Consider the following 140460-nt stretch of genomic DNA (forward strand, 5'->3'; position numbering starts at 1 on the left):
CTAACCCTCTCTACAGGCTCCTCCCACAATCTGCAGTCTCCTCCCACTTCCCCTCAGGCCTTGAGCAGACCATCTGTCCTGAATGTGACCCCAGAACGACCTTACTGCAGCTAATTTAATCAGCCGACAGCCAATTAAACACGGATTCTGAGTTAATTGGACTAAGGTGGAATATTGTCTGTGCTGCCAGCTTGTACTGAAGTTGACAACCCAGAACACAGAGGCTGCTGACTCAGCAGCACCACAGAACATGAAAGCACACTGGAATCTACACAGGAAGCAAATATGTCCTGTTTGCATGAGACAGGACAAATAGGTCTACTGTTTGAAGAAAAGAAATACCCCGGACAGACTACAAACAGCTCATTAAACAGAGTGCTTGAGCGAGCAGGGAGCAAGGATAACGCGCACACAAATCGACACTAGAGAAATCTCTGAACAACAGAAGAAAAACACACACACACACACACAAAAAAGGTTCATTTCCGCTACTCGATGGCACACGAACATGCTGTTCTTCAAAGAGAAGCACTAGTCAGGAGTCTGGCTCATTGGAAGAGCGGACTACATATCCCAGGAGCGCCCAGCCTCCCCCAGAGCTGTCTCCCAGGGCTAGAGAGGCCAGGCTGGGTAACACGCAGAGCTGAGCCATGCTAACTAGCAGAGCCTGTCTCCCCGGAGAGGGTTCAATATAGGACACCCCCCCTTCCCCTTCCTCTCTGTGAGCTATTAATACACCCAAACAAAGGAAAAGAGGCTTAATGATGCGGCAAAAGACAACTCGAGCGAACCAAGTCAGACGACAGCCTTGCCGCGTTCGGCTCCGTGGTCGGGGCTTTTTTAGTCCGTGCTGTTGAGAAGTTCTGCGTGCGTGTGTGTGTATACAGTACATGTGTAGACTGTGCTCTTTCTACACAGTGTAAGACCTCCGCGGCGAGGCCTCCACGACAGGAGGGAGCCGGACGACACAGGACATCTGTGCATAGTTTGAAAGCGTGGAAACGGTTGGTATCGACGTAGTGCTACGCTTGAGTACTCACACGTGATGACTTGCACTCGTACTGGACAACATACAGTACGGACACGTTTTCGAATGACACAAACACAAACTGTGACATAAAGGATCTTTTTGCATACTTGCATAAAAAAAAAATTAATGGAACAACCTCATGCAGATTTTAGCAGCTACCTATAGGAGTTTTTTTTGTATGCTTTGGTTATGAGTTCTGAATGCGATGCTATGGAAGAAGATAGAGAAGAGGCGGATGTGTCCGTTTTACCGCTGGGAACTGGAGCCATAGATGAGAGCTGAACACGCTGTGTCATTGGCGTGAGGGGCTGTCTCAGTCGTGCAGGGGGAACGACAGACTGAAGGGCGGCTTTCCTCAGGGTCCCTGGGATCCCCTTCCACACACACACACACACACACACACACACACACACACACACACACACACACACACACACACACACACACACACACACACACACACACACACACACACACACACACACACACACACACACGAGGCTGACAGCTTCTTATGTGCCACTGCAGTACATGGGACTCTGTCTTTCTGGTCTGGAATTGTCCTGTCTGGTCTGGTATGGTATGATGTGGTGTGGTCTGGTAGGGTGTGGTGTGGTATGGTGTGGTCTGATCTGATCTAGTATGGTCTGGTCTGATCTGGTGTGGTCTGGTAGGGTGTGGTGTGGTATGGTGTGGTCTGATCTGGTGTGGTCTGGTATGGTCTGGTCTGGTGTGTTCTGGTAGGGTGTGGTGTGGTACGGTGTGGTCTGATCTGGTCTGATCTAGTATGGTCTGGTCTGATCTGGTGTGGTCTGGTAGGGTGTGGTGTGGTATGGTGTGGTCTGATCTGGTGTGGTCTGGTATGGTCTGGTCTGATCTAGTATGGTCGGGTCTGATCTGGTGTGGTCTAGTAAGGTGTGGTGTGGTATGGTCTGGTATCAGGGGTTTAGTATGTGGGGGGGTCCAGCAACCCCATTATCCATTTCCGTCCTCCCTATTTCTTTCCACAGCCCCCCCCCCCAACATCCAGTCATGGGGATGTTGCGCAAAACAGGCCAAGCCAATAGCTGAGCAGTCCTTCAGCAGGGCCAGAGGCTGCTGCCCGACAGCCAATCGGATCAGCCGGCCAGAAGTCACGCTAGCTTGTGAGCGAAACCACTCAAAGTACCGTGCCAGTGAATGTCAGGGAGCTAAACACAGCTGCTTCTCTGAGGACGATCACTTATTTATCCAGCGAAGCGTTCATTTTGCAGTGATGACGTTATTTTGGTTGAACAAGCTCCCTCCTTTACTTGTTTGTGATCCCATCCCCAAAGCAGGACTAAGTACCTACACACCAGTCACGGTGTCCTAGATCTGGGAGCTGACTGAACTGCCCCTCATGGAGACAACAGGAAGAGAGAACACGCATCTCCTTAGGTACAGCGATGAACAGGAAGTTTGAATTCCAAAACGCCTAGCTGTCTGCTTTTGAAATTCTCCCTTAGGAGATAAAACAGTTTTTTGACTAGAGACTAGGGTTCTGACCATGTAAAAAAACACATAAATAAATTAAGATAAAACAATGTATATCCTGTATATATATATAGCATATATATATAGACTAATATATATATATATATATATATATATATATATATATATATATATATATATATATATATATATATATATATCTATAATAAATAATTTCAGTCTGTGTATTCACATATATAAATATACTATCTCCGCTTTCCCCAAAGTTAGAGTAAGCTGCAGGACAAAGGCTTGCATTTGGGGTTAAACCGTGTACATTAACCGTTGGTAAGTCCTTAAAGTAAACGGCAGGATAATACCAGGGCAGAGCGAAACAGAGGTGGACAGAAGAAGGCAGGAGAAATAGAACTAGAGGTGGACAGAAGTGGATATGCATAGAGATAGAGGTGGACATGGATAGAGGTGGACAGAAGTGGACATGGATAGAGATAGAGGTGGACATGGATAGAGGTGGATAGACGTGGACATGGATAGAGATAGAGGCGGACAGACGTGGACATGGATAGAGATAGAGGCGGACAGACGTGGACATGGATAGAGACAGAGGCGGACAGACGTGGACATGGACAGAGATAGAGGCGGACAGAAGTGGACATGGATGGAGATAGAGGTGGACAGACGTGAGAGAGGTGGATATAGGGTAGAAAGCTGCTGCTCTCCCAGGTTAGGCTGAAGAGTTGTGTCCCCAGCATGTGGCCCTGGGGGAGCAGGGCAGCCCTCACACTGGACACTGGTGACCACCTGATCACATCCCTGATTAATGATCTGTGTGGGTGTGTGTAAGGATGCATGTACAGTATGAATGTATATATGTATGCACATATGTATGTACGTGCGCATGTGTGCGTGTGAGAGAGATGGTCTATTGCTAGCGATGTCTGAGAGGTGATTGCTGGATCGGCAGCATGCTTAGTTTAAAAGGCGTGCACTTGTCCATGCATGGGGCTGACAGCCAGTGGAGGGAGAAGGGTGAGAGAAGGAGAGAGAGAGGATAGGGAGAGAGAGAGAGAGAGAGAGAGAGAGAGAGAGAGCAAGAGAGCGCCAGAGAGAAAGAGAGACAGTCTCTTATGCGGTTGCACGTCCCTCGGTCAGTTTGGCGAAGTCGCGCGTCTCCCTGGCTCTCTCCGTATGAGAAGTCAAAGGTCGCGGGGGGCCGGGGGCGGAAGATGGTCGGGGTCTATGGCCAGGGCTAGGGGCATGCCCCCGGGGGTGCTGCCAGAGGGCTGGGGGGCAGCCTCCCCGCCTGGGGAGGTCTTCTCCTGGGACTGGGAGGAGGAGGAGGAGGAGTGGGTGCTCTCGCTGGAGCTGCTGCGGGTGTCCGTGCTGGTGCTGGTCTTCTTCATCTTCCTCCTCTTGGCCAGGGGCGCCTTGTCCACCGTCTGCAGGCGGAAGCCCTCCCGTTTGCACTTGTTGAACGCCTGCACGGGAGAGAGAAACACGTTGACAAACGCCTGTCAGATAAACACAGCTCAGAGAAAAACAGCAGCACACCTCAGAGAAACATCATCGCCGACACACCTCAGACACATCATCACCAGTACAGTGAAACATCATCGCCGACACACCTCAGACACATCATCACCAGTACAGTGAAACATCATCACCAACACACCTCAGAGACACACCATCACCAGTACAGTGAAACATCATCACCAACACACCTCAGAGACACACCATCACCAGTACAGTGAAACATCATCACCAACACACCTCAGAGACATCATCACCAGTACAGTGAAACATCATCACCAACACACCTCAGAGACACACCATCACCAGTACAGTGAAACATCATCACCAACACACCTCAGAGACACACCATCACCAGTACAGTGAAACATCATCACCAACACACCTCAGAGACTCACCATCACCAGTACAGTGAAACATCATCACCAACACACCTCAGACACATCATCACCGGTACAGTGAAACATCATCACCAACACACCTCAGAGACACACCATCACCAGTACAGTGAAACATCATCACCAACACACCTCAGAGACACACCGTCACCAGTACAGTGAAACATCATCACCAACACACCTCAGAGACTCACCATCACCAGTACAGTGAAACATCATCACCAACACACCTCAGACACATCATCACCGGTACAGTGAAACATCATCACCAACACACCTCAGAGACATCATCACCAGTACAGTGAAACATCATCACCAACACACCTCAGAGACACACCATCACCAGTACAGTGAAACATCATCACCAACACACCTCAGAGACACACCATCACCAGTACAGTGAAACATCATCACCAACACACCTCAGAGACACACCATCACCAGTACAGTGAAACATCATCACCAACACACCTCAGAGACTCACCATCACCAGTACAGTGAAACATCATCACCAACACACCTCAGACACATCATCACCGGTACAGTAAAACATCATCACCAACACACCTCAGAGACACACCATCACCAGTACAGTGAAACATCATCACCAACACACCTCAGAGACACACCATCACCAGTACAGTGAAACATCATCACCAACACACCTCAGAGACTCACCATCACCAGTACAGTGAAACATCATCACCAACACACCTCAGACACATCATCACCGGTACAGTGAAACATCATCACCAACACACCTCAGAGACACACCATCACCAGTACAGTGAAACATCATCACCAACACACCTCAGAGACACACCATCACCAGTACAGTGAAACATCATCACCAACACACCTCAGAGACTCACCATCACCAGTACAGTGAAACATCATCACCAACACACCTCAGAGACATCATCACCAGTACAGTGAAACATCATCACCAACACACCTCAGAGACACACCATCACCAGTACAGTGAAACATCATCACCAACACACCTCAGAGACTCACCATCACCAGTACAGTGAAACATCATCACCAACACACCTCAGAGACATCATCACCAGTACAGTGAAACATCATCACCAACACACCTCAGAGACACACCATCACCAGTACAGTGAAACATCATCACCAACACACCTCAGAGACACACCATCACCAGTACAGTGAAACATCATCACCAACACACCTCAGAGACACACCGTCACCAGTACATGAAACATCATCACCAACACACCTCAGAGACTCACCATCACCAGTACAGTGAAACATCATCACCAACACACCTCAGAGACACACCAACGACACCCATGTGGCCACAATCTCTTTCCCCCACCACACCCCCACAACTCCACCACGCCCAAAACCCCTCGCTCCACCCCCACCCGGCACCACAGCCCGTCCCTCTTACGTTGAAGGTGGCGTTGACGTAGGTGTGGACGGAGGCTGTGGAGGAGCCCAGGATGTCAGGGGTCATCAGGGGATTGGAGGACAGCTGGCTGTCGTCCTGCAACCAGGCGTTGTAACGCAGGCTGCACATCTTGATCCTCTTGTCCGGGTCCACCGTCAGCAGCTCTGCAGAGGAGAACACGAGGAGGGGTCACTAACAAGGTCACCAACACGGTCAGTAACGAAGTCACCAACGTGGTCCCAGTCGGCCCTCACCCTGGATGAGGTCCTTGGCCTGCTGGGACACGTTCCTCCAGGCCTCGCCGTGGAAGGAGAAGTCGCCCTGCTTGATCTTCTTCATGATCTCCTCAGCGCTGGTGCGCGCGCCCTGGCACTGGAAGGGCACCTGGCCTGACAGCATGGTGTACTGTAACCACACCAACACAGAACACTGTTAGAGCCACTGGAAGGGCACCTGGCCTGACAGCATGGTGTACTGTAACCACACCAACACAGAACACCGTTAGAGCCACTGGAAGGGCACCTTGCCTGACAGCATGGTGTACTGTAACCACACCAACACAGAACACCGTTAGAGCCACTGGAAGGGCACCTGGCCTGACAGCGTGGTGTACTGTAACCACACCAACACAGAACACCGTTAGAGCCACTGGAAGGGCACCTGGCCTGACAGCATGGTGTACTGTAACCACACCAACACAGAACACCGTTAGAGCCACTGGAAGGGCACCTGGCCTGACAGCATGGTGTACTGTAACCACACCAACACAGAACACCGTTAGCACCACTGGAAGGGCACCTGGCCTGACAGCATGGTGTACTGCAACCACACCAACGCAGCACACTGTTAGAAACCACTGTTGGAGACATTGGTAGAACCCTGTCAACACAGTTAAATACACTGGTCGTCACAGTTAGAACCACTGTTAAAACCCCTTAACACCGTCCGACTGGTGACTGAGTACAGTGCAGAGTAGAATAGAGCTAGAGTAGAGCTAGAATACAGTAAAGCTAGAGTAGAATAGAGCTATAGTAGACTAGAGCTAGAGTAGAGCTAGAGTAGAATAGAGCTAGGTTACAGTAGAGCTAGAGTAAAATAGAGCTAGAGTAGAGTACAGGTAGAGAAGAATAGAGCTAGGGTAGAATAGAGCTAGAGTAGAGCTAGAGTAGAATAGAGCTATAGTAGACTAGAGCTAGAGTAGAGCTAGAGTAGAATATAGCTAGAGTAGAATAAAGCTACAGCAGAATAGAGCTAGAGTACAGTAGAGCTAGAGAATAATAGAGCTAGGGTAGAATAGAGCTAGAGCTAGAGTAGAATAGAGCTAGAGTAAACTAGAGCTAGAGTAGAGCAGAGTTAGAGTAGAATAGAGCTAGAGTAGAGCAGAATAGAGCTAGAGTGGAGTAGAGCTAGAGTAGAGCTAGAGTAGAATAGAGCTGGAGTAGAGTAAAGCTAGAGTAGAGCTGGAGTAGAATAGAGCTAGAGTAGAGCTTGAGTAGAATAGAACCAGAGTAGAGCTAGAGTAGAATAGAGCTAGAGTTGAGTAGAGCTAGAGTAGAATAGAGCTAGAGTAGAATAGACCTAGAGTAGAATAGAGCTAGAGTAGAGCTAGAGATAGAGTAGAATAGAGCAAGAGTAGAATAGAGCTAGAGTAGAATAGACCTAGAGTAGAGTGCAGCTTGAGTAGAGCTAGTCTAGCTAGACTATACTGAAGTAAAATAGAGTTATAGTATAGTACGGCTATACAGCTTAGGGCTGGGCAATATATCGAATATTAACAATAATATCGCAATAATTTTAACGACAATGTAAAATGTGAAAAAATTGTGAATATCAAATACTAGAAAATGAATAAAAATACAACTTTTGTTGTTGTTGCTTGTGTTTCAAGATCACCGTCTGGCTCTCACCTCTGTGTTCACACACACAGACACCATTTTGGCATACTGAGCATGTGCAGAAACTGAAAAGTGCACACACACAGGCACTCTGTTTTGCTCTCTTATTGTCCTGTCACATAAGGACCGTTGCATGAATTGTTCCATTTGAGGTCCATTTGGTCAAGTTGCAAGTACCATGTTATGGCAACTGCTTAAATTTTCACTACACGTTTTGTTTGTAACAATAGCTGTTCTATCTAAATTGTTTTGTTGTTTTCTAATGGGGGCAAAATAAAATCATGTTTTTTTATTATTTAAATGCAAATACAAACATATCGAGATATATATCGAATATCATAAACATTTTGACAATATCGAGATTTTTATTTATTTATATATTGCCCAGCCCTAGTCCAGCTATAGTATAGTATAGTACAGCTATAGTATAGTATGGTATAGTATAGTAAAGCTATAGTATAGTACAGCTATAGTACAGCATAGAGTAAAACTAGAGCAGAGAAGAGCTAGAGATGCACTACAAACACTGTACAGCTGAATGTGATGTCAACTTTGCTTTCGATTTTTTTTCCAACATAATATTGAAAATAATAAAGCGAATGAAGATGGCACGGACAAAAATGACGGGACACTCAACCTAATATTTAGTTGCACAACCTTTACACGCAATCACTGCAAACGTCTCTGTAGCACTTGTTAACAGGTAGTCTGGCCCGCTCTTCCTAAGCAAACTGCTCCAGCCAGCTCAGGTTCGATGGGTGCCTTCTCTTATCCATTCTTGGGTGCTTTAAGACGTGTGTTTTGGGTCTCTATCCTGTTGGAGGACCTGCAACTGAGACAGAGCTTTCTGACCCTGCGCAGCACGTTGCTCCAGCAGGCCTTGATCATGTTGAGATGTCATTGTGTCCTGCACAGATTCAAGGCACCCTGTGCCAGCAGGCCTTGATCATGTTGAGATGTCATTGTGTCCTGCACAGATTCAAGGCACCGCGTGCCAGCCACAGCAAAGCAGTCCCAGGCCATAACCAGCCTCCTCCATGTTTCACTGTAAGGGGTGCTGTTCTTTTCTTTGAAAGCTTCTATTTCACAAACACAGAGCGGATGCGACTTGCCGAAAAGCTCCAGGTTTGATGCATCTGTCCAACAGAAGGATTGTGGCTTGTCAATATAAATGTTGAGCAAATTCCTGTCTGGCTTTTTTTTTAATGTTTGTCTTTCAGAAGTGGAGTCCTCCTGGGTCTGCTTCCATGGAGGCCACTCTCTCGCTCAAAACGTGACAGATGGTGCGATCCGAAAACGAAGTACTTTCATCTTGGAGCTCAGCTCGTACCTCTTTGGCGGTCATCCTTGGTTCGTTTCCTACCATTCGCACTGTCCTTCTGTTCCCTCTGGGGTCGATTCTCCTCTCACAGCTGTGCCCCAGGGAGGCTGGCCACAGTTCCATGGATGTGGAACTTCTTCATAAAATGTGCAACTGTTGTCACAGAAACATCATGTGGCTTGGAGATGGTCTTGAAGCCTTGACCTTTACCAGGCTTGTCTATTATTTTCGAACTGATCTCCTCAGACAACTGGCTCTTTTGCCGTCTCTGGTCAATGTTCAGTGTGGTGCACACAATGACCCCAAACGGCACAGTGACTACGCTCCTCCGTTTAAATAGGCTTAATGACGATTCCAAAATTGAAGACATGGGTGATACAAATTAGAGAAATTAATTGGTTTGGGAAATCACTATAATACAATTTTTTCAATCTTTTCTAAAGGGTACCAACACATGTGTCCAGGCCATTTCCGAATATCTTTGTAGGTTAAGCAATAATCCGTTTTCACAGCGTCTTTGCTTTATTCTATGACATATCAGAGATATGCGAGTACACACGGTGCTATAGCTTTTAATGCCATCACTTTTCTGGAGGAATGAAGCATTGTTTCAATGAGCTGAAGGTTAGCAACACATTGGAGCACAGGCATTTTTGTGCAGCGCGAGCAGTATGTCGAAGCCTACAGCAATCTCTCTCCTTGACCTGATTATGGCTGCCCGCTAATTTCTCCGTAGATACAAAGAGAGAGAGATAAAGAGAGACAGAAAGAGAGTAGAGCGAGAGAGAGAGAGAGCGAGAGAAATGGAGAGAGAATGAGAGCTAGTGACAGAGAGAGGAAAAATCCCTTTTGGCAGTGCTTGCTCAGTAGTGCTTTTTAATCTCTCCCCATCTGTGTGTGTGTGTGTGTCCTCTCCTCTCCTTGGTTCTCTATGCTTCCAGAGCACTCGGTACAAAGGCTGTCATGATCCATCTCATCACAGCTCCACACAGCGCTTCCCCAAGGGGGCGCACCCCCCATGATTCTCTCTCCTGCAGGGGGCGCACCACTCTCCCCTCTCCCCCCAGGGGGCTCCACCTCACGCATGAGAGGCCAAGCGGAGACGAAAAAGGTCTCTCTCTCTCTCCTCATCTTCCTCTCTCTCTGGCTGGCTTTCTCTGCTCTGCTCTTGGTTCTTAGAAGAAGGCCATTGAATGAGACTGACATTTCCCGCTGGCGGGAAGGCAAAATTCACGTCTACGTGGCTGGTGAAGACCGGTTCTATGGAACTGTGAGTTGAGTCTGGTTCTATAGTCCTGGGAGCAGAGTCTGGTCTATACTGCTGTGAGTAGAGTCTGGTAGAGTCTGGTTCTATAGTACCGTGAGTAAAGTCTGGTTCTATAGTACGGTAAGTAGAGTCTGGTCTATAGTACTGTGAGTAGAGTCTGGTCTATAGTACTGTGAGTAGAGTGTGGTCTATAGCACTGTGAGTAGAGTCTGGTATAGTCTGGTTCTATAGTACTGTGAGTAGAGTTTGGTAGAGTCTGGTTCTATAGTACTGTGAGTAGAGTCTGGTATAGTCTAGTTCTATAGTACTGTGAGTAGAGTTTGGTAGAGTCTGGTTCTATAGTACTGTGAGTAGAGTCTGGTAGAGTCTGGTTCAATAGTACTGTGAGTAGATCCGGTCTCTGAGGAGCTGTAAGTAGCGACTGGGTTTTGTGCTAAATATTCTACTGTGTCAGCACACCACAGGATGCTACAGGCCACTGCTCTGAACAGGAGATAAAGATAGGTGTCACACAACATAGATGGAAGACAACACACACAGGCACACACACACAAGTTGTAAATGTAATATTGACAAAATACAAGAGGTAGACTGTTCTCTGGATGTTGGTAAAACAGAGGCACGCAGCAAACAGCTATGGTAGCTTGTCCATCATTAGTAGCTGCTAGTCTGATCCAGGATTAGGACCCCCTTCAATGCCGTTCTCCCTGTAACTTCCTCTAACTCTCGTCCCTTTTCCTCCCTCCCCCTCTCTTTCTGTCCTTATCTGATCTGTCCCACCTCTGTCTCCCCCCACCCTCTCCCCTCCTCCTTCAGCCTCATCCCTCTCCTCCCTCAGTCCCCACCTCTCTTCCTCTTCCTCCTCCCCTCCCCTCCCCTCTCACCAGGATGACCCCCAGGCTCCACAGGTCGCAGGACTCGTCGTAGCCGTCGTCGTTGAGGATCTCAGGGGCGGCGTACTGCAAGGTGAAGCACGGCGTCTGCAGCAGCTGGTTGTCAGGAGGCTTGAGGCGCGCGAAGCCAAAGTCTATGATCTTGATCTCCGAGTTCTCCGTGTCGTCCGTGAACAGCAGGTTCTGCGAAGGGGTCAGAAACAGCCATCAGACAGCCACCAGACAGCCACCAGACAGCCACCAGACAGCCACCAGACAGCCATCAGACCTGTTTCCCGCCTAATGCAGGAGTCTGGGGCAATACAAAAAACCACCAAACTAGACAGATGGGATTTTTGTTGCGAGGTGTCAACCCCAACCACAGACATTCGTTTCCACAGACACTGCAGTTCCACCCATCGTCATGTTAAATGACTTCTGAATCAATACTTGTTCTTTTTCTTTTTACAAATTCAATACAGTCAAGTGTATGTGGGTGTCAACGACGATTATGACCCAGGGGGCAGGGAGTGTGTCTCAGGGATCTGACCCAGGTGTGTGTGACCCAGGTGTGTGTGACCCAGGTGTGTGTGACCCAGGTGTGTGTGACCAGGTGGTGTGACCCAGGTGTGTGTGACCCAGGTGTGTGTGACCCAGGTGTGTGTGACCAGGTGTCTGGGGGTCGGGGAGCGTGACCCAGGCAGGGCGCGGTACCTCTGGCTTGAGGTCCCTGTGCACCACGCCCACGTCGTGCATGTGGCTGACGGCCGACTGCAGCCTTCTCATGATGCGGCTGGCCTCCGTCTCGCTGAAGTGCTGCTTCCTACGGATCCTCTCCAGCAGCTCCCCGCCTCCCAGCAGTTCCAGCACCAGGTAGGTGTGCAGCTGGACACACACACAGACATACATACACACACACACGCACACACACACACACACAGACAGGCACACGCATACACACGCACACGCACACAGACACACACACGCACACACACGCATACACACACACACAGACAGGCACACGCATACACACACACATGCATGCACACGCACACAGACACACACACGCATACACACACATGCATGCACACGCATACACACACACACATGCATGCACACACGCATGCACACACACACGTACACGTTCGCACAAACACACACACGTATGAGTCCATATGCTGGAGCTAGATGAGGAGTTACAAGCACCAATCCATCTTGCTTCTGGAAGTACCTGGTGCAAGTGTTGTCTGCGGTGAAGCGCAGTAACACACAGCTTGATGTTCTTCACAGAGCATCAGAAACATCCCCAAAATAACACTTGTGACAGGATTCAGAGATCAAACCCTCGCAGAACAAGGCAAACAAAGTGGGTAGGGAGTAATGTGTTTGTGCGTGTGCTTCCGTGTGTGTGTTCGTGCCATGCGTGAGTGTGCATGCGCGTGTGCCTGTCTGTGTGTGGCGTGTGTGTGTTCATGCCATGTGTGTGAGTGCGTGTGTTTCTGCAGGGTAGGGTTTCTCATTAACTTCGCGGCCGGGGGAACAAAGGCGAGGCAGGGCGAGGCGGCGCTGCTTTGATCTGGGGCCGGGAGCCACGGTAACAAGCCCACAGCGCTCCTCTGCTCCGAGTACTGCTACTCAGCCTGAAGGGCCAGGGCTAATGAACCTCAGCAATATCAGCCATCTACACACACCCCTTCCATACACACACACAGACACACCTTCCATACATACACACACCTTCCATACATACACACACACACACACCTTCCATACACACACACACACACCGTCCGTACATACATACACATACCTTTCATACACACACACCTTCAATACACCCCCCCCCCTTCCATACACACACACACACACCTTCCATACACACACACCCCTTCCATCCATACACACACACACACACACACACACACACCTACACACCCCTTCCATATACACACACCCTCATGTATACAAGTCATCTGTCATCTGCAACACACTGTCACACACACTTGCCATACACCCATACTGACACACACACCCACCCTTGCGCATACACGCACCTACAACACACAGTCCCTTACATACACACACCCACCATACACACATACTGACACCAATCGCACACACACCCAAACGAATGACACGTCTACTCAGACGCCAGAGTCAGTACAGCCGTCTCGTTTGTCCGATCAAGAGAAGAACCGATCTGAAAGACTTCAGACTGTGGTCCCTCCATTCATGTAGCGGCCGTCAGTGTGACACGCAACACTGTTGGTGCGACAGGGCGAGCAGGTCTACCTGCGCCACAGGAGAGGGGAGATGTTTGGAGGACGATATGGAGAGTCTCATCTACTGTGTTCTACTTCTCTGACAATCAGGACGTGGTCTCCACAGATGAGGGGGGGAGGGGAGACTCAAGGATAGGTAGACAGAGAGACACCGAGAGAGAGAGAGAGAGAGAGAGAGAGAGAGAGAGAGAGAGAGAGAGAGAGAGAGAGAGAGAGAGAGAGAGGCAAAGAGAGAGAGACCCAGACAGAGAGAGAGAGCCAGAGAGAGAGAGAGAGAGAGAGAGGCAGAGAGAGAGAGCCAGAGAGAGAGAGAGAGAGAGGAATGGAGAGAGAGAGACCCAGACAGAGAGAGAGAGAGAGAGAGAGAGAGAGAGACCCAGACAGAGAGAGAGAGAGAGAGCCAGAGAGAGAGAGAGAAAGGCCCTCAGCTGGACCGACCTGGTCGTGGTAGATCTCGTGCAGCTTGACGATGTTGGGGTGGCCGTCGCAGAGCTTCAGAGCTGCGATCTCCTTCTGCGTCTGGGCCTCCATCCTGAGGGGCAGACGAGAGAGAGAGAAACCCGTGTCAGCTCGGAAACCCACGACCGACAACTGCCCTTGACTTCACCGAAAGACCAGGCCCCTGATCCCCCACACCGTGTGTGTGTGAGAGCCGCCCTGCCAGGGTGTGTGTGGGAGTATGCGTGTGTGTCAGAGTGCTCTGTACCGCTTGGAGACGATCTTCACGGCGTACTTCTGGCCGGTCTTCTTGTGAGTGCAGCCCCTGCAGATGGAGAAGCTGCCTTCTCCCAGGGCGCTCTCCTTCAGGTCCATCTCGTAGTTCATGTAGAAGGGAGAGTCCTGGAGGAGAGACCAGCCGTCACGCCACACGCCTCACTGGAGAGACCAGTCACCACACTCCTCACTGGAGATACAAGCCACCACGCCACACGCCTCACTGGAGAGACCAGCCATCATGCCACACTCCTCACTGGAGAGACTAACCATCACGCCACACTCCTCACTGGAGAGACCAGCCATCACACTCCTCACTGGAGAGACCAGCCACCACACCACACTCCTCACTGGAGATACCAGTCACCACACCACACTCCTCACTGGAGAGACCAGCTATCACACCACACTCCTCACTGGAGAGACCAGTCACCACACCACACTCCTCACTGGAGAGACCAGTCACCACACCACACTCCTCACTGGAGAGACCAGTCAGCCGTTAACAGCACACATCAAACCATCCAGAAGCTTAAGGAAGATCACACTTCTCCAAAACATTATACTTAGAAATGTACAAGTATATTAGAAATGTACAGAAGAGACTGAATGCTCAAACTAATGGGCCAAGACGGCAAACCAAAACCAAAAAGGACAAGAACCAGAGCTTGTGAAGTGTTTTCTAGAAGGCCCTTGGAGGTCAATGTAGGAGGTGTGGGAAGAGTCGCCCCCTCACCTTCATCATGGCGCTGCGGGCGACGGCGGCCGAGCCGGGCCTGTCAGAACCCCCGCACATCTGAGCCGGCGCGTCCATAACCGCGTTCCTCTTGAACAGGATGGAGGGAGCCATGAAGGAGTAGCCCTGCTCACACACACACACACACACACACACATCATTAACACATTTCCAATCCAAGTAGGACCTTTATCATCACATTTGGCGTCCATGTGACACCACCCGGGCCTGTTGTTAGAGGAGCTGACAGGTGCTCCGTCCCTCAATGCCCCCTCCCCGCCTGCCTCCATCACTCCCTACCTGCCTCCATCACTCCCTACCTGCCTCCATTACTCCCTGCCCCCATTACCTCTCTGCCTCCATCAGCTCCCTGCCTCCATCCCTCCATCCCTCCCTGGACCCAGCTGTGGGAAGCCCTGGGATCCAGGACCCCATTCTCTCTCGCTCTCCCATTGAGACCCCCCCCCCTCCCCCCACAGACACACAGCTGCGTGGAGCGCGGCGACAGCCGTGGATGGACGGAAGGACGGATAGATGGATGAATGCATGCGAAGGGCCCTAAATTGCCAGGCTTCAATATTTGATTGCCATGCTGTGAAATTACGCCTCGGGGACACTTATGCAATTTAATGTTGTTTTGTGTAGCATTGGGGGGGGGGGGGGGGGGGGGGCAAGCGCGCGGTTAAAAGTTGGGATTGCAGCCGCTATCTTGCCAATTGCTGGGCTGGAAAATGATAAAGCCTCCAAAATGTCAGTTGATGTGAAAGGCAGATACGGGGAAAAGCCAAGTCTGAGATGGCAATCAAAGGTTTGAGGCGTAACCGAAGCCGACATGGTGATTCTGTTAAACTGTAACCTTTTATTCCAGGAGAGAAGACCCTTAATGGATCTATTGATCCGCCAGGCTCAAGGACCCAGAAGGCAATCAGGGTTGAAATATCATGTAATACATCAGACAGCTATCAGCTGGCAGTCAGCTCTGGGCTTGCGGCCCCATCACACACGCTCTTTCACATCAGTTATCTCCATCACAGCTCCATATGGCAATAATTACAGGGCTTCGGTGGGGAAAAAAAAGAAGGAAATTAAAAAAGGGGGGGAAAAAAGGCTTTCGTCTATTTGAATACCATCGGAGACAGACAAGCTGGTGTTGACATAAAGCAACCTATTGAGGATTTTCCAAACTTCACTTGATGGGTTCAATACGTGACAGAGATCAAATATAGCCAAGCCGAGCACGAGAGCCCTGCTGCCACACATCCAAACAGTTGACGTGAGTGCTCTCCTTATTCCCCAGCCTCTAACGCTGAGAGGGGCCACACCCCCAAACCCCCCTCCCCCGATTGCCCCCCCCCCCCAACATTTCCTCACCCCCTAACCCCCCTCCCCAACTCCCCTCAAACCCTTGCCCATCCCCTTCTCCACCCCCCCCCCCCGCCCCCAAATCCCCTACAATCGTTACCCTCCCCCTCCAACCAACACTCCCTCCACCTCCACGCCCCCCCCCTCCAACCTTTACCTGCCCCCCACCCCGTCCACCCCCCCCCCCCTCACCTGGAAGATGCGGTCACAGTTCTGGGGCAGGGCTGCGGGGGAGTAGGTGGGGTCCATCTCCGTGAACTCCTCCGCAAAGTTACTGACGTCCAGCTCGTTCCGGATCACCGGCTTGAAGGGGGCGGGGACCCTCTTGGCCGCCAGGTCCTCCCAGTTGATCTTCTACAGGGGATTCGGACCAAAAGAAATCGCACGTAAGTCAAACTCTCCCTTTCACTTGTCCAGGAAACGCTCCTTTGGGATGGACGAGCGAGGCCTGCACAGAGAGAGGCTGACGAGGGGAGAGAGGGAGGGAGGGCACCTGGTAAAAGGGGTGTTTCTTCACGTTCTCCGCTCCACAGGGGCCCGAGCCGAGCCGGTTCTTCGGGTCCTTGACGAGGAGGCGCTGGATGAGGTCTTTGGCCAGCGGGCCCATGTCTTTGGGGAACGGAGGGTCCTTCTTGGAGATTCTCCTGAGAGCGGGGGGGAGGGGGAGATGGGCAAATCAAGGTTACATGGTGGGCGGCTGTGGGTGGCTCAAAGGGTAGACCGGGTCGTCCGGTCACCGCAGGCTTGGTGGTTTGATCCCTGGCTTTTCCTGTCTAAGTGTTGAGCAAGGTTTGGTGTGTGTGTGTGTGTGTGTGTGTGTGTGTGTGTGTGTGTGTGTGTGTGTGAATGGGTGAATGATATGGAAAAATGTAAAGCACTTTGAGTACCGTTAATGTAGAAAAACATGCTTTATAAGGGAGGTCTGACTATTTATTGTATGCAGCTTTATTATACTGTCCTAACGTTTAGATAAGCGTACACATGGACAGATGGCGGTGGTAATTGAGGCAACGGTCCAAAACTCAACACTAAAATGAATCCCTAATCATTCAAATGCTCCTCATTGAAACAGTATCTGGCACCAGAGATGTTTTTTCTTAAGTGCAGCAGAGCTGCAAACAGCCTAGTTCTCGGTGTGGAGAACGTGAAGGCGTGCTTACTTGGCGATGTCTGTGTGGGAGTTCTCGTTTCCGTCAACAGTGAACGGCGATCCGCCCGTCATGAGCTCGTACATCAGCACGCCAAGGCTCCACCAATCCACCGCCTGGAAAACGTCACAGTTTTGAATGCCCCAATCGACATCCGGGACAGGATGTGATGCCAATTGTACATTTTAGTACGGAAGCCCAAACTTTTTTTTTTCTTTTCTTTTTCTGTCAGGCAAATAATGTTTGTTGGCAGTACCGCAGTGTTAAGACTTACCTTGTCATGACCAGACTCCCCCCCCTCCACTATCTCTGGGGCCATGTATTCAATGGTACCACAGATAGAGTAGGCTCTCTCCACCTGTGTGAAGATACACACACACACCCACACACACACACAGAAACACACACAGACACACACAGACACACACAGTGTTTACATCCCTAGGTCTGTAAAAAAAAAGCTTCTCAAAGTCGTTCACATCTGTCAGTGCAGAACGAGGTATTTCGAAGAAGGTTGGAGATTAAACAGAGCTGTGTATGGGGCTGCATTCAGAAAAATTCCCAGCGTGGTTGTGGGTGGTCGTTGGCCCAGGATAAACACTCATCCATTAGCTGAAGAGCGACCACGCGTTTTGCTCCGGTCTCACTTCTCATCCAAAAAAGAAACATTCGTTTTTCACGGTTCAATCCAAGTTTACTTCAGATGGTTTGCTTTACCGTCGTTAAGTAGAGGCATTAAAACACATGATCGACGATCGCACGTAACCTTCGTCAACTTTGCGGGACCACAACGCCCACTCACGTCATCAAACTCTTTGCTGAGGCCGAAATCTGTGAGTACAACGTGCCCGCTGGAATCCATCAAGATGTTCTCCAGCTTCAGGTCTCGATACACAATCCCCAGCTGCATCGTGGGAGAAAGAAAAAACAGCGAAGGGGTGAGTGAGGTCTGCCAAGCACTAGTTGTCCCATTGGAGAAGACATTCTTTATTTATTTTCTTTGGCTCCCCACTGACCTATATTACCGCACAGGTGAGTAGAATAAAAGAGTGTTCAAAAGATGTTGTACATGAAAAAGCTCAATAGTAGGCTGTATGTTGAGGGTGATGGAGCAAAGCGCTGTCAGACAGGAGCAGCGTACCTGGTGTAAGTGCTCCAGCGCCAACACGATCTCTCCACTGTAAAGAGCCACTTCCTGCTCCTTGAAGCGAACCCTCTGAACCAAGTGTGTGAAAAGCTCCCCACCGTTCACATAATCTGCCGGGGGGGGGGGGGGAAATCCATATCTGTTGTCGGAAAATACAGATATACTCTGGCCTGGCTAGACATTCCTACTGTATATTTTAGAATCATGCTTCCTGTTTTGTATTGTGGTGCCGCATTTTTTATTTATTTGGATAGGGATTGTCACATGATGTACATAAGACAATCATAAATAAATCATACAAAGAGGACCAGTGTACTTGATGTTTTAATGATACCTATATTATAAATCCTCAATAGGTCGCTTCTTTTTTTTTGTCAACACCAGCTTGTCTGTCTCCAATGTTTTCAAATTGACAAAAAAATCGTAACCGAAGCCCTGTAATTAACGCCACATGGAGCAGCGATGGAGATAACCGATGAGAATAGTCCATTGAAACATGGACTAACCCAACAACTAAACCTCCTTTCTCCCTTCAGCAAGACAAACAGAAACAGGAGAGCTTCTGACCCAGGATGAGGTGCAGCTTGGTGTCTGTCTGGAAGGCGTAGTGCAGGGTGACCAGGAAGGGAGACTGCCGGATGTGCTCCAGCACCTGTCTCTCGGTGCGCGTGTGCTCTGCCGTCTTGGCCTTCTGTACGATGGTGGCCTTCTTCAGCACCTTCATGGCATACAGCGTCCCCGCATCGTGCCCGCTGACTTTGCGCACCAGGAACACCTTGCCGTAAGCTGACCGGGGGTGGGGTGGGGGTGGGGGGGGAGAGAGAGGGAGGGGGGGAGAGAGAGGGAGAGAGGAGAGAGAGGAGAGAGAGAGAGAGAGAGAGAGAGGGAGGGAGGGAGGGAGGGAGGGAGGGAGGGAGGGAGGGAGGGAGGGAGGGAGGGAGGGAAAAAAGGAGAAGGCCGGGCGGTACAGAGGGAATTTTTGTTGTGGGATTCGTGACAGACCAGACCCCCCCGGAGCTGACCTGGAGTTGAGCGCGGTCACTCACCTCCTGTGCCCAGCACCTTCAGCAGCTCAAAGTTCTCAATGCCCACCCTCTCCACATGGCCTGTCAGATTGGCTGTGGGCACAGAGAAAAACACACATGGTTGGTAGGGACAGAGGGCCGATAGAAAGAGGGGAAAGGAAGGGAGGAAGAGAGAGAGAGAGAGAGAGAGAGAGAGAGAGAAGCAGAAGAGGCAGAGAAACAGGAAAGAGGAACAGACAGAGTGAGAGGGTGCCACATAACTCATTTTCGATCACGTGTCCATTTGGCTACAAGGACGAGCCATTGACATACAAATAAATAAGTCCTGACACGTGAAAAAAAAAACACATAGGGTAACCCACGTCCAAAACGGAATGACCATGTTGGGAACACAGCTGGGCCTTTTCGGAGTTTTGGCACTGGCAGTGCGACAGAGCTCGAGCGCTCGTCTGCTCTGCTCGCGTGCGGTCTGGCCCAGCTCACCAGCCATACTGCTTCTTCTGACACGTGTCTTGTGGTGAACACATTCCTCCTGGCTCACACTCCAGCTCGAGAGCAACCGGGGTAGATGAGATCTCGTCTCTCCGTCTACCTCCGACGTTGCCCAAGTGTAGGCCTGGATGGTCAAAGAGAAGCTGCATACAGCTCCTGCTTATTAAGACGCCATCTACTTAGTATCATTTCCATCTCCTCACACATGAAGCTGCTGACACATTACATTACATTTACATTTAGTTATTTAGCAGACACTCTTATCCAGAGCGACTTACAGTAAGTACAGGGACATTCTCCCCGAGGAAAGTAGGGTGAAGTGCCTTGCCCAAGGACACAACGTCATGTGCACCGACCGGGAATCAAACTGGCAACCTTCAGAATACTGTCCCAACTCCCTCACCGCTCAGCCACCTGACTCCCGGACTGGACACGTACTGGATTAGTGCGCGAGCGAAGCATGTGCAGGCAGCCATCTTTGAGGTCAGAGGTTTACGTTACGTAACACCTCCTCGAGTACACAGGGAATTCAATGTTTATTAATAGGTTTGACTGGGGTATTCAGACCCCTGCCTCATGACTGGAGGTATCTCTATGCCAAAGAGGGTCGGCTGGATGGTAGCATGGTAGCCTACAGCAGGAAATGACACGAATCGTCCTCTTTATTAAAGGGGACACCATAAAAGCCTAAAGTGGGATGTTTACTCGTTGTGGGCATCCCTGAAAACTTGAAAAGTGATAAACCGGGACTTAATATTCCTTGATGAAACAAGATTCGATGATCAAGGCCACTGGTGAAAACAGAGCATCTATTAGTATGTTGTCATTACAGTTGGCCGCTGACAACAAGGCACACTTAGTAGGTCAGTGTCGGAAAAGAAAACATTGCCTGTCAAGGAACAAGGTCAGGCCCACCGTTTTGTGTACAATAGAATAGAGGTGCATCATATCCTGCGGTGAACAGAAGCATATAGCAATATCCACCAATAATGGACTTTGAACGGTATGAGGACATACTGGCTGAGATGAAGCGTCAAAGCAAAGCAAAAAAAAGCATATTTGATTGGGACAGTATATAGTACACGGGTGACGCTGGGAATTGGTGATGTGCCCTGATGCCAAGATACATATGCCAAATTGGAGGGAAAGCAATCCAACTCAACTCCCCGGTACTGCAATCTAAAATACATGTTGAGAGAGCAGAGTGCAATTGGCTGCACTGTTAGAAAATGGCAGCTGCATTTAAAAAGGGAGTAGTTGGCTACACACCCACTACTAAATGTCGCCACTACAAAAGGGCCAAGTTAACACTACCGAAGAAAAATGACAAACATTCCTAGATAACCTTTGCTAACAGAACCGCCCACTCTTGGCGTTGAATGTTAGCTGCGATGTGTCCCGCTCTTTCAAAACTTTGGAGAAGAGTAGGTGACCAGACAAGTTACACTGCACGTCAGTTATGTAACGTGAAGAACATGAATAATAATACATGGGTAAATTTAACCAGCAAATACAGTCTTGCTAACAGATACACGTTTAACAGGTTTAATCAGTGTTGTGTCGCAGCAGTGGATGAGCTACTGACAGATCATGGCTAAGCTAACGCTAAAGCTAAGCAACTTTATTACGTCTAGACTTATCTTTTTCTCTTTTGACTAGGCTTGCCAGTTTTGCAAACCCCAGCAATAAATTAATTCCTTAGACTCGTGCCAGCTAGGTGGGTATCTGGCAAGGCAAGCTACAGTTCTGCAGCTAGCTAGCTGGTGTGTTAGCTAGATCATGTGTGGTCAACTGAACAATTGTACAGTACAGTACAGTACTCACATTTGTCGTTTTGTAAAAATACAGAAAGTGGCTTAGCAGATTCAATATAGCTTACTGAACGTAGACACCCAAATTAAACTTACCGTTTTTCAGCTCGTGTTTCACAGTAAACAGGTCACCTTCTTTTGAAGATCCCTCCATCGAAGATGGAATAATATTCCAATTCCAAATTTATGAAGATCCCTAGCAAGACTAGCTAGCTTCTTACCTTGCTAGCAAGTCCTCAAACGATGTAGTTTTACAGTATTACAGAGGCAGAATTGGGCCACCCGGCTATGTTGTCAAACTTGTAAACTAAATAGAAATACTGTCTCGGAACAAGCCAAGACAAAAATGTGTACACATGAAATCCATATTACAGCACAAGGTAGCTACTGCCACACCACCACTGCCCTCACAACCAAGCCCCCCAAGAGCTGTGATTGGGGTTGCTAGGGGACTTCTTAAATCTCATTGGACTATTTTGCTGTCTTTTTAAAAAATGGACACGCCTCCTTTGACATGGCCCACCTCTTCGTGTGATCTGACAGCTCAAACTGGAGTTGGATACTGCCAGAGAACGTCTGATTCTGCTTTTTTTGCGGGCCATGTGTGGTACCTCAACAAAATAGAAGTAGACCTTATCCATTTCAAACTTTACACCTACTTTTTAGGTTTCTATGATAAAGACTCAACACACCACAAGTTGTCTGTTAGCATTTTTGAATGCCATCAGTGTGCTGTAGCTAACATTAATCCAAGAGTTATTGCATCCTTGACATGCTTTTTGGGGTACCTGTCCTGATCAGTATGTAGGAACTAGAGCTTTGCTATTAAATTATGATATTTGTGAAGTTAAGCACTCGATTTCTTAGCCTTGGCTGCCACCTTGTGTTCATGTTTTTTTAATATAGAGGACCATGTGATGCGGAATCTGAATCTAATGCCTTCCGGTTGTCAGATAGGTTTGTTCTTGACCTCCCAAGATGGCAAGTGTACGTGCTCTGGGTGCGTTATCTAGGATAACAGCAAGGAGATATGCCCTTCTCTCAGGTACAAATGGCATGTTCCTTGTCGTTCAAGTTTAAGAAGTTTGTGATAGCCAGACTATGTAAACGTATTGTTGTAAATCATGTAGGACATCTGCTAGCTACGGTGGCATAATTGCCTGACAATGACAACTGGTTAGCTCATAATTAGCCTATGAATTCGTGGTTTTGGCTTTCTTAGCCTTTGCATAACTAGCCTAAATTTTGGAAGCTAGCTTCTAGCAATGTCCCAGCTCAACTCGACCATGGTCTTCGAACCCACCTAGTTAGCCGGGTATCTCGCTGTTACTGTCTGTAGTTAGCCGGTTGTCCCATTCAGGGCTAGCTGCTATCTAGTATTAGCAGCTAACGTGGTGTGTGTAGAGCTTTGCATTTCTTTACGTTTGTATGTTACTTCTATCTACTACTTTTTCAGCTGTAAATTGTCACTTAGCCTCGACTACCCAAATGGCTTTGAACTGTTTAAATCCACGCAGTCATTGTCAATCATTTGTATGCCTCCAGACAATTGTAGGCGGGGAATCTAGGTGAGAGTTCACAGGGAGCGAATGGGTATTTTGAGGTCAATGCTTGACCATACAAATTGAAATTGCTTTCAGCGTTGCGCAGAATAAACAAACATGATATTCCCTGTCATAAACAGAGAAAGGGTTTTATTCTATCCGTTGCCTTGCGAAGTCCAATGACCATAATTTAACTTTATTTTTTTATGTACTGTATTTTTTTATTTTTTTGCCCAGGTTTCTCCCATCGTACCTTCTCAGTTGCACCAGTCATGTCAGGTAACAACATACCAATTAACAGATCAAATTGTTCTGAATGTGTAAGAATATTTCAATGAATATACTATGTGCATCCTTTTTCATTAGCCAGAACCCATGTCAGTTACGAGATCAAAGAGGATGTGGCAGTCATTCGAATTAATGACCCAAATTCCAAGGTAAGAGATCCTCCTTTGTCATTTTCTTCTGTACATTGCAACATTCATGCCAAAACCCTGAATGTGTAATGTTTCTCCTAGGTCAACACACTGTCTATCCAAATGCAAAATGAGATGGCAGAAGTGATGAGTGAAGTATGGGCCAATGATGCTATTACGAGTGCTGTCCTCATCTCCTCCAAGCCTGGCTGTTTCATTGCTGGTGCTGACATCAAGTAAACCAAAACCTCACTTTCATATTGATTAATTAAAGTAATGTAATCATTTAGCAGATGCTTTTATCCAAAGATACTATTGATCTGCATTCAAATACTTAAAACTACTGAACTATATCCATATTGGTAAAAGTGGGTCCACTTTTGTGCCATTTTCTGAATGATCCATAAAGCTTACTGTGAAGTCAACTGTTTGACTGTGATGTCTGTCCATCGCAGTATGATCCAGGCATGTAACAGTGCAGAGGAGGTCACCAAACTTTCCCAGGAGGGACAGAAGATGTTTGAGAAGATTGAGAAATCCCCAAAGCCTGTGGTTGCTGCCATCAATGGCTCCTGTCTGGGTGGGGGCTTAGAGGTGAGCACAAGTCCGTGCACAAGCTGTGACACAACTCGATCATCATCAGCACTTTTGTTTTCAGGTTTCCACAAGTACAATTTTAGACTTTGTTTTATCATTCATGATTTTTTTTTGGCTTCAGTTTGCCATCGCCTGCCAGTACAGAATTGCCACCAAGAGCAAGAAGACAGTCCTTGGCACCCCAGAGGTGATGCTGGGCCTCCTACCTGGAGCTGGTGGAACACAGAGACTCCCTAAAATGGTTGGTGTTTGGGAAACCTCTGGAAATCAATTACAATGTGCAACGACTTACAAAATAGCATTTCACAGACACTTTTTTCTTTGTTTTGGGGAGAAACTGTATATTGCAACAGCTACAACCGCAGCATGTCTGATACATGCACGTTTCTGACCATCAGAAATATGGTTTTTACCATTATACTGAATTTGTAATCAAATCCAGCTGACAAAGGCCTTGTACGTGGTTCTGTTCCTAGGTGGGTGTTCCAGGTGCCTTCGACATGATGTTGACTGGGAGAAACATCCGCGCTGATAAAGCCAAGAAGATGGGCCTCGTGCACCAACTCGTAGATCCACTTGGTACAGAAGTGTTCTTAATGTCGACAAAGGATGTCTTTGTGACTTATTCTCTCTGCTTCAATGGTTCAATGATACTGTCTATGTTTGGCATCACATTGCTCAGGTCCGGGGTTGAAGAGTCCAGAGGACAGAACGATGGAGTACCTTGAGGAGATTGCTGTTGAATGTGCCAGGGGAATAGTCAACAAGAAAATTCCCCTCAGCAAAGAGAAAGGCTTAATGCAGAGTGGGTGACTGTAGATAATGAGATATGCTACTACGTTCTCACGCTAAAGTTATCCAAGAAAATGTGCCGTGTTGATGTGACCGTTCTCTCTCCTTACACCATTTAGAAGTCCAAGACTACGTCATGAGCTTTGAGTTAGTTCGGAAACAAATCTATAACACTGTCCAGGGGAAAGTCATGAAGCAGAGCAAGGGACTGTATCCTGCCCCGCTGAAAATAATTGAGGTGAGAAGGATTGTTGTCGTTGTGCAATTGATGGCTTTGTATTTTGTTGGGTGGTTATTGTAGGGCTGCAGTCGTTTCTGCAAACAGCTACACAAGGAACTCCTTGTCTGGTTCCACAGTCATAGCTACCTACATCTAATGTTATAAAATAACTATTTCAGTGTGTGAAGGCTGGATTGGAGCTGGGTCCAGATGCTGGGTATTTGGCTGAATCACAGGTGAGTGGCAAACAGAAACGTATGTCATGAAACGGTATTAAAATGTCACCAGTTATTATTGCCACTGTGAAAAACTGTTCTTTGTTTTTGTCATGAACCCTAACCAATCGTTTTCTGAAATTCAAGAACTTTGGCCAATTAGCAAGAACCTCAGAGTCGGGTGCTCTAGTTGGCCTCTACCATGGCCAAGTAGCATGTAAGAAGAACCGCTTTGGTGTCCCTGAGAAGGAAGTGAAGTAAGTTGAATTGTTTAGCGCAAGGTGGTTGGGAAGCCACTCATAAGCATTCTGACATCTCATTGCATGTACGGTGTTATCACAATTCCAAATTGAATGTGGTCTTTAGTCCATCTTAAACTTTCCATTGCATGTACTGTATGATCAAAAGTAATTTTCTCATGTGGTTTAAAGTCCATTGTTAACTTGACCAAAGTATAGTAAGACCCTAGAAGGTGTTGGCTGTAAGCAGTGTTGCTGGTGCTCCTACAGGAGTCTGGCCATCCTGGGGGCAGGGCTGATGGGAGCGGGCATCGCCCAGGTGACTGTGGACAAGGGCATCAACACCATCCTGAAGGACACCACTGTGCAGGGCCTGGCCAGGGGAGAGCAGCAAGTCTACAAAGGGTGGGTTGTAGAGGATGAACTTCAAGTTCAAACACAATTCTTTCGACCCCAACAATCTCCTAACACATGACCTCACAGCTGATGCACTTCATTGAAACGGCCCTGTCTTTCATTTCCAGCCTAAATGACAAAGCCAGAAAGAAGAACATCACCACTTTTGAAAGAGATTCCATATTGTCCAACCTCAAAGGCCAGTTGGACTACAGCGGCTTTGAGAAGGCAGACATGGTGGTGGAGGCTGTGTTTGAGGACCTCAGCATCAAGCATAAGGTCCTGAAGGAGGTGGAGGCGGTACGTGAAAGCTCAGCAACCATTTTGTGGCTATGATCTGACCACTGAAATACAGTTCTAATGGCCTACATCTGGTCCTTGATTAACTACTGTAATACTATATGCCTTACATGTCGCGCAGGATAAAAGCATCTGTTGAATTAATCAAATGTAACATTTTAAATTGACAGGTGGTCTCTCCTAACTGTATATTTGCCACCAACACCTCTGCTCTGCCCATCAAAGACATTGCAGCTGCTAGCAAGCGACCAGAAAAGGTATGTTTCCTACAGCTGGGCTGAAGTTGAGCTGCCTGCCTACCTAGAGATTTGCACTGCCAGGATCCCTGGATCTCGCTAACCGCGTGGTGTCACGTCCTCACTGCAGGTCATTGGGATGCACTACTTCTCTCCAGTGGACAAGATGCAGCTGCTGGAGATCATCACCACGGACCAAACCTCTAAAGACACGACGGCCGCGGCTGTGGCCGTGGGCCTGAAGCAGGGGAAGGTTATCATAGTTGTTGGGGTGAGGCTGAACACACGACATCCTGTTAGCGTGCTACTAGCATCTCCTCAAAAACGGCTAGTAGAATTACAGAGGTGATGAGTCTGTCAAGGCTGTTGGTAATGATCCATTTAAATGCGTGAAAACAAAGAAATATGGATGGTCCTTTTGGCATTGGCATGGCTCTGCCGGTAGCCTGGCATCGCCAGACCAATTCACAAATGCGCTTTAGTCTGGAGCCTCTCAGTTCCATTTTTGTTTTCCAAGTGCGCAGACCATAATGTCTGGGAGCAACTGGAAATCATTGGATAGATGCAATAAAACATCATCTTAGTTGTTTTGGAAACAATGCCTCAATGGCGCTCCTCTGTATGGTCACTGTGTTAAACACGGCCCATATCAGATAAAAGATCCCGTTTGGCCCGACCAGATTTTGGTTGGAGGGGAATCAGTTTGAATGGGAGGGTGGCCAGACCCAACTGCCAGAGCAAAGAGACCACGATCTGGCAGAGTGGTCTGGGTCCCAGGCCTTGTTCACGATTGATGTGAACATTTTGGTCTGATTGGCGTTTCATCTGCTGTTCACAGGACGGGCCCGGTTTCTATACCACCAGGTGTCTGGCTCCCATGTTGGCGGAAGCCGTCAGAGTACTTCAGGTGAGTAGGATTTAGCCATGGAAAATAACCCTCCGGCGAGCTTTGTTGGTTGGACATCCTTCTCATGAGTTCCGGGAGTGACGCGCTCCCGGCGGCCTCTAATGTGCTTGGCGACTGCATCAACCAACTGGTCTCCCTTTGTAGGAGGGGGTGGACCCTAAGAAGCTGGACTCCCTCACCACAGGCTTCGGCTTCCCCGTGGGAGCCGCCACTCTGGCTGATGAAGTGGGCATTGACGTGGCCGCCCACGTGGCGGAGGACCTGGGCAAGGCCTTCGGCTCGCGCTTCGGGGGAGGAAATGTGGAGGTTCTGAAGACCATGGTGGAGAAGGGTTTCACGGGTAGGGGTTGTTCTTAGCTGGGGTGTATGACTGGGGGGGGGGGGGGGGGGGGGGGGGGGTGGCGGGTGGTGGCGGGTGATGATAGTCACCATTTGATTCATAAGGATTCGTAACTTACAAAGTTGATAGAAATGCGCCATTGAAGCGTGGAAGCAAAAACGTCCAAACAAGCGTCTTAAAGTACTCTCCTCCTCACCTTTTTATGATGGATTGTGTTTTGGGGTCTATAGGGCGCAAGTCAGGAAAGGGCTGCTATGTCTACACTCCAGGCCTCAAACACAAGGACGTCAACCCTGATATTGAGGAGATTCTGGAGCAATTCAAAATGAAACCAAACCCTGCCGTGTAAGTTGACAACTGCCCCTGCCCCCCAACTGCAACTATGTTCATCTTAAATATAGAAATGACTATTCATAATGAATACATTCTTTACTTGAGCAGTCAGACAAACCTTTCACTTCAACGTCTTCCATATCTTATGTCCAGCTCTTCAGATTCAGACATCCAGTACCGGTTGGTGTCGCGGTTCGTCAATGAGGCCGTGATGTGCCTACAGGAGGGCATCCTGAACAACCCTGTGGAGGGGGACATTGGAGCCGTGTTTGGTCTGGGCTTCCCCCCCTGCCTTGGAGGTAAGCCCACCTCATTGCTGGTCACAACTCTTCAATTCAAACCTAAATCTAGGGATCTGTGATCTGCCTTGGGGGGGGGGGGGTTATGTATTGGGTTATGTTATCTCTTTTCCCAATCTGCAGATTGATAATGCAACCAGAACTCAATTAACCTTCCGTTAGTGAAGAGGCAGACTAAAACCCCTTTCTTCAACAATAGTAGGCTATCGCAGTGCAGCTGCAGGGAAGCTCATTTTCGGCCTACATCATAAACATTTTCCATTTATTTATGTGGGAATTACGTTAAACTGAAACAAGGAATGTGGTGTTCTAACACATTTAAAATGTTAACTCAATAGTCAATATTTGACCATTAAATATTTTGACATTTTGGGGGAATCCGAGCATCTCTTGCAGTCTTAAAGAAATCGCCACTGAAAGGCAAATATTTAATTCAATTGTACTGTTTGGTCTGGATTTGAGCATTGGTGAAACTGAAGGTGTCAGAATACATACAAAACAAATGTCAAAGTTGTCGTGTGTGAGTCTGGCCAATCATGAAATAGCTGTGTCGTCATTAGAATCCGTGCAGTTGCTCTTGAGAAAATGCGCTAGGCTGCACCATAGATATATATTTATATATAAAGGCAATGGGCTGCACAGCCGGCAGTTCTCGAATCGATCTCGCTGTACTTTGATAGATACGTCACAGTGGCCGAGCCTCGGCACCCTCTCAAGTCGGACAAAAAGTCTAACCAGAATTCACTGCTTCAAGTCAGCCAGCTGCAGCCGGTGCTGCATGAACTTGAACACACCTAATGTCTGAACCCAGTAGAAAGTGCAGAAAGTATGACGATATATATTTTAAGTTGAGCTTTTCTTGGACAGGACCAGCCGATGTTCCAAAGCCACAATATGTGGTCTGTAAATAGTTTCTGGCTAACAATAGCATGACACCCTGCAAACTCCGCAGGCATCTGGAGACCAAGCCAATAGTTTGGACCAAGCACCAAATTTTGGTGTTCAAGCCGCTGGAGTTTCTTAGTACAAAGGTAAAGGAACTAAAGACACAGAAGAAGGTAGTCGAAACATTCAGCATTACAAGCTGCAAGGCAACTGGAGCATCATTATGATATGATTCATATCTCGTAGTATTAACCTACATACTAATTAATCATCAGCCATATTATTGATTTTTATTAAAATGAGATCTATTAGGACTTGTGTTCAAAATAAACTTTTTAAAACCCTTTATGGTTGCAACTATTTATTTTCTTGTTGTTATTATTATCATTAATGAAATGAATATAATGTATAAAATGGGGGAGGCCCGGTGACTTGATGTTCTCTGAAGGGAGGCTCACTGTCGTAGCCTACACTTAGAAAACCCAATAGGATTGTATTGTAACCACTATTTCCTGTGTAAAATATTTGTTTTGTGAACAATATTTGGGGGGGATTTGATGTGATATTGACCTTGTACTGTTTTGATACTTTTTAGGTCCTTTCCGGTTTGTGGACTCGTTTGGTGCCGACAAGCTTGTGGAGAAGATGAAGAGGTTTGAAGACGTTTATGGGAATCATTTCACACCGTGCCAGTTACTGCTTGATCATGCAAAGGACTCCAGCAAGAAATTTCACAAGTGACTTCAACCATGTGCCACAAAAATCTAATAGAATTCATGCAGTTTACCACTAGAATGTGCCTATAGCTGAAATTAAGAGAAGCGGCATATCCAAATACATTTTTACAATTTGTCAAATGTTGGAATTCATGACCAGGAACTGGTTCTGGAGAGGTTTTTGTACTTTTGAGCACTATTAATTTGTTTTCCTGTTGACAATAATCTAACTGAGTTTGGATTTGGCAGAGAAAAAAACAGCAAGGCTGTTCATTTATTGCAAATGCTAATGCATTTTCGATGCATGTGAACAGTTCTTTCTTCAATTGGATTGTTAATATATGTTAGACTATTGAATGTTTAATAAACTAAATGATTCCTCCAAAAATGTGTTTAAGATCGAACTCCATGGTTTGGGAAGTGATGTATGATTTATTTTTGAGACAGTGAAATAAATTATATTATTCAACCAACGATCTTAGCTTGTATATTTGTACGTGAAATATTAGGATCGATTTTTGCACTGTACATTAATCCGACATAATGAGCGCACGGTGTCGATGTTAAGCCATAATCCAATTCGTTCTATTGGTCACATGTCTTATTTCCATTGTCTGCGGCGACGGTGCAGGCAGGGTGTGTACCGGGGGACGTGGGCTGGGTCGGGATGACAGAGTTGTTTTCTTGCGGCGGCGCATCTCGCAGCATCCTTTGTATCATGCGTGCCGAAGGATGTTTGGTGTTTGGGTGAGTACCTCTCCGGTATTATCTGGATCTGAATTCTGTGGATATGGGGCGAAACTCAGCAAATCCTATCTCAGATCGGTGATTAGTGTGATTACATGGGACCAATGGGACAACCATCGTCTAATGGAATTGGGTGTACCTGTAGTGTGTTTGGACGCTGCACGATGTTGGACTGAAGCATCGCTTTACAGATTATAAAATAATTGCAATGTTAAAGCAAATCTTTATTTGTAACTAATGATGTCTAAACCAAAACACATCGAGTCGGTCAGGGTGGTGGTCCGATGCCGTCCCTTCAACCGAAGGGAGATAACGAGCAGTGACAACATCTTGGAGCTGAATGGCAGACTGGGGCAGATTACCATTCGAAATCCAAAAGCACCACCTGAGGATTTTATGAAAACATTTACGTTTGACGCTGTGTATGACGGGGACTCGAAGCAAAGCGACATTTATGATGACACGGTGAGACCTCTTGTGGAGTCTGTTTTGCAAGGTTTCAATGGAACTATATTTGCCTATGGACAAACTGGGACAGGTAAAACGTACACTATGCAAGGGATTGTAACAGACCCGGAGAGGAGAGGGATTGTCCCAAATTCATTTAACCACATTTTTACCCAAATATCAAGGTCCCAAAACCAACAGTATTTGGTCAGAGCATCATACCTGGAGATTTATCAGGAAGAAATTAGAGACCTTCTTCGCAAGGACAACAGCAAGAAACTGGAGTTGAAGGAAAACTCAGAACACGGGGTTTACGTCAAAGATCTGTCCTCAGTCGTTACCAAGAACGTAACAGAGATAGAGCATGTGATGAACATTGGGGACCAGTCCAGGTCTATGGGTTTCACCCAAATGAATGAGCGCAGCTCGAGGTCTCATGCCATCTTTGTCATCACCGTGGAGTGCAGCGAGATGGGAACAGATGGTGAGGACCACATCCGCGTCGGCAAGCTCAACATGGTCGACCTGGCTGGCAGCGAACGTCAGAGCAAGACAGGTGCCAAAGGGAAGCGTCTGAAGGAAGCTGCCAAAATCAACCTGTCCCTCTCCGCCCTGGGGAACGTGATCTCCGCCCTGGTGGACGGAAAGAGCACCCACGTCCCGTACAGAGACTCCAAGTTGACCCGCTTGCTCCAAGACTCGTTGGGGGGCAACACCAAGACCGTCATGATAGCTACCGTGGGACCGGCCTCGATGAACTACGAAGAATCCTTGACTACCCTGAGATACGCCAACAGAGCCAAGAACATCAAGAACAAGCCTCGCATCAATGAGGATCCCAAGGATACCCTGCTGAGGGAGTTTCAGGAAGAGATCACGCGCCTCAAAGCCCAGCTGGAGGAGCGGGGTATGTTGGCGAAGGAGAGGAGGAGGAGGAGGAGGAACAGCAAGAGGCTGAGTAGATGCATGTCAGGATTGGAGGAGGAGGAGGCCTTTGAAAGGGACACGGTGGTGTGGAAGGCTGTAGAGGAGGAGCGGAATGTGGAGCACTACATGAAGAAAAAGGGAGGGACCACTGACGATAAGGGGATCAATGGGAATGCAGAGCTGGGAGCCATGGAGAAGATGAGGCCCTTGGTTGACAAGGAGAAGGCGATGGAGGTTATGCAGATAGAGCAGGAGGCCATCGAAAACATAATTGAGAAATTTAAGGTGACAATAATTGTATCATTCTCGTTACTCTAAATATAGTTTATATTTTCTGCTCTTGTCTTACGTAGTCCAATAATCATGCATCACCTCCCTTCTTTTCAGACCATGGAGAGCAAGTTGTTAGTAGGAGGAAAGAATATCATTGACCACACCAATGAGCAGCAGAAAATGCTGGAATTAAAGAGGCAGGAGATTGCAGAGCAGGTAAAGAAACATCCTCATCGTGATTCATCACAGTTCTGCAGTGTGTGTGTGTCCTCAATGAGTGTGTCCTATGTGTGTGAGTGTTGACTCTCCTCTCTGTGTTTCAGATAAGGCACGAGAGAGAGATCCAGCAGCAGATGTTGGATCAGGACGAGGAGACTGGGGAACTGAGGGAGACCTTCTCATCCCTGCAGCAGGAGGTGGATCTCAAGACCAAGAAGCTGAAGAGGGTAAGATGACACGAAGACTCCCCAGCACAAGCTTGTTATCCCTGTATAACTGTAATTTAAGTAAGGGACAATTATTGATTTGCTGGTGTCATCATGGTGTGTACTTACACTAGAGTACTTCCAAAATATAATACCTCAGATAGAAATCTTCTGATCAATAAGTATAGCCCCTTTAACAATTCTTTGTTGAAAACCTAAAATTGTTATCTTAAGACAAATAACGTGTCACCATGTCCTTCTCTAACAAAGCTGTACGCCAAGCTGCAGTTGGTGAAGGCCGAGATAGGAGATGTCAGTGATGAACACGTCATAACCAGACAGGAGCTTGAGCAAACACAAAGTGAACTGACAAGAGAACTGAAGTACAAGTGAGTGGGAACCATGAGTGATGATGCGTGAAAGCTAAAACACACACACCCATACACAATGTATGCAACCGTGTCTCACGTAGAAGTACTGAATTGCTTGGTGATCACAGGATCAGCTTGTGTCTCACATAGAAGTACTGAATTGCTTGGTGATCACTGGATCAGCTTGGCTTCTGTACGTGTTTTTACTCAGGTATCTTTTGATTGAAAACTTCATACCTCCCGAGGAGAAGAACAAGATCATGAACAGGCTGAGCTTCGACAGTGAGGAGGACCAGTGGAAGTTCCGATCCTTCATCCCTTCAGAATGGTCAGTGGTTTGATAAGTAAACATTGTTTAAGCAAACTTAGGCAACTGTATATCAGTTTTCACTTTACAATAACCTTGCACATTGATTACATACTGTATGAATAACAATGGGATTAATCCTTAACTTTCAGATATCTATCTTACTTACTCTTTTGTATCCTTACATTAGTAAACCTGCTCAAGTCAAGAGAAGACCTTTGTCTGTAGTGGGATTAAAGAGACCAACCAGCCAGTATGCCCAGATTGCTGCAGCTTCAGGAACACCAACTAGATATCAGGTTAATGCCAGACTGTGTACTGCTAACACACTTTACATATTTCAAAATGTAATTTATTGTTTATAAATTGTACTCAGTGAGAGTAAATGTCAATTCTGTGCAAATAACTTATTTTCTCAGCTTGTCTCATTAACCTCCCTCCCTCCCTTTCTAACTGTCTCTCTCTCTCTCTTCTCGTGTGTCATTTCCAGGCTGAGAATGTAATGCTGTTGGAGCTCGACATGACCCCACCCACCATGTTTACACTGAACCTGAACGGGGCCCATCTGGAGCGTGCGTTCTCTCCCCGGCCAATGAGGAGTCTCCTGGCTAACGTTCCCCTCAGGGAGAGAACCACGGCTTCCCGCGTCAGGAAATCTAGATCATGGTGAGTAATAGACTGCAATATAGATAGAATCATTACAAATCACATATCACATTACTCGGAAGATACAATGATGTGATCAAAACACGTAACTAACAGGGTAACAGAGGAAAAATAAAGTTTGTATACTTAAATATTTACTGTAGTCACAGTCTTTAGTGACTGTGTATGATTATTATGATAATTTGTTTTCTTCTTCTTCAAAGGTATCAAGCACCACGCATTGTATACTCGTCGTCCTCCAGCTCTCTGACAGGGGGAGCCCAGAGCGTCTCTCCGCCTCAGAGACCTGCCTCCGCCGTCTACCACCCAACAGGGAGTGCTGTTGAGTCAAGCCCCTGAGTCGGAATCATCATTATGCCCGTCCTTCAACGCCATTGTGCTTTCGTACATGCTGTCACTTTCATGGTGGAATAATTTCACCTTTCTTTCTTCTATTGCCAAATGATTTGAAAGCCTTTGTAGAAAATGTAAAGTTGAACACTGCATTAGCTTTCTTGTGTTTCCTATTGATTACTGCTTGTGTTAACATATAGAGCAATGTGCACATATGAATAAACTATGTCAAATGTTATTTGCCAAAAAACTTATTGGAAGTGTGCCAAACGCCAAAATGATCACATAGAACAGATTTAATTTGTCATGTCTTCATTACTGTAGCATGGAACTGAGTAGCGTTAGAAACCCCTTTTCCCAAAAATACCAAGGCTTATGTGTTCGTTTTTTTTGAGTGTCAAGAAAAAAAATATCTTCGTGAAGTTTGAGTACTTGTTTGATTCTTTGCTGTCAGCTGTCATATGTACAGTAAGATGACGTTTTTCTCACAGGGTCACATGACACCCTCCTTACAGTAAGCCCAATATGGCAGAAGCGGCAGGTCTTGCGCGGTAACTAAAGCAACATTTCAACGTAACAACAGAAACACTTACAATTCAAACACTACCCTGCTCAAGACTGCAGCGATGAGGGAGAGACAGAAGAGAAAGAAGGGGAGGACGTGGGCAGAAGCAGCCAAAACGGTATCATTGCTGGTTTATTCAACGTTTACTGTGGTTGTTTTCCCCCCTCGCTCCCACTTGTACAACTGTGTTTATGAGTTCATGACCCACTGGTGGTGCAGACGAGAGATGTTGCGTACACAACGCAAGGCCTGCTTGTCTACGAAGCAGTTAGCATCTTAGCTAGACATGACTGTTGCTTAAAAAGCTGTTGTTTATATGGCCACATGTGTGTCAAATGCTCTTTTGCTTGACAGTTGACAATAAAATATTGTGATGACAATCCACGCTTGACCTGGCAAAAGTATATATGCGCGTGACACGTCTGTCTCGGTATTCTAAAGTAAACATATGGTCGTTAGCTTGCTAGCGAAAGTACGCGAGCGTATGCTCGCTATTCAGTTCTGTTAGGTAGCCATACCTTTTTCACATAAACGTTTGACATATAAGCTATCCATGTCTGATACAATATTAAAGCATGTCTTTAGCCCACCACTGTCAGTGCCAGAAACATGTTAAATGATTGCTCATAGACTTACACTAGCTGATGCTAGATGCCTCAACCTAGAGTTGCATGTCAGCTGAGCCATAGCTAGCTAGCTAGCTAGCTTTATCCTGTCAATTTAGTAGCCGTCCAGCAGGTAGCAGTATAATTTAGCAAGCTAGCTAAGGTAAGCTAGCAGCTTTCATGTAGTTGAATCCAATTATCTTTTCTGACAGTTCAATAGATATTAGCAGGATAGCTGGTAAGATAGATTGTTTCCATTTGACATACGGGCAGGACTTTGGGTTCATGGCTCAGTTCAGCACGGATAGATCTAAGATTAGAACAGGAAAACACTTTACAGTGGTTTAAAGTGAACTTTAAAGGTTGATGAACATTTGTCGTGACATTTGTTTAACAACTTTGTTGAATTTGTCTTTTCCAGGTATTGGAGAAATACCCCAACACGCCCATGAGCCATAAAGAGATCTTGCAGGTCATTCAAAGGGAGAGGCTTAAAGAAATTAGGTAAGAAAAAAAAGTCCCATAACTGTCAGCCGTTGTTATTAGTTTGGTGTTCTTTGCTGTGTTTATTGATTCTTTGATTCACATGTTCTCACAGTTATGTTAATGAGAGTCTGATTGATGGCTTTTTTTGCTTTCCTTTTTATTTCTTTTCATAGTGGAAATAATTCCATTCACACAAGCTCTAATTATTTTATTTCTTTTCGTTTCAATTTCACTGTTGTCATCCAGAAGGTAAGAGAAGCTAGCCCCATACCATAACCAACTCATTATAGTGTCTGGTTTGATTACTTTGTAACCTTCTGCATGGTATTAACATGAACATATCTATCTATCTATCTATATATATATATATATATAAATCCTCGATAAACACTGCATGTAAAGTATATTGATACGAAAGATTTGTGACAGATTTTGGTCCCAGAAGCCCCTAGACTTCTAATGCAGGTGTTTGTAAACACAGGTGTTATGTTTGTCCTTTCTCTTGCGTTATTGTGCCAAACTAATAGACATGCAGTATGACTCCAAGCCCACAGTAACTGAACTGGGATGTGCTTGACTCAGTCCTTCACTGTCTCCTGTGCTGTCGTGGCAGTATTGACATGTTTTACTATATCTTGATTCTTGCTGCTCATATTAATAGGATATATAGTCCATTTTAGCTTAGAGACATTTTTCATTTAAAGTTCTATCAAACAACTCAATTTACTTAGAGAATATCACTGAGTCAAACTACACTCACTGTGCTGTTAATGGTTGCCCTGTTTTATGCTTCACGTTTTACAACAGAACAGCATAACACGAGCGAGAGGGGCTACTTCATAACACACTGCAGGAGTGACAAATACAGTAGCATTTATGCTGCTGTTAGAAAGTATTCATTAAAAGTCACAATGTTTGGCCCCCAAATGTTTGGCCTCAGGATCATTGAAGTAAGCCTCGCTCTCTCTCGCTCGCTCGCTCGCTCTCTCTCTCTCTCTCTCTCTCTCTCTCTCTCTCTCTCTCTCTCTCTCTCTCTCCCTCTCTCCCTCTCCCTGAAGCATGTGTCTCTGGGTAGCAGTTGTCTCATAATGTGTCTGTCCTGTCATCTAGCGGGACCTCCCCCCTGGCATGCCTGAATGCAATGCTCCACACTAACTCTCGCGGGGAGGAGGGCATCTTCTACAAGGTTCCTGGGAGAATGGGAGTCTACACACTAAAGGTTAGCCCCAGCCACAATGTGACCACAAAGACAATGGAAAATGTTTCATACACATGCGTGTACATCGGTTGTACTTGAAAACTGAACACAAATAACCCTAAATGCAAATAGTCAATAAAAATCGCAATATCAGTCATGTCATTTCTCAGCGTTTGGTTGAAAAGGAACAGTAGATGAACTCAAACTGGCGCACGTATTTCTTATAGGCGCATTCAGCCGTTTAAGTGGAGCCTGTGATCTGAAGTGTTACCTTGGTGTGTTTTGACGCAGAAGGACATCTCCGATGTGGCTAAAGAGCTGTCCGAGGAGGGGTCTGACGAGAGCAGTGACGATCTGTCAGACTCCCAGAGCACCGAGAACAACCACAGCAGCAGCAACAACCAGGAAGGCAGGAGACGAGGGTGGAGGAGACGAGGTACAGAGGCTTTCATCCTGACTTACGTCATGGAGATGTGTGTGTGTGTGTGTGTGCACGCATGCCTAAACGGCATGCGTGTGTTTCGAGGAAAAGAGCACACAACAGAATGCTTTCATTGTTTGAGTGTGTGTGTGTGTGTGAGCGTCCATGCGTGTTTCCACATCCACCTGGCTGTGTCTTGGGGTGAAGGTTCCTATGAGTACAGATGACAGAGCTTCTGCGGGGAAGCTTGTTTGTCACTCGATCATTTAGTGACTGTTAAAACAGGAAACAGAATTTTTTTCGACCACTTCCTCATATGCATACAGTATATGAGAAAGTTAACGAACTGTGGAGCAAACATCCGCACTTCAGCACACCGTGCCAGTGGGTCTGTTCTTCTTCGTTTTTCATATTATTACAGCAAACCTGCAAACGGAGCAAATGCTAAAAAAACGACAAAAGAAAATTGATGCAATTGGAAAATTGGTCAATTGGTACAACGGTGAGTGAAAGAACTATAGAGAACAGGAAATATCCGTCGGGCCATTAGTTTTGTGTGCATTGTCGTGAACGGGTCCAATTGTAATCTGTAAATGTACGTAAACGTTTGAACTTGTTGAAAGTACGTTTTGTCATTCGAACCAAAGATGCACGATTTGTGAGTGCGGTAGCTCATTAGATCCAGGTTAACGCTTTGTAAGTTAGTAAGTCTTGTTAACACACATTTTTGGGGTTTCTCAGACGCTAAGATCTTCTCAGGAACGTTCTAAGAGCGCTGTAGAACGCTCTTAGAACGTTCCTAAGAAGCTCTTAGCGTTAGGAGCTTCTTAACGCATCTGGGAAACCCGGCCATTAATGTTAACAAGCTTCTTTACAAAGGCCTTGTTACCTATCAACCCTCATCTCATTTTTCGATAACACGCACCCCAACCAATATGATTTACAGTTGCATTGTTTTCTGAACACATATTCATGTTAATAAGCATCTCATTACAAGTACTTGGATCTAGTGTTACCTGCGAATACTGTTGGTGTTGGTGAGAGGGCTCGTTGGCTGAGGTATGTGTTTGTGCTGTGTGGTCCTAGTGCCCTCCAAGCTGCAGTCCCAGCCGTCGTCGCCACAGCCTCGCTGCTCGTCGCCCTCGGTCACCAGCGGCAAGCTCATCTCCCCCTCGCAGAAACACAGCAAGAAGGCTCTGAAACAGGTACCGGAAGGACGTCACCATTGGTGGTGTTCTCTGTTCAGCACTTACTTCCTGTTACCCAGGGGTGCCTCTCTGCTAGCCTCCATGCTAGACGTCATGTGCTGTTCCCCTGAGAGGATGTCAGAAAGCCAATGTGTTTTCATGTTGCGTTCAGTGAGCTAGTAAGAGAACGCCATAGCGCACTTAGTGTGCATGATACAGGTTGTGTTTGTACTGGAGGTTTTCCCATCATTCAGAACCAATTGTAGGATTTTATTTGTTGTTTGGGCTTGAGGTTCAGTGTAAATATATATGTGGAATTTGGTTTGATCAGCCTTCAAGACTTGGCCTTGATCCTGGTTATAAAGTCAATTACAGGAGGCCTGTGTTCCTTAAACGTCTCTCACGAGGTATTTGAGAACAGTGGGGCGTCTGACGAACATTTGTGGCCGGTTTTATTAACATTCTCGTAATCCACAGCTCCCAAGATTTTTGCATTGGCTGCTCCTCGCCTTTTGTGTTCCATATAATTAGATTTCACTTGATCGCACCGATCGTAACTCATTCCATCTGCTCCGTTGTGGAGGATTTAGCTGTGTCAGACTCATTTGTCGGTTTATGAGGCGAAAGCGAGCCTCATCGCCTAGTCAGATGAAGATTTGGCTGCGAAGTGAGGAACGGGCGAGACTGCTCGTGCTCGGTTTCCATCGGAACCACACGTTCTTATTAGGACGAAGGACAAAAGGAAAACGCGTATGCCGGCGCATGGAACGTTCACTCGACACAGCTTTGTGTCAACTGCAGCTCGCCGCACGTTTTCCAAACTGTTCGCTCAATTCCCTCATCCCTCGTCTCCTTGGGTGCGCGACAGGCCTTGAGGCAGCAGAGGAGCCAGCGGCGGCCGGGAGGAATGCCCGCCTCCTCCAGCCCCAGGCTGACGCTGAAGACCGTCAAAGACATGGCGGACGCCACGACCGCCAAGAACGGTAGGTGATGATGTCATTTCCTGTTTGTGGCTCTACTCCCTCAGAGGGTGGAGACGTATCCTGCGGCTCTTACAGTCGGCAGATGTACACTTTCAAAATTAGGAAGCGACATTGTGTCTGCAGTGAAACTCCAGCCCTCTTCAAAAACCTGTTATGTCCTGGTGTGCGTGTCTGTCTTACCACAGTGTAATAGATCTTATCTTTCACGTCATACATAGATCAGTATCAAAACAGGGCGTTCGGAAGTAAATTGGCACTGTTGTCTTAGCACGTCACATACACAGTATAAAGAGAGAGTTTTACGCCGACAATTAGCACCCTGTCGTTAAATCCACACAACATGTTGGCCCTTCCCGCCGTCAGCAGCGTGGGAGCCCAAGCAGGCGGAGGGCAGTCCGGACAGTCCCCAGAACTCCACGTCCAGCTCCTCGTCCTCGGTCAGAGCGGAGGCGTGTCACTCGGCCGGAGCCAGGAACATGTCCCAGAGGTCGAGCAGGCTGAGCGCACGTAAGCACACGCATCCACACCCAGGCCTCGGCTCTCCTCGATGAGGAAATGACAAAAGGTCTTCTCCATTTTTCTCGCGCTCTCGAAACCGTGTCTCGCCCTCGTCCCGATAAAGACGGCCAGATTGGAGTCTCGGGACGAAGGGGAAATCACGGTGTTTCAGTGTCTTAACGCCTGTTGGCTCAGTGTGCCGTCAGTGTGCGATATCTGCGATTTAGCTCATGTCACGGATCGAGGCACGGTCCTCCGGTGTCTGATGCGACGCGAGGCTCTGTTTAACACTCCTCCTGCGTTGGGCGCTAGGTCAACTCAAACGTACCAGGTGTGCAGAGATCGACGTGGAGACGCCAGACTCCATCCTGGTCAACACCAACCTCCGGGCCCTCCTCAACAAGCACACGTTCTCCGTGCTGCCCGCAGACTGCCAGCAGAAGCTGCTTCTGATGCTCCCTCGGGTGGACCAGCAGGTGGGTTCCTACCAACCGAAACGCTTCGTGCGGATTCGGAGGGAGTTTTTGTTTCTCCCTCCTCGCCTTGGATGAGGATGTTGGGTTAACTGTCGCGCGTTGACATCCGTGGGAACCTGTAAAGCCATTTTCGACATCGCAATTAAGAGCGATTCGAGATATGACATTCGAGTTTTGAGGACTTGGATGAATGCACTTTTGACAGAGCCTGTTTTCGTTTTGAACTTTTTGGTACGTCCAGTTGTCGGATGTCAGATATTAGTATGGTTATCTATTATACAGTTACATTTACATTTCTGCATTTAGCAGACGCTTTTATCCAAAGCGACTTCCAAGAGAGAGTTTTACAAAAGTGCATAGGTCACTGATCATAACAACGAGATAGCCCCAAACATTGCGGGTAGCCAAACATGAAGCATACATTGTGAAACCAAATAAGTCCCAAAGGGGAAGAACCATAAGAGCATGTAGTCATACAAGTTACAATTAAACAGCAAGAACCTCAAAAGTGCAAGAGTGTACCTGTGGAAAAAGCAAGCCACAATAATATGTTTCACAGCGAGTACAATCATTTTAAAGCAGTTACAACAGTTACTAATACTGTTGTTGCCTTTGCTTTGGAGTGTGGTCACTGTGGAGGATAATGATGATTAGGGGTGAGGAAGGGCCTTCATGTTTCTCTGCCGTCCCCAGGCTTGCATGGACGGCCACCTGCTGAAGGTCACCAGCTCAGCCTTGAACAACGAGTTCTTCACCTCCGCAGCCCAGTCCTGGAAGGAGAGACTGGCAGAAGGTCGGTACAGCCTCCTCCATTGGGCAGATCAACCAACAGTGAAACGACTTGCTGTATCTGGATGTTAATGTCTGCTTCTCTGTGTTCCGATCTTCCCCAATCCTAATCCCAACCCCCTAACCTTGACCCTAACCCCCTCTATCTTTAACCCACCCCTCCCCCAACACACACACACACACACTCAGGTGAGTTTGCCCCAGAGCTGCAGCTCAGGATGCGACAGGAGATTGAGAAGGAGAAGAAGGTGGAGCACTGGAAGGAGAGATTCTTTGAGAGCTACTATGGTGAAAAGTGAGTCGCCCCTGGGACAGGTTCAATCCCTGACCGTCCACATTCGGATTTTCCTCCGTAAACATAAAATGTCAAGATGTTCTGCTCTCTCTATCACTCTCTATCCCTCCCCCCCCTCCTCCCCCCACACTTTACATCTCCCAATAACTTTCTCTTTTCTGTCTCATTAGTTCTGGCCTCAGCTATGAGGAGTCTAAGGAGCTTACCGAGGCTGATGGGACACCTCCCGACCCAGCCAGGCCCCGCCCTCCCGACCCAGCCAGGCCGCGGTCTCCTCCCCAGCCCAGCCCCGCGGTCCAAGCACCAGACGTCCCCAAGGCCTCCAAGAACAGCAGCCAGGCCGAGACTGAAACCAGGAAGCTGAGATCATCGCCGCCGTCTGTGGAGCCTCCTAAGCCTACTGAGGCGAAGCAGGTCCCACCAAAGGTAGTGGAGAAGACTCGGCCAGCGTTCAACATTGAGAAGATCCAGACCAGAGCTTCAACCAGGCACGCGGTGATGGAAGCGGCTCCCCCTCGAAGACGGGGTGGGGAGGAGGGCATGGAGGTGACCCCGTCTGACAAGGAACCGGTTAAGAAGGAGAAGCCTCAGCTGCCCCCATCCCCTACGAAGCAGAACCTTCTAGAAGGCCGCCCCCAGAAGCACCGGCCGGCGTTTGTGAAACAGCCCAGTGTAAATGAGGAGGACGGCGCCCCTGTCCACTCCTCCCCTGTCCACTCCTCCCCTGTCCTGGCTTCCTCTATCCTGGCCTCCCCTGTCCTGGCCTCCTCTGTCCTGGCCTCCTCTGTCCTGGCCTCCCCTGTCCTGGCCTCCCCTGTCCTGGCCTCCCCCGTCCTGGCCTCTTCTGTCCTGGCCTCCCCTGTCCTGGCCTCCCCTGTCCTGGCCTCCCCCGTCCCAGCCTCTCCTGTCCTGGCCTCCCCTGGCCTGGCCTCCCCTTTGCCTGCCTCTCCTGTCCTGGCCTCTCCAGTCCTTGCCTCCCCTGTGCTGGCCTCCCTTGGCCTGGCCTCCCTTTTGCCTGCCTCTCCTGTCCTGGCCTCCCCTGTCCTGACCTCTCCAGTCCTGGCCTCCCCTGTCCTGACCTCTCCAGTCCTGGCCTCTCCAGTCCCAGCCTCTCCTGTCCTGGCCTCTCCAGTCCCAGCCTCTCCTGTCCTAGCCTCCTCTGTCTTGGCCTCCCCTTTGCCTGCCTCTCCTGTCCTAGCATCCTCTTTGCCTGCCTCTCCTGTCCTGGCCTCTCCAGTCCCAGCCTTTCCTGTCCTGGCCTCTCCTATCCCGGCGTCCCCTTTGCCTGCCTCTCCAGTCCCAGCCTGTCCTGTCCTGGCCGCTCCTTTCCCGCCCGCCCCGTGTCCTGAGGCCCTGAAGAGGAAGTCCTCCAGTGAGCAGGAGCTGGAGCTGACCCTGGAGAAAAAGGCTCGAGTCACGCCACTGTCTCCGTCCACCCAGAACTCTCCTGACCCTGCAGTAGCTGAAGCACATAGAGTGCCTCCGCTGAAGGTAACCCATATCTGTAGTGGAATCTGAGCCCATGCCCTCAACAGTTTGTTTACCAAAGTGTCCCGTGACGGAATGAGAAGATGTTAGAATGCGGCTTCTACCACTAGGTCTGTGCATTCCTTGCCTTTTCCAACGCCTCCTCTGTTTGTTTTTGCTTGTTTTTCACAGATTTCCGTGTCTCGAATCGTCTCTGACCCTCTATCGCTGAGCCAGGTGTCCCCCCACGCCCCTCCCCCTGCCTCCCTCAGCAGCCCTGGCCGCACGGGCGCACGCACCCTGGCCGACATCAAGGCGAAAGCCCAGCTGGCCCGGGCCCTGCGTGCCGCCGCCGCCGCATCCGTCTCCTCCTCCTCCACAGGAGCCGTGCCGGGGCCGGGGCCAGGAGGGGGTGGCGGAGAGCAGAGAGCACCCCCGACCCCTACCGCCTCCCCTGGACCCCCACGCCCCCACAGCCCAGCGCCGGCACAGCCGTCATCCAGGCCGGCGCCCGGCAGCGGTGTCCCCAGCTCGCCGTCTGTGGCATCGTCCTGCCCCTCGGGGTACTTGGAGCCCCGTTCCTCTCAGACACGGAACACTAGCAGAGCCGTCCTCCCTAGAGATGGCCCACAGAGAGGGCCCTCGGAGAACAACGCCGGCTCCGGTTCGGCCCAGAACCTTCTCAAGGCTCCCAACCCTCCTGCGGCCCAGTCCGTCTCTACCTCTGGAGGCTGCTCAACCAGGTCCACTTTGTTCATCCCGGCCAACAACCCTCTGGTCACACAGCTCCTCCAGGGGAAGGAGGTCCCCATAGAGAAGATCCTCCCGAAGCCGCTGGCCAAGACGGAAGCCAAGATGGCCGCCACCCCTTCCTCTGGAGAGAAAGGGAAAATGATGCCGGTTACCACCGGCACCAGAAGTGGTGGCCGGTACCTCACCCCTGGGGAGGACGTCAGTAAGGCCGACCCTCCACTCTCCGGCCAGTCAGGTGTTCCAGGAAGATCCGGTTCTTTCTCCGAGTTCACTCGTCAGCAGAGGGAAACGCCTGACAAGGAGACCCAGGAGCAGATCGTCCAGACCCTGATGCAGAAGGCCCAGCACGGCCAGCCTTACAGGGGCATGGGCCCCCAGCCCCCCACGGGCCCCCGGCCCCCCCGGTACTCTTCCCTCCACCTGGGCCCGTCCGATGAGTCCCAGGACCGGCCCCGGTTCTGCGTGGGGTTCCTGGGTCGGAAACGGACGGCCAGGCCTGCCATGACGGGACACTACCTCCTCAATGTGTCCACCTACGGCAGAGGGTCCGAGAGCAGCAGGAGGCCTCTTTTGTCTCCCACAGTGACCCTGTCGCTGGCAACCCTGAAGAGGGAGCGCCCCGAGGAGACGGCCGGAGACGAGCCGGTCGGGAAGAACCGTCCCGGAGTGAAGTCGGAGCAGCAGGGGCGTTTGGAGGCTCCGGCCATCCAGCTCCGCTCCAGGGTCAAGTCTGAGTCTCCGCCCGCCTCGGGCCGTCCGGCGGATGGGTCTGACGACGGGGGCGTGTCGGGGAACAACGGCACCTCGCCCAGAGCCAAAGAAACCAGCCCCATCGCTCAGTCAGCCCGGAGGCCCCTGGACCTCTGCAAGCAGGGAAATCCCGAGCCATTTCACGCCGCCGGGGCCCCGGAGCCCAGGCCCCAGCGCCCGCCGGCTGCCTTTCCACCCCCGAGAACGCCAGACAACCAGGAGGCGGTGGGCTCGTGCTACGGAGGCACCCTCAACGTGTCCGTACCCCAGGCCCTCCAGGACGCCGCCAGCCCCGGCTCCTCCCCCTCGGTGGCGGGGGACGGCGGGGGCGCCACGGGCGGCGTCATGTCTTTCTCGGTGACGGTCACCACCATACCAGCCGGCCACCCCTTGGACCCCGGCGGCCAGAGGGAGGCTTCTCCGGAGCAGGGCTTCATGGAGGGCCCCGGGATGGAGAACGTCCAGTCGAAATGTTACTGCCGCCTCAAGGCCATGATCATCTGTAAAGGATGTGGGGCCTTCTGCCACGATGATTGCATCGGCCCTTCCAAACTCTGCGTCTCCTGTTTAGTGGTACGGTAAAATGAAGAAAGGAACAGATTGACAGATGGATGTCGTGTTTCCGAATTTCACCTTTCAATGCACCAAGGCACAACCTGCCCCAATCAGGCCATTCACCGTCAATAAGAACCTGTTGCCTTGGTGACGCACAGCCGCCATAACGTATAACCTACAACACTGGATGATATTATTTTGCCTCTCCTATCTGAGAGAGAGAATGAACGACAGTTGTTTATTGCAATGTATGGTAGTCATTTTGAGCAGCACAGTCTTTTTCAGAATTTCATTTGGCAATATTTGCACTTGGGTAGGCTTATCGTGCTACAGTATATATTTTTTTAAAGATAGTGTAGATTCTTTTTTAAAGGACGAGAAACAAATATGGAATGTTATTTTTATAGGACATAACGACAATGTTGTTATGTGTAGACTGCCCCCTGGTCTCTGTGGTGTAGTGAGGAGTCTGTGATAATCATTTGTTTCACATCACATTTGTAATGTGTGCGTGTAAGTGTCAGAAGATTTCTACGATTTGAGTCGACCGTTTTGTAAATCACCGTTTTACTCAATATATTCTAATAGAATAGAGACATCTCTATTTTTCCAATAAGAAACAACCGGTTTTTATATGGATTGCACATGGCCTCGTTTGTACTCTAGAGTTTCAGGGCAAAGCACTGGACAGGCCCTCGCGCGTACATAACGGGTAGTACCGTGGTGTGGAGCACTTACGCACGGTGAGAGAGAACAGGGCCACGTTCCACGTCCTACCTCCACCAGCTCTTCAGCTTTCTGAACTCAGACGGTTCAGTAAAGTTCCCCCTGATGTGTGTTCCCCTCATGGCTCAAAGACACGCAGAGAACATTTGAACTTTTTTTGACATATACATATATATATCTATTTCTGCCTTGTAAATACGTGGGCAAATCTCGGAGCTAGATATGTGTTCATTCTCTAGCTTGGTGTGTGTACTTTGCTTGAGCATATCCAACTGTTTTGTTACAAAAGGGTTTATACTTTACCCCAGAGGGAGGGGGGACAACAACAAAAATGTTAAGTTGTGTTGAAACGCTAAGTGCTGGGCCGTCATGGAATCCTTCAGGATGACATGCTTCGGTTGACTGTGTGAGAGAGAGGTACAATTGAGCACACATACCGGACATTAAAGCAGTGGCTCTCAGACGGCGTGTGGGGGTTGAGGGGGACGTGTAAGGACGGAACATATACAGTTAAAGGAAGAGGATACAAATACCATGTTTCTTTGTTTTCAAAGGTGTGGTGCTGACCCTGACTGAAATCGTTAGCGAACCACTGCATTTAAGCACGATGGTATGAATGTGCATGGTGATTACAGTTCTAAGATAGAAAACAGGATCTTATTTTGTCATTGACATTTTAAATGGTTACCAAGAATGTTTTATAGAAACTATTTCCATGGTAATATGCCAAAGTCACCTCATGGAAACTAAATGATCAGGACTTGTTTTTCATGTCTGACAAGTTAAATAAAGTAATATATTTTAAGTAATATATTTTAATATAAAAATCTATTTGCAAATCATTTTAAAAAACAACAACAGGGTATGTACTAGAATAATATATTGGATGTCCCCTTTTTCTATGCGTTGAAGTGGGCAGATCTTTTGTAAGGAATAGCTTTAATCATGACTGAAGTCCCCAGATTGATGTTACTCAATGAACCCTGAGTTGAATTTGTATGGGCCTGTGTGTCACTTTCCACATCCGATCTGTATGCTCTTATAATAACTTATGAGTGACATTCGGGTCTCAACTGTTGTAATGATTGAGTGTGCTCATTTGGAGGGAATGCCTGATAAGTTTAACAGTTTGTAGGCACTGTTTGTAAGTGGCCAGTGGATCAAATTCAGGTTGTGAGTGAGCGAGAGAGTGAGAATGAGAGAGTGAATGAGTGAGAGAGAGAGAGAGTCAGAATGAGAGAGAGAGAGAGCGAGAGCAAGTGATAGAGAGTGAGATAGTGAGAGTGACATCGTGAGTGAGTGTGAATGAGAGAGTGAGAAAGTGACTGAATAGCATCGAGAGATCTACGTTCGCCCACATCTTTTAAAAGGCAGCTGACAACTAGTTAGGTTGTAAAGGGTTGAAAAGGGACTTAGCACTCCCATATGTTGTTGGTGTTGTTGTATTTGTTTAACCATGATCGGCTGATGATTTGTGTGTACGTGTAGAGGAGTGACCCATGACAAAGTTGATCTTCGGCGTCTTGATGAAATGTATTGGGCGTCAGGAGCAATCAAATGTGGTCTTAGAACGTCATCGTGTCCCTATCACAAGGGTGTACATCTGTCTGTGTCATTTCTGCTTGTCTGTCATTTCCGTCTTTAGAAAGTATATCTTCATTTAAAATGCAGGTGAATGTAATATAGTCATCAGCACTTGTAAACAAAATGTATTTTATCAAAAGTTATATTATAATTAAAATAACAATGAGCAAACACTGATCTTTGTTTCTGGTCGGTGTGTTTTTGTGTGGAGTGTTCTTTGTTTACTACTGAAGGTGTAGGCCAAGGTCTAGTTGAAATGCGAATATAACAAGTGTGGAAGGATGAAAACCTTGCAGGATGACTTCATCGCAAGCGCCCCTTGTGCACTTACATCGAGGCGCCTGTTAGAACCAGCGTGGAGGTGCACGCGCGCACAAACGTAGCCTACGTCATTAGTCCTAGCGTCCCAGCCCACTTATTAGGCTACTTGTTTACTACCTTATATAGATTTAGAAGCATAGCAATGATGTAAGCTTGTATGATTTCGACAGTAGCCTACTCGACATTATAACGCGGGGGGGAGGGGGGGGGGGGTAGTTTCCAAGGCCTGTGTGTACGCGCACGCAGACGGCCGTCGTGCTTGCCTGCGCTTTGCTGTCCTCTGCTGTTGGGACGTTGATGATGCTGAGGAGAGCGGCGCACTGGTGAATTTTTATGAGCCGCCACCGCAGTTCGTAAGATATGTGATGATGGATCATATAAATCGTATTTCATTGCTCGGACGGCAATAACGACAGGGGACAGCGCGCGAATTTATCAAAGGTGAGAATGCAGTGATGAGTCACGGAGGAAATACCCTCCTTATTCACCCTGGACCACTTATCTTCTTCATCTGATGCCAATGATGAAGCTGTAACGCAACCTGCGTGATTTTCTTGTGGTAAGGCTAATTGCTATAAATCCGCACGTTTAAAGACAACAAACCTTAAAACGGCCACCAAAAACACTTCAAAATTGCGATTTCAAAGGTTTTAACTAACGGTAAGATATTTCACATCAAAATGTATTGGCATCACGACACATCATTTATCTTGCGGAAATAAGGTAAATAGGGAGTTAAAACAACAATATGGCCGCGTTTGGTGTACGGTTAAATAGTGAGAGTGAAAAGTATTGTAGTGAAGAAACAATTGTAAACCGACCATGGGTCAGTGACATGGTTAAGTGGACGATGTGTAACCATCCTTGTCTACCGCAGTAGCCGAGTCCTAATGTTGAGACTCGCGTCAAATGATGTTGTCATTACCTCGAGAAGGTGCGGTTAATATGCACCTTGCAACATTGTGGGCCTAGTAAAATTACAAACCACGGTTACACACGTCATCTCATAGCTTTGATTTAGAAATTCATGATTTGATACTATGATTATCATGATGTCATAGGAGTACCCGAGGAATACCCACGCGCTAAAGGAGGCAGTGTAGGCTAAATCACACTCGATAAAGTGTGGCGTTCTTCCTGTTTTTGATGGATGCAATCGATATTTTCAGTTGATATGAATTTCGAGATTAATTCAATAGGATGACTTAGCTGGTGGAAACTATGTGTTGGATGATGATCACGTTGACATCATCCCAGCTGTGCCTCGGCTTCATGACAGAACTGTTTTATTTGCAGATTATTGAAGCAAAATCCTATTGGTTATTGGTGTGAGGGGAGTATCTTATGCATACGACATTTATTGGGATCACTTCAATATATAAAATATGAATTAATGTTGAACTAGCTTGTGTATGGTTAGATACTCTGTTCACAACTATGTTGTCATCATATGATACAAATATTTCAAAATATTTAGTTTCCCCGTTCTGGGCATTGTAAATGTTGTTTTGTGTTTCCTCATAGGGGACTTACTTAATAACATGAACGTTATAATTAGAACTGAACAATGTAGGTCTGCTTATCAGTCCTGAATAGAGCCTCGGACAAGCAAAGGCTCCATGAATAAAGAAGACACTGCAATCTCGCTACATCTATGAAAGGGGGGGGTCATGTCACCAGAGTTCCTCAGGGTAACAACCTCGGCTACACTGCACACGCTCAGTTAGTCAGCTGATGCATAGCCTTCATTCCACTCTTCTTTATCCCATAGCCAAAGTGGGCTGCGCAGACTGACAAACAGGCAGACAGACAGACAGACAGGCAGGCAGGCAGGCAGGCAGGCAGGCAGGCAGGCAGGCAGGCAGGCAGGCAGGCAGGCAGGCAGGCAGGCAGGCAGGCAGGCAGGCAGGCAGGCAGGCAGGCAGGCAGGCAGGCAGGCAGGCAGGCAGGCAGGCAGGCAGGCAGGCAGGCAGGCAGGCAGGCAGGCAGGCAGGCAGGCAGGCAGGCAGGCAGGCAGGCAGGCAGGCAGGCAGGCAGGCAGGCAGGCAGGCAGGCAGGCAGGCAGGCAGGCAGGCAGGCAGGCAGGCAGGCAGGCAGGCAGGCAGGCAGGCAGGCAGGCAGGCAGGCAGGCAGGCAGGCAGGCAGGCAGGCAGGCAGGCAGGCAGGCAGGCAGGCAGGCAGGCAGGCAGGCAGGCAGGCATAAAGACACACAGGCAGAGAGACAGGCAGGCACAAAGGAAGATAAACAGATAGACAATCAAGCAGGGAGACAGACAGGCAGGCATACTGATAGACAATTAGCCAGCCAGCCCGACAGACAGACAGACACCTAGCAAGCAGACAGTCATATGAGCAGACACTGACAGGCAGGCAAGCAGGCCTATCTGTACCACACAGGTTTGACCACTCATTAGATGGCTCTAATACGCTCTGTGGCATCATTACTGAGCTTCCTGGTGCGGTGAGCCCACTGGACCCTTTCAGGGCCGGAAGTCATGTGGAATTATCCTGCTCACAGAGCACAGGAAGTGTTACCCTTCAGAACGCACCTTCTCTCCTAAAAGAATGCAATAAAAAGACACATTTTAACTAGGCTGGATAAAACCCTTAAAGAGAAAGTGTTAATGACTTATTTAAAAAACAGACTTTATTAAGGCGCAAAGGACTCCAGCTTATCTTTAAATTGTTATGGAGACGTAGGGCATTAGGGAGAAACTGTCTAAATGTGTGTTCTCTCTACAGGGCAAGGCTACCTCGCATGGTTCACTAGATTTGAAGTTCATCCAGCGGCAGGTAATTATCGTCTTCTATAGACGTATAACGTCTAAGACTAATTTTTACATTTGTCATTTTATTAAAAAGCACATGCTTTTATCCAACACAACATACAAAGAGTGCATATAGAAAGTACAGAAGAAAAGCAAGGATCAGACGTGCATCATTTGAACAGTATTTTGATGGTGGGGAGAGGAACAATGTATATTTAATAGCCTTTGGAATTGATTTTAAGTCAAGGAGACATATGTAACGTGAACAGATTGCAAGACTAGTCTTTTTCTGTTCATTTTCCTAAACTCTCACCTATTGTGTGACAAGCTTCCAGACAAGTGCATAATCAATTATATGAATATTTGATGATTGATCCTATGCATGAAATCTTCACATTTAGTCAGCACTTCCTGTGACGATGCTGTCGTTCCAGTAGTGTTAGTGTTCTTCCAGTAATGTGGTCGTTATGACACAGTCAGTCAGACAGGAAGTCACGCTGGTGATTTCCTGTGCTTCAGGATGATCGAGGAGGGCAGCAAACGAGGCAAGGCCATGGTGGAGAAGAGACAGCTCTTCATGGAGATGCGTGAGTGGAGCTGACTGAGATGAACTACCCAGACTCCTCTCTGCCTCAGCCATGGCTCTCTCTACCCTGACTCCTCTCTGCCTCAGCCATGGCTCTCTCTACCCTGACTTCTCTCTGTCTCAGCCATGGCTCTCTCTACCCTGACTCCTCTCTGCCTCAGCTATGGCTCTCTACCCTGACTTCTCTCTGCCTCAGCCATGCCTCTATCCACCCTGAATCCTCTCTGCCTCAGCAATGCTTCTCTCTCTACCTAGAGGTCCACGCTGCCCTTCTCTACCCTGACTCCTCTCTGCCTCTCTCTACCCTGACTCCTCTCTGCGTCTCTCTACCCTGAATCCTCTCTGCCTCAGCCATGCCTCTCTCTACCCAGAGGTCCACGCTGCCTCTCTCTACCCTGGCTCCTCTCTGCCTCTCTCTACCCTGACTCCTCTCTGCCTCTCTCTACCCTGACTCCTCTCTGCCTCTCTCTACCCTGACTCCTCTCTGTCCACACGTCTCTGTAGCTCTTGATTTGGGCAGTGACAATGAAAACGACGTCTCCCTTCCGTATACATTTTCTTTATTTTACACAAAATCCAAACATACACTACACAGTTACAGTATATGATCTCACAAGTACGCTTGTTTTTGTTGTGTTACTACAGAATGTAGTCTCGTCTTTGAGGGTATTCTTCATTTACGACCAAGCGTCTTCTATTTGCTATCCTCACAGGGGACTAATCTAGTCTTTTGATTTTGATCAGGGGCACAAAACTTTGATGTGATCAGACTGTCAACCTATAGGACTGCTTGTAAACTCCGATTTGTGCAGAAGAGGTGCAACCGTGAGTACGCCTGAATTTTTTATTCCCCCTGACAGGAAATCTCTTTCAATTTACCATTGGGTACTGTTAGTTGCTGGATTATTTGTGCAATTGATTGAATGATTGATCAATCGGTTACTCCATGGTTTGACTGACTGATCGGTTGATTGGTTCATTGATTGGTTGGTTGATTTGTGGTGTGTTGTTGGTTGGTGTGTTATTGGTTGGGTGGTTGTGTATTTGGTGGTTAGTTGACCGACTATCATTTCCCATCAGTTCACCTTGTGGACGTGTGGAACATGATCGAAGCCTTCCGAGACAATGGGCTGAACACACTGGATCACACCGCAGAGATCAACGTCTCCCGCTTGGAGACTATCCTGTCGTCCATCTACTACCAGCTGAACAAGCGCCTGCCCACCACACACCAGATCAACGTGGAGCAGTCCATAGGCCTGCTGCTCAACTTCATGGTGGCTACCTACGACAGGTACATTCCACCAGTCCTGTCACGGAAATCTGGACTTTGATGCCGATACCAAGTATCCCATTGCACGATGCTGAAAACGATAGTTATGATTTCGTTTTTTAAAAGGGGTAACTTGACAGACTCATTTTTGTTTTCAGTTGGAACCTTTTTTGTGGCGATTGCTAATCGATGCCTCTCATCTGCTTTGGCCCCTTGGCTCACACCCACAGCACAGGCTTGACGTCACACACAGCCCCTCTTGTCTTAAAGACACAGACGCGCCTTTATTGCTACTGGTCTACAGTCAGTTTCGATGCATAAAAGTACCGTTTTCTTTCCTAAAAATGCCAGTATGGTACCGCTGCAAAATAAATCCTTGGTATGGTACAAGTACCTGTTTACCACGAAACACTAGCTTTTACTTTCTTGGCATCGCCACAACAAAAAAGGGCATTCGTCTGGAACCTCTCATTTCATTTTTGACTTGCAATGGAAGTTATTATTATTATTATAACACTATTGGATATAATGACATAGATAAAACCAGTCAGAGCAATGAAAAGTCATCTTGGTTGTTTATGAAAATGCCTCAACTTTGCTAATCTGTACAGTCATCGTGATTGGCCTAACACCTACCATGTGGGACAGAAACCTGTTTGAATGGGAGGTTAGCCAGACCCATCTGCCTGAGAAAATAAAACGTGAGCTGGCAGACTGGTCTGGTTCCAGGCTAAGCGTTTCTATAGGGTGACACATTTCCAGTCAACAGAGCGTACTTAAGTCTAACCTAACCATTCTAATGGGGTTTAGTACATCTATGATCATTTCATTTAAGGAATTTGTCAAAATAGATCAGGAGAAAATGTGTCACTTAATCAGGATACATCCATTTAACACCAGCACAGACAGGATGGAGATAAGGAGGCCAAAGCAGAGTGACTGAATAGATTCCGATTGTTTGTTGTCTTCTTTTTGATGTGTCAGTTATACTTATTTAAACAGGAGAGGGTAGGAGGACCAGAACGTAGTTGTGAAAATAGTTATTCCCCTTAACCTGGTCACGCAACAGTTAGTCAGAGAATCTATACTATCATTCATATCCATACCATCATCCAGAGAACTCCTTCATATGAACTGTGTTTCACTTGTTTGACAGTGAAGGCCATGGGAAACTGACTGTGTTCTCTATGAAGTCCATGTTGGCTACCATGTGTGGAGGGAAAATAGTAGACAAGCTACGCTGTAAGTATACTTTCTTTGGGGGGCATTTCAGATGTGTATTATGTGTACTACAAGCACCCCTGTTCAGAAGTACCTGGAGGACCTTTAGGATCTTATATTTCAGGTCTTGACTAAAGCATTATCTTTTATACATTATTTAGTGGTCTGTTTGCAGTTGCTTAAACTATCCACAACAGGGTGCTGTTGAGGTGTCCTTGTCAATAAATACACTTACATTCACCTGAAACTACAGTCACCTGTGTTGAGCTGTTTGTCACAAGGTTTGTCCCTGCAAAATATTGACATAAATGGAGTTAATATTGTCCATCTGTTATTAACTGTAGTTTATGTACTCTTTTAAACAATGTGAGATTATAAACCATCACCACTAGTCTCCTGTTCATTTAGCGGAAGATTTGATCCAAAGCGAGTGGGAGGGAGATTCAAACCAGGGACCCCTTGACCTGTTGTGAACTGGTCCACGAGTGGATTGTAACCGTCAGCCTTTGTATCTCAGATGTGTTCTCCCAGATCTCCGACTCCAGTGGGGTGATGGTGTTCGCAAAGTTCGACCAGTTCCTGCGGGAGGTTCTGAAGCTTCCCACGGCCGTGTTCGAGGGGCCGTCGTTCGGCTACACCGAGCACTCCGTACGCACATGCTTCCCCCAACAGGTAACACAACCCCTGGGTGTGTGTTTGTGTGTGTGTGTGTGCATACGTTGACTGAAAGTGGAGCTGAAATTCATGTATTTTTGTAGACTTTTAGATTACATCCCCGGTCATTATGTAAACCTATTTAACGAAAGACACCGAAAAATGCATTCCTTTGTATTTTTTCTACGTTTTTTTCCTTCCTGTAAAACTAAATATGATAGGTGCTTAGGTAAGCTTGTACTAACTCATTTCAACCAATAATATCATGACATCAACCACTCTTCAACTTTTAGCGGCATAGATATAAGATATAAATTACCAAATTCCTACCAGCGTTATGTACTATCTATCTATGTATCCTGTTTCACTTGAAGTACATCACAATATGGAATTTAGATACTAACACAATTCATTTTGGAATTTCATCATGAATTTAATTGATCTAATTCAGTCAATGAACAGATGTACACTTTCGGTTCAGATTGCACTTTGTTTACAGTGAAGGAGAGAGGGAGGTCTTCACAGAGGCCTGTAGACATGGCTTGACTGTGTCAGGGTCAAGGCATAGTTTCTTTGTTTCCAGATTATTCCGACAAAGCTTCTGGCAGATGGCGTCCGTATCTCGTCTCACTAAGTCCATGTGTGTGTGTTTGTCTCTAGAAGAAGATCCTACTGAACACGTTTTTGGATGTGTTAATGGCCGACCCCCCCCCACAGTGCCTAGTGTGGCTACCTCTCATGCACCGACTGGCTAATGTTGAAAATGGTACGACGATACCCCATACTTCTGTTCAGGGCATGCTCATGATAGCTTTACTAATATAATAACTACATATTTTTTCATTTCTTTCTTTGTTTGTTCAATTCTATTTTCCTGTTGCTTTTTTCTTTCTTTCATCAAGTCTTCCATCCAGTGGAATGTTCCTACTGCCGGAGTGAGAGCATGATGGGTTTCCGGTACCGCTGCCAACAGTGCCATGGTTACCAACTCTGCCAGAGCTGCTTCTGGCGTGGCCATGCCAATGGTCCCCATAGCAACCAGCACCAGATGAAGGAGCACTCTTCCTGGGTATGTTTAGCAGCACGCTCCACACACAGCACTCACACCAATACCGCTACACACTGTGTGTGTGTGTGTGTGTGTGTGTGTGTGTGTGTGTGTGTGTGTGTGTGTGTGTGTGTGTGTGTGTGTGTGTGTGTGTGTGTGAGAGAGAGTGTGTGGGTGTGTGTGAGAGAGAGAGAGAAAAAGTGTGTGAGAAAAAGGTGTGTGTGAGAGAGAGAGAGAGAGAGAGAGAGAGAGAGTGAGATAGAGAGGGGTGTGATTGTGTCTATGTACCGGCATGCTAGTTGACAACCAGTGTGAAGTCTTCTTGGAATTGTGAGACTTTCTCTGGAACAGATTTCATGGGGTTTTATTCATTTACTCAGCAGATAAAATAGTATTGATTGAATTGTCAGCGGTTTTCACTGCAGTGTCATTATCCCACTGCTCAATCAGTGTGTCTCAAATTGAAGCAAGGGACCAAACTGCTCTGGTCGCTCACCCAATCCCTCACCCACACAGCGCTCCACAGATAAGCATGATTATGTGGGGGCATCATGACGGCAATAAAATGGCAGAGTGTACAGTACATAAACCGGAAAACAGTCTGGACAAATAAGTAAATTAAAAGATATGTGCTTGGCAATATTTTGAGTCGTATTTTACTCATCATCTTCATCCCCATACTGTGCAATATAAATTGAGATTCATGCATTGTAAGGCCAGACTCAAAAAAGGAATTACCTCTGGATAATGACAGTTGGTCAATTCGTTCCATAATCTCGTGACCAAAACACTGGAGAGGAATGGTGTGAGGTGACGGTGGCCATTTTGTCTGGGTGTCTCTTGTAGAAGTCCCCAGCTAAGAAGCTGAGCCACGCCATCAGCAAGTCCCTGGGGTGTGTCCCCATCGGCGAGCCCCCCCACCCCGTGTTCCCTGAGCAGGCGGAGAGACCCCAGGACCAGCCCCACACCATGTACGTACCACACACCTCAAACACCATGTACGTACCACACACCTCAAACACCATGTACGTACCACACACCTCAAACACCATGTACGTACCACACACCTCAAACACCATGTACGTACCACACACCTCAAACACCATGTACGTACCACACACCTCAAACACCATGTACGTACCACACACCTCAAACACCATGTACGTACCACACACCTCAAACACCATGTACGTACCACACACCTCAAACACCATGTACGTACCACACACCTCAAACACCATGTACGTACCACACACCTCAAACACCATGTACGTACCACACACCTCAAACACCATGTACGTACCACACACCTCAAACACCATGTACGTACCACACACCTCAAACACCATGTACGTACCACACACCTCAAACACCATGTACATACCACACACCTCACCTCGCTCACTATGTACATACCTCACACACATATGATGTATTTCTATGCATTTTACATTCATTTTTCGATTTCCAACTGAAACTATGGTATTTCAGTTTGTATAAATCAATAAAGGAAAGCTTCTGAGCAACATCTCAGATGTGTCCACGGACATTAAGCGTCCACTTGGCTGAGAAACAACTACACAGGAAATCCCCCTTGCCTAGCTGCGGTGAGACAACATGCATGTCCATCTATGTGCTTCTGTGAATATGTTGATGTAAGTGATACTGAGTTAGATCAGACGGACCAACATTCTCATCGTAGCCATACAGTAGGCCAACCAACAGCAGCGCCTATCAAATACATCCACTAGAGGAGAAACTAGCCAGCTAACACCTAGACCGGAAGCTAATAAAAAAAAAAAAATCTAATTTCATAAATGTATTTAACATGGGAGCTTTTTAACTAGGTGTATGTCTATAAACAGAGATAAAAAAAAGCTATAGCACAATTCACATTAATAAGCAAACAACCAGTACATGCACACACACACCACACGTGCAGTGGAGACTAAAACCCTCTAGTCTTCAGCAAACTGCTCGGACCGCGTCCCCCATAAACCTCTCTTCTGAAACCACACACTGTATCATCTGATGAGGTATGGATGAAATGTGTGAGGTTTCCTGTTTCCCCGTCTAGTAAATGCTACTCTAAACTGCTTCTGCGAAGCAGTGATGAAGCCTCATGGGAAAAACATTTTACTCCATGCTGAAGTGAAGCTGTGAATTTTGCATTGAGATTAATGGAAAATGTAGGTTATTGCAAACACAATGTCCGCAGCTATGCTTTGTCAGCTTGTCGAAAGGTCTAGCAGACTAGATTAGTCAGTGTGTGTAAAATGTCATATGTAGCGTAAAATGGCCTTATATGCATAGATTAATAATGATTTAAACAACATATTCTAAATCTGGCATTGTTTCCATATGAATCTTATGCCATCCCCCTCCAGTATCTTCAATAATCTGTAAACCGTGTCTGCGCTGGACGTTGATTGGCTGTGACACGCTCGGCTTCATGTGCACAGGCCAGAATTTCAAGCGAGCTCTCTTGAGACTCTGGGCTCTTGTTTAGGCTGAGGTTCATGGCGCGCGGGTAGACAGCTTTCAGCCCAGGACACCTTGTGAGCTCATCGGGTTTTACTTTCAGACATCTCTTGAGGGTTCAAATGGGTAAAGTTCTAGTTTCACGCTCTCTATGGCATTTAGACCATGGCTGGGTAGTGTGTAGCCAGAAGCTTTCATACGATTTGCTAGCTGGTGGTACTAGATCAGTCACCAAATACGTTCCCCGGGTGCCAGACAGCATAAAGGAGACTCAGAGACGGTACATGCTAGTTCGATATTGGTTGTATTGTTTTTCTCCCGATCAGTGACGACAGACCACAGTAGGCACCCTTGCCACAGTCGGCGTTCAGAAAGCAAAGAAAAAAAACAAATTTACGTCAAAGCAAAATCCTTTCTCCAAACAAAAGAAACAACAGCCAATCTTTAAGCCTCCTGTAACACAAGTATTCCGCTTCCTTGCGTGCTCCGCGGTCCCTCTTCACCTCTCTCTCCCGTTCGCCTAATCGGGGCCTTTTTACAGAAAACACAATCAAGGTTTCTTCAGTACACCTGGTTGCTTAATTGGGTAGTTTCGGTGTCCTTGGGCCTACCTCCCAGGAGAGGGTGCCCACGGACCCAGTATGCCACCCGAACCCTCACACTTTGTTATGGCTGGCTGTCTTGGAGGCTAATGTTAGCCCCTTGTTTTTAAAATGTGTCTCTGTTGTGATGTCTGTGATGCAAGATTGACTATAATACCACTTCCTGTCATCTCCATCTGCTCTTTACTTGAGCCGTAGTTATTTAGTGTTTTGCCTTAGAAGCTCAGATGTTTGATTTGAATGCTTAATCAGACGAACATAAATGCAGCAAATGACTCTTGTAGAAATAATCAGCGTTCTGATTCTGGTTTTCTATCTTTTGTAATATAACTCGTTTTATCACAGCAGGGAGGATAATGATGGTGATGATTTTGTTTTCCTCAGGTTTGCTAGGATGGCAGAATTTAAATTAAAACTCTCACAGCAATGCCAAATTCTGTCAAGCATGTGATGCAGGGAGGACCAACTACATAGAGTAAACTACAGTTTAATTTAGTGTTGTCTGAAATCTGATCTGAAATTAAACGCTTAATGTGATCCACAAGAACCTTGGGACAGTCGATAAGGAAATTCCTCAGCAGATATCATTTCCCGTACATTGGCAAACACTGCCTGAATATCAAACTAGCATCAGTATTGCACAGACAGTTCCCAATCAGAGTCTGTTCGTCAGTTTTTGGAGTCCTCCGTGCCCTGCCGCCCAGCACTGGCTGAATCGTGACCCAGGATGGATGTCCTTCAGCGGGGTGTCGCTGGTCTGTCTGACGGCGGTAGCCCGTTCCTGGAGCTGGCTGAGTGGGCTTGGCAGAATCAGGGGAAACATCAAGGTTAATCACACTCCTAAGCCATGGAGACAGCCAAGACTCCTAGCCCACTGAGAGTCCCTCTGGCTCTCTCTCTCTCTCTCTCTCTCTCTCTCTCTCTCTCTCCCTCTCTCTCCGTCTCTCTCTCCCCTCTCTCTCTCTCTCTCTCTCTCTCTCTCTCCGTCTCTCTCTCTCTTCTCCGGAGCGCATGGCATCTCTGATGGAGCTCTTAAAATGTTTATCTGTGTCTGAAAGCAGTAAAGTACTCCAGATCTTCTCGACCAGTCCGTTCTATTCCAGGAGATTTGTATACGGAATCTCAGTTGTGGTTCTCTGAGGCATGGTCTGTCTCTCTGTTGTTGCTGATTTGGGTTGCTGTCCTCACTGTGAGTGACAGACAACACACCCTATAGAGGAATGACTCAAGCTCTCTATACTGAGCCTGGGTATTATAGTAGAACCTTTACATTCACAGCATGCATCACCCCCAAACTTTATAAACTACAATATCATTGTATCTGTTTTACACCTTGGCACCTTCTCCAGGTCCAGTAAGATTTCATTTGTGGCATATATGAAATGCGTACCGTAAAACAAAAGTGTGCTGTATTTCGTTTTTCTGGATGATCCACGATCCGTCAGGTTTCCTGGCAGGCAAGGAGGGAGAACGGGGGCGACCATCACAAGGAAGTCAGGAGGCTTCATGGGTTGATGTTTTTTATTTGATTCATGTCTGGGCACCCAGTGATCAAATGCAGTCATGCAAATAGTGCTGTCGGAAATAGAATGAGGAGAAGCTGGGTAGTGGATAAGATATCATCAGACTCCTCCAGGGAGTTGTCAGAAAGAGAGAGATGCAGACAGACAGACAGACAGACAGACAGACAGACAGACAGACAGACAGACAGACAGACAGACAGACAGACAGACAGACAGACAGACAGACAGACAGACAGACAGACAGACAGACAGACATGAAGAAGCTGGCAGACAAACAGACAGACAGACAGACAGACAGACATACAGACAGACAGACAGACAGACAGACAGACAGACAGACAGACAGGAAGATGCTGACAGACAGAAAGATGTCAGGCAGACAGGGAGATATAACAGACAGAGAAAGATTCAGACAGACAGAAACACAGAAATATGTCAGACAGACAGACAGACAGACAGACAGACAGGGAGATGTAGCAGACAGATATGCAGACAGGCAGACAGATAGACAGACAGGAAGATGCTGACAGACAGGAAGATGGCAGAGAGACAGGGAGATGACAGACAGAGACATTAGTAGTAGTTCTATTTCTTCCCCAAAGTTGTGACATTTATCAACTGGTGCTGAGGCCCACCAGGCCTCAGACAGTGTTAGTTATGAGACATGACACATGTGGAGACCCAGAGAGAAGGGGATGGGGTCTGGGCACGCTGCCGACAAAACAGGAAAATAAACAGTTGTGTCTTTCCATAACACCCTCAACCCTTCCGCTTTTGACTGTGCTTAACGTGCCAGAGATGAGGGCTATTTTTGGTATGGTTTCTAAACAGCCTTGGTGATTGTTTGTAAGAGGATAGTGAGTGAAATGTACAGTATGTTACATAATCCACTGTGGATGAGTGTGCTGGAGTGAAATTATGGAAATGGGATTCTGAAGAGGCTGCGTGCTTCTGTCTCATGGGACACTTGAGGGAAATACAGAAAACATGGATGTGGAGGAATATAAAGGTGAGATATTTCATTCAAAAGGTATTGGCCCGTACACATAGCTTGTGTGTGCGTGCATGTGTGTGCTTGTGTGTGCGTGCATGTTTGTATATGCTAGAGAGGGAGATGGGGGGGTGGGAGGGGAGAAAGTGGAATGAGCGAAGAGGGGAACAGGGGTGTGTGGAGCAGGCGGAAAAAAGGGAGAGAGAGAGAGAGTCTCTGTCGTCATCCAGTCATGTGACTGGAGCGTTCCCTAGGAGACGGCAGCAGTGTAGTACATTGAGATGCTCTGAGGCGGACCGGAGCGCAGAAGGCATCTGGCCGGAGCAGTGCGTGGATGTATCTGGCTGTCCACTCTGGTGCTTTCCACCCTGCAGGAGGTGAGTGAGATCTGCCCCCTCTCCCTCTCTCTCTGCCTGGGCCCTATCCTCTGGCTCCAGGACAGCTGAGGGGATGCAGAGCATGCAGGACATGGGATGGATAGGCGTTGATGTTTTTGTATTGGTTTGTTTATGTGACAGTATGAAACAGACTGTCGGATTGATTTGTAGATTTGTTTCCGTTTTGAACGTGTAATAATGTCTTCATGAGACATCCAGCTGTGCATTTTCAGGTGTGGGTAGACTGGAGAGATGATATGCTGATCTCAATGTTTCTTCTTTATTAGTTGGGAAATACTAATAATGTTGGAATGGTAATGAAAAACATGAGAAACAAACCCTGGTTTAGTCCACCAGAGAGAGAGAGAGAGAGAGAGAGAGAGAGAGAGAGAGAGAGAGAGAGAGAGAGAGAGAGAGAGAGAGAGAGAGAGAGAGAGAGAGAGAGAGAGAGAGAGAGAGAGAGAGAGAGAGAGAGAGAGAGAGAGAGAGAGAGAGAGAGAGAGAGAGAGAGAGAGAGAGAGAGAGAGAGAGAGAGAGAGAGAGAGAGAGAGAGAGAGAGAGAGAGAGAGGGAGGGAGAGAGAGAGGGGGGGGGGGAGGGATAGAGAGAGAGAGAGAGAGAGAGAGAGAGAGAGAGAGAGAGGGGGGAGGGAGGGAGGGAGGGAGAGAGAGGGAGGGAGGGAGGGAGAGAAAGAGAGAGAGAGAGAAAGAAAGAGAGAGAGAGGGAGGGGGGGGGGAGAGAGTGAGAGAGAGAGAGAGACACTGTGGGACTGTTAGAGGATGTCTAGTCGGAGTCTGTTTGTCAGTTCTAATACATTCTGGTTTGAAGTTGGACAACCTGAGCTGTGCACAGCCCGACACACAGATCAACTAATGAGATGTGTGCTTCTTCCCAGATACAGACAGACAGAGGCAGGGATAGACAGAGAGGCAGACAGACAGAGGCAGGGATAAAAGCAGAGGCTGGGACACAGACAGATGAGGAGTCACAGACAGAACAAGAGGCAAAGCTACAAACTCACAAAGGCAGAGGCCGAGACAAGACTGAAATAGACAAATAAACAGAGACAGAGATACAGACAGAGGCAGAATATAGGTAGCAGAAACAGAGTTACAGACAGACAGGTAAACACATAGATTGAGACAGAGGTAGAATGGAGGTTCAACAGTGTCAGAGGCAGACACTGAAAGAGACATAACAGACAGAGGTAGGGACACTGACAGATGCAGAGCAGACAGAGGCAGGGACACTGACAGATGCAGAGCCAGAGGCAGAGCCAGAGGCAGAGCCAGACACAGAACAGACAGAGGCAGGGACATTGCCAGAAGCAGAGTAGAGGCAGAGACAGAGACAGAACAGACAGAGGCAAGGACACTGACAGATGCAGAACAGAGGCAGGGACACTGACAGATGCAGAACAGAAAGAGGCAGAGGCAGAGGCAGGGACACTGACAGATGCAGAACAGAGGCAGAGGCAGAGCAGACAGAGGCAGAGGCAGAGGCAAGGACACTGACAGAGGCAGAACAGAGGCAGAGACAGGGACACTGACAGATGCAGAACAGAGGCAGAGCCTGCAGCAGTGGAAGCTTTGATGCTGAAGCCAGATGAAGCCAAGATCTCTGTTTACTTTCCTAAACCATCTGCAAAGTCACCTTTAGCAGGTCCTCTGCCTCTTCATCTTTAATTACATTTCTGGTCTGCTTTTTGTTCCTCTTGCTCATTTTAATCAGCTTTGAGCTAATAGCATTAAAAAACGCCAACGCCACAAATGGACTTGTGCCTGCCTCCCTGGCGACATTGCAGTCTCCCACGGAGCGTGCAGACGTGTTGTGTGACCACATCAGGAGGACTCCCCTCGGCTCAGCCCTCAGGGTTTCTGATTCATGAAAATACAATGTCCCTGTTCCTTGGTGGCATGACTGTACATTGCTGCATAGGACCGTGACAGGTCTGTGTAGGACTGTGACAGGATTGTGTAGGGCTGTGTAGGACTGTGTAGGACTCTGCAGGACTGTGTAGGGCTGTGTAGGACTGTGCCAGGATTGTGTAAGTCTGTGTAGGACTGTGTAGGACTGTGACAGGATTGTGTAGGGCTGTGTAGGACTGTGTAGGACTCTGTAGGACTGTGTAGGGCTGTGTAGGACTGTGCCAGGATTGTGTAAGTCTGTGTAGGGCTGTGTAGGACTCTGTAGGACTGTGTAGGGCTGTGTAGGACTGTGCCAGGATTGTGTAAGTCTGTGTAGGGCTGTGTAGGTCTATGACAGGATTGTGTAGAACCATGTAGAACCGTATAAGGCTGTGTAGGACTGTGTAGGGCTGTGTAGGACTGTGACATGGTTGTGTAGCACTCTTTAGGACCGTGTAGGCCTGTGTGTAGGACTGTGTAGGGCTGAGTAGGGGTATGACAGGTCAATACATGGTTATGGAGTTTAGTATTAAAGACCTCTAATCTTGTGTTTTTAGTCAGCCGAAGCCAGTGGCCAACAACATGAACGACACTATGCTCATGTCCTCTGGGGCACCTACTCCTACCAAAAGGTAAGTTCCCTTAAGCATAGCTGTCAATCACCAACTGAGTCTCTACAGAATGGTACTTACATTAAACAGTTATTAAACTCTACGGTCATAGCTCTAATGCTAACCAGTTACAGAGCACTAACAGTTACTGTTTTTTAAGTAGCACACCACTGCAGTGTAAAGTCATCTACTTTATGTATTGAAATTCAACAAGCTTACAAATGCCATTAAATAAAACGACCAAAGCAATTATATTCCGATCTCTACTCCATTGTGATCTGCGACTCATCGTTTTTGCATTAGAGCACGCCCCAGTGAGTGTGCCAGGGAGGGAAAAATACGTTGTGTTGTCTAACGTTGAGGGCTCTTCTGACTAATGGACAGTGATTTTTACGTTGAGCCATATAAACAGATCACTACGAACTCCCCCCAGTCAGTTAAAGGCCATGTTCATTTGAATCCTCTCTGTGGTCATGAAGCAGATCATAGGGACATTATAGTTCCGGATTGTTTCAAAATCATTTACAATGCAATCTTCCACGCTAAATCACCCATCCGTTCACTGAATAGCATCCAGTTGACGGTGGCACTGCGTCAGCTCAGTATTGACCACGCCAGTGAGCTGGCACTGCTCTCCAGTGGATCACTTGTGCTCTCGGTGATCTCTGCAGAGGTGTGGTATAAAGTGGTGTGTGTCATGTGTGTGTGTCTGTGTGTGTGTGTGTGTGTGGCTGTGGTATCAAGTGGTGTGTGTCCTGTGTGTATGTGTGTGTGTGGCTGTGTTATAAAGTGGTGTGTGTCATGTGTGTGTGTGTGTGTGTGTGGCTGTGTTATAAAGTGGTGTGTGTCCTGTGTGTGTGTGTGGCTGTGTTATAAAGTGGTGTGTGTAATGTGTGTGTGTGGCTGTGTTATAAAGTGGTGTGTGTAATGTGTGTGTGTGGCTGTGTTATAAAGTGGTGTGTGTAATGTGTGTGTGTGGCTGTATGTCATATAGAGTTGAGATGGTATCCCAGGGCAGCAGATAGGCAGGCATCCGATGCCCCAGTCCTATACATGGAAGCAGTGCATGATGGGAGCCAGGCTAAATGAACATGATTCCTCGTAGAGCTTTGCAACATAAACTCCCGTGGCTGTCGTCACTGTGTGGTGACAGGATCGAGCAGAGCGGTCGCGTGTCATAGGAGAGATCGTGTTGTCCATGTTGACCACCAACATAATATCAACACAACTCTCATGTCGATATGGCACCTTGCAGGCAAACACCCTGTGCTCCTCCATGTTGTGTGGGCGTAGTAGTAAGGATCTTGTTGGGCAAAGCCAGATGCCAACAACATGTCAACACAACGCCCGCCCACCCCCATCCTCCAGCCCTGGGGGGCAGTAAACAGTGACCAGTGTTGTGTCTTCAGACCAGGGGGAGGGTCAGAGGGAGACACAGCAGTGCGTCTTGCTAGGAGATACCCCCCCCTCTTGACCGCCCAGTCTAAGAACCCTCATAACCTTTATGTTGACATTAGACTCTGTGACTCATCGCTGTTCTGGCGCTGTCATGTCATGCTCTGCTGATGACTCTGCTCCACCCCTGGGGAACGCCAGCAGCAACAAGTCCATGTTCCCATCCATTTTTAGGCCAGAAATCAAACATGAACTACTCACGCCATGTCGGTTTGATACGGTTCACAGTGTTGGAGTGGAAGTCGGTAGAAAAGGGCTAAGGCAAGCAGGGTGGAGGAGGGGTTTACTCTGGGGTTAATGCAGAGCAAAAAGTCACTTTCTATCATAGCGACCATGTGAGCTGACTTGCTGTCACATTAGGTTTGTAAATATGGATCTGTGTAATAACTCTTTTTCTGTTCTGCCTCTGTGTGGCTGTGACTGGCCTGGGAGGTGACAATGATGAATAATAGAAATCTCCAGGCTCCTCTCTTCTCCTCTCTCTTCTCTCTCCTCTTCTCTTATCCTCTCTCCTCCTCTCTCCTCCTCTCTTCTCCTCTCTCCTCCTCTCTCCTCCTCTCTTCTCCTCTCTCCTCCTCTCTCCTCTTCTCTTCTCCTCTCTTCTCCTCTCTTCTCCTCTCTCCTCCTCTCTCCTCCTCTCTCCTCCACTATTCTCCAGGCTCTCCTCTTCTCCTCTCTTCTCCTCTCTTCTCCTCTCTTCTCCTCTCTCCTCCTCTCTTCTCCTCTCTTCTCCTCTCTCCTCTTCTCTTCTCCTCTCTCCTCCCCTCTTCTCCTGTTTTTTCCTCTCTTCTCCTCTCTTCTCCTCTCTCCTCCTCTCTCCTCCTCTCTCCTCTCTCCTCCACTATTTTCCAGGCTCTTCTCCAGGCTCTCCTCTTCTCCAGGGTCCTCTCTTCTCCTGGATTAGCCCTGTGGCTTCCAGCATGACGCCACACTTCTGTCGACACTCCAGAGGACCACCGTTCACATTACCTCCCACCGGGCCGTACCTGGTCATAGACAGTAGAAACATCAGGACTTTTCATTTTCCTGAAGCATCCTCTTCCAGAACGTGTGACGCAAACTCAACCCAACACACGACGCCTGTCCGCTACTCACTGCACGACACATTTGATTGGCTAAATCCAGAGGTGGTTGTCCCGACTCCTCCGTCTAGTGTATAGTGTACGCTGACATGTCCCCTCGCTGTCTGCAACCATCGCTCAGCTTCGCCCCAAGGACAAGGTGTCACCTCACTATTTATGAGCTGTTAGTCAGGCAGAAGCACAGCGGCAAAAAAGAAAAAAAAGCCTTTGCTGCCGAGCTTGTTCGTTTTTAATTTGGAGTTAACAGAGTATCGACCAAACGTCAGTGGATATGAAATCTGTAGGTCGACTTCTAGGTGTGGAACTAGTTGTTTGTACGGAGGGGAGTCAATAGCCCTGTCATTACTGAGTAGAGGACAATAACTTACCCTCTGCTCCCCTATTCCTACCTCAAATACTGTGTTGAATGTCCCATTGATCGCCTTGTAACATCCTAAATGTTGCAGTCGGACTGATGAACACGCTATCTCTCTGTGTTTGCGTATTGCGGCTGGCACTCGTTCATCAGGCTGTCTGGGCCAATCAAAGGGGAGCGCTGTGATGGAATTACACCCTGGTTTTGACCCGGCCCAGGAGGGTGCTGGGATACGGGCCCCACTGGAGATTGATTGGAGCCGGGAAAGCCTCTGACAATGCGAAGACGCGTAGTGGTCTAGAGATGAACGTCCCTCTGGAGAGATGGGATCTATAGGGCTCATCCTTCTTAGCCTGGCAGTGGAGGGGGGCTCTGATGTCAGATGATGAATAACTTTAGTCCCAGGCCTGAGTAGGCCGGAGACTCCCGCTGTGGTATCTGGACGGATGGTACCTGCTCCGGGCTGATGGATGCACGGGGTTTGCAGCCATATTAACTGGATTATTAACTCCTCTCTCAGTCAGAGAGAGAGTGCTGTACTGAGAGAGCAGAGGGCAGAGCATCATCTGGGCTCTCCTTCACTCACCCTGCAGAACACTCTCTGAGGGGGCACGACATATGTCCAATCAGCTGTTAATCCATATGCTACACCCGACAGTGGGACAATCAAAGTCACAGACGGATTTGACCTTGGCAGTTAATGCTAAACAGGTCAAACGAGGGTTTGATCCAGCCTGCCGCATGAGGGCCCTTGGGAGTTTGTATTTGTTATTTTGTGTGAGGTCAGCCAACCGCACACAGCCATTTACGCTGACGTCATCAGTAGATAATGCTCTGTAACTTAGCACCACAGACACACACGTTGATGCCAGCTCTGACAGGAAGCCCAGACAGAACGACAGCCAGAATGTGCAGTAAAACAAGATTGAAGTTGTTTTTCTGTGTCATTGTTATTCAACTAGGGGTGACAAGAAGGCTACTGTAACTCCACTTACTGTATATAAGTCTTTCAACGGCATTAAAGGGTGTTTGAAATGTTTCAATTTTCTTTCTGTCTTTCTTTTTTCCTTTCTTCCTCCTTGTTTCCAAACCCCAACCTGCTTCTCTCCCTATCTCCTTTATCTCTCTCTTCATCTCCCTGCCTCCCTCTCGCTCTCCTTTCCTCCCTTCCTCTCTCCCTCTCCCTACATCCTTCCCTCACCCTCTCTCCCTCTCCCTTTCTCCCTCTCCTTCCCTTACCCTCTCTCCCCTTCTCCCTCCCTCACCCTCCCTCCCTTTTCTTTTCTCCCTTCCTCTCTCTTTCCATCCCCTCCCTCCTTCTCTCCCTCCCTCCCTCCCTCCCTCCTTCTCTCCTTCTCTCCCTCCCTCCCTCCCTCCCTCCCTCCGGGGCAGTGTGTTGGAGAGCCCCAGCAGGTTGGATGAGGAGCATCGCCTCATCGCTCGCTACGCTGCGCGCCTTGCAGCCGAAGCAGGCAACTCCACAGTGAGTGACTCTACAGTGAGTGACTCCACAGTGAGTGAATCCACAGTGAGTGATTCCACAGTGAGTGACTCCACAGTGAATGACTCCAAAGTGAGTGACTCCACAGTGAGTGACTCCCCAGTGAGTGACTCCCCAGTGAGTGACTCCACAGTGAATGACTCCCCAGTGAGTGACTCCACCACTGTGACCTGTGCCTCACATCGAGCGATCTGACAAGAAAGCGTTGTGTAACAGGACGATGGCTGAACATGCAGCTGCAGTAACCTAGCTCGTTGTTCAAAGTGAAGGACAAACGAAATTGCGGCCAGGGCCCCCGTTGTTTAAGCCTGGCCATTAAAAAGTCTCCCTACGCCCCAGTCATTTTGCACTAAATCATGTTTGATGTCTTCAATTTGTCTGTTCACCCCTGATTGCTTTGTCTTTCAGCAATGCCCTCCAACAGACCTGAGTTTCAACTTCGATGCCAACAAGCAGCAGAGACAGCTGATAGCTGAGCTGGAAAACAAAAACAGGTGAAGCCATGTTTGAATATTGCAGTCTTGGTTTAAAACAGGAGATGGGTCACTGGTAGAACTTTGATTGCACATCAAGAGGTTTCAGGTTCAAATCTCCCTGTACATCACTTTGGATAAAGTTTTGGCTAAATAAATACAGGACATGATATTAGAAGCAGTCTGAAAGTGAAAGTGAGATGGCTGAATGGATTCCCATTCTAAGTGGATGTTTGCTTTGAATCGTTGGTCCCTCAGGGAGATCCTCCAGGAGATCCAGAGGCTGCGGCTGGAGCACGAGCAGGCCTCCCAGCCCACGCCTGAGAAGGCCCAGCACAACCCCACCCTGCTGGCAGAGCTGCGCCTCCTCAGGTCCTCACACACGCACACACACACACTTTCTCACACACACACACACACACACACACTCTCTCACACACACACACACACTCACTTTCTCTCACACACACAGACACACACACACACACACACACTTTCTCACACACACACACACACTCTCTCACACACACACTCACACACACACACACACACTCTCTCTCACACACACTCACACACACATACATAACACGCATACATACACATACAGATACACATACACTATACTCATCGACACACATATACACGCACACATACATAACAAACACACACACACACCTTCACAACACACAAACAGACATGCATGACAAACACTGATATAATCACACACACACAGACACATAACAAACCCTCAAAGACACATCACACACAGACAAACACACTTACATTACTGTAACACACGTACACACACAAAACGCATATGCAGTCACACCCACAGCAGCCATGCGTGGCTACAGCTTTAAGACTCGGGCACTGTTCCTCATGCTCCGAAAGTGGCCAATGACTTGAGTTTTTTGTATTGTCATTGAAAATGGACTCTGAACTCGAGTGAAGTTATCCAGGACAAGATATCAGGACACAAACCTGTTGAAGCAACACTGTGACCGACACCCCCCAGAGTCCACCCTGAACAGGACTATCAGCCCGTACATTCATATCGAAGAGGTAATCCCCATCTGGTGGGCAGCATGCAGAATGTGTTTGCTAGCCAGCAGTGCAGCCCCTCACAGAAACGTGACCATCCTGACAGCCTCAGGCAGCAGATGCTTGTGAGGGTTGAATATTTCGTCAGGCAGGAGGCGAGCAGATGGACTTGAGAGGCTCTCAGCAGCTCTGGGTGCTCTCAAGTGGACGGACAGTACATGCTCTTGACCACCAGGGGGTGGTGACGAGACCAGGCCCTGGTCGCGGCTAGTCGGGAACTGTAAACGAGGAACAGCCTCAGAGCAGCGCTCTGACACCAGCTTGACGTGTTTGCGTGTGTGTGCGTACGCCTGCGCGCGCGTGTGTGTGTGTGTAACAGACACAGGAAGGATGAACTGGAGAGGCGCATGTCAGCGCTGCAGGAGAGCAGGAGGGAGCTGATGGTGCAGCTGGAAGGACTGATGAGGCTGCTGAAGGTAGGAGAGGTGATTGTTTCTCTCGCACACCTCACACTTTATCACTCCCACCTCCGGCTAGGACTGAGGGCACCGTGTTCACACTGTCGACTGTTGATACAGTTCCACACCCTTACTACCACTGGCTACGACTAAGGTCGCCGTGTTTACGCTGTCTACTGTTCATAAAGTTTTGCATTGCCGCTTGAATACTGAGGTTGCACTGTTGACTGAGTTATGTTCACTTCTGTCACAAGTCTAATTTATGCAAGATCAGATTTAGTTGTGTGTATGCAGTCTCTTCCGCAGCATCGATATTCTACAGTACAGCTCTGTACCTAAATAGACACCTTGTCCTGCCTCTCTCCTCTGTGTGGCTGTTGTGTTCACCCCCTTCTCTCCCTCTTCCTGTCTCTCACTGCTTCCTGTTTCCTGCTTCCTGTTTTCTGCCAGGACGAGGAGCAGAAGCAGGCAGTAAGTGGCTCCTTATGACATTACCCAGGCTCCTCCCACCCTGTACCTCTGACTGATGTTTGGACTGATCTGATAACGTTATGAAGGATGGAGCCTCCTCAATACTGCACAGCTGTAGCCTGCTTTACTGGCTTTTGCTCCCTGGTTTTCAGTGAGATAACACAGACTGTAGACTTTAGACTGAGGTCAAACCCTTCACTCAGGTAGGTCTGAAGAAGTAAGAGGGAGAGCGAGAGAAGGTGAATGTGAGAGAAAAATGTGAGAGTAAGAAACTGAGGGTAAAGGTAAAAAGTAAATACGACCTCACGTTATGTCATTCTGCCGCCGAAACTTTCAGCCGTCCAAAAAAAGTTTGGATCGGGTTTGGTTTTCTGTGTTTTTCGAATTCATAGATCCATAGAGTTTTTTTGACAAATCAGAGCCACCCAATTTTTTGGCTGACGATGACGACAAAACGCATACGAAAATTTCGCACTCAGTGTGCAAGGACCTTTAGAGTGAAAGAAACAGAGATGGAGAGAGAAACGGAAGAAAGGAAGAGAGAACGCATTACGCACTATGCACACTATGCACTACGCACATGCCACCTTTTGCCCACTCACGCTGCTCATTCAAATTCTTATATGTATTTATATGTTATTTTAGTTCGTAGACTATTGGACTTTTTTCCTTAATTTAAGATCCGTATATGTTTATTGTCTGCACCTTCTTGCCACAGTAAATTCCGTGTTAGTGTAACATACATGGCGAATAAACCGAATTCTGATTCTGAGAGAGAAACCGAGAGTTAAAGTGAGAAAAAACACACAAGGACAGAGAGAGTTTTGTTTTTCTGCTCCAAGTGACAGAGACCTGCCTCCTTTCATCCAAGCTAACAGCCCTGTTCCTAATGTGACTGCAGTCTGGCTGGCCATCTGCTGCCTGGCTTCTTGCCACGGTCCTGGCCCGGGCCCCGCACCAATCCCAGGCCTAGGACACAGTGCCCCTTTCACTAGCACCCTAGCCTTGCCCAGGCATGGCCTCTCCAACACACACATGGTTCTCGTTAGCGTCCAGAAGGTGAGGCTGCTCTGTAGACACCGTGCATGGACACGGGCCCGGCAGTTTCCAGGATCCTCCCATCTTGAGCCTACTCGCCCATCTGGGTCGTCGTTTGCCGTGGATGGTGATTGGGTGGATATGCACTTGTGTGTTTATTCGGGTTTTTAATAAGGCTGAAGCTGATGGCAAAGTCTAAAGCTAGGTCGTCAAGCTTGTCTTTCCTCTTAGGCAGCGATGATGATTGTGGCTAATGCTAATCTATTCTATCATCAAAGTCGAAAGGTAAGGTCTCAGGCCACTGTGAGGCTTCAAGTTAAGTGTTCAAGCTAGGTTTCTAAGCTGGGTCTTCAAGCTAAGTGTTCAAGCTAAGTTTCTAAGCTGGGTCTTCAAGCTAAGTGTTCAAGCTAGGTTTCTAAGCTGGGTCTTCAAGCTAAGTGTTCAAGATAGGTTTCTAAGCTAGGTCTTCAAGCTACATACTGTCTTCAAGCTTGGACTTCACCCTCACCTCTCATCTGACCCGCTAGTGATGGTTGTGTTGCAGGCCCAGACAGGGGGTTCGCCCCACTCCTCCCCCAGCCACGGTGCAGGCTGCTCTATGCCCATGCCCATACGCTCCACCTCAGCAGGCTCCACCCCGACCCACACCCCCCAAGACTGCCTCGCAGGGGTGGGGGGCGACGTGCTGGAGGCCTTCGCTCAGGGTGAGTTTGTGTCGTCCCCCTTTCTTCTCCTTCCTCCCTACATTATCTCAGCATTGCTGCAGCCTCATTCACGACTGACCGTTTTGTGTTTGTTTTTTAAAGTCGAATGTGTTGGAATCACTCCTTCGTCCAAACCACTGCCAAGAAATTGCTAGTTGTAGTCAATGACTATGAATAATTGATAAATGTATTTCCCTCCAGGGATGAAAGTTAGATTATCTTCTTTCTTTGCATCAGGTGTCCCCAGAAATCTACGGAATGATCTTTTGGTGGCCGCAGACTCTATCACAAACACCATGTCGTCCCTGGTGAAAGAGCTCCACTCAGGTTAGTTGAAAGTCACGAGGTCTGTTTATCTGCCCCCGGGCGTATTGTTCCACAGGGAGAGAGAACATCATGGCTGAACCCTCTGGTCTGTATTTGTAGTAGATGATGCTGCCGAGGAAGAGGAAAGCCACATGCGCAACGGTGGAGGCAGGGGTGAGTCTGGGACCAGCAGCACCCTGGCTTCACCACTCACATACCTCCTGTTAGAGATTGCAACCACTCGCTTCACTCACTACTGTCACTGTGCACACATAGTTTACATCTTGAATGTATTTTGGGTATCAATACAATTGATTTGAATTGATTGTAGAATGAAGACATAGATTATGTGGTGCTTTAGTAAAATGACATTTGAATGTCGCTGAAAATTGCTCTCTTTGTTTTCTTCCTGCAGACGCAGAATAAACAGAGTATAAAGTATGTTTCCTCTCAATGTTTAATGACACAATATCTATAATGTATGATGTCCCACATTTGCTACACAAAAAAAGGGACTTGTTATGAAACCATGGTATGAAATCATGTTCAAGTGACTGACGTCATAGCAGTAAAACATTTGCAACCTAAAACAAATATGACTAGACTGGCTGTAATAACCCCCAGCCTGTGTGGCTGTAGTAACCCCCAGCCTGTGTGTAATAACCCCCAGCCTGTGTGTAATAACCCCCAGCCTGTGTGTAATAACCCCCAGCCTGTGTGTAATAACACCCAGCCTGTGTGTAATAACACCCAGCCTGTGTGTAATAACACCCAGCCTGTGTGTAATAACCCCCAGCCTGTGTGTAATAACCCCCAGCCTGTGTGTAATAACCCCCAGCCTGTGTGTAATAACACCCAGCCTGTGTGTAATAACACCCAGCCTGTGTGTAATAACACCCAGCCTGTGTGTAATAACACCCAGCCTGTGTGCTTGCAGGCGCAGTAAGCAGACCGTCAGAGAGGAGTGGATGTGGCTGGAAATGCTTCAGTGACAACAACCCCCAAGGCATTAGCACATAGAGTAATGCATGCTGTTACTTAACAGGATTTCACTATGTGAACTCCAAATGTTTTCATTACACCTTGCAAGAAAAAAAGAGCAAGAAGTGTCTGTTAGCTCTGTTTGTCCTGTATAAAACTGCTGTAATTACCCAATGATTTCCCTCACGACTGCAAAGGAATGACTTACTGTGCTTTCTCCCCTGCTGTCCCATTCAAGCAGATCATTCTGTATATACTGTACTGTACACATGACCTTGGGAACTCCAACCTGAAAACAAAGCTTATGTCCATGACACTGTTGCCCGTCATGGCTCGTGTATGATTTGCGCTTAAAATATTTGGGGTTTTGTTTGGAGTTGTGCTTGGTTTCCTTAGGGTTTTGCATGACGTTGCACTCCTGTCAGGGGGATGGTAGCACATTCTGCCAGCTCTGTTTGGGTGACGATGATGATGACTGCTGGGATTTCGAACTATCACGCCTCAGAAATCCCCCTGAGGCACATGCTGCTGTGTTCTCAGACAGCCAAATGAGGGCTGTTAGGTAGACCCCTGGGGCTGCTATCAATCCGGGTGGAATAGATCTCAGCTATGGATTCGAGTTATCAACCAGGACCGTCTAAATGCTCGGTATGGACATTTCAATCTCTCTTCCCAGCAGTTTAAAAGTATCGTTTGAACAAAAGGTGATCGGTGAGTGGGCGGGGGGGAAAGCAGGATATTTAAGTGAACACTGTTAAAGTAATTACATCTGTATCTATAGGTGAGGATGTGGAAGAAAACACACGTCGGTGCACGAGTAAAAGATGCTACGATAGCTTTATATAGTTAAAACACAAACTGGAAACACAAATATTGATGTGAAACGAAACGACGGGCGCTCAGGGACTGTGGAAACAGGTTAAGTGTAGTAGCAGTGGCTTTTAACTCATAGATCTAATCAACTCCAGACATGCCTGGGGTTGGTGGGTGTCAAGGGTCAGTCTGGGCCATAAATGATATAGAGGGAGAGAGAACAGCGAGGGGTTAAAAGCCCTGTTTGCATTGGAGCGGAGAGGGTTTTGTCTGAAGTGCTTATTTGGTCCGAGCATGTTGTTAATGTAGCTAGGTGTCTGCCTGGGATAGGTAAAGCTTTGTGGTTACTGGGAGCTACTTTAGTGGACAGGACAGAGATACTTGAATCAGATCAGGTCCAATGTTTGCTTGTTTTTCCTCATTTGTCTTCTGGTGTGGGGGGCCCGTTTTATCATTAAGGGTGGTCATAGGTCTCTGAAAAACAAGCTCTGAAATCAACTTCTAGATACCATTGTAAAGTTTATTAATGATGATGCTATAAGAGTCAGAATGCAAATCTGTTCGGTTCATGCAATTGAAATAAAAAGGTGAAGTCGGTCAAATGACTGTATATGGTACAAGCCATTGGTTAAGCAATGAACTGTTAGGACTTTGTACAGAATTTCTGAGAGGACGCTAGAGATTTTACATTGAGATTTGTACAGTCAGTCTATTCTATAAGCTACATTTAAGGTCTTAACAACCTGTTACACTGTGTCAGGAAACAGCTGAACATAAGAGAGCCTCCTGTGTCAATGTTGTTCTAAATGTAATGCTTTCGTTTTGGTCCGTCACACGTTTTCATCAGAAGTATTATCCTAACTTGTTAGTGTAGCTTCATCATTGGTGATATTTTGTCTCAAACACTCATTCAAGTGTGCACTGTCAGTTGCCTAGCTGTAGAACCGGTGCCGTTCTATGGTTCCAATCCTATTCATTTAGGGTTCCACACTCTTCCATGTGAATGAAATCCCAAAAACAACTGCAAATGCTGAGATTGAAGTTTTGAGAAGCGAGTTCCTGTATTTTCATTCGCTTTGGTCACAGATGCGTTACAATTTGAGTTTGTGCCTAGATGTTTCGTACAGTGATGTAAAAAGTACCCATTCTCGCAGATAAGATTATCAGTCCGCCTTTATGTAAGTGTTTTAGTCTGTGACCTTGTAGAATCCTTTATTTATTGTGTTCAGGAGAAAGTGCTAGAATTAAGTTAAGCCTTTACATATGTGCCAAAATGTTTGCAGACTGTGTGTCCTACAAATTATATATCAAGAGAATATCTACATTAGAATGTTGTTGTCGCCCATAGTAGATCACAGAACACCTAAAGCCGTCTACATGTAACGCTCGGCACCATCAGGAATCTGGAAACATAAAAGTCCAACAACCACAGAATTACTACTGATCATTTTCCAGATGTCCTTCCAGCCAATAGTTAAGCATTATACTGTATGCATCCTACTGTGCCCTCTCAGTCACTTACACACTGCAGCTGGTCCAGGAAGAGGTACAGACATTGTGATGCTAACATTGTTTGCAGAGAGAAAATGAAGACATTCATAGACGAAGAAGTCCACCTGCTCTCCTGTTGTTGGTTACCTTTATCAGCGTTATGTAAGCATATGCTTCTGGTATCCATCTGTTCCTCATGCTCATTTTACAAACATAGTTTATGTCACTCAACCACTGTCACTTTTGTAAATAAACTGTGGAAATATTAAAAGATTTAAAAGCTTGCTTGCTTGTTTTTTGAGTTTTGGTCGGCTTGCCGGTATGCTCTGCTGTTCACTAAGTTCCCGAGACAGTCTTAAAGGTTTTTCTGACGGCGTGAATGTATATCAATTTCTGACAGAATGTCCCTTTAATTGCTTCTTGGTTGTTCCTGGCCACATAGAGAGAAAACATCACAATTATGAGTAAAGGGAGTCAACCACAATGACTCTGCATATTCTGCAAATGGGCTACTTTTGGATAGATTAGAGAGAGAGATAATTAGATGAGAGAGCTCGCAGATAAGATCTACAGAATGAGCTTGAGAGGGTTGTTTTACTCTGTTGTCTCCCTCCAAATGGCTGTGTCACTCGTGTCTTCATCTGAACCCATAGGATGTGAGCTAGAAAGAGTGAATGGCTGTGACACTCATGTCCTCAACTGAACCCCTAGTGCATGAGATAGAGGCGGAGAGCCTGCAGAGTGCCCACACCACAAGACAGATTGAGGACTACTGCAGAGCATGTGTCTGCTGGTTCAGATGACGCTTCCAGCTCGCTGAACCATAACCTCATACAGCTTCTTGCTTCTTTCTAAAGAGCTTTCTATCTGCCCTACAGAGACTTCATATGTTTGTTGCTTCGGGGAGCTTCATGGCTTTCCTGCCTCTGGCACTGCTGCCACCATTAGCCACCAATAACCTGTGGTGTCCTCCCCTAGTGGTCATGCATGGAATGAGAAAATAGTACATGTGTAATTACATGTTTAGGCAATGCCAATGGTGATAGGAATGGAATATTTTCCACATGTAGGCCTACGCTATAATATTCCGATTAAATCTTAATTAGTTGGTAATATCAGTTTTTATAAATGCATTGGCATAGTAATCGTGGCTATGGTGTTGGATAATGCCATTACTTGGGTCATTTCCAATCATTGTAAGGTCAGAATTGTGTCAAAGCTTTATGTGAACGGGTAATGGACTAATCACTTAAATTGATCAGTAACAGCAATGACTGCCCATTCCCCCTCCCTACAACTTGTGTTGGTGAATGATGCTGCAAGAGACCAAACTAATGCTTTGGGTTTGACAGCGTTAATATCTTGCATTTGATTTAAATACACACATAGTAAGTAATGTAATCTGGTTGAGATGGAAAGTTGGACAACGGTTATTACACTGTTGTAACAAATCAACTACCTTTAGGACCTTGTGGAAACATTGTCGGTCCGCAGGCCCCTGCAGTGTGAGCGGAGCATCTGGAGGAGTGCTGGCCGGCTGGGGAGGTGGAGGACGGGGAGAGAAGAGGAAGGAGGCTCCGGGAGCGAACGAAAACGAAAAGGGTCAGGCCTGGGACTTGGCAAAACGGGTAATGAGCACTGTGATTCACTCATTTACAACCATACTTTAGCCCGCTATCATAAATTCCTGAAAAGCGCGAAGCTTTAATCGGAACATAGTGTGAAAGCCCTCAGAACGGAAGGTACTCGATGGTAGGGGGAAGAGAGACATAGATTTTTGTTGTGCTTTTGCAGATGTGGTGATAGACATTGCTATATACACTTGAACTTGGTGACCGATTTTGCAGTGACAGACCGACGATTGTTGATTCAGAATGTCGCCGCCTGAAAATGTACGGGTGATTATCCTTCAAATGGTTGTGGCCTAAAAAGAGGCACTGTCCCAGGGGTTATAAACGTGACTTCCCCCAGTTGAAACGTATACAACTTTGTCATTTTTCACTGAGTGACATATACAGGTCAGACTGTTAGCTGGCCGCAGATGAATTACTTCAACACACTTTTCGAACGAGCAGCAAATAATGGACCAGCAGTGATGAAGGCCAATGGATCTAACAATGTTTTTCCTTTACATAAGATGAACACGTCCTACGTTCAATGATCTGTAAGAATGTGTAAGAATGTGCAAGCCTTTTACATACAATTACAAAAACAATTTACAACGACTAAATCGTTTGCAATGACAAGATGTAATATTCCCGTTTAAAGACGAGCTGTATGCCACATTGTGACTGCTTGTGACTCAGTGTGACAGTGTGCCTGCATGGGCGCATGGCTCTAAAAGTGTGGCTACACTTTAACAACGGAATTTATCGTGAATCTCACTGGGGGCAATAACCCAAGATACCAAGGATGTCTACCTTCGTATCTATCTTTAAGGCCTTAATGAAATGCAGATAACATATAATTAGGGTAGTCACACTCAGCATACAAGACCTATTAAGCCCACGACACAGTAGTAGGGATTTCCCCTGTCGTTAAGCATGGCTTCTCAGCGTGCTTGGTTGGAAATATGAGACTTCTGTACTTGCATGAGGTTAATATTGCACATATTACTGTAAGTGTCACAGTTTATGTTTACAACAGACATTTCTCATTTGTTAATCCAAGTAATGGCCTACATTTTAGTATCATTACCACTGATGGGTGAAAACGTGCACAGTTAGCTGAATAAACTGTATTTGTCATTTCAACTGTAACTTTGAATGCATTTTCTTAGATGGAGTCCACATTAGTAAACTGCTAATGTTTTGATGAAGTGAAACATGTAAACAATCAAGACATTACCCAGAAAAGGTGTTTTTTCTTCAGTGCTTCTGATTCATTTTGCTCTTCTTCACTTCTCCAGGAGAGTCAGCTAACAGAGGGATCACCGGGTCATTTTATTTTTGGTTCCTTTGATTTGATTTAGATCTGAAGCTTCTCATATTTTCACCCATCTATACATCTAAGACTCCTGGCAATGCCGTCCAACACTGTTGCCACTGCCAACGTCGCATTCAACACCTCTGACTATTGTGAAGCACCTGGAAACAGAATGGTGAGCAATCTGTGGCCATGTTTCTGACTTTATTCATGCGTATTGTCCAATTACACTTGTATTGTTCTCCTTTGTTAATGCTTCCTCAACTGAAAGAAACCAATGACAGTATGTATAAATAAGACTGTACTAACATTTGCAATATCTAACGTGATCTGTTTTCACAAACAGATATACAACTGGTAGCAATTCCTCAAAAAAGACACACGTCCTACTTGACCTACATTATTTTATGAATGAGTCGATTAACAATGGTTTTGCTAATGCATTGATCTGTCAACGCAGGCCCACCAGAACTGTTGACATGGATGACCACGGCCAATCGACAACACGTGTCATGCGTGATGCTCGGCTCGAGGGAGAATCCTCTATGTAACCGTTTAGGTTTACCTGGAAGAGAAATGCCCCTACAATGGGAATGCTTTGTGGTATTTGTTCACCATGCTGAAACCCAGAGTCTGTGACAGAATCAGAGCTGGTCCTTAGAGGTCTAGTAGCTTCCTGTCTGGGTTCCATAGCGACGGAGCACGCTCAGTGACGCCGGCATTCTCCAACGGGGACCGGTGACGTGGGCGTTGGCCGGCGAGCCGGTTCCGGTGCTGAAACGACTTCATGTCCGTTTCACCGGGGAGTCTGTACTCCTCTTCCCCTCTGTCATACTCTCCCGTTATTCTGCAATGGCCGTAGTCTTGTTGCTTGGCAACAGCCATTGCCTTAAATAACCGGTGGCAGACAGAAATACTAGCAGTAGCAGAAATACTAGTAGTCTGTTGGCAATGTTATGGGGTTAAGCCAAGGTAAAAACTGATACAAACAGATGTAATATTCTCTGTTGGGTGGCTGTAATAGGTTGATGTAACTGAGAATATTCTTGTTTGTTTGTAGAGTTCTTCAGTAACGCATTTATCAGGAAGGAATACTGTTTTACATCTAGGTGACTCCAGACGAATATCTACCGTAAACCCTATGGTACTGGATACACTTCTATTCTGAATTCCCCCAAAATAGTATTCTGATGCCTTTGCATTGATTATGTTGTTTAAGATCACAGATCTTGCGTATCTGTGTCCAGAGAGCAAAGAGGTGGGTTTCCATGCGTTCTTTTCAGTGGGTCCAGACTGACCACAGCAGGAAACAGCAGGAGAGGAGAGATTACAGTAAAGAAAAAACCCAACCAGGTTCATAAACTTGATGCAGACATCCTTAGTGTTTAGATCTTATTCAGCAGATCAAGCCAACGTGAACGGGGACCAGACTTTCCTCGTGTCGATGCTGAAACACCACATCAGCTGAACAGTCCATTTAGCAGCGGGTGCCTCTCACGAGCACATTACGTTAGGAATTGAATAAGGACCCCCCTCTCTCTTGTCTTCCTCCCTCCATCTCGTTCCTTCTCCCTCACTGTAATCCCTCCCTCACTCCCCTCCTCCCTCACTGTCAGAAGTGGATAGGCAGTCTCATTTACATTCGCCAATGGCACTGGTGGTCCCATTTAGTCAATATTGAAGCCCAGAGCAGCTACATTAGGACCAACGTTTTTCTCCTCAGCAGCCCGGGGGGGGGGGGGGGGGGGGGGGGCGCTGGGCCGGCTGGACAGAAGGCTTTGTTCGAGGGGGAAGACACGGTTTTAATAATCAAAGGGAAATTGGCGGAGGGAGAGGGCGGGGGGCCTGGCGAACGTCTTTGTAGTACTGTCAAGAGGGGATCGTGTGTGGAAGGTCAGCTCTGCGACCGGTGGAGCCCTCACTTCAAACCGCCTCAAAGGAATGTGTCATTCAGATCCCCTCTCTGAGTCATTGTCCACCCATCCCAAAGGGTCCCTAACTGCTCTAAAGTATTTGTGCGCTCGGCAAAGAGTTTTGAGTCTGAATTCATTCACGGCAGAGTTAAGAGATTTGTAGGTTGATATCCTTGATCGCATAATAGCCTAGTAGTGTGCTATGTTGTATACTATGTAGTGTGTTATCTAGTGTACTATAAGCTATACTACAGTATGTTCTGTAGTGTACTAAATGGTACATGTTGTGTACTACAGTGTGTAGCACTCTGTAATGTACTATGTTGTAGTGTACTATGTAGTATACTCTGTTGTATACTACAGCCTGTTGTGTACTCTGTTGTGTACACAGTATGTAGTATACTATGTAGAAGATTTGTGTTGAATGTAGTGTACCATGTTGTGAACTATAGTGTACTATGGCTTGTAGTAGAATAGTAAAGGTAACCCTACAAACACAAAATCTGCTTAATTACTAAATAGGAAAATGCAGAATGTTGAAGTAAAAGCAGATGTAACAGGTGTAGTCGCTCTGCTCGTCACTGTCGCTTCCTCCCATCCTTCCCTCACTGGGATCCAAACCCAGGTCCTCTGACTCACAAACACGACCACCACCTTTACAAACACGACCACCACCTTTACAAACACGACCACCACCTTTACAAACATGACCACCACCTTTACAAACACGACCACCACCTTTACAAACACGACCTCCACCTTTACAAACACGACCACCACCTTTACAAAACACGACCACCACCTTGACAAACACAACCACCACCTTTACAAAACACGACCACCACCTTTACAAAACACGACCACCACCTTTACAAAACACGACCACCACCTTTACAAACACCAGCTACGCCACCGTAAAGCTAGCTCCTCAACGGTGTGAGTGGGAAGTATTCATACCGAGGAGTGACATTAACCAGATCAACTCAGTTACATAAACACAAATGAAATGCAAACTCAAATTCGAACTGAAAAAAACGTGCATGTTTGTGTTTGACAGAGCGAGAGCACAATGGCGGAGGAGAAGCCAGCCAGAAGTAACCCTGCCTGTAAGGACATTAAGCCAGGAAGGAAACGCAAGGCTCTCTCAGTGAGTGTTTGTCTTCTGAAATGCTGCCGTCACAACATGCAGCCTCTGCCTGACCTCAGACACACTACATACCTTGTCTACCACCAGACACTGAACAGTACATTCATTGAAATTTATAAGGATCGATTTTCCCGGGGAATAAATGTGTGGTTTTGTGAAATGTAATCTCAGTGAAATTTAAAGCATGTGTGACTGAACGAGGAACATAGTGCTTCAGCATGCAGTCCTGGGGGACAGCCTAGGACACAGTCTAGAACACAGCATGGGACGCAGTCAAGTACACAGCCTAGGACACAGCCTGAGATACAGACTAGGGGACTGCTTAGGGGACTTCTGTAGGGGACAGCCTGCTCACAGTTACAGCACGACTGACAGCACTACTGACAACACTACTGACAACACTACTGACAACACTACTGACAACACTACTGACAGCACTACAGCACTATTGACAACACTACTGACAGCACTACTGACAACACTACAGCACTACTGACAACACTGCAGCACTACTGACAGCACTACTGACAACACTACAGCACTACTGACAACACTGCAGCACTATTGACAACACGACTGACAGCACTACTGACAACACTACAGCACTACTGACAACGCTGCAGCACTATTGACAGAACTACTGACAACACTACAGCTCTACTGACAACACTGCAGCACTACTGAGAGCACTACTGACAACACTACTGACAGCACTACTGACAGTAATGCAGCACTACCGTATTTTTGGGAAAATAAGCCGCATTTTCTATAAACCGCACCCCACCAGAATGGGAGCTTTGTGTTTGTAAATCGGAGTATAAACCGCACTGGAATATATGCCGCACTTGATACGGGAACAATGATACCAAGCAATGCACGCGTATAGGTGATCTTACAGCATGCCATTGTGTAACACACTTCGAAAATGAAAGTAAGTGAGTAATGTATGTTTTCTATTGCCCGGGGATAAACTAATATTTCCCTTTAGACACGTGAATTCTAAATATTTCCGATGGTCCCCAAAGCGCAAGTTATTTTTCCGAAACGGTAGCTAGTTGGCTTTACATTTACATTTAGTCATTTAGCAGATGCTCTTATCCAGAGCGACTTACAGTAAGTAAAGGGATTTTCACCCCGAGGCAAGTAGGGTGAAGTTCCTTGCCCAAGGACACAACGTCCTCTTGCACGGCCAGGAATCGAACCAGCAAGCTTCTGATTAAAAGCCCGATTCCCTAACCGCTCAGCCACCTGACTCCTGGCTTTAGTTAGCGATCACATTTGTGCGACGCTACTCCTTAACGGGTTGAATAGCATTCCCGAAAAAAGTGTTTCTACTGTTGTTTTGTTATAAAAATGTGCTATAAACTGCTTCAGAATATAAACCGCACCGCCACAAGAAAAATCTCAAATAGGGGTATAAACCGCGGTTTTATTTCCGAAAAATACTGTACTGACAGCATACTGACAGCACTGATAACAGAGCTACACCACTACTGACAGAGCTACAGAACTAATAGCACTCCTGACAGAGCAACAGCATTACTGACAGCAACAGCACTACTGACAGAGCAACAGACAGCACTACTGACAGAGGAAGCCTGGACATTATGATGCTCTGATCTGAATTCATTAACCCAAAATGGCCGCTTGTTCAGGAGCACTCACAAGTCTTTTACTCTAACATGATTGTCGAAAGATTGTCTTATATCCATAGATTGGATTTGGGAAACCGTTAGTGTGACAGGATTTGTGGTTGTATCACAGTGAGATGGGGATGTTTTGCTCATCCTTTTGGAATCCTTGCTTCTCTGGGGATATATGTGCTGAACAGGCTCAGTCAGCCTATCTTTTGACTGGCTGTTTTTGTGCTGGCCTGGCTGTGTAGACTGACTGCCTGGCTCTGACTCTCTGACCTCTGGCAAGGGCCTGTTGTGGGTTACTAGGTCATTTAAGCTCTTGCATAACACTGTTTTGCTGTCAGACAGTCAATAGTGTGTCAGACTCACACACTCTGTCACACACAAACACACACTCTCTGTCACACACAAATACACACAAACACACAGTCACACACACACACACATTCATACATACACACATGCACACACTGACAGTACACACACACACTCTGTCGCCCTGGCCAGTGCTGAATGCAGACTGAGTGTCGTTGATGTTTCTGGGACAGGCTTGTTGTCATTTTTGGCCGACCCATGTAAGAGGAATTTGCTAAATTTAGCAGCTTCGACACTGCAGCTTTTGTCATGTAGATGCTGTACTGACTGGTATGTGTTTGGGTTCACAGCACAGGGTGTCCCTGGGGTTCTGGTACACAACGTCTGACATCAATTTACGAAACATTTGTAAATTCATCTGCATCTCTGTCCGAGGAAGAGGACGTCTTCAGCACTGCTCTTGTGTTCTTTGCTGACACTGTCATATGGCGACACTTGACCTACTTTCTGCGCCTGTGACTCACAGAGTAGTCTGAGAAACTGTTTTAAAAGACTATTTTAAGGCACTATCAGGAGCCCCCCCCCCCCCCCCCCATCTCAGAGTTTCTACAGAAATAAGAGATTGGTTTTGTTTCTAGGTCACAAAGAGCACAAGTGTGGATATGACCGTGTGTTGATGTATGAGACACTATGTTTAGGTGTCGGTGTAGGTGTGTGGGATGGCAGGTGTTTGGACAGTAATACCTGGCTCTTCCTCCTCCCCCCTGGTCTGCTCCTCCTCCCTGGTCTTTCCTCCCCCTCCTCCTCCCTGGTATCCTCCTCCTCCCTGGCCTCCTACTCCCCCTCATCCTCCCTGGTTTCCTCCTCCCCCTCCTCCTCCCTGGTCTCCTCCTCCCCCTCCTCCTCCCTGGTCTCCTCCTCCCTGGTCTCCTACTCCCCCTCCTCCTCCTCCCTGGTCTCCCCTCCTCCTCCCTGGTCTCCTCTTCCCCCTCCTCCTCAATGGTCTCCTATTCCCCCTCCTCCTCCCTGGTCTCCTCCTCCCCCTCCTCCTCCCTGGTCTCCTCCTCCCCCTCCTCCTCCCTGGTCTCCTACTCCCCTTCCTCCTCCCTGGTCTCCTCCTCCCCCTCCTCCTCCCTGGTCTCCTACTCCCCCCTCCTCCTCCTCCTTGGTCTCCTCTCCTCCTCCCTGGTCTCCTCCTCCCTGGTCTCCTCTCCTCCTCCATGGTCTCCTACTCCCCCTCCTCCTCCTCCCTGGTCTCCTCCTCCCCCTCCTCCTCCCTGGTCTCCTCCCCCTCCTTCTCCTCCCTGGTCTCTAAGCAGCGGGTAGCGTGTAAGATGGCTGGTCTCCACTCAGTGAAGTAGCCAGGCAAAATAAAGAATGTCTTTTGACAGCCAGCCAAAATTCTTCTCATATTGATGTGCTGTTGTAATAATTGGAAAATTGACACTAATTATGTTACTAGACTGTAGTCTTCTGTGTACAGGATATTTAAACAAACATGTCGTTATTTGCTCTGATAGTTATTAGGAAGATGAGAAGAATGGAGGTTTATATCACTTGGGATTTAAATCAGGTTCAAACCACTAACCTACCTACAATAGCAACAATCATTTTTAAGTATGTCATCATTAACACAATTGATTAATTCCTAAATAAATGTCCTTAATATTCAGTCGAATGACAGGGCATACTGGATGATTCTCACACTACAAGTCCCCTATTTGGAAAAAATCGTAGAAAACCCTTTTCTGTTTAAATGTTTGATGAATCACTGGGCTGTAAATTCAGCTCCACGGCGTGTTGTAAGGTGTGCGGAGATATAGTTTGGTAGACGGTGAAAGCTCTGCACTACGTCACCTCAACCTCAGACACGCGTCAACAGTGATAACAACACAGTGGGCACACATGAAAAGACATGGAAACACATTTTCATTTTTTTCATCATCCTCTTTCCCTGTTTCTCTCCCTCTTTTTTTGTCATCCTCTCCTGCCTCCCTCCCTCCCTCCCTCCCTCCCTCCCTCCCTCCCTCCCTCCCTCCCTCCCTCCCTCCCTCCCTCCCTCCCTGCACATGTCCCGGTCTGCTTGCATCCCTCTCTCTCTGCCTCCCACCCTTCCTGCCTATCTCTTTCCCTCCTTCTCTGCCTCCCTCTTTCTCTGCCTCCCTCCCTACTTATTTCCTCCCCTCTCTCCCTCCCTCTCTGCCTCCCTCCCTACTTATTTCCTTCCCTCTCTGCCTCCCTCCCTACTTATTTCCTCCCCTCTCTCCCTCCCTCTCTGCCTCCCTCCCTACTTATTTGCTTCCATCTCTGCCTCCCTCCCTACTTATCTCTCTCCCTCCCTGCTTATCTCCCCCCTCCCTGCCTACCCTCCAGCAGGGTGAGGGCTGTGGCTCTCAGAACCAGGAGACCGCAAGCGGGGCGGAACGTCCGTCGGCGGCGCAGGTCCACAACGGAACAGCGGGTGGTCGCGGGGAAGGGAAGGCTGGCGCTCGCTGTCCCAGGCAGGAGCGGCCGCCTCCGGAGCTCGGGATCCCAGCAACAGAGCCTGCCAACGGGCCGGAGGACCAGAGGGTGAGCCGCCCCCAGGAGAACGGACACCCAGCAGGCCAGGAGCAGCAGCAGGCCCCAGAGAAGGACCAGGACCATACGCTGCCCAGCCCACACAGGAAACGAGGGAGACGGAAACTGGAGCGCCCCACTAAATGTGAGTCCTGTTACTGTCAATGTTACTGGTTACTGGTTACTGTTACTGGTCACTGGTTACTGTTACTGGTTACTGGTTACTGGTTACTGGTTACTGGTTACTGGTTACTGGTCACTGGTCATTGGTCATTGGTCACTGGTCACTGGTTACTGGTTACTGGTTATTGGTTATTGGTTACTGGTTATTGGTTACTGGTTACTGGTTACTGGTTACTGGTTTCCGGTTACTGGTTACTGGTCACTGATTAGTGTTACTGTTACTGATACAGTTAGTGGTTGCTAATACTGGTACTGGTTACTGTTTACTGGTTACTATTACTGATTACTTTTACGGTTACTGGTTAGTATTAATGGTACTGGTTACTGGTTACTGGTTACTGGTTACTGGTTACTGGTTACTGATTACTGTTACTGTTACTGATACAGTTAGTGGTTGCTAATACTGGTACTGGTTACTGTTTACTGGTTACTGTTACTGGTTATTGGTTACTGGTTACTGGTTACTGGTTACTGGTTACTGGTTTCCGGTTACTGGTTACTGGTCACTGATTAGTGTTACTGTTACTGATACAGTTAGTGGTTGCTAATACTGGTACTGGTTACTGTTTACTGGTTACTATTACTGATTACTTTTACGGTTACTGGTTAGTATTAATGGTACTGGTTACTGGTTACTGGTTACTGGTTACTGATTACTGTTACTGTTACTGATACAGTTAGTGGTTGCTAATACTGGTACTGGTTACTGTTTACTGGTTACTGTTACTGATTACTTTTACGGTTACTGGTTAGTATTAATGTTACTGGTTACTGGTTACTGGTTACTGGTTACTGGTTACTTTACCTCTCCATAGCCATGTCCCTATCCTGGACTTGTTCTATCCCCTCACCCCTCACCCTTCTCCCCTCACCCCTTCCCCTAACCCCTTTCTCCTCACCTCACCTCCCCCCACCCCTCCCCCTCCACTCTGGGAGAGCCAGGCTGTGACCTTGATGAGGGGAGCAGTAAGCAGAGCCAGGCTGCAGAGCGTCTCCTGGGCTGGTGCCAGTGTGAGTGCTGAGCAGGGAGAGACAGCTCCAGGCCTGCTGCTCTGGCAGGGATGTGCCAGGTGGATGGCACGCTGCCCAGAGCACTCACACGCTGGGCCCGCCCTCCGCATCAGCCTGGTCCCCACGCTCACTCTACTACAATATACTCATACTATCACCGTCCTACAATATACTCACACTATCACTGGAATACTGCATACTCCCACTATCACCGTCCTACAATATACTCACACTATCACTGGAATACTGCATACTCCCACTATCACCGTCCTACAATATACTCACACTATCACTGGAATACTGCATACTCACACTATCACCATCCTACAATATACTCACACTATCACTGGAATACTGCATACTCACACTATCACCGTACTACAATATACTCACACTATCACTGGAATACTGCATACTCACACTATCACCATCCTACAATATACTCACACTATCACTGGAATTCTGCATACTCACACTATCACCGTACTACAATATACTCACACTATCACTGGAATACTGCATACTCCCACTATCACCGTCCTACAATATACTCACACTATCACTGGAATACTGCATACTCACACTATCACCGTCCTACAATATACTCACACTATCACTGTACTATATACTCACACTATCACCGTCCTACAATATAGTCACACTATCACTGTACTATATACTCACACTATCACTAAGGAGGTGGGGGGCGGGGAAGGCCTGCCAGGGTGTCTACCCTCCATCTGGGGCACATGGCAGCACCCCAACAGGATTTGGACCCAACTCAAACGGGCCAGGTCTATTCTCTGTAAGTCCCAGCGCTCTCCGCAATCCCAAGATCCTTGGCATGCAGCGAGTAAAGTGACCCAAACACACATACACGCCCCTATACTGCCTCCCCTTCCTGCCCGGTTATATAGTTGTTATATAGTCACTTATTCCTATCGAGGAAAGAGAGGCAGACAGGGAGAGAGAGAGGGGAGGGGCGGAGTAGGGGGTTGGATGGAAAACTGGAGGGGGAGGGGGGGGGGGGGAGTTACACAGTTACACAGTTACACAAGGGACAAGCTCGAAGAGCTCGCCACAAGTGGCGGCCATTGTTTGGCTGGAGGTGTAGGGTGCTTCAGTGACAGACCAGAGTGGTTCGTCTGGAAAACATGCCATGAAAAGGTCGCCTCTGCCCTCTCAGCCCTGGAGTGTTGTAAACATGCTGGGACGGTACGACCCTCAAGACACATCGTGTCTACCTCAGAAGGGCCAGCCGTAGGAATCTAACCGCTAGACTGCTGTATGTTCTCTCATGTGTTCTCATCCCAAAATGACAAACGGGATGGGATTTGAACCTGCAGCCTCTCGGTTTGCAGTGAAAATCCCTACTGCCGAGCTATTACTCATCCCCTGGCGTCATCGTTTTTTATTGTTGTAAACACTGTAAACAGGGCGACTGATATGACGTGTGTGTGAGAGCAGGGTGAACCCAGACTCTGTCCCACTCTCGCCTGCAGGGAGAAGCCGTCCATGAATCACGACTCTCGATGCCTTTCTAGTGTTTCAGCTGGGTCACATCCATGCTCCTTGGCTGACCTCTGTCTGGTCCACCGAGCGCAGGAAAACAAAGCGGTCCCCGAATGAGTAACTAACCCCTCGCTCTGCTGTCACCCCTGACGCCACCTTGCAATAAACCAAGTTGGCCAAGTTAGCGTTGAGGAGATCCACTCTGAGGGGTTTGAGCCTGGTCTTGGAGAGATGATTAGCCGGTGTTTGCAGGATGTGTGATCTGGGTATGGCTTAGAGTGATGAGAGAACCTGGGTTCCCAGGTTCAGGAGATGGGCGAGGACGCTGGTGTGTGTGGTGTGGTCGCACGCTTGTGATCAGATCCACACGGCCTCAATGGCCTTCGTGTGTGTGTGTGGGTCTGTGGTATAATCTGGTGTGTGTGTGGTGTCTGTGTGGTGTATTGTGTATGCGTACTATGTGTGTGTGTGATTGTGTATGTGTTTGGTGTAGTGTGTGTGATTGTGTGTGTGATTGTGTGGAATGTGTGTGTGTGTTCAGCCCCACCCTGGTGGTGTTTGGGATTGTTATTTAGCCGAGCTAACACAAGAGAGGCTGCATGCTTTTGTTGTTGTTTTTCTCTTCCTGGTCGCTGGGGGGTGAGGGGAGGGGGGGGGCAAGATCATATCACCCAGCTGGGTCTCTCCTGGAGGAGGGACCTGAAGTCTCACGTTGTGCCAAAGTAAACCTGGCTTATTCCCTCTCTCATCCAGGACCCTCCCTCCCTCCTTCTCTCCGTCCCTCCCTCCTTCCTTCTCTCCCTACCTCCTTCCCTCTTTACCTCCCTCCCTCCCTTCTATACCCCACCCCTCCTCTCTTGGGTCTCCATCCACCTCTGACAGATAAACTGTTTAGAGTCTGGGCTTCGGTTCAGACTGGTAGATACTCTATGGCTGTGTTTTTTTGCTGTCTATGGCTGTGTATATTTAGTGTGGAGGTAGTACTGCATATTTGAGCATATTTAGTTTTGGATGTAGTATTTTGGAATAGTTAGTCCGTTATGTAGTGTTGTGTATTTTAGTTTTGTTTATTTTGTATTTAGCACTGCAAAATCTTTTGTCAAATCTGTTTGGTGTGCGCATAGTACTGTGTATTTTAGGATATGGTTTGTTTAGTACGGTGTGTCTCTGTTCATGAAGGATGGTGAGGCCATCCCTGGTCTCCTGTAGTGTCTCTAGCTAGGCTAGACGTGTAACCAGTGATGTCCGGTGCTCAGGGAGAAAGCAGCTTTGCTCCCCATGAACGATTCAGCTCCCCCCCCCCCCTCAGCCCTGTGTCACTGTCTTCTCTTCTAGATGTGGAGCAGAACGAGGAAGACGGTCGAGACGCTGTCAAGAATGAGGTAAGTGTCTCTCGCCCCCCCCCCTCACTCACACACACCCACACGTCTCAGCGTTGTGAACCCTCAGTGTGCCCGGGGAGGCGAAACGAGTGCGCCCAATGCCGATTCCTGTCGTGACCTTGAAGGCGTGAAAGAAATGGTACCTAATGGCGTATGGATTTGAAATATCAAATACACTTGGGGATGAGCCGGAATGTCAAATGGCTGAGCGGTGAGGGAGTCGGGCTAGTAAACAGAAGGTTGCCGGATCGATTCCCCGCCGTGCTAAATGACGTTGTTTTCTTGGGCAAGGCACTTCACCCTACTTGCCTTGGGGGGAATGTCCCTGTACTTACTGTAAGTCGCTCTGGATAAGAGCGTCTGCTAAACGACTAAATGTAAATGTCAGAGGGTCCGTGAAGACGCTCGTGTCTGTTGCCGGGCGGCTTTGATAGACACTCTAAAAGATATCTTTTCTCCGGCTCGGGTCGACCAATCGCGGCTTGTCCTCCCTGGTTTGCGGTGTGAGTCATCATGTTTGTTTTTTTTTCTTTCTTTTTTCTTTTCTTTTTTTGGGGAGAACAGCACCTACCCCCATCCCCCCTCCCCCACACCTCCTCTCCCACCCCGACTACAGACCAATCGACAGCCTCGAGTTGCGAGCTAGCGAACAGAGTCAGCGAGGAACGGATGATGAAATCGACTTCCTCCAACGGTTGCGCAATAAAAGAAACGTTGGGGAATAAAAACACACATTAAAAAAAAAAGACCCAGCAAATTCCTCAAATCCTGTGTGTTTTTGTTGTTTGACCCTTGAAACAGGGGGACCGCGGGAGGCTACGAAGGGGAGAGGGCCGGGAGGTCAGCCTGCGGCAGAGGCCCGTTCCCAGGGTCACTTTCCAGGCTGGCGACCCCTACTACATTAGCAAGAGGACCAGAGAGGAGTGGCTGGCCAAGTGGAAGATGGAGGTGAGTACCCAAGCTGTGCCACAATCTCGGCCAGGCCTGGAGCCTCCTCGTCTGGGTGGAGGCTGGGCGGTCCCAGCCAGGCTGGATGTGCAGTGGATGGGGCCAGGCAGGGGGAGGGTAGGGCCCAGCAGTGAGGGCTTTCGCAGCCAAGTGTATTTGATGGGTCATTCGATATCTCATGAAGGTACCATTTATTTTGCAGGCTTTTGCAGGGCCTCCTCCCTCCTCCTCCCTCCTCCTCCTCCCTCCTCCTCCCTCCTCCTCCCTCCTCCTCCCTCCTCTTCCCTCCTCCTCCCTCATCCTCCCTGCTGTGAGGCCTCTGTTGTTCGTGAGCGATAAAGTCACATCCATATCTCTTTCCACTCTCTCTCCACCTTTCATTCGGTTTGCACTTTTACTTTGAGGTCCTCCGTTTTTTGTCTAACTTGTGGATGGAGCTGATGTGCATATTTTTATTAACAATGTAAATCTTATTTTTTACGGTAGTGTAATTTATGCCGCAGTAATGTGGCAGTAAACACTGTCTGTACCGCTGCTTCCTGTATGTGACTACCCAGCTCTCTCTGACTGAACCAGACCACTCATTATTCAAGTACTGATTTTGTTTCAGGTCATTAATAACGGTTCCAGAAACATCATGACATAAATATTCATAAATGTTCTCTCTTTCTCTCTCCTTCTTCCTTCTCTCTCTCTCTCTCTCTCTCTCTCTCTCTCTCTCTCTCTCTCTCTCTCTCTCTCTCTCTCTCTCTCTCTCTCTCTCTCTGTCATCCTCCTCTCTCTCTCTCTCTCTCTCTCCCCTCTCCCCCTCTCTCTGTCGCCAGTCCTCTCAGTTAGTCCGCTGCTATAGTAATGTGATGTAGTGAGACTTTCACTGTTACATAATGAGCTGTAGCCATGGAAACAAGATGGGGCCTACCATGGCCAGCCGTGTCCCCGCCCCCTCCTCCAGCCATTGGAGCAGACTTGGGTGGAAGCCATAAAAATGTCTGGAGGTTAGAAATATTGCCAAATTAGCGGAACACACTAGGGGTCTCCTGAGTGAAACGTCGTAAAATCCTGAGGAAACAGGCTCAAATTTTCCAAACAGACCCAGTTGCTTTTGAAAGTGTTTTGAAATAGCATGCAGAAACACTGAACGTTCGACCTGGGCATGCGCTGGAGGACTGTTCGATTCTGGGATGTCTTGTGATTGGTACGTGGCTGTGTGCTGGCAGTGCAGCTGTTTGTTGAGGACGCTGAGGGAGACCCTGTGTGGACCACAGGACTTCAGCTGAGCCCAGTTGGCCGAGCGTTGGGAGGGTTAGTTTAGGGAGAGAGAGAGTTGCTTTCTTCTACTCTCTGTCTCTCTCTGTCTCTCTCTGTCTCTCTCTCACTCTCTCTCTTTCTCTCTCACTCTCTCACTTCCTCTTTCTCTCCCTGCACTTCTCTCTCTTCTTCTCCCCCCTCTCTCTCTCTGCCCCTCACTGCCCCCTCTCTCTCTTCCTCTCTCCCCTCTCTCCCCTCTCTCTCTCACTCCAACCTCCTCTCTGTCTCTCTGAGAGAGGAATCCCTTTTTTCGGAGCCTTGGGTTACAGTGGACTCCTCTCCAACCCCCATTCTTCTCCTGACCCCTCCCCCAGCTATGGAAATGAACCCTGTGCTCTGGATATGAGGGTGAAGATGAGGTTTGCTGCAAATTTCCAGCCCAGCTTGCAAGACAGCCTCTTGGCCCACAGCCAACGTTTTGCAAGTCCTCTCTAGCCAACCAGAATTCCTGTGGGCAATCACCTGACCCTGAATTCCCAGACAAAGAAATGTTCATGCTTTCTTTTTTGAAGCGATCTCTTCTTCCCCACGAGTGGGGGTAAAGAGCTGAAACCGCTGTGTGGATTAGGAGTGTTGTGAGCTGGCGTGTATGGGTATGTGAGCTGTGTTATTTGTTCGATAGGACAGTGGATTGTGTGCATGTCTGATTAGCCCGCTTACGTCGAGTGGAATATGCTGACTTCAGGTATTTCTACAAGAGTTGCTGCCGACCATCTGCTCTGCACGGCTTAAAGGGAAACGGTCTCTTTAAAGGGGAAAGTGCGCACTGGCTTTAGCTGAAAAAGTAACTTGCCTTGAAATGCGTTTGTTCTTTTTTTTTCTTTTTTTTCTGACTTCTTAGAAGTTGATTGTGTAGAAACTATTTCCTGTTTTACTGTGCTGGCAAGAACTGCAGTGCACGTTGTATCTGTTTAGGGTTGATCAGAGAGATTGTTGCACATATTTACACATTATGTAACATATTTTCGATTCGTATTAAATGTGACCAATGCATAGGACAGAAACTAACTATACTATTAACTATCAACACAATGTGTGATATGCTTTATAACGTTGCCGGGGGGGGTTCTGTCGCAGGGAAGGGCAGCCAGCTGTATAGAGATATGGATATTCTGCTGAACTCGGAGAAAGTTCATCAGGCCAAAGCTCAAACCAGCAGTAGTTACTGATAGAGTTGCACCGACCAGGATGGTAATACCCACACGCCTTTGTTAATATAACATTGATAATGGGTCACCCCCTTGTCCCCTATTAGTACAAAACAGGATTCCTCGAATGTGCTTTGAGAACACGAGGGATTCTTTTTATGAGAGTGACAAAAAGCAATTTCCTAAGATCCTAACAAAACAGTTTTGACAATGCCACTTGTGGATTCATAGGGAATAACGTATTCAGGACCATCATAATCCTAATTATGTTTTTGAAAGGCGTAGAATAATGCAGTCCAGATGGCCTTTTCTGAGGGACCCCTTGCTGCTAAGGAAATACGCAGCCTTTGTGGGAAACTGTGTTAAGATCAGGCTAATGAATGCTACTGTGTCTCTCCATTGCTGTACATAGCGTTGATGTAATCTGCTCCCTAAGGAAGTTTAGGGGTTCATTTCCAGGAGCTTTCACCTGATCCAGGTTCTAATATGGTTATCCTTCCAGAGTGTTAGCAATCCACACCTCCACATCCTCCTTCTGTTCAGTACCTCCAGGCAAGGTCTCGTTGGGAGTTTGTGTTTGTGCTGTGAACAGAACCCTGACAGGAGAGAGACAGAACAGAACCGTGATAGGAGAGACAGAACAGAACCGTGACAGGAGAGAGACAGAACAGAACCCTGACAGGAGAGAGACAGAACAGAACCCTGACAGGAAAGACAGAACAGAACCCTGACAGGAGAGAGACAAAACAGAACCCTGACAGGAGAGACAGAACAGAACCCTGACAGGAGAGAGACAGAACAGAACCCTGACAGGAGAGAGACAGAACAGAACCCTGACAGGAAAGACAGAACAGAACCCTGACAGGAGAGAGACAAAACAGAACCCTGACAGGAGAGACAGAACAGAACCCTGACAGGAGAGACACAGAACAGAACCCTGACAGGAGAGAGACAGAACAGAACCCAGACAGGAGAGAGATAGAACAGAACCCTGACAGGAAAGAGACAGAACAGAACCCTGACAGGAAAGACAGAACAGAACCCTGACAGGAGAGAGACAAAACAGAACCCTGACAGGAGAGACAGAACAGAACCCTGACAGGAGAGACAGAACAGAACCCTGACAGGAGAGAGACAGAACAGAACCCTGACAGGAGAGACAGAACAGAACCCTGACAGGAGAGACAGAACAGAACCCTGACAGGAGAGAGACAAAACAGAACAATTGGAAGTTTCCTTGAAACGTCTCTGTGTTACATCACACACACGTGTTTGACTTTCACTCCTCTCCTCGGGTGTTGCACGTTTTATTATTTTGAAAAACACCTGTGTGCTTTGTTTGCATGTTCCTATATCGTTTATCTGCAGGCTTTTCAAAAGGTTTTGACATTCTGAAAGTATGGCTCCTGAATTGACTTCCAGATAGTGACTTTGTACGACTGCTTTCACAATAGTTTAAGAGTTTAGTGTCGGCTGCTCACAGTAGTTTCAAATCTTATCGTAGTAGCAAACCGTGCGCTGCGAGACTCCGAGAGAAAGGAGCGACACGGCGCCAAGTCCAATGTCAACAAACAGCGTGCGTTTGTTGACGTGTGGAGGAGAGAGTGTGCAGGAGAGAGTGTGCAGGAGAGAGAGTGTGCAGGACAGGGAGAGTGCAGGAGAGAGAGTGTGCAGGAGAGAGTGTGCAGGAGAGAGAGTGTGCAGGGCAGAGAGTGTGCAGGAGAGAGAGAGTGCAGGATAGTGTGCAGGAGAGAGTGTGCAGGAGAGAGTGTGCAGGAGAGAGAGTGTGCAGGGTAGAGAGTGTGCAGGAGAGAGAGTGCAGGATAGTGTGCAGGAGAGAGTGTGCAGGAGAGAGTGTGCAGGGGAGAGAGTGTGCAGGGGAGAGAGTGTGCAGGAGAGAGTGTGCAGGAGAGAGTGTGCAGGAGAGAGTGTGCAGGAGAGAGTGTGCAGGAGAGAGTGTGCAGGAGAGAGTGTGCAGGAGAGAGTGTGTGCAGGACAGAGAGTGTGCAGGAGAGAGTGTGCAGGAGAGAGTGTGCAGGAGAGAGTGTGCAGGAGAGAGAGTGTGCAGGAGAGAGTGTGTGCAGGACAGAGAGTGTGCAGGAGAGAGTGTGCAGGAGAGAGTGTGCAGGGGAGAGAGCGTGCGTTTGGAGACGTGCTGTGGCCAGCGCGAGGAGAGCAGGTTCACCGAGCGAGGCTGTGCACTCCCTGACCCCGGCGGCCCCCAGGGAGCAGAGCTCTGAGGCAGATTATCCTCCGCTCCGTCCTAAACATGTCACAGCACTCAGGCAGGCAGAGCTCGCTCAGCCAAGCTGCTTTCTCTGCACACACCAGGAAGTCAGGTTAGTCGCCTCAGCCTTCGGCCTCGTGTTTTTACCTCCTTTCCTCCATCTGGGATGTTTGACCTAGAATCTCCTCCCCGTTCGATGGTGAGTACTAAGTCACTTTCCGGGCTTGTTGTTTTGCGTTCAGCTTGTTGTTTTTGACGGTTGTCTTTGGCCTGGCGCACGGCCACTTACAGTGCTGGGGGTTACTCTGCCGTCAGTGTCAGGAGTGTGTAAACGATAAAGACTGCATTGTGTCTCCAGCGCCCCACCCCCACCCCCCCCCCTTCCTCTCTCTATGCTGGATCCAGAGAGCCTGTCCTGCTGGTGGAACTCACATTGTGAGGCCCCCAAAAGGGGGCCTTTACAAATGGGAAGAGGGCCAGAGACAAATATCTGGTTCTTATAGCCACTGTACTCCCCCCCCCCCCACCCCCCACCCCCCCACACCGCCCGCATCAGAGTCAGTTTCCAACTGACTCTGATGAGAAATAACCCAACTGACTGTGCTGGAGACAGCAGACTGACTGTGTAGGAGACAGCAGACTGACTGTGCCGGAGACAGCAGACTGACTGTGCTGGAGACAGCAGACTGACTGTGCCGGAGACAGCAGACTGACTGTGCTGGAGACAGCAGACTGACTGTGCCGGAGACAGCAGACTGACTGTGCTGGAGACAGCAGACTCCCCCTACACACACTAAAATGGCCACCACAGTATGTGCTGTAAGATACAGGATTTTCCCTCTCGCTCCGTTTTCTCTTTCTCTTGCTCTCTCTCGCTTTCCCTCCCACTCTGCCTCTCCCTATCTTTCTCTCTCCTTCGCTCCTCCACTCTCCCACTTTCTCTATCCCACACTCTGCCTCTCCCTATCTTTCCCTCTCTTTGACAGTGAATGTTCCCTTACTTAATGCAATCAGTTCTGGATGACTGAACTCACAGTGAACTGAACCACATTGCATTTCTTAATCAATAGGGCCTTTTCTTTGTGAAGGAAGGAGCTTGCAGAAACAAACAAAAACCCCAAAAATACTCCCAAAATATCGGTTTCTTTAACTATCACTGACAAGTAGGAAAGCTATTCTTCCCTTTGTAATCCCTGTCTGACTCCAGCGGAGCTGTTTCTGGCCCAGCAGACCTAGCACGTCTCTGGACTCCAGCCATGCGCTTCTACTACGCAGATATTTATAAACGACACCAGAGCCGTTTGATTGAAGACCACATGGTTCTACTCTGCACCAGAAGCCTTCCGCATGCCGTCCCACTGACACTCCCCCCCCCCCCCTCTACTCCCCTCTCTTTCCCTCTCCCCCCCTCTCCTTCCCTCTCCCCCCCCCCTCTACTCCCCTCTCCTTCCCTCTCCCCCCCTCTACTCCCCTCTCCTTCCCTCTCCCCCTCTACTCCCCTCTCATTCCCTCCCCCCCCTCCCTCTACTCCCCTCTCCTTCCCTCTCCCCCCCCCTCTACTCCCCTCTCCTTCCCTCTCCCCCTCTACTCCCCTCTCCTCCCCCCCCCCCTCTACTCCCCTCTCCTTCCCTCTCCACCCCCTCTACTCCCCTCTCTTTCCCTCTCCTACCCTCTGTTCCTCCCACCTCAGGATGTACAGTACGGGATAAGATTCATCCTCAGACACACTGGTCCTGGTGTCGTTTCTCCTCATCCCCCCTCTCACCTTCTCTCCCTCTTTCTGCCTTACCCTCTCCCCCTCTCTCCCTCTCCCTGCCTCCCCCTCTCTCCCTCTTTCCGTACCAGACCTTCACTTTTCATCCCTCTTTCTCCTTCAACACAACACTCTTAGACGGGGCTGCTGTCTACAGTATGTGTGTGAGAGGGACCTGGGAGAGACTCTGGACTAGAACTGTTGAGTGAACGCAGCTGCTGAGTCATTCCTCGTATATGTGCGTGTGTTTACATCTGGGAGTGAGTGTATATTCAGTGTGTGTGGGTGTACGTGTGTGTGTGTGTGTGTGTGTGAATACAGTATGCATGGCTAACCAATTGCCAGTAAAGGGAAGTGTGTGTGTGTATGAGAGAAAGAGAGAGAGACAGATTGCAGAACGAGTGCAGCTGTTGGGGATTTACTGGGAGAGGTTTATGACAGGGCTACGTCTCATCCCGTGTGATTGACCCAACAATTCAGTGTCAGGTACCACAAACCCAGTCAACTTCTCTCCCCCGAGCCGTCAGCGCACAACGTCAACGCACGACCCCAACGCTCCACAACAGTAGCTATGGCCTGTGTTTGTTTGGGCTGGGACCACAGAGCTTATCTCACACAGGGAGAGAATGTTTACAGTGGCTTCTGAATTCATACTATGTAAAGAATGACTTTGGTCTAAGTTGACTTGAGCTCATGTCTAAGGCCTGTTTGAAGTATTCCACTGTCAACAGTGAAACATCTGGAAAATGTTGTGGTCCTCCTCGTTTTGGATCTCTTTGATATCCTCTCTAAACAGGAGGTAACCCCAGTAGGCACTGGAGTTCATTAGCTATCTTTGGTTTAAGATTCAGTGTTTTCCGCTATGTTGATTTTTCTGTGGCGGCCCGCCACGGTTAAATTTCTGCCGCCACGGTATCAGAAATAGGGCTGTACAAAATTTTAGGCGGTCTATCAGGCGTGATTGTTAGAGTGCATGTCGGAGAATAGCACAGACACGCGCTTCACAGCGCAGTTGAGTTTGCTCGTGTGCGTCCTTGAGAACTGTAAGTCGTATAACTTATGTCGTCAGTTCATTTAAGCCTGTTATTGTATTAGTCTATAGTTCTTGCTGCTAGCGAAATTGCATGTCTGTTGATTCGATAGCGATTGCTGCCCTTGCTCACGTTTGTATTTTAGGTGCATTATTATGCTGAAGTTGTTTTAATTAATAAATAGTGGGTATATTGTTATTATTTGCTACAGAATGCTTAGACTATCAAGATCGAATGAAGCAGACAGTGTACATGCTTCCGAGTGGCCTACCTCAATCGATAGGCTATAGCCTATAGGCCACTGACCATTTACAGTAAGTTGCCCCCACTGCTAAAAGAAATCCTAGAGGAAACACTGGGATTTATTGATGTAGAAATTATGAATTATAACCATATAGGACTTAGGTTAGACAATCATTTGAATGTACTTGTAGTTGTTTCAAATGGTAAATAAACGTGAAACATTATGTGCTGATATGAGGATTAAGGCCACAACCATAACTAAAGAAGTAAAGAATAATTGATTACATTTTGCCGTATAAACATCTCCCAGGGCTATGATATATATACACAGCTACATCTGTGGTTGGACCTCACTAAAACTCAAGTAGTTACAGTAGTTAGGAGTTGGACAGTAGGTTCTTTCAGTAGCTAGCCTACTTTCAGTAGTTATTTTCAGAAACGACTTCCCAACCCGCCCCCTGGCTGTGTTTCAGGCAGAGAAGAAGGCCAAATTGTCAGTGATGAATGCTATGGAGGACCATGAGGAAGTGGAGGCCCAGGAGCCCCAGAAGGACGAGGTGCCAGTAATCACACAACCTCTGAACCCCCAGCCGCCAAAACAGGCTCAACAGCCTCATCAACAGCCACAACAACAACAGCCACAACAGCAACAGTCACAACAGCCACAACAACAGCCACAACATCAGCCACAACAACAGCCACAACAACAGCCACCACAGCAGCAACAACAACAGCCACCACAACAGCAACAACAGCCACAACAACAGCCCACTGACCCAGCCTCACCCACCATAGCCACCACCCCTGAGCCTGTGGCCATCGGAGGAGAAGACAAGACATCCCCCAAGTCTGCAGACACGGAACCAGAGTATGAGGTAAAGAGCAGCCATGTTGGTTGTTAGTGGTGGTTAATATTGTCAGGGATGGGTGTAGCTCAGTGGTAGAGTATAAACCTGCACATGAAGAAGTCCCAGGTTCAAATTCCCCTGTAATTTACTTGGGATTTAATGTATTCGTTCGGTTGTGCGTTCCTTTAGTTTAGCAGACTCTTTTTTCCAAAGCGACATGCAGATAGTGGCTGTTGATGTGGTTGCGTGGTCACCTTTCAGGATGGGCGAGGTTTCAGCATCGGGGAGCTAGTCTGGGGGAAGCTGCGTGGGTTCTCCTGGTGGCCCGGGCGCATCGTGTCCTGGTGGATGACCGGACGCAGCCGTGCAGCTGAGGGAACCAGATGGGTCATGTGGTTTGGTGACGGCAAATTCTCAGTGGTGAGGGTCCGACATCTGCTAAGATAACTCCAACTTGTTCCCCCCCCAAAAAAACACTACAACTATTTTTAAGTTCCCAAACATTCTGTTTGGGAATCAAGCAGTGGGAAAAACTCAAATGAAATATTAGTTCCCAAAGCTGCTGTTCCCAAACAGTAATGCTGACACTCTATCGCATGCTGAGTATTTAATAGCAAAACTCCATTACATTTGCTGAAAAGTGGTACAACAAGAATGTTTAGGTGGTCATGGTTTTCTGTCTGCTCTGGCCTCACAGGTCTGTGTGGAGAAACTGATGCCGTTGAGTTCCTTCTGCAACGCCTTTCACCAGCCAACCTACAACAAGCAGCCCATGTACAAGAAAGCCATCTACGAAGTTCTTCAAGTAGGTGGCAGGTTTCTTTTTTTAAACAACAGTTATGTTGTACTGATTCTGCTGGTGTACTTTTCCTGTTTTGACTAAATGGAATAAACAGTAGGAAAACATTCCTATAGTGTTGTGCCCCAAGTCGAGTTTTGTAAACCTAGTGTTGTGAAATATTTTGTAAACCTAGTGTTGCTAACCTAATTTTGTCAACTCAGTGTTGCTAATCTTGTTATTTAAATCAATTGTTGCTTACCTAATTTTGTAAACCTAGTGTTGTCAACCTATTTTTGTAGACCAGGGGGGTATTCCAGAAAGCAGGTTATGCCACATAACCGGGTAAGTTAACCCACCAGCTGATTCACAATGTTGCAGCAACCTACTGGCAATGTTGCTACAACGCTGGGTGTCAGCTGGGGAGTTAACTTACCCGGGTATGTCACATAACCTGCTTTCTGGAATACCCCAGAAGTTGGAGTTGGAGTTGCTAACCTAGTTTTGGAAATGAACCAGTGATGACACTGTCTGTCCACAGGTGGCGAGCACCCGAGCAGGCAAAGCCTTCCTGGCTTGCTCTGACAGCGACGAGACGGACACCTCCAAATCAGTGGACATGCAGAACAAGCAGATGATTGAGTGGGCCATGACTGGGTTCAAGCCCACAGGCCCCAAAGGCTTAGAGCCCCCCGAAGGCAAGACATTCATATGTAAAACAAGGTCATATGCATGAACTAGTTCTTACATTAGATCTAGTTGATATGCATTGACTGTTTCATATATAATAATCAGTTCAGTAGCATTCACTGGTTCATATATAATAACCAGTCCATATGTATAGTTTAAATGCATATAACAACACACATGGTTTCAGGTGAAATGGAGGCTGTCAACGCATATAGCTTATATGCATATAAACTAACTCTAACTATCTAACTAATGTATGAAGAGTTTACATGCCTCACATGACTGAACTATAAGTTGAGCTCTGATCTGGGAGTTCCAAAGTTTTGTTTTGTTTTTGGTGTCCAGCCCAAGCATCTACCCATTTGTCAAACTGTATTTGTCTTGGCAAGGCATAGTAGTGAGCATGCCAAAACAGCCCAGCTCAAAGAAAAGCCGTCCACAAATTGCTCTGATTACAAACAAGAACGGGGATGAAAAATGTCACCACATGTCATGTCGTAGCACCTGCCTCAAACACAGTTCATGTTTATTGTTCAGTATTGTTACATTTTACGTTCTGGTTTATTTTCCCGTCTCGGTCATCTGAGGTCATCACGGTCTGTCTATGCTCCTCCCACCAGAGGAACGCAACCCATATAAGGAGGTGTACCCTGAGATGTGGGTGGAGCCAGAGGCAGCGTCCTACACGCCCCCTCCTGCCAAAAAGCCTCGCAAAAGCACAGTGGAGAAGCCCAAGGTCAAGGACATGATTGACGAGAGGACGAGAGGTGAGGTGCCTCGCTTACTGGGTTAAATAGGGGTCGCGACCCCCATATCCCATCCCAGTGGGATCATTAACAGAGCTGAATATCAGAGGGGGAGTCTAGGGAGGAGAGAGAGGGGAGAAGGGGGTCAGTCCTGGTAATAGACTAACACACGGGATAGGTTCAGTCATGCTAATGTAGGTAGGATGAACTTTCTCAACCTGAGTCCCATTAAGTCAGGTCAATGTTTTTGTTTCTGTGTAGTACACAGCACTGCACATTTTGTACACAGTATTGTATGTTTACTAGACCGTATTGTACATGTAGTACACATAGTTTGATATGTCAGGGTACTTACAGGGTAACACCTTGACAGCCTCCATTTCACCTGAAACCATGTGTGTTGTTTTGTCCGCAACAGAGCGACTCGTGTCTGAAGTGAGACAGAAGTGCAGGAACATCGAGGGTGAGTAGTTTCCCGTCTTCTCGGCGACCTTTGACCTCAGAGGGGATAAGGACAACTGGGAATGTGTTAGCTGCATTACCATGGATTTATTCAGCGCATGCTTTCATGCAAACAGGGGGGTTTGAACCTGCGATCTCTTGATTTGCAGTTAAATGCTCTACTTGTGAGATATACCCATCTCCTGAATGAGCTGTTCTGTTGAGAATGTGTAGGGTTCAGGTCTGATCTGTCCTCTTCTTGTGTTCTTGCTCCTGCTGTTGGCTGACTCGGGTATCTGGTCTCCCTGCTCCAGACATCTGCATCTCCTGTGGAAGTCTCAGTGTTTCCCTGGAGCACCCTCTCTTCGCTGGGGGAATGTGCCAAAGCTGCAAGGTGAGGAAGGAGGAGGAGGAGCAGGGGGAGGAGGGGGGGGGGAGTGGGAGGGGGAGAAGAAGGGGAGATTCATGTTGTGTATTGTAATTTGCTTAACTACATGCTCTTATGGTTTCTTCCCTTTAGCACTTATTTTTGGTTGTTCACAATGTGTACTTCTGTTTTTGGCTACCTGCAATGCTTTGGGGCTATCTTGTTGTTATTATCAGTGACCTATGCACTTTGTAAAGCTCTCTCTTGGAAGTCGCTTTGGATAAAAGCGTCTGCTAAATAAATACATGTAAATGTAAGGGGGAGGAGGAGGAGGAGGGGGGGGGGGGGGGGGAGGGGGAGGAGGGGGGGGGGAGGGGGAGTTGAAGGGAAGGATGAGGCTGTGGACAACTTTCAAGCGTCAGCCATTAGCATGGTTTTTTAGCAACACAATGTAAACAAACACACACACACAGCTCATTGAACAGCCTTCACAAACGAACACTGTGAAAACAAGAGATAACGATGTAGCACAGTCACAGCAACACTTGAGTGCAGAAGCAGTATGTTTAGACAGGGAGTCAGATGGCTGAGCGGTCAGGGAATCGGGCTATTAATCAAAAGGTTGCCGATTCGATTCCCGGCCGTGTCAAACGATGTTGTGTCCTTGGGCAAGGCATTTCACCCTACTTGCCTCGGGGGGAATGTCCCTTTACTTACTGTGAGTCGCTTTGGCTAACAGCATCTGCTAAATGACTAAATGTAAATATGAGGCCAGTAACATTTGCGTGTCTCCACCCCTGAGCAGTAACAAGCTGTTCGATTATGGTCTTACCCTTGTCTGCCTCAGAACTGCTTCTTGGAGTGTGCGTACCAGTATGACGACGATGGCTACCAGTCCTACTGCACCATCTGCTGTGGAGGGAGGGAGGTGCTCATGTGTGGCAACAACAACTGCTGCAGGTCAGCTACCTGGGTCCTGAGTGTGTGTGTGCATGTGTGTGTGCTCTGAGTGACTGTGTATGTGTTTTTAGAGAACTAGTGCCCGTGCCTGTGCCGTAATGCAGCTGGTGATTAAGATGTCGGTTAGTTGATTCGTCGACACAAATCAACACACCCACACACACATTCTTGGAATTATAGTATGATAAATAAAAAGTCCAATGATAGTGCTATGAAGTGATATTGAAGTGATATGCTAAGTATAGTGGCCATGCCCGTGATGCAGCCAATGATAAAGATGTCAGTTAGTTGATAACCCGGAATGATGATGATGATAGTACAATGCACGTCGCAGCCCTCGCTCTCCATATACCATAATCCGATACCATAATCGCTACAGCTAGTGACACATCTAAACAACTTAATCCTCTTTCCTGCACGTCCTTGGGTCCTGAGCTATACACCTGCTAAACTTCATACAGTGCCTGGTTCACGAGATATTTGAGCTACTGACAGAAATGCCTGGCATATAGTAAGATGTTGTGTGTATTCATTTGTGAGTGTGTTCCTAGTGTATTTTGAAGTATGTGTGTGTGTGTGTGTTCCTAATGCATGTTGATCTGTGGGTTTCTAGTGTATAATGTGTGCATCAATAATCTGTTTTGGTAATTATGTTTGTGTGCATTACACAGTACTAAAAGCTTCTCTTCTTTGTCCACTTGCTCTTGTCCCTCTTCTTCCTCCTCCTCTTCCTCTTGCACCTCTTCCCTATTCTCCTCCTCTTCCTGTTCCTCCTTCTCCTCCTGCCTTCGCCATCTCATCTTTCTCCTGCCCTTTCTCCCTCCCCCCCCTCTCCTGCTGCAGGTGTTTCTGTGTGGAGTGTGTGGACCTCCTGGTGGGGCCGGGAGCAGCTCACGCTGCTATAAAGGAGGACCCGTGGAACTGCTACATGTGTGGGCAGAAGGGCGTGTTCGGGCTGCTGGAACGCCGGGCCGACTGGCCCTGCCACCTCCAGCACTTCTTTGCCAACAACCACGACCAAGATTTTGTATGGGCCTCAGTTAATAGCAATACAATAATATACTAATAATAAAATCATATATATATCACTACATTATTATATTGTATTTTTATATAATATACTATAGTTATAATAATATTATATAATATATGTAATATAATAATACAATTATAGTATCATTAAAAACAATACAGATACAAAAATAAATATATTTTTATAATAGCATTCTCTCGCCTGGTGTGTGGATACCAACCTGCTTCCTGTGTTCCAGGAGCCACCTAAGCTGTACACCCCGGTCATGGCAGACAAGAGGCAGCCCATACGGGTGCTGTCGCTGTTTGATGGCATAGCAACAGGTTAGACAAGAATCCCCAGCGCTTCTCTCTGACGCTTCCAAAACTCTTCGTCTGAACAAAGTGTTCTGTCTGGATCAGGTTACCCCCTCCCCTAGTCCTAGCCCCTCCAGAAGAACACATCATACCGCTGTCTGTTATGTCAGTCAGCACACAGTGTTGCCACGCCAACAGTAACAGTAACAGGAATTTGGGGCCCCAGAAAAACAAATAGTAAAAAAAACACAACTAATGAATCGTTCCCCCTTTGACCATGCCCCTGGTGATCTACATTTCTAAGACATTTACATTTCATTTAGAAGACACTTTTATCGAAAGCAACACACAAATACTGCATACAGAAACATTTGAGAATGGCAGAAAATCAAAATTTTATGAGCGAGTCTGCCTTGATCTTCAGTTGTGGTCTACTGCACCTTTACCCTTTCATTATTCGACCTCCACATGGACAATAAAGTTGTATTTGAATGGTGAAGATGCTGTTACGGTGACCTCTGACCCCTGGCTGACCCCTGTGCAGGGCTGCTGGTGCTGAGGGAGCTGGGCATCCAAGTAGAGCGCTACGTGGCGTCGGAGGTGTGCGAGGACTCCATCACGGTGGGCATTGTGCAGCATCAGGAGCACATCATGTATGTGGGCGACGTGAGGAGCGTCACCCGTAAACACGTGAGTGGGGGCAGAGCAGGTCCTGGGGAGGGGGGGGGGGGGGGGGGGGGGGTGGAGTCCCAATCCGTCTGGATCTGTTTTGGTTGTGCTGGGCTCTCACTTGGCCTTTTTTTTTTTTATTGTTTTGTGCTGTCCCCTCCTCTTTTCTCTCTCTCCTTTCTCTTTGCTCTTTTTTGGAGAAAGTGATGTCTTGATGTGTTTTTCTTAGTTTTCTGTGCTTCTCTCTCTCGGATTTTGTCTTTCATTCTCTTCTTATTTGTTCATCTCTATCTCCGTTTTTCTCTCTCTCTTTATGACCCTTTCTTTCCTTCTTTTTCTGTCTCGTTTTTTTATTTTTATCGCTTTTGCTTTCTTTCCCTTTCTGGCTGTTTTTCTCTCTCTTTATCTGATTGCCTCTGTCCCTCCCTATCTTTCCCTCCTTCCCTCTCTCCATCCATCCTTCCCTTGCTCTCTCTCTCTCCATCCCTATCTCTCCCTCTTTCACTCTCTCTCTCCCTCTATCTTTCCCCTTGCTTTCTAACTCTGTCCCTCCCTATCTCTCCCTCTTTCTCTGGCTCTCCCTCTCTCTGCAGATACAGGAATGGGGTCCGTTTGACTTGGTGATCGGCGGAAGCCCTTGCAATGATCTCTCCATCGTCAACCCTGCTAGGAAGGGCCTTTACGGTGAGTCTAGACTCTTGCTTTTGACCGCCTGTTTACCGCCTGTTTACCAGGTGGCAGGCTGTCTGACACTGTGACGCTGACTGAGCTGGATCATTTCCCCTGTCTCCTGTAGAGGGCACTGGTCGTCTGTTTTTTGAATTCTACCGGCTGCTTCACGAGGCTCGGCCGAAAGAGGGCGACAGCCGTCCCTTCTTCTGGCTGTTTGAGAATGTGGTGGCCATGGGCGTGAGCGACAAAAGGGACATCTCTCGCTTCTTAGAGGTCTGCCACACCACCACCCGTAAACAGGAAGTGCTACTGTACACTTCCTGTCATCTTTCCATCGTCTGGTTGGGAGCGAGACCGATATAACAACACACTCTTGTCACACTTTTATGTCAAACGTAGATAACTGGATTATGAACGCCCCCTTTTGGTCGCGGATCACATTACATGTCATCGCATCCCTAGTCTGACCGTTGACATTTGCGCACCTCTGTCACCAACAGTGCAACCCAGTGATGATCGACGCCAAGGAGGTGTCGGCGGCTCACCGCGCTCGCTACTTCTGGGGAAACCTTCCTGGCATGAACAGGTTGGTGAGAGAACGGTGAGGGAGCCAACCGCCATGCTAACGAAGTGACCCGAAGCCTGGACGAACCCCAAACCCTTCCTTCTCACCCGACTGAGCTCACAAACGTTACCCCTGCCCCAACACACACACCCCACCCCCCTCGTTCCTGGCATCTAGATTTCATCCTCCTTGCTGACCTCCCTCTCTTCCCTCATGTAGACCCCTCTCGGCCATGTGTACCGACAAACTGGACCTCCAGGACTGTTTGGAGCATGGGAGGACAGCTAAGGTGTGTCTCGGTTTTGACAGAGAGGGGTTTTGTCTCTATGTTCATCGAGGCATTTAGTCATTCATCAATTTATACACCCGCAACCTATAAAACCCATGCTGTATTTATTATGGGGAATTTCCAACCCCCCCCAAAAAAAGAAAAAACTGTTTGGTTATAACTTTTACTTTATGCCTGATTCCTGACTGCACTATTGTGCTTGCGATGCTCTAGTTTGTATGATGTTCATGTAAACTCTCTGGTTTTCCTTCCTAGTTTGGCAAAGTGAGGACTATCACAACTCGCTCTAACTCTACAAAGCAAGGCAAGGACCAGCACTTACCAGTCTTCATGAATGAGAAGGAGGACATCCTCTGGTGCACTGAGATGGAGAGGTGTGCTAGCTCAGTTGTTGACTTAGTCGTCTTTTAGAAATGACAGTTATTATTGCAAGATAATATTACCAGGGGTTATTATGAGGAAATTTGAATTAATTTCCGTCTGTTTGTTTGTCTGTCTGTGTCACTGTCCATCTGTCTATTTTTTTTCTCTGTCTACTGCCCTCCTCATGTACTGCGTTACCGTGACAGAGTCTTTGGGTTTCCTGTCCACTACACTGATGTATCCAACATGAGCCGACTGGCCAGGCAAAGGCTTCTGGGAAGGTCATGGAGCGTGCCTGTCATCCGCCACTTGTTCGCACCGCTCAAAGATTACTTTGCCTGTGTTTAGATGTTGGGAAGAATAGTCTGAACCTTCACAACATTTTACTGATGTTCTACCCACAAACCAGAGCCTTGAGATTATACACACAAGTATAATTCACAAGTAGAAATTTCACATTATTTCCTGTATTTGAAATGTAATTCCTATTCTATTTAATTTTATATGTCATTTTACCTTTTAGCAGTGTTATCCAGTATTTTTTTATTGATTTATTTGTGCAAGCTATACTTGAGACAAGGCTTTCTTCTCAAGGCACTGAGAAAGATGAAAACACAATCTGTGCGTTTTAAAAATACTACGTTTGTCTGGCAAATATCTGAAAGATAAGGATTTTTAAGATATATACTGTACGTGGAATATTCTGGCTATGACAGCATGAGGTGAGCTATGAATTCCACCAATAATGTAGCAACCTTCTGTTTCCTCCAGCTACTGAGCCGAGAGGTGAGAAGGGTTTGTTTTTATCAGTCTCAAGAAAGCTGTGTCTTAATGAATCCAAAATCCACCAGATCACATATACCTCTTTGTTTACAGTTTATTTACACAAACTGAAGGTGAAAAAGGTACTACTGTAAAATGGTTACAATACCATGGTGCTCCAAGATGATGAGAACATCATAGCCCATGTGGCACGACAATTTAGACAAGATGGCACCTAGAAACCGTTGCCTGAAAACATTTATTTTTATTTCAGTGTGATGTTCTCACACTGTGAAAAATGTTATGTGCGATATTTAATTCCTTAAAAAGTTGAGAAATGACGATTGAGTGTTGACTGAAAGAGTATGCCATATCCTCTTTTCTATGTTTTACAGCTTTTACTAAAAAAGCTGTACTGGTGCTTTTAATCATTCAGCCTTTCCACCCTCAGGCCCACATCCTGTGTGATGCACAAACAGAACAGGAAGCTAGCCACATGGGCAGTGGTGTTTTCTGTCATTCAAAAAAAAAAAACACAAAAAAAAAACCTCTGTGATCAACGTTTGGGGTGAACTACTACTTTCTAGGTTCATCCTGACCTCTGTCATTACTGTACAACTCTTAGCAGGTGCTCTAGGTGACGGGAGCTTGACTTGGTGTCTCAGAAACCAGGTTAACTCCCTCACCTTTGACCCCTGCAAGCAATGAAACTGTCAGGTGCAAATATTCAACAATAATGGTGCGGCTTCACAATGTTCTTCTACTTTTTTATAGCAATTTTGTGCTGTTTTACCAACATTATAAGGCACTTTTATATGTAAACTTACTTTTTTCTTTGGTATTTTATGAATTGTTTGTAATTTTATTTGTTTTGCTTTGTTTTATGATGTGAATTGTTCTACCCTTGTGTAATACTTTTTGTATACAGTAGGGCTGTGCCAATAGAAGTTAAAGGGTGGATTTTGGTGATGAGTGAAATCCATGTATCTGATTCTTCATGTACTGTAGATGGATTGCAATTATCTCCCATTCCCATATTGTCTTCTGCTAAAGTAGTGACCCGGTGTATCATTCTCCAGAATGAAAGAATGTCTCTATTTCTTCTATGATGTGATTGTAGGACGTAAAACAGAATCAAGGAACTATATGATGTGTTTGTACTGTATTTTACGACCAACAGAGAGACATGCTGTCCTCTGTGGTCCCCACCCCTGACTCCCATCCCCTGTAAATCCCAAATAGTTTATTTTAGACTAATTCAAGCATTACGGAATCCTATAATGGATTACATTTCAAATCTGAATTCTCTTGATTGTAACCCTAATGTGGAGTTTGGAGGATTTAGGCGCAAGTTTGTCAGAACCCAAAACTGACGTCGCAGTTAGCGAGATGTTATCATTACTCTGAAAAAAAACTAAGATGATGACAAAAAATATATATAAATTCTCTAAATAGTCTATATCATATTTAAGAATTTAAACAAATAACCTTATTAATGGAATAAAATTTCATTTATAATTAAGTTCTTAAGTGACCTTATTGCCACAGGTTTTGTCCACCCTTGTACTGGATAGATGAATGCCTGTGCATTTTGAGCAGTTCTTCATTTCCCCTCCCTAAAGTACTTGCCATCCCAAATATTTTGTACATTATGTACATAGATTTTTCCTGTTGCTGTTTTCAATTTGTTTTTATCTTTTTTTATTATTACGTATGAGATGTACAAATATCATTCTTTGCTAATATATATCATGGAATTAGAGGCACTTAGATGAAAAAAACAAACAATAAATTTAATAATTGATCGATTTGAATCGCAAAAAAATTCAATGCATTTTATTTGAGACTTAAAGCCTGCATTTTAGTACTGTTCATTTTGTTTATAATTGAGTGACAAGTGAATCCAGATGAAAATTGTCAGATGATCTTAGCCTAACAGCTTTAAGAAAGATGCGCTCAACTTCACTGCACAGCCCTACATAGTGTTGTTCATTCTTCTGTTTCTTTGTAAGAACAAGATGGATTGTAGGTGTTTCTGACGGTGCTAAAAGTTTTATCTAATCAAGAAAAATATATTTGTTTGGAAGAGAAATAAACTTTTCTTGACAATGACTGTTTTTAAGTTCCTTGTAGTAATGGAAAGCACTATTATTTCACGCTTATATATATATATTAACAAAGGCATTTTAACTTTGTACTTGAAAAAGATTATGAGAATAAATCAAGTTTCCTATATTGTTTTAGAATAGAAGTTGCTGTAGTTGGTGATTATCTGTGGGAAACCCATGTACTTATAATGGGAAATATCAAGACAAAAAAGAAAGACAAAAAAAACTTTGGGTAATGACTTTTACTGTAGCATAATGTATGCTTAATTCCTGACAGGTTCTTAATCCTACATGTGGAATCACATGTCACATCACAATCACATCATCCTCAGTGTGGGTTTCCAGTTGTTGTCTTGATTTTGATGCTTTGTTATGATTGGGCAGCAACAACACATTTCACTGTTCAACCAGGTCAGCTCTATATCCAGTATCTCTGCTGACACTCTGTGTGACTTATTTTGTGTCATCATTGTTAATGGCCTATATTTCTCTTCTTCAGACCAGTGCATACAGCAAATGTAGCAGTCATTCTCCAGCCCATACTTACCAGTATGTTTAGTGCCCAGAGAGAGAAAATTAAGACTCCTTATGTACTTGTGCTGGAGAACACTTGAATAAATGTATTGTTTTTGTGCAAAAGGATGATAGCTTCTGTTATTCTTCATTTCATTAATTAAATAATGTTTTCTTAAAGTTCACATCATGCCAGTAGCCTGCTGATGGCATCAACAGCACCAGACATACTTTGGAATCATTAGGGCTCAGCTTCATGGAACTTACAATTGCATCTCAAAAAACATGCCTTTGTTTTTCCTCAATGCTGCATTTACTGTAGTCCTTTATAGTCCGCAGTGATTATAAACTGCAACAACAAAAATACCTACAGGATACATCTATTAAAATGTTTTATTACTTATACTTTCCTTTCCAAATGGTTTTCTTCTCCCCCCAAACTTTCAGGCCTCACTAAGCAATCCCTCCCCGATTCACAGTTCACACCCACCTCCTTGAATAATGGTACAGCCTCCACCATGCGGACACGCCCTGAGTGCCAAGTGATTGGTTTCTTTGGCTACCAGGGCAACATTCATTGCAGGTGATTGGAGCATCTCCTCCGTCGCGCGCCTTGGATGCTGAAGACGGGGGTTTCGCAGGCTGGTCCCAGGAAAGCATCTGGTGTTACCCTGCAAGTGCTTTGAACGATTTATTTTGCATAGGATATTGTAAAGTAACAAAAAGGGCGTTTGGAGCACTTGACCAGAAAAGCAGGTATGTGTGATTTGTTTAAATCCTGACTGGACTAATGAATGTTGCAACTAGGACTTGTTTAATAGCTAGACTGCTAGGTCTGTTGATGTAAAACCGGCTTTTGCTCGGTCTGGGAGTGTTGGTGATACGGAAGAGGAGGAGGAGGGGGGGGGGGGGGTTCTACAGCGGTGCTCTATATGGACACTTTGTCTCACAAGCCCCCGTCGAATAACTGAATGTCTGCCCTTTTTCCTGATTCATTCTATTTCTGCCACCATCTCTCGTGTCTTTTGTTAGGGAGCATGGGGGACATTTGTTTCCAAATCCTTAAAATACGATTAAATCAGATCACCTGCAGTAGCATATTTCTCAACTGATTTGAAGGAAGTAGGCTAGCAGTGTTAGGGTGCAGCCCAGTTTTGATTAGCCTAAACTACAGTATGCAGCCTACCTATTAGGAAGGGGACCAGTTTCTTTGTGTCAAGTCGCACTGGTGGGATGTGTCTTCATCGGTGCAATGATTTCCTGTATAAATTGTTGAATGATTATGAAACCTCAGTTTAAAATAAAGTATGAAACCAGTTATCTTACCTCGAATATAAATATTCGCAATGTAATGTTTGTTGACATGCTGAGTAGCCTATTCATTTTGGGAATTATTCTTTTGTTTTATCTCGTCATAACATTTTAGGTAACCCCCTTTTTGACCCCCTTTTTGACAGATCTTTGTTTTAGACTATTAATAGATGGATGGATGTATTAATACATATTTCCAATTCGTTTTTAATTCATACTTAACTTGGTTAGAAGATTGTGTATAGATTGTAATGACTAGAGATAGACAGATTTGCTCCCTGTCTAAAAAGGAAGTTTTAGACATAAGTTGTGTCTGTGTCTGGTCCAGTTCTGCAGCAAGCAGGCTGGTAGCTGGGTCTGTCTGTGAGTATGTGTGCCATCTTTAAAATGATCTCGGCATCAAATCTGGGACCATGACCATGCGGTAAAGTGGCCGCACCCACACAAGTACGCATGATACACACCCACATGCCTACTGTAGTGTCTACACATCCACCGATCCCCCCCCCCCACACACACACACACACACACAGACACTTACAACACTACACCACAGACACACGCATACGCACAAAGTAGAGTTATACATCATTGTAGATACATCAAGTAGAGTGAATACATCATTGTATTCATTACTGATCACTGTAGTTCCAGCCCAGCTAGCCTAGGGCTGCTAGGTCACAGGCTGTGTCAGACACAGCCTGTAGTCAGTGGGGCTGATGTCACTCAGTCTGGACCTGCTAGCTGAGGGAGGTCAGCACCACTCACCATTCTCTCCTCGAGAACGAGCCTGCAAACAGTTGATAAAGATGAGGTAAATTATTGATCGTTTTTATTCTTGTATTTTGTCTGTAGAAGGACTCGACCCAAATTGACCTGAGCACTTATTACTACAAAAATAGTTGTAGTATAGCAGTAGTGTAGATGGTTTGGTTGGTAGTGTTGGTACAGTAGAGGTGTGTGGTAGTGTTGGTACAGTAGAGGTTAGGTGTTGAGTGTGTGTGGAGATAACATTGCCTGATGACATCCACAGAGATACAATAGCTGATAACTTTGTATACACACTCAAAAACGTTCTTAAGTTATTATGAGTTGAGTTATGAGCTTACTACAAAAACATTTTTATTATTTACTATTTTTAAGTAACTCACTGCTCTAATTCTGTAACTATGGATTACCTTGTTCTAGAACAAACTCTTCTCTCATTCCAGAACCATCATTGTCTCCTGACATTCTATAATCAAATCGACTCGTTCTAGAACCATGTACATTTACATTTATTCATTTAGCAGACGCTCTTATCCAGAGCGACTTACAGTAAGTACAGGGACATTCCCCCCAAGGCAAGTAGGGTGAAGTGCCTTGCCCAAGGACACAACGTAATTTGGCACAGCCAGGAATCAAACCAGCGACCTTCTGATTACTAGTCCACTCAGCCACCTGACTCCCACCTGTACGCCTTTCGTTCTAGCACCATGTCTTACCTCATTCTAGAACCATGTATTCTTTCGTCCTATAACTGTCTTACCTCATTCTAGAACCACATCTCCTCTCCTTGTAGAACCACGTCTTCTCTCGTTCTGGAACCACGTGTTCCCTCGCTCTAGAACCACGTCTTCTCTCATTCTGGAACCATGTCTCCTCTTGTCCTAGAACCATGTCTTCCAGCTCAGCAATGGTGCGGATCCTGATCAAGGGTGGCAAGGTGGTCAACGATGACTTCACCCAGGAGGCGGATGTGTACGTGGAGAACGGCATTGTGCAGCAGGTGGGCAAGGAGCTGATGATCCCGGGCGGGGCCAAGGTGATCGACGCCTCTGGGAAGCTGGTCCTCCCAGGGGGCATCGACACCAGCGTGCACCTGCAGCAGAGCTTCATGAATGCCACCACTGCTGATGACTACTACAGTGGCACCAAGGTAGGGAGGGGGGGGGGGGGGGAGGGAGGGAGGGAGGGAGGGAGGGAGGGAGGGAGGGAGGGATGGAGGGAGGGAGGGAGGGGGGGAGGGGGGGAGGGAGGGAGGGAGGGAGGGAGGGAGGGAGGGGGGATTGACCCCTGGGAACTCTGTTGATCTGATCTGAGCCCTCAGGGAACAGGACCAGGGCTGAGTACTGTGAGCCAAGAAACAAAACCACTATATATAAGTATTGAATAACAGTTGACTTGGTTACATTCATCAATTACTTTCTTAATCACTTGGGAATTGACTTGTGTTGTTTTCTGTGTCTCAGATTCTTTTTTTATATATATACTATGTATTTGTACGTGACTGTCTGACAGACCTCGCACGGTCAGCTAGTCATCAGACTGGAACCAAGATGGAGGCTGGATAGACAGGTCATCTGGGGGTATCCCAGACTGCCCCCACCATCCCTCCTCATCCCTCCTCAACCCCACCACCCCCGCTATCGATCCTCATCCCAACTCACCCCCACCATCGCACCTCACCCCCACCACCCCCATCATCCCTCCTCATCCCTCCTCTCCCCCCTTGGCCCTCCACACCCATCCCTCCCCTGCTGCTGTGTCCCTGGTTGCCAACGGAGAGGCACATGTAGATCGGTTTCTGTTTCCATGGTGACCGGGGGGCTGCTGCAAAGACTGCTGCAAAGCCTTTTCACTCACGCCATTGTGTTTGGAGACAATACGCTCTCAGACACTAACCCCCTCCCCTTAGCAGACACTACTCCAGTCTCTAGTGTCAGCTGACAGATGCTCTCTGGTTCACGACTTCACACACACACACACACACACAAGCAGTCTGAGCTGTGTATTATTATTATTTTGATGTAAGAAATTTGTGCTTGTATCCCTGGGAACCAGGGTTTCTCATTGTACTGTAAGAATGTTTTGTTGTATTTCTGGAGCGTGATTTGCATTGGAGGCATGATGTAATGTGTCCTATAAAAGCTGAATCCTTTAATCAATATAAATCAGAATGCTGTTCATTCACAGATTCTGCCATTGATACCCATTGGTTGACTAATAGAACCACTGGTAATAAATTGTGACAGTCATGCAGCTCATTACGGCTGAGTTGCTCCTTATTCCCTGTGGAGGTCTTTATTAATGGGCTTTTATGGGCTTCCCTTATCACCTTTCTCATCACCCGCCCAGCAAATAAACATTATCATAAACCTGCAGAGTAACTGACAATGCTAATTATTTATTTTTAAAGCCAGTGTACTGTTGACATGATTTGTCCCTGGTAATTTATGTGACTGGTGGTTCTTTGATCGTTAACCAGACCTGACATAGTGATTGGTCGTGTGAATGATACCGATTTGTCTTAATGGGCGTGTCCTCTGTCTGTGTGAACCAATAGGCAGCTCTGGCTGGAGGCACCACCATGGTCATTGGACACGTCCTGCCTGAGAAGAATGAGTCCCTCCTGGAGGCCTATGAGAAGTGTCGGTCCCTGGCCGACCCTAAAGCCTGCTGTGACTATGCTCTGCACATGGGGGTCACCTGGTGGGGCCCCAAGGTACTGGGCCCCTAGCCTACACACTTTACTATGATGACCTAGTGTCAATAGGTTGATACCAAGTAACCTTTCTGTGATTTCCTAGTATCAATAGGTCATTTAGTCACTTTACAGAGATGATCAAGGAACTTTACTATCATTACGTAGTAGGTTTCCTGTGCTTAGATTGGATCAAATGATTATTATCTAGCATTTAACAATGTGTATACCAAATAATACACAGAAAAGGTATTTCTGGGATGTTTAGCTGTGAGAGGATGTTCAGTTGTCGGTGTGCGCTGCAGGTGAGGGCTGAGATGGAGGCCCTGGTGCGAGAGAAAGGGGTCAACTCCTTCCAGATGTTCATGGCCTATAAGGACACGTTCATGCTGAGGGACAGCGAGCTCTTCCAGGCACTGCAGAACTGCAAGGACATCGGGGCCGTGGCCAGGGTCCACGCCGAGAACGGCGAGCTGGTGGCCGAGGTGAGGAGAGCACGGATCACAGCCGTCTCTTTGATAACACGTTTTGATGACGTTTTTAAAGCCACAATCGTAGATCACTGACATGAAATGAATAACAAGACACTTTTTTTTTATTGAATTCAATTTACTTTATTTACCCCAAATAGAATTCAAGTGTTCAGCGAACATTGTGTGCAGTTACAGAATAAGTTAACATGAGAGCTAGCACATACACACATTATTATATTATTACACTGGTGAGCTGGCAAACGTCCTTCCAATCTGAAGAAGATTCTATAGGAAGAGTGTTGATAGATGTCAGGTTCTTCAGTGTTTGTGTGTTTCCAGGGAGCCAAGGAAGCCCTGGACCTGGGCATCAGTGGACCTGAGGGCATTGAGATCAGCAGACCTGAAGAGGTGAAGCACACCATTTATATCAAATATATGTATGAAATTTATGTAAAAAAATATATAGATTGTTTTCCATAATATTGAGAAGATTTACATATTTTCTTTCAGTAAATCCTGCATTATTAAATTGTTGAATTAACATATTTTGATTACATGTCAATTGTCCACTAAACCAAATGTTTCCATCCACAAAATACAATTAGAACCATTAGATTCCGGTTGAAATTATTTAAATCGGCGTCGTGGAAATTTGACACCTAATCCAACTATTTTAATTGAATGGCTCATTTTGTACTGTATCTCCGCTGACCTTTAATGGATTCATAAATACAGTTCACATTCGTAATTACACCCAGCCCTTTCACCGGGGCATCAGCCTTCATTCATAATGAATGTCCTTCCTCCACTATCTTCTGATCTTGAACCAGCTGGAGGCTGAGGCCACTCACAGGGCCATAACCATCGCCAACAGGGTAAGACAGTTCTCAGACCTCAATGGCTACAACGACCTGACGAAAGCTTGTATTTTCTCTCGTTAACAACCCATGAATCCCCATCAAGTGGCTCAGTGGATGGTTGTGGTTCCCTTGCAGGCCCACTGCCCCATCTACCTGGTCAATGTGTCCAGCATGTCTGCGGGAGACGTCGTGGCCACTGCCAAGATGCAGGGTAAGGCTGCAGCCTCGCGTCATGTCGCACGCTTCACAACCCTCTTACAGGTTCTTTTCAGGTACCGAGACAGCATAGTACCCCTTTAACGCGGTTCGATTAAAGTGCAGATCCCTCCCCTTTTTAGGTACCACACCTTTGAAATGGCTGGCTTTACGTCATAGCCGGCTGAAATTGTATTTCTGAGAGGTTCAGTTGTGTTTCTACATCTGAGGACCCAGTTCCGTTAAATTGTCTGAATTCATCTCAAAGGAAAGTCAAATGTTCAGGTGTCCTGCCAAGGGGCACAATCACAGAATAAGTCAAAGGCACGCGTAGAACTCGAGATCCAAACCCTGGAAGGAAGAGAGACTGGGCCTGTAGAGACAAGCCGAGGAGCCGCCTGCATCGCTGCTTCTGAAGCTCTGCCTCTCCTCTGTGTTCCCGCCAGGTAAGGTGGTCCATGGGGAGACGACCACGGCGCACGCCGTGCTGAACGGGCTCCAGTACTACCACCAGGACTGGGCCCACGCCGCAGCCTACGTGACGGTTCCGCCCATACGCCTGGACCCCAACACCCCTAACTATCTGATGAGTCTGCTGGCCAAGTAAGTGGAACCTGTCCCCGTAGGCCCTGGGGTGCAAACTTCAACATGGGGGAGTCAGGGTCAATCCTTTCTGATCCCAGCTGACACAGCGAGTCGTTGGAGATTTTTCGTGACAAAGCTGTTTTGGCGGCCCGGGTCTGACAGCGTGTGTGGACAGGTTTGCTTCTTTCCTTCGTTCACGACAGTAACAAGAAACAGTGATTTCAGCGACACACCCTGAGTGCGTTCCCGTCACCCCTCGGGAATTTCCCTCGACTCATTTCCGTTTCTGTGTGAGGGTCCTGACCCCCCCTTAGCATGCGTCGGGCCCAGACTGACTCTAGATATTTTAGGAACAAGTTGAGAGTGAGACGACCTACGCACAGTGGTCTCTGTGACATGAGCCCCATGCCTCTGCGTCCTCCGTGGCCACTCTGACTGGCCCGTTCTCTCGTTGCCTGTGTGAATGCAGTGACACCCTCAACGCCGTGGCGTCAGACCACCGTCCTTTCACCATCAAGCAGAAAGCCATGGGCAAGGACGACTTCACCAAGATCCCTCACGGCGTCCCGGGAATCCAGGATCGCATGAGCGTCATGTGGGAGAGAGGAGTGGTAACATTAATAATGAATTATATGTTTTAATATATAATATATATAATAATAATAATAATATATTATCATGAATTTGAATGAATATATATTTATATTGTCTTAATAACTAATAACACTGATTTATTATTATAATACATTACAACATTTGTATACCTCTTTTTAAGATGCTGATATAGAGAACTAAAAGTTGTAGACGACATTGTGTCATTATTAAAATTTATAAATACGCCTTTATAAATACAGCTAAGTCAGTTGAGCATTGACTTAGCTGAATAGAAATACATTGAACACAACAGGTTTGATACATCATTTGTTGTGGCCGGAATATCTCTATCTAATATCAGTCTCATCTCAGGTTGGAGGCAAAATGGACGAGAACCAGTTTGTAGCTGTGACCAGCTCCAACGCTGCCAAGATCTATAACCTGTACCCCCGCAAGGGCAGGATCATCCCTGGGGCCGATGCTGACCTGGTGGTCTGGGACCCTGAGAGCACCAAGTAGGGAACCTTCTCCTGTGGTGGTTGTTATGTTGGTGGTGTTGTAGTTCTTTGTGATGTGAGTGTGAGGCTGTTCGTTCTCTCTGTTTCCAGGACCATCTCTGTGGACACACAGCTCCAGGGAGGAGACATGAACCTGTACGAGGGTCTTCGCTGTCATGGCGTTCCCCTGGTCACCATCAGCCGCGGTCGACTGGTCTATGAAAACGGCGTCTTCACGTGTTCTGAAGGTTCCGGAAAGTTCTACCCTCTCCGAACATTCCCAGACTACCTGTACAAGAAGATGGTCCAGAGAGAGAAGGTATCAAGTGATCCACAAAATACACATTTTGTTATTGAATGGTCTTCATGTACAATTGTAATAGTAGGGTGTTATCAGAGTGTATCATAAACGTGTTCATTGTTGTGTGTACACACAAGTGCGTGTGCGTAATGCGTCTGCGTGCGTGCGTGACCCCGCAGTGCCAGGCTGTGAAAGCTGTGGAGCGTGAGGCCTACGTGGGGGATGTCGCCGTGGTGAACAACTCAGGCAGGAAGGACGGTGGCCTGGACGACCTGGACACCCCGACGCGTGCCTGCACCAGACACGGAGGGCTCCGCGACCTCCACGAGTCCAGCTTCAGCCTCTCTGGTAACACCAGACACCCCCCCCCTGCTCCGTCCGGAGACGGGACACGCATACATGCATAGTCCATCATGTGTGTCATCTAGTACAGTGGTTCCCAACCCTGGTCCTCAGGGCACACTTGTCCTGCATGTTTTAGATGTTTCCCTGCTTGATTCAAATGAATAGTCGTTAACAGGCTTCTGCAGAGCTGGATAACGACCCATTCATTTGAATCAGGTGTGTTAGAGCAGGGAAACATCTAAAATATGCAGGACAGGGCTGCCCTGAGGACCAGGGTTGGGAACCACTGATCTAGTACACCATATGTCTAGTATGTGTAGTAGTCTACTACAGTACTATCTATAGGCATGGGAAAAAGAGACCATTCGGTATAGTTTCATCCAAGGGGCACTGTGCTTTTTAGCTTGTTCCGGAGGGGTGGAAATTATAACAGTAACTAGGAGAGTTGCCATTAACAAAGAATTGTGAGCTTTTACTACCAGGATAACCTGGTACCTATTATCTATCCAACTGAAGGCACGATGCACTGCACCTGTTAATTGTTGCACTTGCTGTTTCACACCACAAAGTACTGAATGTTAACTGAACCTTCCCCACTCTACACAGGAGCCCAGATTGATGACAAGATTCCAAAGAGATCCTCTGCAAGGATCCTGGCCCCCCCAGGAGGTCGATCCAGTGGGATCTGGTAATCTGGAACCAGCCTGGGTCCAACCAATCAGCAGCCAGATCTCAACCAAGAAGGAAGAATCAAGCCTGAAGGATATCAATGGTCAACCAAGAAAACATTCTCTCTCTCTCTCTCTCTCTCTCTCTCTCTCTCTCTCTCTCTCTCTCTCTCTGTCTCTTTCTCTCTCTCTCTCTGTCTCTCTCTGTCTCTCTCTGTCTGTCTGTCTCTCACTTTCTCTGTCTCGCTTCCTGTTGACTTTTTCCTGTCTCTCTTTCTTTCTGAATGCATCGTGAAAAGTGTCACATTTTATTTCAACTGAGCACGGTTCTTAACTGTACATGACATGGTAAGTGCAACGTCACATGGCGCTGCAACGCTAATGTTGGAAATTAAGCTAACCATAAAAATTCGAACAAAATTGAGATAAAACCTCACCAAGAAAAAACAATCTAATACATTGTTGGAAGTATCTAAACCAAATTAAAGCAGCAACTAACAAGCTGTCATTAACTGATGTGGATTCAGATCAGGGTGTGTCATTACACTAATCGTTACAGGGCTAAGGGGGTGGGACTTGATCTGATAATATTGTTTTACCTCACTGTTATATCTACAATATTGCACTGTATCATGTACTACTTAGCTGCCTTTTGACATTGTTTTTATGTGTCTAGACACAAGTTTTTATACAGAGTACAACCATTAGTGAAACGTGGTTAGATACAATGGTATTGACATGAAACACCATGAATATCTCAATACATTGTGTGAAACATTTTAGAATGTTCAAATGTGGATTATTTTACACATGGTTTATTTATTTCTGTTATAATGTATTCTTTCAAGACGTCATTCACTGTAGTAGCACTGTCTGCTTCATGCTTTCATGGTACATGGACGGTGGGCCTAAAAAGTGTGTAAACAAACAAGTCCAAGAGCACACTGTCCTCATCACAGCTCATTCAGACTTCCACTAACTGTTTACAGCCTTGTTAGTGTCATTGTCCCTGTCATTCTCTCCCTACAATGTGAATGCACCTATGCTGCATTTGCTGTGCATTGTGGCATAGAACCCTTCTCTTCCATTGATGTTACTACAGTTGAGCAGCATTCTGTGCAAAAGTGCTCATGGTCATAATCCTCCACAAGCAGAAAGCTTCACCTTCAAAAGCCTTTTTCCTGATCAGTGAAGTCTTACAGTATCCAAATGAGCAGGTACTACTTATTGGAACCTCTTACAAAAAAGAAAACATGCGCTATGTAGAATCTTTAACCATTGAAGAACCCAGTGATGAAAATAAAATCTCTTTCAGGTCCACAGGTTTCTTGAACGGAACTCTTGCTAGGTCCGAAAGAACCATGCACATTATGGACTTTAAAAGGATTCTGGAATCTGTTGAGCATTCTTCTGTTGTACTAGTGATTCAATTTACACCGTTCTTTGTAAGATGAGCACTTTTTACAATTCAGTACTCATGGCTTTGCACTAAATTCCCTGACTGTTATATCTGTTGATTGACATTGTCCAACATAACACCTTTGTGAACTGGAAACACAAACGTACTGACCAAACAATACTGAAACAGTACCAGATCCATATGGTATTCTGTTATACTTCATCATCCACTGTCATTTAATTTTATTCTGGAGAATAATCTTTTTATTTTATGTTGTTTATCATTGCACAATATACTTCCGATAAAAACAGCAGTGTATAAGTCCTACCGGTGCTAAATAATGTGTTCTGGATTGTGCTTTATTTTATCTTATGTCTTGCAGCTCTTTACCACATGATTGAGTGCAAATAAACCACACTGAAATGTCTGTTTGACATTGTTTTATTCTCGGTTGAGGAAATTTGACTTGGCTCAGCCTACTTGTCAGATTACGTACTTTAGTTGAACCATTATAAACGTTCAAGTCCAACTGGATGAGGCCAACGATATTGCCGGCCGCAGCCAGGCACGTGTTGTTAAGCAGAAAAAGTCCTATTTATGTGCCACTTCTAACAGCATGGAGCAGGGCGCAGGCGCATTGGGTCATGGATTGTTGCAGACCGAGCGGCTGTAGCGTAGGGGGCGGCTCGTTACTAACCACTGCACAGCGCAGAATCTGGCAACGACGGCAGCGACGGGTATTGGCATTAGGAATACTGCCAGCGTGATAAAAACAGAAAGAGAGCACTGGAATACAGTGAGTAATGAGTGAATTAGGCCTATTGGAAATTAGTTGAACAATTGACCAATTCCAAATGACATGAATTCGTTTATTTGTAATGAGCAAGACAGCATTGTGTCATTCCAATTTTGCGAGGATATTTCGCCTGTAGTGAGTGTGTGAGGTAACCTGGTCAGAGGCCTGTAGAGGGGGCCGCTCCGTAGCAACAATGTTGCGGGTTTTCACACCCGAACCAATAAATGCATGGGCTAATGTATTGTTCTCTAAACGACCAGAAAACGCCCAATTGCCTCCTAATATGTTTCAGAGACTACAAAACATTTTATTTGCTCACTTTTAGCGCGCATGCGGTCCTTTAAAGGCCTAGGCAGTTAGTCGGGATAAGGCTTCATGAGAATAATGACTTCTTTCCCAGACTACATGACTCTTGAATGGGACGATAATTCACGTTTTGATTAATGTTAACCTGCAGACTCAAGGGTCAAGTACCATGCTCGGGATTAAACCAAAGCTATTAATATAGACTTCAGAGATCTAATTGTACGGTGCACGATTTTGACAGAAAGTGCTACTGTGCGCGAGTTGCATGTGCAGACTAATGTAGCCTATGTCGCTATGCCAGCGAAGGATGCTGAAATGATTGATAGGCTGCTGACAACCAACTATGCAGATAAGATATTCGAAATACATCAGCCTATTCGCCTCGGGTCATATAATAGCTTCAATCCTATTGTGTCCAAAGGTTTTTGTGTCTCAAATGATTCAGTAGATGAATTTCACTGTCTCATAACTGTGCTTTCAGCGCGCTTTAACAACAGTACAACGCCAAGTAATATGAAGTCAGCCAGTATATTCCCAAGGAATAAGACAGATGTATAGGGTTGTTCTGGGGTTTTCTTGAACATTTAATTACAATACCTTCTAATCTGATTGTATTACAGTGGTCTTGGCCTAACCACAGTCCTTTCCCACAGTGTAATTATACCAGATATACCGTCTATAAGTATATACATTTATGCTTGTTTTTTGTAATAAATGATTGATGGTTTTGTTTGTTTCAGGAAGGGTATGGCAGTAAATGTGTATGCTACATCCGTGTCCATTGACAACCTCAGCAGACATGACATGCTGGCGTGGGTCAATGACTCCTTGCACCTCTCCTACACCAAGATAGAACAGATGTGCTCTGGTAGGTCCTCTGATCCAACTGGAAGTTTTCTTATAACCCTTGTTTAATTGAATATTAAACCAACTGAGTACCTGTTGTTTTTAGAGGACACTGTGTAACACTGTGTAACACTGTGTAACCCTAATTACATTATGGTCATAATTGGCATTTTGAGTCAAGGTGTTCATATGCACATTTTTCTTTTTCTATCTTCCAGGGGCAGCATATTGCCAGTTCATGGATATGCTTTTCCCAGGCTGTGTGCTTCTAAAGAAGGTCAAATTCCAAGCTAAACTGGAACACGAGTTCATCCACAACTTCAAGGTTCTGCAGGCAGCTTTCAAGAGGATGAGTGTTGACAAAGTCAGCTTTTTGAAATAACCTAAATAACATTATAAGCCAGGCCACCCCCCATAAGAGCTTCAGCAAGTGTCATCATCTCACCAAAACATTCTCACATTCTCACCTCTTAACTCTTGCAGATAATCCCTGTGGAGAAGTTGGTAAAAGGAAAGTTCCAGGACAACTTTGAATTTGTTCAGTGGTTCAAGAAGTTCTTTGACGCCAACTATGATGGGAAGGAGTACGACCCTTTGCAAGCCAGACAGGGTCAAGACGTCGCACCCACTCCCAATCCAGGTGATCACTTTATCTACAAACCCAAGAGAGCTTGGCGAGCCCCAGGTAACCCAACACCCGGTCCTGCCTAGCTGCACCTTGCCCCCCCCCTGAGCTTTGGATGGCTCGGAAGTGCTCCTTGCACGCCGCTGGTGTGTGCACGATTCTGCTGTGCTAGCCGCCCATTTCACCAGGCTAGCGTTTAGTAGCAGCACACCACATGTGATGGTGTCTCTTTGGGTCATGGTCGGGTCACCTGAACCCCAAGTGGGGCGGCAGCTTCAGAGGGGTCAATGATTGGTTGAAAATCAATGCAGAAAGGGATGTTGATGACAATTTGCATATTAGAGATGGAGAGACAGCACCAGATGAAGACTGAGATATTTTTGGTGTGTGTATGATGCGCTCTGAAACTTAGACTGATAAATGTGATGGCTCTCATACTAACACCTGCCATGTTTTCAGCCTCAGTCTCAGACATGCCTGCGTGGAAGCAGCTTTATCATTGCATTGGTATTATTCAGGTGAACACATTCATGCTGACTCTAAGGTGCAGCCAGACCAGGTCTTGATTTCAGACGTTGGTCAGTGGATTTGTCTCATTTGTTGATGCGGAGGTTTAAAGCCTCAGGTAATGCAATGCAACTTAATAATGCCAAAACAGAATGCTGCAGTGTGTACCTGAAACAGTCATGTTTTATCTAAAGCACTAACAATGACATGTCAAACCAGAGTATCTTTTTTAGTGCAATGCTCCAGATTTAAAATGATCAACTGTAAAGTCCCTCAGATTACAACATAAGCTACACCACAGGCACCACATCATGCTATGCTGGCACTCCTCTTCCCTGCAAAGTAGGCTGCTATAACAACAGTCAAGATAGCATGTGTGCCTAGTAAAGAAGCACTGGGTTTCTGCTGCTGCTAATCATCTCTGACCTTCTCCGACACCTCCAGGACCACAGAGGACATCTCCAACGGTTCCCAAAAACATGCCCACTCCCCAGCGGGTGATGACCGCCACGACCATCAGGAAGAACCCGTCACTGGCCAGGAACGGGGGCAGCGATGTGGAGATCTTGGAGCTAAACCAACAGGTAGAGTTCCAGGGAGGGTAAGGAGGCATTGCTACCTCAGACAGCTTAGATGACCTGACACACACCTGTTACACAGGTCACCTGACACCCACCTGTCACATGACACACACCTGTTACACAGGTCACCTGACACCCACCTGTCACATGACACACAACTGTTACACAGGTCACCTGACACCCACCTGTCACATGACACACACCTGTTACACAGGTCACCTGACACCCACCTGTCACATGACACACAACTGTTACACAGGTCACCTGACACCCCCCTGTCACCTGACATTCACCTGTCACCTGACACACACGTCACCTGAAACACACCTGTTAAGGGGGTCACCTGACATACACCTGTCACCTGAAAAACACCTGTGAACTGACACTCAGCTGTCACCTACTACACACCTGTCACCTGACACACAGCTGTTAGAGGGGTCACCTGACACACACCTGTTACTAGGGTCAACTGACATACACCTGTCACCTGATACACACCAGTCACCTAGCACACACCTGTTACAGAGGTTACCTGACATGGCACATATCCAGTTGGGTTTTGAGAGCCGGCTGATGGCACATATCTATTTAATATGAGTATGTGGTGGTTCCGTAGGATGTGGAGTGTGTATCAAGGTTCCCACATGAGTTTGCCTTATCCTGTTTAAGCTTGCCTTATCCTGTTTGAGCTTAAACATGAACAAACAGGGAAACTGAAAAGTGGAGGGAATACGTACACTCTGGAAACGTAATACTGTATGTATGATCTCTCCAGTATGCTTAAGGTACAATACTAGACTAAACTAGAGCATGTCACACCACACTCTGCTATGGATACTAAACTTTTCAGTCAAAACTTAGTACGGTATAGCATAGTGTAGTTAAAAAATAGTATACTATATTTTAAGTTTTTCCCATCACGTTGTGTCAGGTAGGTACTTGAAGAAAGGTAAGTTCACAGACGTACAAAGACAAACGACGATCTACAGGCTCCTGGAGGAAAACAGGGAAAAAACAACTATATCTGCAATTTCTTCAACTGCCCACTCTGTATTGTTTTAAATGACTTTTATTATCTTACCCTACGTAGTTGATGGAGCTGAAGTTGACTGTGGATGGACTGGAGAAAGAACGAGATTTCTACTTCAGCAAACTAAGAGATATCGAGCTGATCTGCCAGGAGAACGAGAGTGAAAGTAGCCCCATCCTCAGCAGGATAATCGACATTCTCTACGCTACAGAGGTACACAACAATAAACTCCTGGTCTGAATTGACCTGCACTTGATCGGGCATCCAATGTGAATAATACCGTGACAGGTAGTGATAGTTGAAATCCTGACGAACAGTATGTCATGAAAGGGGTGGGGGGTCGGAGGTCGCGAACACTGAGCGCTGTCTCTTCCTGTTTGTGTCTCAGGACGGCTTTGCAGCCCCAGACGATGACGGCCTTGATGAACAGGCCCATCTGGACCAGGAGGAATACTAACCTCTTCACTTCCCTCTTCTCTGATCCCTCTGTATACACGCCCCCTATTCTCCATCCTTTTCCCCCCTCCTGTCCATATCACTTTAGTCCTACTTTACTGTCTCTGCACACCAAGCTCTATAAATACGCCCTTCATTCTTCCTCTTTACCTCTCTCTCTCTTTTTCTTTCTCTGTCTTCATATGTATATCTGTTTTTCTTCTCTGAGCCCCCACCAGCCATCGACATAATGTACAGTACATTTCAATGCCATAAGGTACCCACTTTCCCCTCCCCAGTGACCCAGTAGCTGCAACAGTAAATTGACATATCCCAGTCGTTTTAGCATGGTGCGTACGCAACACACATATAATAGCCAAGGAAAAGGCTCGAGCTAATGGATTGCGGACCTGATAGAAGCTGTAAATACAAAAAAGGATATTTTGATTTTTAAACTAAGACAACATCATTGGATTTTTTATTTTGCGCTCTTTTGATTGTAATCCAGATCATAGAAAACATCGCTTGCATGATAGATCAGGCTTCCATCAGAGTTACTGATACTAACAACAGCTACTTTAATACAACAACAAATGGTGTTTCATTTGGAGAAAAAAAGCCTCTTATTTATTTAACTTATGTTTAATTTAACAATGAAAATAATTGACTCAAATATTGTAAGAACGAGCATAAAAGTCGATTCCGATCTGATTTGTGCTTAAGGCAGTAAAGAGTTTCTTTTTTGAGGATGTATTTAAAGGCATGTGAAAACATCAGTTGGGTTTCGATGTCATGATCCATGCTCTTTGAGGACTCATTTTTCAATCTCAGCATGAGAATGTTCCACTTTGACCGTGAATGGGTGACATATTTGTAATAATGTGGAGCTTTAGTTTTTTGTCAAAGGTTCTTTTTATTTTATTTTACATTTGTCAAAGTATTTCCGGTTATTTGAGTATTTAGCTACTGATCAAAGGGGAAACCCTAACTCTATGGGGAAACCCTTCATCATAAACAGATTAGGCTACTCTTCAAAGTGACTTCGCAGCAAAAAACGTTTGACTATATTTATTTGTGAATGTGCTTCATGGATAACATGACAACAATCAAACAATTACAATCGTAGTTTGTTGACATTCAAGTTTACCGCTAATTTGATTGTGTTTATTGTAGCGCCAGTTGATTTGCTGTAAATTATTTCACAAGGGAAGCCGTGACCAAGGACGTCCCGGGGGTCTGTGACCAGTTCATAATGATGCTGGTCATCCATCATGAGCATCAAATGCACTCTCCCTGGCTTATTTTACTTAACTAACTTAGCCTACAACCATCTGCAACAACGGAACTGAACCTGCATTCTTGCATTGACTGTGCAACAGTGTTGGCTTAACATTCATCTTTGAGTTTTATTAATTAAATAAACAGTTGTGAAAGGAAAAGCTTGCATTTTTCACAGAACATTACAGCCGATAGGGGTCGCCAACAGGTCGATGTAGAGCGCAACACTCCACGATGGCATTTAGAAAGTGAGTAAAATCAACAATGTAAAAATGTACACCAAAATGTACAAGGACAAATTCCAGTTTTCCAGCTTGTAGGCTATAGGCTATCGGCCAATGTGTTTGGAGAAGGTTTAACTAAAGGCACAATTGCAGCCGAAACGTTGTTTGAGGAACACGAAAACGCGACGTTTAATTTGTGGTTTAAACTTCAGACAAGCTGTCGCCGGATAAAAAAAAATCACTGCCTCTAAATTACACAAAAATACATTGTAGAATTGTGTCACCAGGTGTCAGCATTGCAAAAGCAAGAGCTCAACACATTTCCTGAAAGAGGTTTAATGTTGTGTTTTGGTTACACTCAATAGTATAGTGGTAAAATTATAGGTGGGTGAACTATGAATTTTATTATTTATTTATTTATTTACAGGGTTGTCAAGTTTGGAGTGAGATTCCCAGAGAGAAACATATCAAGGTATAGAGAGAGTTGAGGAGCTGGAAGAGGAAGAGCCAGAGCATTTTGTATAATTTTAATGTAAAGCCAAATTCAAGTCTTTAATGCTTAAATATCCTTTGTTTCAGTTTTTTAATGTGCCCCCCTGATTAAACACTGGCCCCCCTTTGGCCCCCCCATTAAAATTAGTCTAGAACCGCCACTGAACAACGCTATCACGGATTAAAAATAAATAAAATACAAACTCATCGGAACAGAACAGAAACGATACAGGCAATTTTAAACCACGAACTGCAACTTCAATGTAGGAACAGCAAAAATTATTTTTATTTTTTATTTTGATAACGTTTCAGGAAAGGTATGTGCACTGTATTACAAGATAGAGAAAAAAAACTAACAAGCAAGCAACACTTCAAATGAATGACTTGACATTCTCTTGTGGCCCAAACAGGCACCTGTTAACCTGGGATGTCTCACAATATAAATAGTGTCACTCACCACACATCTGGATACAGATTAAACTAATAAAGTAATAAAGAATATATTAAATTAACAAATCAATCATTCTGGATCAGATTGGATGCTTTCAATCAGTGTTCGAACTGTGTCAAAGGTGTTGCGGTTGTGTGTGTGGGTGGGGGGGGGGGGGATCCAACCAAATTCATAGTTTTCTCGGGGGTGGGGGCATAAACAACACATTCTCTAGGTTTTATTTTTCGACAGAAAAATGGGAAGGGGGAAAGAGAGAGGAGGGGGTAGAGAGAGGAGGGGGGGTAGAGAGAGAGAGAGAGAGAGAGAGAGAGAGAAAGAGAGAGAGAGAGAGAGAGAAAGAGAGAGAGAGAGAGAGAGAGAGAGAGAGAGAGAGAGAGAGGAGGGGGTAGAGAAGGGCATACAGAGAAAGAGGGAGGTTTTCTTGGTTGGCCATTGATTTCAGGCTTCGTCATTGGTTGAGAGAGAGATCCTCAGACGCCCAGCAGCTTCTTGGCCATGTATCCAGGCATGCTGTAGATGAAGAGGACCACTATGGCCAGCAACAGCAGCGCCACCACCAGCTTCATGATCAGCCACTTGTAGTTGCAGGCTATGTTGCGGATGGCCTTCAGGGGCATGAGGAACCACAGGAAGGTGGTGTCTGGACGACTGAGGGTGGAGGGTGGGGAGGGATGGGGGGGCAGACAGGGTGATAAGCACGGTTGGTTAGATGGTGTCCATGAAGAGGGGTTTCCAACGCTACACTGCACCATTTCGAAAGCCTCAAGGCTTAATAGTTTTGCATGTAACAAGACAGTAGTTTACAGCATTGCTTCTGCGACTGGTAAGGTTGGTTTGTTGACAGTTGTCCAACATGTCAGTGTTATCAACATCAGTAGAATTCGATTTACAGCCGGGTCGAATGACCACAAACCAAACTTTCCTTGTCACAGAATCTAAGCTGTCAACCATGATCTTGTAAAGCACATATTATTGATTGCCTTATTTAAGGTTTACAAATCAGTGCACATAGTGTATGGCAACTTAATAGGTACCAAAGCAGAAAGCAGTCATGACAGAGATGTTCTGTACACAGAAAACAGGACCCAGTTTGTTCTTGTTTGTTTATTCACAAGTACCAGGGCTTGCATAACGCTACTGCACACTGTTGAACAATGAACTACAAACACAGATTTACGGAAACAACCATAAGATAGCAGTTTTAACAGAATACTAACTAGTCAATCACTAAACAGTATAACGGATTTCAAGCAAAAACAACATCTAAAATCCAAATGCCAACAAATACTATTTTACTTTGTAGACCACAACATCCACATACAGTGCATTGCGTAGAATTCAGATGATTTACGTCATAACTGTGTTTTTAAGTCCAAGGAAAGTAAATCTCGACTGTTTTTCCAATGAATGATAATTGAACTTACTGTACAGATACTTCATGACAGTGAACAGTCACACCCTAACAGAACATCATAACACCTGCAGTTCCTTGTATGACAGATTCAAAATATTCTTTGGTTTCTATGTAAACTGCTGCAATGTGTATGTTTTAGAGTCAAGGAAAAAAAGGTTTCACCAAGACCAGATGGGAGAAGCATACAACTCGAAAACAGCCCAATCTAACTGAAGCTGTCCCTCAAGCCCCCAGCAGCTTCTTGACCAGGTAGCCAGGAATGCTGTAGAGGAAGAGGCCCAGCAATACAACAAATAGAAGGGCCAGCAGGATCTTGCAGATCAGCCACTTGTACTGTTTGCAGACCAAGTAGCGGATGGCCTTCAGGGGCATGAGGAACCACAGGAAGGTGGTGTCTGGACGACTGAGGGTGGAGGGATGGGGGGGGCAGACAAGTGATCAGCGCGGTTGGTTGCTCAACATTTTATAGCCAGTTCCTGGCCTGAATACGTCCACTGCAAACATTTATTATATTCTCATGTAGGCTATATGTTAGTGCATGTAAACCAGCAGATACAATTTTTTAAGAAAAATTCCATCAATAATGCATCATAACAGTTTGATGTACGATTTGAAATGGTCATTTATTATTACACTAGCATTTAATTATCACGGCAAACAATAACACTGCACTGAACTGTAAGTAAAGTACAAAAAGTTTCACAAAACCTACAATAATTTTTTGTGAACGAATATCATTCATACTAAACCTAGTCACGTGAAAGTGAATGAGGTAAACAAATCTTTTCTGTTCCTCTTCTGAGCCTATGCAGGTCACGTGAAAAATGACTGGTACCCGAAAGAAGGAACGAATCGTTCACCTCCCGACCGTGTCATCGGCTAAAAGATTAGTTCATCTGCCGACTGGGTCTTCGGGTCAATGATTAGTTCATCTGCCGACTGTGTCTTGGGTTACGAGTCTTTGGATAATTTTTCACGTGACCTACATAGTATGCTGGACATTAGGTCACGTGACAAATGATCCAAAGACTCGTACCCGAAGACCCAGTCGGGAAATGAACGAATAATTTCTGTTTCCGCAAATGAGCCTATACAACAGGAGCCTACCAATGCGCGGCAACAAGAAAATGAACAAATCACTCTTTGAGAGGACTCGTTAGGCTACTCCTGAGTAGGCCTACTTGTAAGGATTCGTTCAAAATGAACGAATTGTTCACAAACGACACATCACTACCCGCAAGGCAGTATGAGATACCTGGCAGCGCAAACAGCTAATTACTGACTGCTAATTCATATTTTTTTTAACTGCACAATGCACTTCATATGCAAAAATAACATATAAGCCTAGAATCCATGCTGCTATTCTGCACTTTGCACTTTACTATGAGCAGAGCTGCCAACTCTCAGGGTTTCGCCGTGTGACACTAACCTGGTCCTAACCAGACCCTCGTACATTTCATTTGTACAGAGGGTCTGGGATCGCTCCATTGACAAACGTTAACTTCCTTGAAGGCGGGTCCTCTGTTGAAGTTTAAAACTATTGGATCTGCCCAGAGCCACTCTGATTTGCCATAACCAATCGCAAGCGTTCTCCTTAGCCAACTCCTTCACCACTACTGTAACGGAGCTAGCTGCCGTAGCTGGAAAATCAAACTTTTCCCGAACCCCGGTGGGAGGAGGGCCACAACATCATGGCCACCAACAAAACTCAGCAAGGAATGTTCTTGCTCCGGCTTTAACCTATGGATATTCGGCAGCGTTGCCACAACCGCAGAATGGCTTCGCTCGCATCTTTCTCCGCCGCCATTACTCAACTACTCAAACTAGTGCACGACATTAACGTCATCGTTCTCAGCCACTCCCTCTGTTCGCTGATTGGACCTACAAAAAGATTGTTTCTGAAAACCGACTTCAAAGTCAAACTCCCAGACCTATACAGAAGCAAAATCCAAATTGAGCGGAAGTACGTAGGAGTGCAGAGCCAGGCTAGTGTGACACACGCATTTCAACCATTTCTCACGCTCTCACGCCACACCTTGTGTATCTCACGCTGAAAAGGCAACGCCAAACAAGTTGCCAAGCTAACAGTAACGGACGACGCGCAGGTTAACGGAGTGAAGCAACTTTGACGCGCAAACAGCTGTGTAAACTAGCCTTTGGGAGGGGGGGGGGGGGGGGGGGGGGGGGGGGGGGGGGGTTGAGTGAAGCTCGCGAAACCTCGGGGGGAGGGTGGGGTGAGTCACCAAATATCTCACGCCAAGGTTTTTTGAGAAGTTGGCAGCCTTGCTATGAGGGGCCGTTTAGGAAATAATTCACTGTCCTTACACAAACACATGAAACACATACGAAACCTTCACACGCATTCATACTACTGAAAACTCGCATCCACATATGTGAAATGCTCGCATCGACACATAAGAAACGCATTCATTATTCAAATGTTAAAAGTTCCCGCATGCATTCATACTAATGAAAACTCAAAACCACATATGTGAAAATACATTCACACACTCATATGAAACACTCAAAAGTGTTTTGAGTGTGTGAGGATGAGTAGGAAGTTTTGAGAATGTAAGTGTGCGAGAATATTTTCACTATATCCGGAAGTCATTTCAGTAGGCTTTATTCGGAAGGCAGTTTAGCAAAAGCCCCATCTTCACAACCGTTGCTCTTGAGCTGGCTAAAATATGGATTCTCTAACTTTTTTCTTTTACTCCGGCCATTGCTTGATGTTAGTAGTAATGAGGAAGACGTGATACAGTTAGTCACAGGTCGAAACAGGGATCTAAGCTCAGTTTCAGCGGACTGAGTTGCATGTGAGGGCGAACGTGGTGCATCGGAGTTGATTTTTATTGATGTTGCAATGTTGTTGATCACATCGGGGGGTGATAATATTGTGTTTAACAAGCCTACAGCTTCGGTTACCACACGACCGCAGTTGAAATCTTCCATTATCTAACTGATCTGAAACGCGCGTGGCCATCTGAACTGATTTCCGGTTCCAGACATATTGAACTGCCTTCCGAATATCAGGGGCGTGTCCAGACATTTTTGATAGGGGTGGCACAAGGGGTGGCCCGCCTTTGACTGGGTATTTAGCCAATCATATTTCAAGATATTGGGGTGGCCAATCAGATTTCAGGGGTGGCCTGTGCCACCCTTGGCCACTCCCTGAACACGCCACTGCCGAATATACTGAAATGACTTCCGGATATACTGAAATGACTTCCGGATTTACTGAAATGACTTCCGGATTTAAGATAACATTTTACCTGAATTACTGTTCAGGCGGTGCCATATTAAATACATTATTTTATTATCCCTTTTCAATATGAATTAAATATCATATTAGTAATTGAAAATTACGAAAACCGATTCTGCAACAGATAAAGTTGGTTGACAGTTGTCCAACACTTCAGTCTTATTGACATCAGCAGCGTTCCACTGTCAGCAGGAAAGTCAGACAATTGACTACAAACCAGCCTTTACTCATCACAGAATCTGAGCTTTCAGCCATGGTCTTTGAATTGTTGATATCCAGAATTGAATTCTTGATATCCAAAATTCAAATTCTTGATATCCAAAATGCAATTCTTGATATTAAGAAATCAAATTTTGGATTTCAACAATTCATTGGTTAAATGATAAAACGGCTTGTCATAGTCTAGAGTTGATTTCTCATAACTTCATGAACACTTCAAACACAGAGTTTTCTTAAATGCATTTCCTTTGATCCTTGTGTTTTTTTTTAAGGAATCGCATTTGAGACAACTCTGGCAGATTTACGACTGCTATTTCGAGTTTGGAAAGTCTTCTGAAGTTCAGAACAAATCCCAGATGAGAAAACTTTCATGAATGCCAAATGTTTTCCTAAATCCAAATCAGAAGAAATTCCTTCTTAAATTCTTCTTAACTGCGTTCGAGAATGAGGCCCAATGTCACATACACTGAGATCCAGTGCTGTGTATTAACACAATACACGCACAACAACTGAGTTAGCTAAAATACCACTACCATCCTTGATAATTTCTGAGTGTAAAAGACTCAAATAAAGAAACGATACACTGTCGTCAGGTGAAGTCTATCAAGGCATGTACAATAACTTCAACTTACCAGGTCAGGAAAGATGATCCCATGTAAAATCCCATACTTGTTGAAGTCAACTCATCATTACATGATTATTTTTTTAGGATTGTCTTTTAGCAACACAACTGTGTAGCTAATATCCTAGGACCCTGAAACTCCTTACCTTGTATTGACATTTGTCAGTGACTTTCCATAAGCATCGTCAATAGAATTCCATGACATGATGAATTTGTCTCAAAGGTAGTGAATCATTGTGGGTACCACTATACTATTTTAGTACTCAAGGGAGAATGGTGAGCTATTTCGATTAAGGTTATGGTAAGCGGGTTAGGTGCAGGGTTAGTGAGTCAATGCGTGACAGAGACGGCTTAATTTGGTTAGGTTTGAGGTTAAAGTTAGGGTTAGTGAGTTGGTGCTTGAGGTAGAATAGTCATTTTATGTTGGTTTATGTTTTAGGGTTAGGTTTAGGAATATGTTTAGGGTTAGGTTTAGTGAATTCACATCAGGAAGAATGATGGACTTACTTTGGTTTCTCCAGAGGTTCTGGTTCATTGCGTCCTTCACCCACTGGACTCTTCTCAGCTTCCTCAGATGTCAACAGGTGCAGCTCTGCTTCCACTTTACCCTGCGAAAACACCAGACACCAGGCTTCACACAACATAGCCCCGACACAGAGCACAGGCACAGCACTAACCCAGCATAGACACAGCACCAATACAGCACCAACACACAGACAACACAGACAAAGCACTGCATCTTGGTTGTACACAGCCTTCTCTATCAGCAGCACATTACCCACAGTTCATAACACTGGCGTTATCTGGTGTCCCTTCGGTATACTTATACCCTTGATCAAGTATCATGGCAGCACGGAAACTGTATGTGTGAGTGCTTATGCTGTCTACCCCTCAAAGACTGTCACAATGGTTCAAATGGTTCCTGCCAAAGCCTAACTTGCCAATAAGGTCTACCCAATTCAACTGTTCTACAGGTGTTGTATAGACAGTGGCGGTCCAGACACATTTGGTGTCCGGCAGGGTTTCAAGGTTTTCCTTGCCGAAAACCGCTACTGTGTATAGACGTTCTGTAGGTGTTCTGCAAGTGTTCTACAGGTGTTCTGCAGGTGTTCTGCAGGTGTTCTACAGGTGTTCTGCAGGTCAGGGCCGGCCCAAGGTATAAGCGAACTAAGCGGCTGCTTAGGGCCCCTGTGGCTACCAGAGGGCCCCCAAGAGCAAATGAAATTACAGTTTAATATATTATGTAAAAATATATATATATTCTTTTTTTTAATCTGCAACAATAAGCGACGCAGAGGGGCCCCCAAATCAATTTAGCTGAAGGCCCCATAAAGGCTTGGGCCGGCCCTGCTGCAGGTGTTCTATAAGTTTGTTCCAATTAAGGTCATTCGAAGATATTGCAATGCGTTTTCAATCAAACAGTACACACCGTCAGTTCAAACTCATCGTTTTCATCTCTGGCCAAAAACGGCCACCAGCCCTTGATCCTCTTCTGCTTGAAGATGGACACCATGGGCATAGCCTGCTCGTTGGTCACCATTTCAATGGTGCACTGCTTGGCCGTCTTCGCTCCTCGCGGGAAGCGGTTCAGATCCAGCTCAATCGCACCTGCAAAGACACGCAGATTCATCAGAGAAGTTCCAGGACTTTGTTGTCATGGACACTGTCTACCCCATAACCCAGTCAGGCTGAAGGTGACGGTTCAATACAAGAACATCACTGCACCCAGGAAGTCATCGGCGGAGAAGTGGTCAGCGTCCCACACTTGAAGGTTGAGACGGGCCGGAATCTTGTACTGGGTCTCATCCCAGGCAAACATGGACTCCTTCTTGGAGATGACAATCTTCTCCTCTGCAATCAGGTAGTCGAAGGGATAGACGAAGCGCCAGTTGAAGTTGCCCTCTCCTGTCAGGGAGTGGTAGTGCACGTCCGTGTCCTGCTTGTCCTCCTGCTGGCCCTTCAGCCAGCTGGGAATGGAAAGGAACACATAGGGTGAATTCTGTTGTTTTGAACCATCTGGGGAAATGAATGGCCGCTTGCTAGGAGTTGTTCATGAGCGCGAGAAGATCTAATTCGATCCAAGTTTATTTGTACAGCCCTTTTTATGCAGTCTATGTAATATCAGGAGTGAGTGATTAGGCCCTTTTCCAAGGTCTGTGACTTTGGATGAATGGGAGGACCACAATCTTCCCTTACCCTCGGACAAAAATGTCACTGGACTTCTCGCCTGTGAAGATGTCATCGTCTTCCAGAACAACCTCGTCTGTGTTCCAAACGATCACCCTCAGTTCAAATCTGCCAACGACAGAGACACAGTTCAATCAGTTTGTAGCATGAATTGTCCAAAAATATGCAACCTTGCAAAAAATATACATGACATACTTCTTTGGTTTCCTTGGTGAAATATCAATGGCAGGTCCGGGGGCAGGCAGGTCCTTGGGAAACATGTCCACCCACATCTCAATCCTTCCCTGCACACCCAGACAGAAAAACAGGACAAGAGTCATTGAAATGACACAGGAACGGTCACCCTGTCAACTAGGAGCAAACAGGCAACTGAATTGGAAACTTAGATCTGAGGCAATTGGCTTTCCAAGAAATACATTTACAGTATCACATACACTTAAAAATTCGACAAATACAATGCCCCTGTATTAAATACAGAGCAATAACAACATTCCAGTCAAAAGACCATCAGGGTAGAGTAACTAAGGAAGGGGGCTTGGCCAGAGTTGGAAACGGTACTTACTTGTACTTCACAAGTATAGTTAAGTTCAGGTGCCATAGTGTACCTGCTCTATGCCGGGCTTGTCCGGGTTGAGGAGCCGCCGGGTCTCCACGTGCTCTGGGATGAGCTTGCAGCCCACCTTCGGCATGTCCTTCCAGTGGTTCAGCACTGTCAAGGCCAGGTGCTCATCCGTCTGCTTCTTCAGGCCTGCCCCCAAACACACACACACACACACACACTCATAACTCCTCTGGACACAGTGTCTGGACAAACCCCACCCAAGCAAACATGCTGTTGGCGCGTGCTGTGTGTTTTGATTCATGTTGTGTTGTGCTATGCTGCAGATGCTTTTCTCTTCAACCTGAGCGATCTTGCCAGACATGACCCTGTTTTTGAATGTTGTGCTGTGTTGCGTGTAGTATCACGTCGTACTGTGCGCCATTACCGTTCTCATCTTCGACCTCCGTTGCCCCCATGTAGACACGGTTCCCCACCTTCACCCGTCCTCCTGGGCCGTAGTGGGGCCCATCGAGCTTGCCATCCTTGCAGAGCTTGCCTAGGATCTGGGTGGGCTTCATCGGGTCCCGCCAGACATTGTAGCCATGGCTACAGAAAGTCAGTCATTAACTGTCATCAACTATTGTAAAATGTCACATTTTGGCTGATTGGTTTGTAAAACTATGAGCAGACTGAGGGAGTACACTGGCACTTAGGAATGTTTGGCTGGACCTGGACCCGCAATGTTGGGGGCTATCTCGTTGTTATGATCAGTGACTTATGCACTTTTGTAAAGCTCTCTTTTGGAAGTCGCTTTGGATAAAAGCGTCTATTAAATGCATAAATGTAAATGTAAATGAGCAGACTGAGTCATCCTTCTTAGATAATCAACTCTTGTGTTATTCATCTGTTAGCTCATGTGACATGGGAGAGATCCTGCTTACATGGCATAGTTGGAAGCGATTCCACAGGTGGCTCTGTGCTTGCTGTAGTAGCGGTTCTCCAGATCCACCCTGGTTTCTCCTATCAGGTCGTCAGTCCCCACCAGGTCCCAGTCGTAGATCGACACCGTTAGCGTGGAATCCATTGGAAATGTTGCTTCGATGTCAAAGGATCTTATAGAGGTGAAACATTTGGTTTGGCACGTGGGAAAATGTAAGGATATGCCAGTGGCATTCACTAGTACTTATTCACCAGTATTTCTTCACCAGTACTTATTAACCAGTACTTATTCACAAGTATTTATTCACCAGAACCTATTCACCAGTATTCATTCACAAGTACTTATTCACCTGAACTTATTCGCCACTATTCATTCACCAGTACTTATTCACCAGTACTTATTCACCAGTACTTACTTGCCAAATATGGGGTTGAGTTGTTTGGAGATGTAGTTCTCTTTGTCTTTGATCTCGGACTTCCCCAGTTTGATGGCGATGTAGGGGTCAGCCTTCCCGTTGATGTCTGCTGGGTGGAGGTCAGTGGCCTGGCCAAAATGAGACGTGTTTTACATTTTATTCATTTAGAAGATTGTTTTTCAAAAGCAACTCAAAAAGCGCTTATAAAAAGTACTACAGATAATCAAAGATCAGAAGTGCATAGTTCTAAGGATATTTCAGGGGTTAAATCCAAACACACTCTACACTGTATCTTACCAGGCAGTGCAACAATAACAACATCACAGTTAAGTGGAAGAATATCGCAAAATGAGAGATGGGATCAACTCAGAATTCCTATCTGTTGTGTGACAGGAAGTACCTACCCTGACGACATACACACGGACGAGGATGTTTATTGGGTCGTTGTGAGGAAGATTCTGGAACATGCCCATGTTGGAGTCGAAGCCCATCTCCCTGGACATCTCATCTGAGACTGGGACTTTGTACAT

The 140460-nt window shown here is 46.7% G+C and overlaps 9 protein-coding genes across 15 annotated transcripts in view; 7 read left to right on the forward strand and 2 right to left on the reverse strand.

The window, feature by feature from the left end:
• Positions 1–3702: 3702 nt before the first annotated feature.
• Positions 3703–22344, reverse strand: rps6ka5 (ribosomal protein S6 kinase, polypeptide 5). 3 transcript variants are annotated; one of them, XM_047018013.1, is made up of 17 exons: positions 22023–22344; positions 19645–19716; positions 19166–19384; positions 18593–18708; positions 18254–18355; positions 17726–17809; positions 17464–17567; positions 16797–16947; positions 16496–16657; positions 14942–15067; positions 14198–14331; positions 13930–14023; positions 11924–12094; positions 11222–11413; positions 6109–6259; positions 5855–6018; positions 3703–3984 (listed from the first exon to the last, which is right to left on the reverse strand). In XM_047018013.1, the coding sequence occupies exons 1-17, from the start codon at positions 22078–22080 to the stop codon at positions 3703–3705; spliced, it is 2382 nt and encodes a 793-aa protein (XP_046873969.1). In that variant the 5' UTR covers positions 22081–22344. The 3 variants fall into 3 exon arrangements, with proteins under 3 accessions (XP_046873969.1, XP_046873986.1, XP_046873979.1); XM_047018030.1 differs by lacking the exon at positions 22023–22344 and adding an exon at positions 20394–20426; XM_047018023.1 differs by lacking the exons at positions 5855–6018; positions 6109–6259.
• Positions 22345–22864: 520 nt separating this feature from the next.
• Positions 22865–30835, forward strand: hadhab (hydroxyacyl-CoA dehydrogenase trifunctional multienzyme complex subunit alpha b). Its single transcript, XM_047018055.1, has 20 exons — positions 22865–22971; positions 23708–23749; positions 23837–23907; positions 23989–24122; positions 24342–24480; positions 24605–24724; positions 24960–25062; positions 25166–25288; positions 25395–25513; positions 25675–25731; positions 25858–25967; positions 26220–26354; positions 26474–26645; positions 26816–26902; positions 27012–27152; positions 27720–27788; positions 27933–28128; positions 28359–28473; positions 28615–28760; positions 30241–30835. The coding sequence occupies exons 1-20, from the start codon at positions 22905–22907 to the stop codon at positions 30384–30386; spliced, it is 2292 nt and encodes a 763-aa protein (XP_046874011.1). The 5' UTR covers positions 22865–22904; the 3' UTR covers positions 30387–30835.
• A 246-nt stretch (positions 30836–31081) lies between these two features.
• Positions 31082–35110, forward strand: LOC124466253 (kinesin-like protein KIF3C). The gene is made up of 8 exons (XM_047018045.1): positions 31082–32767; positions 32870–32971; positions 33079–33201; positions 33451–33569; positions 33763–33879; positions 34049–34157; positions 34349–34524; positions 34728–35110. Exons 1-8 carry the CDS (start codon positions 31346–31348, stop codon positions 34861–34863), a joined length of 2304 nt encoding a protein of 767 aa, XP_046874001.1. The 5' UTR covers positions 31082–31345; the 3' UTR covers positions 34864–35110.
• A 236-nt stretch (positions 35111–35346) lies between these two features.
• asxl2 (ASXL transcriptional regulator 2) lies at positions 35347–48372 on the forward strand. Its single transcript, XM_047051453.1, has 14 exons — positions 35347–35540; positions 36449–36531; positions 36760–36762; positions 37624–37732; positions 38003–38147; positions 39219–39337; positions 40188–40302; positions 40666–40809; positions 41113–41276; positions 41970–42069; positions 42255–42360; positions 42531–43131; positions 43447–43851; positions 44020–48372. Exons 1-14 carry the CDS (start codon positions 35484–35486, stop codon positions 45910–45912), a joined length of 4044 nt encoding a protein of 1347 aa, XP_046907409.1. The 5' UTR covers positions 35347–35483; the 3' UTR covers positions 45913–48372.
• Positions 48373–48997: 625 nt separating this feature from the next.
• Positions 48998–74990, forward strand: dtnbb (dystrobrevin, beta b). The gene is made up of 21 exons (XM_047018205.1): positions 48998–49075; positions 51259–51309; positions 51804–51871; positions 52615–52695; positions 52951–53164; positions 54300–54385; positions 54882–55036; positions 55679–55784; positions 55921–56087; positions 56913–57037; positions 64504–64578; positions 68842–68932; positions 69359–69444; positions 69682–69795; positions 70844–70940; positions 71373–71393; positions 72976–73135; positions 73373–73462; positions 73562–73615; positions 73857–73879; positions 74379–74990. The coding sequence occupies exons 3-20, from the start codon at positions 51805–51807 to the stop codon at positions 73865–73867; spliced, it is 1800 nt and encodes a 599-aa protein (XP_046874161.1). The 5' UTR covers positions 48998–49075; positions 51259–51309; position 51804; the 3' UTR covers positions 73868–73879; positions 74379–74990.
• A 3252-nt stretch (positions 74991–78242) lies between these two features.
• LOC124485477 (DNA (cytosine-5)-methyltransferase 3A-like) lies at positions 78243–112194 on the forward strand. 4 transcript variants are annotated; one of them, XM_047047115.1, is made up of 23 exons: positions 78243–78354; positions 79635–79826; positions 82622–82711; positions 87037–87367; positions 91264–91310; positions 92112–92258; positions 100442–100843; positions 101078–101236; positions 101514–101621; positions 102136–102292; positions 102905–103051; positions 103449–103493; positions 103786–103865; positions 104686–104798; positions 105642–105825; positions 106070–106154; positions 106672–106817; positions 107390–107480; positions 107593–107741; positions 107969–108069; positions 108253–108322; positions 108578–108696; positions 108892–112194. In XM_047047115.1, exons 2-23 carry the CDS (start codon positions 79749–79751, stop codon positions 109031–109033), a joined length of 2991 nt encoding a protein of 996 aa, XP_046903071.1. In that variant the 5' UTR covers positions 78243–78354; positions 79635–79748; the 3' UTR covers positions 109034–112194. The 4 variants fall into 4 exon arrangements, with proteins under 4 accessions (XP_046903071.1, XP_046903096.1, XP_046903087.1 ...); XM_047047140.1 differs by having other exon boundaries at positions 107969–108054; XM_047047131.1 differs by having other exon boundaries at positions 87040–87367.
• Positions 112195–114181: 1987 nt separating this feature from the next.
• dpysl5a (dihydropyrimidinase like 5a) lies at positions 114182–123179 on the forward strand. The gene is made up of 13 exons (XM_047018479.1): positions 114182–114193; positions 115033–115297; positions 116705–116863; positions 117148–117327; positions 117655–117723; positions 118146–118190; positions 118311–118386; positions 118817–118973; positions 119425–119566; positions 119922–120064; positions 120158–120365; positions 120527–120695; positions 121299–123179. The coding sequence occupies exons 1-13, from the start codon at positions 114189–114191 to the stop codon at positions 121382–121384; spliced, it is 1704 nt and encodes a 567-aa protein (XP_046874435.1). The 5' UTR covers positions 114182–114188; the 3' UTR covers positions 121385–123179.
• A 273-nt stretch (positions 123180–123452) lies between these two features.
• mapre3a (microtubule-associated protein, RP/EB family, member 3a) lies at positions 123453–129729 on the forward strand. Of its 2 annotated transcripts, none has more exons than XM_047018448.1 (7): positions 123453–123555; positions 124602–124729; positions 124926–125071; positions 125191–125392; positions 126284–126423; positions 127511–127663; positions 127839–129729. In XM_047018448.1, the coding sequence occupies exons 2-7, from the start codon at positions 124609–124611 to the stop codon at positions 127905–127907; spliced, it is 831 nt and encodes a 276-aa protein (XP_046874404.1). In that variant the 5' UTR covers positions 123453–123555; positions 124602–124608; the 3' UTR covers positions 127908–129729. The 2 variants fall into 2 exon arrangements, with proteins under 2 accessions (XP_046874404.1, XP_046874403.1); XM_047018447.1 differs by having other exon boundaries at positions 125191–125347; positions 127839–129718.
• Positions 129730–131018: 1289 nt separating this feature from the next.
• Positions 131019–140460, reverse strand: part of LOC124466195 (otoferlin-like) — a 22662-nt gene continuing 13220 nt past the window's right edge. Inside the window, exons 31-41 of the mRNA XM_047017933.1 lie at positions 140335–140460; positions 139931–140058; positions 139517–139687; positions 139021–139181; positions 138640–138782; positions 138230–138318; positions 138044–138142; positions 137573–137814; positions 137277–137455; positions 136355–136455; positions 131019–132147 (exon numbers count right to left, since the gene is read on the reverse strand). The exon at positions 140335–140460 is cut by the window's right edge and continues 12 nt beyond it. Of these exons, the coding sequence (XP_046873889.1) occupies positions 131967–132147; positions 136355–136455; positions 137277–137455; positions 137573–137814; positions 138044–138142; positions 138230–138318; positions 138640–138782; positions 139021–139181; positions 139517–139687; positions 139931–140058; positions 140335–140460 (1620 nt within the window). The 3' untranslated portion in view covers positions 131019–131966. The remainder of the gene's footprint in view (positions 132148–136354; positions 136456–137276; positions 137456–137572; positions 137815–138043; positions 138143–138229; positions 138319–138639; positions 138783–139020; positions 139182–139516; positions 139688–139930; positions 140059–140334) is intronic.

The sequence above is a fragment of the Hypomesus transpacificus genome, chromosome 3 (assembly GCF_021917145.1).
Source record: "Hypomesus transpacificus isolate Combined female chromosome 3, fHypTra1, whole genome shotgun sequence".
Taxonomy (NCBI): Eukaryota; Metazoa; Chordata; class Actinopteri; order Osmeriformes; family Osmeridae; genus Hypomesus; species Hypomesus transpacificus.

Excerpts from the sequence above, each read along its gene's own strand:
- dtnbb (XM_047018205.1), top strand. The coding sequence starts at position 51,805 with ATGATCGAGGAGGGCAGCAAACGAGGCAAGGCCATGGTGGAGAAGAGA. Across the intron at positions 53,165-54,299 it reads ATGGTGGCTACCTACGACAG|TGAAGGCCATGGGAAACTGA; the intron begins GTACATTCCACC and ends CTTGTTTGACAG. Across the intron at positions 70,941-71,372 it reads GACTGATGAGGCTGCTGAAG|GACGAGGAGCAGAAGCAGGC; the intron begins GTAGGAGAGGTG and ends GTTTTCTGCCAG.
- dpysl5a (XM_047018479.1), top strand. Across the intron at positions 116,864-117,147 it reads TCACCTGGTGGGGCCCCAAG|GTGAGGGCTGAGATGGAGGC; the intron begins GTACTGGGCCCC and ends TGTGCGCTGCAG. Across the intron at positions 118,387-118,816 it reads GGCCACTGCCAAGATGCAGG|GTAAGGTGGTCCATGGGGAG; the intron begins GTAAGGCTGCAG and ends TGTTCCCGCCAG.
- rps6ka5 (XM_047018013.1), bottom strand. The coding sequence starts at position 22,080 with ATGGAGGGATCTTCAAAAGAAGGTGACCTGTTTACTGTGAAACACGAG. Across the intron at positions 14,332-14,941 it reads CCCGCAGCGCCATGATGAAG|GACTCTCCCTTCTACATGAA; the intron begins GTGAGGGGGCGA and ends TCTCTCCTCCAG. Across the intron at positions 12,095-13,929 it reads ACGAGATCTACCACGACCAG|CTGCACACCTACCTGGTGCT; the intron begins GTCGGTCCAGCT and ends GTGTGTGTCCAG.
- LOC124466253 (XM_047018045.1), top strand. The coding sequence starts at position 31,346 with ATGATGTCTAAACCAAAACACATCGAGTCGGTCAGGGTGGTGGTCCGA. Across the intron at positions 33,202-33,450 it reads AGACCAAGAAGCTGAAGAGG|CTGTACGCCAAGCTGCAGTT; the intron begins GTAAGATGACAC and ends TCTCTAACAAAG. Across the intron at positions 33,570-33,762 it reads ACAAGAGAACTGAAGTACAA|GTATCTTTTGATTGAAAACT; the intron begins GTGAGTGGGAAC and ends GTTTTTACTCAG.
- hadhab (XM_047018055.1), top strand. The coding sequence starts at position 22,905 with ATGGCAAGTGTACGTGCTCTGGGTGCGTTATCTAGGATAACAGCAAGG. Across the intron at positions 24,481-24,604 it reads GTCTGGGTGGGGGCTTAGAG|TTTGCCATCGCCTGCCAGTA; the intron begins GTGAGCACAAGT and ends TTTTGGCTTCAG. Across the intron at positions 27,789-27,932 it reads AAGCCGTCAGAGTACTTCAG|GAGGGGGTGGACCCTAAGAA; the intron begins GTGAGTAGGATT and ends CTCCCTTTGTAG.
- LOC124485477 (XM_047047115.1), top strand. The coding sequence starts at position 79,749 with ATGCCGTCCAACACTGTTGCCACTGCCAACGTCGCATTCAACACCTCT. Across the intron at positions 104,799-105,641 it reads GGCAACAACAACTGCTGCAG|GTGTTTCTGTGTGGAGTGTG; the intron begins GTCAGCTACCTG and ends CTCCTGCTGCAG. Across the intron at positions 108,070-108,252 it reads AACAGGTTGGTGAGAGAACG|ACCCCTCTCGGCCATGTGTA; the intron begins GTGAGGGAGCCA and ends TCCCTCATGTAG.
- asxl2 (XM_047051453.1), top strand. The coding sequence starts at position 35,484 with ATGAGGGAGAGACAGAAGAGAAAGAAGGGGAGGACGTGGGCAGAAGCA. Across the intron at positions 40,810-41,112 it reads GTCGAGCAGGCTGAGCGCAC|GTCAACTCAAACGTACCAGG; the intron begins GTAAGCACACGC and ends GTTGGGCGCTAG. Across the intron at positions 41,277-41,969 it reads TCCCTCGGGTGGACCAGCAG|GCTTGCATGGACGGCCACCT; the intron begins GTGGGTTCCTAC and ends TGCCGTCCCCAG.
- mapre3a (XM_047018448.1), top strand. The coding sequence starts at position 124,609 with ATGGCAGTAAATGTGTATGCTACATCCGTGTCCATTGACAACCTCAGC. Across the intron at positions 125,072-125,190 it reads AGAGGATGAGTGTTGACAAA|ATAATCCCTGTGGAGAAGTT; the intron begins GTCAGCTTTTTG and ends TAACTCTTGCAG. Across the intron at positions 125,393-126,283 it reads GAGAGCTTGGCGAGCCCCAG|GACCACAGAGGACATCTCCA; the intron begins GTAACCCAACAC and ends CGACACCTCCAG.